The following is a 120,294-nucleotide window of genomic DNA, read 5'->3' as shown; positions in this document are numbered from 1 at the left end:
TGTGTGTGTGTGTGTGTGTGTGTGTGTGTGTGTGTGTGTTACAGCTTACTTCTAGTTTAGAATTGTCTAGTTTAGAAATCAGTTCCTGGAATAAGCTGATTAAAACAATGATTTTAAATGTTACTTTTACTGCAGTATTTTGCAGGCTGAGAGGCAAAGCTAGCTTTATCTGTTATGAGTAAGATATGTCACAACACTTTCTTTATAAAACAAACCAAGAAACAATGTATTTTTGGGTTGATGGGGATTAGATATTAAGTGAAAGGTCAGATTACAAAATTAAAATGTAATTTCAGCCCCACAGTTATAACAAGGCTGCATTCATACAGATTCAAACAAAGTTTTGTTTCTTTCAACAGTTGACTTTGTCTATTGTCACTTATTGTTTTCTGTGGCTGTGTCCTGGTGATTGCTATTTAATAAACGGATTGCCTATTACTTACCTGATTTATTTCCCCGACAATAACATTTAATTATGTAACATCTGTGTGTGCTCATTGTGATAACACTGGAAATATGCTTTGGACAAGAACATAACTGGCAGAATGTAAAACATAACTACACTGGCTTTCATTCTGTTATTACAAAAGCACCTGTTATTTCTTGGATGTGCTGGCTATACAGATGAATATTATAACCTCATTTACAACTACCTTTTAAGCAATTCATAGCAGAAACGTAATTTCTTTTTTAGATAAAAATAAGATAACAAATCTGCATATTAGATTGGTGCTGTGTAAAAGCCGAGGACAATTAGAATAGTCAAGTTTAGAAAATACCTTTTTAAACATGTAAACAGTGATGGGCAAGTTACTTTCAAAATGTAATACAGTACATATTACTTATTACTGTCTTTTTAAAGTAATACGTTACATTACATTATTACTGTCTCTGAACTATTATGTGTTACACTACTTTTGCGTTACTTTGAGTTACTTTCACCAAAACAACCGCAAAAGTATGGCTTTAAATGATAATGTAGTTTGTTGCAGCTCAATAATTAAAGCTACCGTATGTATCTATCTGCCAGTACATGCTGAAAACTAGGAAAATAGTTAGAAATTAAACTCATGCTCCGTTTAAGTGGACTAAATAATATGTGATATCGGTAACATTACGTCGCTGTGTGTTATTAATAACATGTTGGTGGAGCCTCTGCACGGCCCTGTAACCTGCTGTATATGAACGAGTCTCTATGGCAGCGTCAGCTCACCTTGTCATTGGTGTGTTAACGGGGATTTGGCTGACACGTTTTCTAAAAGCCGGCGATTCCACAGAGGACAGAGGCTGCAGATCTTCAACACTCTGCCACGAGTCTCTTATCTTCTCGGGGTTCAAGCAGCAGCCCAAGAGAAAAGTGACCTTCTGTTGCTTTGGCCTGCGCGCACTCCTGTCTTTCTGTTTTCTTTTCTCCGAGCCTGCAGCTCTGCATTGTGAGGCTGTTTCTGCAGCCGTCTTAACCGATAGTAAACAGGCTTACTGAGTAACTCTTCTACCTGCACAATTATTTCTCTGGTATCAGAATGTCTCGCGATGTTTGTGAATTCTTAGAAACAAAACACCACATCATTTCGGGTTAAAATGTGTTGTAACTGCGTTACTGAGAATTGTAACGGGTTTTATATTACCGACATTTCAGAAGTAATGCATTATATTACTGCGTTACAGCCAAAAGTAATACATTACTGTAACTCCGCTAACTTTTGTAACGCGTTACACCCAACACTGCATGTGAACATAATCTTTAGGGGGAGAAACTGGAGTATTGTGTATCACTAACCGCTACGCCCCTGCTAACTGCAATAACTTAGCTGGAACTCTGAACGCCAGCCTGTCAGATATTTTGCAATTAAACATGACTGATCTCTTTCCTGTAAACCTTGATGAAATCACCTGTTGTGATAGATAATAATTGAAACAACGCACTGTGTAGGGCCTATGTGTAAAGGTAAAAACGTGTGTGTCATTGGAGGTCCTGGGGGGAGGCTGTCAGCCATCCCCACTGCAGTCAGCAAGGATGCGAATGTGCTCATTGTGTCCCTGGGCAAGAAACGTCTTGCCCAGGGACACAATGAGCATTTCATTCGAAATTGCTCATGTGGGGATTGTATTGATAGTATTGAGTGTGTGTAAATCGCTTTCAGTAAAAAAATATAAATAAATAAAGTTTATGTTTAAATTACTTTCATACTCACTTGAGTCTTTTGGTGTTTCAGTTTTTGTAATGTGTTTAGTTTTTTGGTGCTTGCATATATTTACACCTATATGCTGAAGTAGGCCACTATAACTTTAAATTGTTTTTAGTGGTGCCCAGATTTCGAGCAATCGCATACCAAGCTCCCTTTCTCTCGAACCAACTTCCTGTTTTTAATCAGAGAGGCAGAGAGTGTCCAAACTTTCAAAACTGTGTTGAAGACCTACATTTTTCACAAAGCCTTTAGTTAGAGCTGGCATTTTATGGTATTCATTTATTTTTTATTTTATTTTAACCCATTTTAATGTTTCGTTTATTTGTAGCCTATTGTCTTTTGTTGTCTCTTTTTTTATTTTGTTTTATTTCTATTTGTAATTCACACAATATTGTCTTTTCTTTTGCTGTATTTCTATTTTTTACAATGTTGTTGTTTGTTTTTAATCTGCAAAGCCCACTGAGACAAACATGTTTTGTGATATTGGGCATAAACTTTGATTTTATTTTGTATTTCTCCAGATTGTTTTAAAAAAAATACAAAGCTGCAGATGAAGTAAAAGCGTGGCAGCGAGAGAAAAACTGCCAGGCCTAACTGGATCTTCCGTACCAAATTCGTACATAAATTAATGAAAAAAACAATTTCTGCCTCTTCTTCTGATAGACTGAAGAGAACCCATTGTAAGTTTAAGCAAAAGCTCAAAGAGGAAAAACAAACATGTTAAAACTTGCATCTGATAAAATCAAACAACGCGTTATGATGTTCCTGGCAGAGTTGCATTCGATTGCGTGAGTCATTGGTTTGTTATAGTTATGAAACACTGTAGACAGCTGCTGTCATCTTTTTTATCTATAAATTGAAAAAAGTTGGCTTTAATATGTTAGGTGTGGTTTCCAGCAGAATTGTATGAGTAAACCGTCAACCCCACTCAACTCAAAAACCTTCTGACAAGCTGCATGACATTTCTGATGCCACCACCCCTCTACCTGACCACCTCTACATCTAGAGGGCAAATATACAAGGGGAATCAACACAAGTGATTATAGTTTGTCAAAAGGTAACCTGCAAAGTATACATGGTCTATTGCAGGGGTATCGTAACTTTTTTCACAGAGGGCCTCACATTCAATGGAGCTGTTTTCTGAAGTATTTCAGCGCTCCAGTCCCTGAGTGGGATCCTTCACATGGCCCAATCAGTACTTTAGCATTACAATAGGTCCTCGTCATCAACAGTTCTCCCCCCGGGTGAGAAGCTGGTGAGAAGCCAACGTTCTACTTAAAAAGCTAAACGTAGAAAACTGCTGTAATGTGTAAAAACACCACAGCAAGATTCAATAAATTGCGCTGCATATTTAAGCAAATTATTGTAAACGTAAAAGTATGAGCAGCAAAAATAAAGAAGCCTAAACATCTAAATCTAAACTTTATTTAATCTCAATTCTGGATGTTTTATCGTTTAAGTAAAAACAAGGAATTGCACATCATTCTAAATTCCAAAGAGTAGAAAACAAACAGTTATATAGCTTGAATGTGTGTAATAGTATACATTTAAAAAAGTGTAAAAGTAATGTGATACATTTCCCTGTGAAAATAAGGGATACAAAATATGTGAATGACGCTCAGCAAACACAACTGCAGAGCTGTAAACATTACTGAAGTGACAGTTCTGTTAGTCCAGGAAACAAACTGTGAACCATGGGATAAACAAAGGTCAAAGTTCACCCAGCTGTGTATTTGTGGAGGATGCGCCCTCTCATGGTAAAACCAAAGCCCGTCTACGGAAAGCCCCTTCACTCTCTATTCACCCCCATTGTACCGAATTTGGCTGCAGTTCACCTAGGGGGCGATCGCGGGCGAGTGCAGAATACATGGACCCCTATGGAGCTAGGCGGCTAGCTACATCATTCTCCTAGCATATCGTCTACAAAATCCAAAATACTACTGTGGTTTCCGAGAGGTCGACAGGGATTTTTCGTCAAAAGTGGAATAATCTGGGGGTCATAGCCTTTTGTTTTCTTACAGGTTGGGCAGTTGCGACCCAGGTTCTGCTAGCATCTGGCTAATGAAAGCCGATTGGTCAATGAAGAACTCACGACTGGTTACGACCGAAGAATACGCTTTGTGGTACCTGTCCACAGAACATCAACAAGGCCAAAGCCCGTCTACGGATCCCATTTCTGATCTCACTTACAACTTTGGATGGATGACTAAAACAATATGTTAACATTATATAATCGACAAACTGTTTTCATACACGCTTGTATTAACTCGTCAGCATCATACTTTCACCAGTTAACCACACACTTTTATTGTCAAAGCTTTTTTTCTTCTGCTGACCATATCTAACGTTAGCAAAGTTCCCTCTGGTAATAGTACTCACAGTGCTAATATAGCCAACTGAAGCAACCAAATAACGTATTTTTTCAAAAACGACATATTCACATCAGAAAGTCTTCATTAACACTTAATTGTTTGTTAAGATTTGTAAATTATGAGTATCAAATAATGTCACACCTTTTCAAAACATGTAGAGCCGAGTTCAAATCAGTCCCACGGAGCCAAATCAGCTGCGATCGTATGCAGCTGTTGCTGCGAGGGAAAGGAAAGGGAAGGAGAGACACAAGGTGCCGTAAAGCAATTTATCACGCATGACGTCATCCGATTTACAAAAACCTAATTTTAGTCAAAATCAAGCGAATATAAAATACTAGCTATGTGTCGTTTGTGAGGATTATCCATTCCATGTTTAAAAAACTATAGCAGTGATTTAAAAAAAAATGATATCCAAAGAAATGTAGGAATCTATGGGTGGGGCTCCATAGGACCACATTCATTCTGCACTGGCCCACCAGCGCCCCCCAGGTGCAGTACCATACCGGAACGGTTTTGAGAGTGAACGTTCTCGTCAATATTAAAAGTTCTCTGGTAAAACCCTGCAATCGAACAAATGGGTAAATCTGGCAACGCCCCTCTCAGGAAACAGGGGGAGGGCTTTAGAGTACCAGCCGCTGGAATGGGGTAGGTGTCTTGTAGGAATCGGGTAGGGGGAGGGCGTTGTAGCGTGCTCTTTCTGTACAAAAAACATAAGAAGGGCCGGGCCACTCACCAGAGGTGAATATTGCCTTATAGGCAGGGGCGGTTTGTGTATCACATACCTGCAAACTCAGAAGTGCTGAAAAAGGTGACAAACTAAACCCCCCCCCCAGCCTTTGTACACGTTGCCTAGGTCGCACAGAGTTATAGTAGTAGGCTATTCATGCGAAACGCATGAACAGCACGTTAAGATCTCGGCCAAGTCGTAATTAAAAGCAGTTCTTCATTATTTAAGCTAAGAGGCGGTAACGCCAGTGTTAAACAAGGTGTTAAACACGCAAATGCCGGTTGGTGTGTGTACGTTACTGAGTGTTTATCGGTCCACGGCCGTAATGAACGTGTCGCATTGGTCCATATGTAATGCGCACGTTCTGTTGTTCCCATTGGCATAGAGCTATAGTATTGAACATTAATTCTAACAAAGGATACGGATAACATATCGCCCACGGCAGTTTTGTCATTGTATGTATAGCCTATATTTGTATTACGCTATCATCATTCAACATGTAGAATGAACGTGTAATCTATAGAGCCGATTTACATAGATAATTCACAACCATGAACCTAATCTGGATCTTAAACCTGCCAATTGCCAACAATTGTTACTACATATAAAATATGTTTTCGTTTTTAGATCGCGTGTTTCAAAGGCATCTGCGTCTTGTGTACATAACACAGCGCAATATGAATAATGTCATTTCCAACAGTGAAGCGTTATATGTGCTTACGAACACTTTAAACTAACTCTACACACGGTCGCCAGCGTTTGTAGATTTTGTTCGTAACTCCAAACTTTTCGTAGCTACTAAAAAGTTGATGAATGCAAAACCGAAATAATTGATCCGAACGGATCACGGATCATCCGTTGCACCACTACTAGCTACTCACTAAACCACACACGGATGTGTATTTGTTCATTACGTGTTCGTTTTCATCCCTCTCAGATCTGACCACAATGACAGCCGCCAGTAATATCAGGTAACAGGACGGATGCTGTGGAGATCAGCCTTCACAAACGTATTCTTTTCGCATTGAACGAGGTGACGTAGAACTGGTCTAGCTAGGCTAACTTGAACACAATTCACTGAGGTTAGCTAGCAACCTAACAAGCTGATAAGCTTAAGCATGTTAATACACTTTATTTGGCTAAAATAATTTGACTTCAGCAACGTTAAAATTATACAGCATACAATGTTTTTGACAGATTAGCTGCAACTAGACCTATCTCAAAACTTGTATCTGTAACGTATCCCAAAAATTGTCCAGAAGAACCACTCGCTGACGACTGAGCACTCCACTCCAAGAGGGACCGATGGGTAAAAGAACGCGCGCTGTGGTTTATCTTGCTTATGATTGGTCGGTGGTCGTGGAACGCGAGTCATTTGAACAAAGATTTTATTTATTGTGAAGATAGCAAACTTGTTTCTTGCTCATTATACAGTCCGTTATACAGTCTATGGTTGGTCGGTCAGTCGTCGGTCAGCACCCCCCCCCCCCTAAAAAAAAAAACTCTTCGGATCTACACGATTCACGTCAATGACATATTTTGAGTTGAAAACGGCGAATTTCGCCGAAAGGTGACTAGTTTGCAGGTATGGTATCAGGGCGATTTGGGCGACGCATTACCAACGGAAAAAAGAGGGATTTTTTTTTCTCACACAGCAGCAGTCGTAATCAGTGTTCTAGACGTTTGAGCTGTCAAAAACGTCATTGTCCAATCAGACTAAAGTCGTCCTTCACATGGTCCCGCCCCTTTAGGTACGATTTCAGTCAGGTTGAAAATCGCCCCAGTGGTCTCTCAAATATCAGAGCTTTCAATGCAACCTCTATGGGTCCCGGGAGGGCTTGCACTTACATGCTTTCATCACCTACAGAAGGTCCAGTTGTAAATGAGACAGAGACGGTTCGCCACTAATGCTTACATATATATCGAAGAAGTACAATATCAGACATTCACAAGTTTCAGGTGGGGGCCATATTCCATTATACTTTTTGAATTTGCTGATGGCCGATTCAAAATGGCTCTCTGGTTTATTGAGCATAAGTGTGGATGACAGAAATGACACAAATCCAATATACTCTCAAATATTCTGGTTTCCAAAGATTTATTTGCAATTTAGACATTAAAAAAACATTACTTCCCTGACATAACCTCAAGAGATATACATTTTTTTAGAACACATCTCTCCTAAAGACACAAAGTAAAAAAAACAAGCAAACACTCCCAGTCACTGTAAAAACGTAAACTTAGAAAATCATCAGAGCATGATAGTCATTGCATTGCATTCATTCCATCTGCATGCACAAAAAAAATAGCCTTGTCTACATAATCCCTGTTTCTCAGATCGGTGCCAATATATAACATCTGGCTCTAAATGTATCTGTTTTCAAGTCCACAATGAACAAGTACAAAATCCAACCATTGTGGTGCTCCCCTTCTCCAAACATCCAATCAGATCAGTCTATAGCAACAATATCAGATTTGAAATGCTTAATGATATAAAAAATCTTAGTCCAGCGGTGCCGTTTCTTTTTTTTTTTTTAAAGCTTTATGTTCTTTTCTTGTATTGTCTGTCCACAGATGCCTGCCAAGGTCCTGAACTTAGGCTCCAAATCTTCCAGGAAAGTCAATTCTTCTCCCGGGTTGCCTAGTGACAGCTTATCCAGTGATGGGCATTTGCTGCCCTGTCCCTCATAGGCATACTCGTGAGGCGGGTACACCGGGTGGTCCACCTGGGTTCCATTAATCACGAACAGTCTCTGTGGGATTGACGAGTCATCAGACGATTTATGCATTATTTCGTATCAATAACTAATAATAAGTTATTTTTTGTCAATAACTAATCATTTAAAAATGCATATATAAGATAAGATAAGATAAGAAAAGAAATGTGTTAAAGCAGCAACAAGGACTCAATTGTAAAACAGGATAGCACAGAAGTTCATACAAGCATAAATACGAATAAAAAATAAAGAATGTAAGTAACATTGTATAATAAAAAAAATCAGAATTAGGTGAATTCTTTGGTTTACTTGTATAGACTTATGAATAGTTATGAGTATTATATACTGTAAATGTCTGTGATCAAGTCCAAAGTAGGTCCAGGTACATACAGATATCCAGAAGTAGAAATGTATATTCATGGCCCTAAGTCATATTCATGATACTGCTTGTTTCATTGCTGAAAGCAGATACAAGTTACCTCCTTTTATCCTTACAAAGTTGCCTCTCATTCACACAAACAGAGAATTTACCATTAGGAAAACAATTTGGGTTCATGTCAGGGGACACTTCAATGTGTGATTTTAAAACAAACTTTCTTACCCTGTCGATTTGACCTGCAATGTTATCGTTTGACCACAGGCTGTAGGAGCGGTTGTAAGAGCGGTTGTGTGTTGATGAGACTCCCTGTTCGGAGAGAGGAGTGTTGTGAGCTCTCATTGGCTGAAAATAATGTGCATAAGTGGGTTTCCCACTGTGTAGTTAACATACTGTATATACATCAGGAAGTGAATACATTGCAGTTAAAGAGCTTCATGACAGACGTTCTTATTGAAAAAAAAACATTTTAATGAAGAGAAAATGTACCTTGTAGGTGTTGGTCCTGCTTGTATTCCATGTATTGTACTGAAGTAAGGAAACAAACTGATTAAGTCTTTATAACTCACTTGATCTCTCTTGATAATCAGTAAACTTGATTAAAAAACTAAATAGACAGGACTTGAAGAAAGTAGGAGGAAAATGCTCTTAAAATACACATTTTGAACCAGTATTAGTATTCATCCCATTTAAATACATAACAAGGGTGGGTGATTATTAGAAATACATGTCAGTGTAATGCAAGTTGAACTGCCAAGTGTGCAGATACTGTATGTGACTGTATGTTAAACTGTTTTATATCAAACTGCTGTTTCAACAGCGTTGCTAAATCTAATAAAGAAAATAACATTGTAACTTCCAAATACACATATATGGACATTTATCAGACAAGCATTTTTTGTTTTAACATTTAAAAATAGATGCAGTTCATTGGACAAAAATAGGCGTTGGTCGTGTAGCATTATAACAAAGATAGTGACTCCCTCTTGTGGATTCAATGAAGTAGTGTGCATACTCATAAAACACACCTACTGTATTTATCAGAGACACGAGATGCAAAGTGATAACACGTTCAAAAAAGGCTGCTTTTGATATCACAGCTGCAGTTACTTACCCTGGTGTGCCCTCCATTGCTGATGAAAGTGTCTCTTGTATTGCACGTGCCCATTGAAGTCATGTTCAGGTTCATCTGTAGGGGATACTGGTGAGGTTATTCAGGGTGGAAGATAGCAGCACAGGACAGCTACTAGCTCTGCCTTATGCCATTTACAGATTTGCACTAATCATCTGAACTCAGAGCTGAACACTGTAAAAACATTTATTGTTTGAAATCATTATTTTCTTACACAATTGTAAAAATGACTCTAAATGGGTATGATCCTTATGTTGTAGATTTACAGACACACAAATGACAATATCTAAAGTCACTCACCATGTCGACCACTGGACTGTACACTTTCGTGTTCTTGGGCACTACATGATCCACATCAGACGTCTAGTCGAGCAAAGCAAATTATAGATCAATCTTACAAGAATGGGGGAGTTTTGACTAATACATTTAACAAAGCTTCGCAAAACAATTGATTGACAAGGGAAAACAGCCACAAGATTGACTCTTAAAAAACATGTACAGTAGGTCAATGAATTTACCCTATATTTATCTGCCACAACCTTCATCCCACGATCCAAGGCTACAATAGTGCACACCAGTTGAATGCAGTTAATGTGATCAGTACATAAAATAAGATCAAGAAGTTTCATCTCGGAAGTATTTCAGGCAACCCAAGATGTCTCCTTTGTATTGTCATAGTTATTTTAAGGTCAACCAGTTGAGCAACTTGTGACACAAGCAGTGCAAACCCTGTCATTTGTCCTATAAATGTGTCAACAACGTTTACTCTTATTGCAGTCTATATAACACACCTTTCTATCTGTCACACGTCAGTTAAGTAGACAAGTAGAAAAGAAACACAACCTCTGGACGAAAGCAGTCATCCATTTTCAAAACATCAACATTAACAGCTGCATTTTCCAAAACACGCAGTTATTGAATAGATTTTTTTATACACACCCTGAAGTTGCACGCACACTTACAAATCTTAAGTGAAAAAGTCGAATGAGACTAAAATGGGAGCGGAGGATTACCTTAATAGTGTTTGTTTTATAGCCATTGTTTGTAGGTGTCAGGATCAGAGTGGGACACACACACACACACACACACACACACACCTGGCAAGTAGAACCCCCGCCTTCCTGGTTGTACTTGATGAGGGTCTGGTTGCCCTCTTCCGGCACCATGACCATATTCGTTGCATTACAATTGCACACCAAAACGGCGATCAGCACTGCAGAGAAAAACATTGTGCTTGAATAATAAATCCTGCGGATTTAAGACTAAATTACCTAAATTATCTTATTATGAGCTATTGTTTACTGGGCTTGAAATGTATGGTTTAACTAATGTTGAAACTGTTTGCCATACTCACACAAAAATAATAAGAGTCCTAGAAAGAGTAGCCCAATGCCTGCTTTCCCAAGGCTGGAACTGAGTGGATCTCTGGTTTTGCAAACAACGCCCTCTCCGCAGTCACACACCATCACTTCCACAGTTTCACGTGAAACCATGCTTTGTTGGTCTTGAATCAACAGTTGGATTGAGTAGTTATGATATGGGAGGGGTGTCAGGCTAATAAGCCCAGCTTGCTCACCTGGTGAAGGGTATAAAGAGAGCTGTGTTGTGGCTGTTCGCTATCCAAAATTCCTTTTTTTTTTCTACTAAAGAAGTTTTACAGATATGTACTAACCAAAAGAAGGGTCTAGTTTCCATTGCTGCGTTACAGTTTTGTCATCATCCTCAAGGGAAAAAGCAAAGGGCCCACTGAAAGGAGGGTCATCGTTGTCCGTTGCTTCAACTATGATCTTTTGAGCCTTGTTTCCACACAAAATGACACCATTGTTGACCAGCCTAGGTTTGTTGTCATTAACATCCTTGAGGTGGATTAGGATCGTGCATGTACCTGTGGCTGGAGGCTCACCTGGGTAACCACAGCAAACAAAAAAACAAAACCCATTATTGATCCAGGCATTATTTAACAAGTATACAACTTGTGCTGATGTGTTTGATTAGAATATAAAGTAGGCCTCCTACATACCATCATCTATGGCACCAACGAGGACTTTGTAAACGCCATTTTCATCAACATGAGATGACTCTCTGTCCATCTTTTGAGTTGATGTGAGTGTTCCTGTTGTCTTATCAATGGCAACCCACGCAGCTGGATCATGTAACACAACATGCCTAATAAGATGAGAAGAAAGTATTTAGTCAAAACATTGATTTGCAGCTGCTGGAAGTCAAATGCATGGCTTTGCTGTACTGCAATTCAATAATGTGAACTATTATTTCATAGAGGATGCCTTGTATATCAAGGTCATTTCTAATATGATATGGGAAGTTACATTAAAAATAAGGGCTTGACTAATGTATCGCAGTAAGGTTATGGCAGATATATATTTATGTATATCAGATTATGGACATCTGCTGGCCAGTCCTTAACTTGCAGTAAAAACAGCAAAATATATAAGATTGGATTAGATTACTTATTGTCCATCTCTTTTGCTTTTTTTTTAACACAGCAAAGGTTCATACAAAACATACTGTACTGTATACATGTACTGACAAAAAATAAAGTCAGTAAACAATAAAATGTTCCCCACATTCCATTGACAACCACCTTTATCCAAAAAATAATTGCCAGTGGTTTTAAGATTTGTTTTAAACTCTATATATGTTGCAATGAAAACATCAAGCACAAAGTAATGTATTTAAACACCAACCTGACTGCATCAGATTCGGCATCTGTTATCGTTGGAGTGAAAATTTGCTTTCCTGGCTCTTCCTCTTCTTTCATGTACAGGTGAACCACTTCTCTCTCATACACAGGTGCGTCATTGACATCGATCACTTTGATAGTGATGTCGGCTGTATCTGGAGCTGGATGTTTGCTTGCGTCAACAACTTTATAGTCTTTACAAAGAACTAAGGGTTCCTCATTCTGTACTTCAACCCGCAGATGAGCGAGATGTGTCCTTTCGAAATCCTTGCCCTGGAAGAAACACACAAGTTTAGATCAGTACTGCAGCTGTAGTGGAAAAGAATAACGATTTCTATTAACGTGAGAAAAGCACAGTTACCTTGATAACACTTAAAATGCCCTGATTGGTTATGGGATCGGTATCAATTTTGTAGTTTCTATCTTCATTCCCTGAAATGATGGAGTATTTGGCACGCCAGCCAGGAGTATTCGGAGTGTCTTTATCAACTACATCAATTCTCAAAATGTCATCCTTGATGATTGCTTCATCCACCTGACCTTGGTACTGGAATAAAAGAACATTTTCATCTTTAACATCACACCATAAATCACTTTTAAAATGTTTCTGTAATGATAGTAATAAAAAAGTTGTGCCTCTTTCTTTTCGAACATCGGTGGATGATTGTTTGTGTCAACAATGTTGAGAGTAACGTGGGCAGTGGAGGTTAGGGATGGTGTTCCGTGGTCTTTGGCTTGAACAATAATATCATACTTCTTTTCTTTCTGAAACATATAAAAGTATGAAGAAAGAAGATTGAAAATATGTTACTAAATCAGTATGTCTGTTTGAACATGTAAATGCAGCTGCCAGCTGATGTAGGTAAAATCTCACATTGTAATCGAAACATCCTTTAGATGAGAGTACGGCCACCCTCTCCCTCTGCTCCAACTCAATCTTAGGCATAGTTGGGTTCTGTGAGACCAAGCTGAAGGTGAATTTTGAGTTATCTGTTTCACTGTCATCGATGTCATCGGCTTTCAAATTCACTAGCGGTTTTCCTTCAAGAAGACAAAGAAAGAGAGCAACGCAGATTAAATTAGTTAGAAAAGTAGAATTGGGAGAACAGAAGGAACACAATTTGATTATAAAAAAACATGATAAAAGGTGGAGCTTGGGTTTGAAATTATTATGTAGTCATGTGGCTGATTAATCCTCTAGACTTCATGACAACTTTTCCTTTCTTTGTTGTGTATTAGTAGAAAATGTGCATACTCTCTGAGCCATGCATACTGTATACTCACCCTCTTGCATATTTTCTGGCACGTCGACTTCCATTGTAGGGGGGGAAAAAACTGGGGCGTTGTCATTGATGTCCTTTATTTGTACATCAAAAGCTAGTTGCTTGTCTATCGTTTTGCCAGTCATACTGCTGAAGATATCAAATTTGATCTGTGGGTAAATGAACACAAGTTAGAATGTTTTTGAATGGTTGAATGTATACAGAATGTATTTATCGTCAGAGGGATTGGTTTTCCATTATAAGCTCACGTGAAAGAGACTTAAAAACTCTCTGTCGACAGATTTAAGGGCATAGACAATTCCAGTTTTTGCGTCGATTTTGAACGTCTCCAGCGGTTCCTCCGTTACACCCGATCCACTGATTTGATAGTACTGCCCCTCATTAGCCGTCTGGTCATTAAACATCTAGTGTGGATACATAAACAGTTTAATAGTTTCTTTTGTTTGAATGTAAAGCCCAGCCGACATATTGAAGTTCCTCATGATTGATCATTTAATTTACAAAATGATATCCTCACCTTAGAAATTTCAATGGGATAGGGCCCGGGATCTTCCTCTTCTATTTCAATTGTAGACAAAACCCACCTTCTTTTGGCACGCTGCAAAAGCTCCTGTCAAAAACATAACGAAGATCAAAAATAGATATATGTAAATATTTATTTAAAAGCATAACAATTTGGCAGGAGTTTGCATTTCCAAACATGAAGCAGTTACCCGCTTGTCACGTATGTGGTGTTTTCCATGGAAAGACTCTGCCAAGGCTATTGATGCAACCTAAAACAAAAGATACATAGTTAAAATAGAGATGATAAAGGATTTATTCCAAGATGTACAGTGAATCAAATTGTTTAAAATAATTGCAGATGTTTAGAGTCAATTAATGGTAAACGATTTAAATCGTCTGAACACAACTTTTACCTTTTCATGTTATCTACAAGACAGTGTTTTACTATAGCAGTTTCGCTAAGTGACGTTTCTTTCCCACAATGGAAATTTTACTGCAGGGTAAGGCGTGACTAAGAGTATTTTGTAAGAGTAAGTTTATTTTGGCACAGGCAGCAAATACTAATGAGCTCTGTTAGACTTCAGGAATGTCGTAGTGAAATATGCAATGGTGCAAGTATTTAAGTTATAAGTTTCAAGTTCTTTTTATTATTATACTCCTGTAGAATAACAGCAAAAACGTGACTGCAGGGGAAGTGATGAAGGTAATGAAGGAGGTCATGTTACCATGATCACAACATGTGTTTCCATACTGGTTACATTGAACCGGTTTTGCTCTCTGACGTTTTCATAGAGTAGAAAATACACCTGCTGTTATTCCCATGTTAAAAGTTAACACAAGCAACTACAACTCTTGTAAAACAAACATTTTGTGATAAAAGTACTTTTTTGACACATGGGAAATGTTTGCGTGATAGAAATAACCAAACATTCACTTTGCCTTTCAGGTTCAATATAGACCAAATGACTCCTTGGTAAACAATTTACGCCTTTTATAATGTATAAGATCATTCAGAATTTATGCCTACCAACAGAAGCAGAAAACAGGTCCTCATCTTGGTCCACTCTGCTTGATATCCTCTGTGGGAGTACTCCAAAAGAGGCAAAGCCCGATACAAAAAGAGTGCACAGAAGACAGCCCACAAGGACTGTAGGCAGGTTGGATGAGTGCAGATAACAAAGGGCACTCTGTTGGTGTGCCAAGTTATCTGCTTTGTTTTCCTACATTTGAGTGTAGTAAAACAGTGATGTTAGCTTCCCTGTGTATTTGCTCTGAAGCTAAACATATTTTTTGAGAGAGTTTTTCAGTTAACAAGAGTACTCTCTGGCTGTGTTGAGAAACAGGGCTGTCTCAGGTGTACACCCCTCCAGCTCTGAAGCTCAGGTTACCATACCTAATTTATGTCTGAAAACAAATGAAACTGAATTCCTGAGGTCGTGTCAGTTTCAAATATGACAGTTGAAACCCACCTGGGCAGTAAGTATAGCTCATTACTCACACAGTACACCTTGTTCATTTACATATGCATATTCTAATAACGCATATAGGCACCATTTGGGTCTAGAGAGGTCTTCCAAAAACATATTGAGGGCATACTCACATCCAGTTACCAAGGTAAGAAAAACACAGGCGAATTATGGAGTTTTATCTTTTCTGAGGCTGTGTATACTCTGGGGATCAATAAATGCTTATCTTATATCATCTCATCATAAAAGAGGACACTGAAAAGCATGAACCTTAATTGAAAAAGAGTTGTGATAAATGAATAAAATAGTGATGACATACAGTCAAATAATATGATTTCAGAAAAAAGATTGTGGATTCCTTATGTCCGAAATAAACAGCTTTACTTTGAGAGTCACCCATGTAATTAAGTGATAAGGCAATTATACATTTTCAAAGGATGGTATAAAGATTAAAGACTGCAGCATGTGGCTCAGTGGCTGGTGTGTTGCTGTTTTAAATATTTAGAGGACGATTCATTTTAATTTGAGCACTGTACATTATTTTCACGTGTTTTTCAGCACATATTTCTATATTCTGTTTCATTTCTCCCAGGTAAAATGCACCTTGTGTAATTTATCTATTTCCCAAAGGGTGTCACAGAGGAGCTGCTGTACATTTAGGCAGCGGGTGGGTTTGAATTATAGACAGACTCAGCTTAATGCTGTCGCCACTGGGTGTAGTAAGCAGTCAGGTTACAGTGTGAAATGGGAGTGTATACCGTATACCGTATAACGTATGAACAGTATGAACAGTATGAACAGTATGAACATAGCAACACCTTCCAAATTGTATACTACTGTTTGCCCGGCCTGCGGCAGGTTTGACAGTTTTATAGGAGGGGATCCATTAACATGCCATCTGGAAAAAGTGCACTAAAAGTATTTGTATTCTCAATAGAATCTACCTCTTTACATTGATATAAGGTATTTACACATAAACAAACATTTGTATTATGTATAATAAATCATAATGCACTGTACGATCGTCACATCTATATAGAAAGATGTTTTGGTTGTCTCTGCAAAATGATAACCAGGAAAAGATCAGAACTGCACTAGCAAATCGAAGATAAGTGAAGTATCTAGGTCAGGGAACTTCCAAAAGTAGAAGAACCAGAAAGCATAATAAACAGAACGGAGTCAATGGCCTGACAGCATAATGAGTGCATTTTATGGATGTGATGAAAAAACAAATGTCAAGTGGGAAACAGATTCTCCTGCTTTCACAAGCTCATACAGGTGTTGAACAAAACTGACTTGGTATCGGTATTGAAACAAAAATGCTGGTATTGTGACAACACTAGTATCCAGTATGAACAGGAGAAATAATTACAGCAACCAACATATCTTAAGCTACACTTACAAGGGCTCCAAAAAGAGAGTCCAACATAAAGACAGACGGCAAAGGCATGTATATAGATACAGTATAATTTAAAAAGTAAAATCATATGTTTTTAAACTCTGTGTCATTTTTATTAAGTTCATAGCAAGATGTACGCATGGGAGAACGATTCACAGCAAGACCAACACTGTGAAATGGATGTTTTGAAATCAGCGTATGTCCAACCAGGGCATACCTGTTGCATTGTAGTATTTACCATTGACACCCTTACACACACACACACACACACACACACACACACACACACACACACACACACACACACACACACACACACACACACACACACACACACACACACACACACACACACACACACACACACACACACACAGAAATACACTGTGCAGAAACAAAAACATGCATGTCATCTGAAACACTCACTACATTGTCAATTGTATCCTAAAACACCTGCTGTGGAGGACAGAAGAGACATCCTAATGAGTACAGTAATGCAACACTGCAGTTACATCATTGAAAACATGAAATGTAGTCACTTACAAGAACAAAATGGCAAGCATTTACAAACAGTTCTATGAATGATACTGTAAATAGTTTGCTCATGCACATGAACAAAAAAGAAATTCCAGTTTTTGAGGGGGTTTAGCTCACTATTGCTGACTTGATTGTTGATTAATTTTGCTCTTATTAAACACGGATTAATGTTTACTGTAAACACGTTTGACGTCTTTCATTCTCAGTATTAGGCTGGGAACTCCTTTGAGAGGTATGATCTCAATTTTGAATATCAGCCAAAAATATATGATAATAAAGGGGAGAGATGACTCATAGTGACTCACGCAAAGTATAGACACGCACACAGGAAAGAGAATTTAAACATTAGTTAAATACAGTGTTTAACACTTACTATGAAAAATAGATTTTGAGATGTAAAGAAAAATCCAATAGTCAGGGAAACATTCAAGAGAATGTAAATGCAAATCACAGCAAGGACAACCATGCTAGGGTTTTCCCCCCAAAAGGATGGCATTTAACTTTTTTTTTACACAAGTATCTCTACAGAGAGTAAAACTCAGTCTTTATGGAGATTTAGGTACAAGGCATTTTTCCTCCTCGTCTTCCTCCTCTGTTTCTTCATCCCTCGTGTGGGGAACAGAGGTGAGCAGCAGAGTGTCGGCATGGACTTCTTCATCGTCCGACTGGATCACAGGCGTGTCGACTCCACCCCCGCTGGTGTCACTTGAACCAGATGATGTAGAGGATATACGTGACTTTGATCCGCACTGAACTTCATCTTGCCGTTTCAAAGGTGCTCGCTCCCTGTATACAACCTCTGCATCTTCATCCTCCTCCTCGTCTTCTTCTTCGTCGTCCTCCACTTCTGTGAACAGAAGCTGTTAGGACATGTCTGCCCCTGTTCTGTCATTGCATTGCATACATCGAGCACCCATTTAATTGTTGTTTCCCATATTTAAAATTCACGCAGACTACTGATGCAAGGAGCAGAGAATCTTTCAGTGACAATGATTCAAATTGAAAGTACTAATTTGTGGAGGTGGAGTTATCTGTAGGTGTATAAGGAAATGTTCTTCCCTAATAAAACACTGCAATGCTGATTAGCAGTGGACTATGTATGTATTACATACTTTGAGAAAACACTGTTTTCAAATCGAGTAGGCAAATACGCAAACTAGTGTAGAGTTTCAACAAAAGAAGAGTGCATCCCAGTCAGCTCTGGTTTCTCCCAGAAGAAAGGATTATAAAAGTAGAGAAAAAGAGAGATCTCAGACAGTGTTTGTACTCTTGCACCCTAATATTGTACAAAACTATACAGATCCCTTTTACATCTTTCCTTAAATGAAGAAATGTATCTTACTTTTACCAATATTTATTTGCCTGCTTCTTTAATACCTTCATGTGAAACTTCATTACATTAAGGCTTAAGAAAAAGGATAGTAGTAGTAGGTTACTGCGGCTCAGAGGCCATCTGATCACCTGGTAGTGGAGATGCCAGCTCTCCATCCTCTGCTCCTGAGCCTGAGTTTAGAAACACGTCCAGGGCCTCCTGATCAGAGATGTCCATCAGGTCCATCTGCTCCAAGACGTCCACATTAACCTCCATAGAAGAGATACTTCCCATAGGGGCTGCATTTACAGACAGAACAGCTTACAATTAAGAACATGAATACACGCTTTGGTCAAAACACATACACATCACCAGATGTTTTTAATTGAGAAACACTGGCTATAATTTCAATTGAAACCTGGAAAAAGTTTGTCAAATTTGAAACTTTCAACATCAGTAAGTGACTTTACACACATCTCACAACCATTTTTTGTCTATAATACAAACAAAGTATTCATGGGCCCAAGACTGGACAGGTACTCACGTTTCCTATAGCTGACCTGCAGGTGAGCAGAGGGCAAGTTGTTGTCCAAGTCATGCTGGTATACGTCTTCAAAAAAGCGCTGTCTCTCTTTTCGCTTCATGTGCTGGGCAGAATCATTGTCCAACACCCGCTGAGAGTTGTCTGTCTCCGCTGACCACCCAAAGAGACACAAAGAAAAATAATTAGAATAACTTCTGTTTCTTCTCTTTTCAGAGATTGTATGTCTGCATTTCACTGAAATTAACTTCATTTTCTGTTCCTTTACTTGGGTTATTCCCAGAAAGTCAATAAAGCAAAGATGCACTGCAGGTTTCCTGTTTCACATGACTGCTAGGCAACTGTGCTTAAGTTTGTTTCCCAATGCAAAAAAACAACTTTAAGGCAAGTCTATATTATTTATATAGCACCTTTCAACACTAGGCAATTCAAAGTGCTTTACAAAAATGAAAGACATTCAGAGCATTAAGACAAAGAGAATAAAATAAAGATAAAACATGAATAACACAGGTTCATGGATAAAAGTTACAGTGCAATGTAAGATATGAAGAGTTCAATTAAAAGCAGCGGCAAAAAGAAAAAGTCTTCAGCCTGGATTTAAAAGTAATAAGAGTTGCAGCAGACCTGCAGGTTTCTGGTAATTAAAGCATCCAATGTTAGAGATCGCACTTATCCCACTATTAAACATGATTGCCGATCTGTTTTGCCTCAGACATCATCCTACTGTGAACTACTGTATCAATAAAATTCAAACAATAAAAAAGTTATAATAAATCTTTTAAACATGTTTGTAGTTGCATAGTACCGCAGCAGTTTCTAAAGCTATCAACACGTTTGGTTTCCAAATAACAGGGGAATTTATTATCTCAAATTACTGTTCAAGTTATGACATTTCCCATGATTAGCTATTGTGTCAGATTGGCCCTCAGGTTGTTACAGTAGTATTGGATTGTTTGTGTGCGTTTAACACGCCCTTTTCTCAAGTTTTATGTTTGAGCTGTTATTACGGTCACTTGGTGTTAGCACACATGTGTATGAGCAGAAAAAGAAAGGATAAGAAAGAGTCAGCTGTCGCAAACCGTGTAAATCTCTGACAGATCCCCTAGCTTCCATCTTGTGACATTACTAGGATTTATTTAAATGTGTGATAATGCAGGCATGTTGTGAAAAACAAGAGAGCATCTGTCCTCAGATCTACCTCCAGCATCGACCTCTGTCATTCTGACCAGCTATGGTTGTGTAACCGTGCTACATCCTCCTCAGAACACACTGTGCCTTCTCCCACTGGGCTTCACAAGCTGACACTTTGACTCATGTCACCAGTGTTTAATGTTTGTGTGTGTGTGTATGTGTGACTGCGTGTATGAATATTGTGTGAGCATGTTAACTCAAACCGTAGAAGACCGTGCTTATGCGTTCATGCTTTTGTGAAATCATGCATTTAGTTCATGCTCATTTTGTGTGAAACGTGTATCATCTTGCACTAATGACATGTTTATGTGATGCCAGCTGATGGTATAGTAACAAAATTCACTTTACTGAATATACATATCCATTGAGTGCTACTGTTACTTATTTGAAAACAAACAGTGAGACCCAGCTTTTCTCTTTATAGAGTCAAGGCCCATCTCTGGAGACCCAACAAGTCTGTCAATCACACTTCCATAGCCCTAGATGGATTTGTTTTCACTACCATACACTCACTACAGCGATTTATTTCATAAGTCAAACTGTCTTCAAAGACAGGAAACCACTCTGCGGTTTACAGTGCCTCTGGCTGATATTTCAGCTGTTAATGGTCCAGTCATGAATGTAATTACTCTGATTGCCACTAACATATTAAACTAGATTAAATGAATATGACTGAACATGTGACATTTATTTTATTTTTGTGGGTACTGGTATTCACTGCATCAGATCACCAAAACCTTCAGATACATTTATTTGTTCTGTATTTAAAACTCATCTAATTTGCAACCCTGATTTGAAATGCAAATTGTGGAGGTAAGTAACAAATCCAGCTTTGGTGAAAGAGATTTTCTCATGTATTTGGCTTTATTATTTTGTATTCTTATTATGAACAAGTGATTTCATTTGAATATAAACTGTATAAGGTATATCCAGCTATTTTCTGTTTAAACATGGATGCTTGACTTGGTTGTCACTCAAACATCTGATGTGTTTCCCTTTCAAATCTCATATTGGAGAAGTGGGAATAATGTTTATCAGTTTTACTTAAAAATACACATTCATTTCTCTGTTAGTTTTTGCAGCTATTGTCAAAAAAGTAGTAATAAGTAATAGATCGATTACTAAAAAAACAGTAACACTCACCCCTCGACACATCACTGCAAAAGTCCATTACATAAGTCGACTGCCCAGGCCATGTCCTGTTAATCCAGCAGAACAGCGTGACTGTGCAACTCATGACTATTATGTGCATTGCTCTTGACATTACAGATCAAGGTATGTAATCATATTTAAGGGACATACTCTTGAGGGAAACTCTTAACCTCAACATGCCAACATCCCTTGAATCCCCTAACATGGTATCTCAATGCCACCGGCCGTGTGTCTATGATCATTCATCAGGCAATAATGGGTAGTACTGGGCAGCTTAACACAAATTAACCAGTAACTTTAGGCCAATACAGCAATGATAAGGCTCCTGATGATAAAACCGTACAGCTTATGTAAACTTCAGCTTTGCCTGCTGGCCCTATGGGGTGGTCTTTCTCTCTCTTTGTCTCTTTCTCTAAAAATCAAATTTTGCTACTTAAATTGCCAGTGGACATGCTCAACCCACGCACAAGCTCAGCTACATGTCTCCATCTGTCTGTCACAGCGGGGGCAAAAAACATGTATGTAAAAAGCTGACTCATCCAGATATAACCTCTTAGTTTGTTCTAGCACCCTGCTGTAGGAGACATGTAGGAGGTCTTCATGCAAATTGATTAGGTTTACATTACTACCATACTCTGTGTAAGACCCAGATGGTGCTCCTAGCCTCCAAGGGGGAATCCCTTCGTTTTGACAGGGGTTATTAACTTCCATCAATCTTTACAACTATTAAAAAGGACACAATTGAATTAGCTTCATTTATTTAAAAAAGAAACACTGGCTGCCAGCTAATTGGTATTTATGTGCATGAACTGGTTTGTGAGCACAAACCAGTTCAGCACATCTACAATGTGTTATGTAAAATGTGTTATGTAAAAGGTGTTACGTAAAAGGGCAATTTGTTCAGTTTTTAGGCTGCTCCTTAATCGTATACGCGACGACCAGAACAGTTCGCATAAAGGGTTTCAAAGTACAGGTGTGCCAAAGAGCCTAAATTGGCCTTGATAATTAACATTTGAATGACGGTTGACACCGCACTAAAACCCTTCATGGCTTTGTTACAACCACTAAGCTCTGTGTCTGGCAATGTCTCATCTCAAACTCTCTCGATGATTCCCCTGAAGCTGATGATTTTAGGATGAGTCACTCCCTTTCCTAAGAATCTCAGTTAAGAATGTATTTTGACAGGACACGACAGCAAACCGTGAGAAGTAAAATAATATATTGGCTTCACTTTCAATCAATCAATTATCAATCACAGTTTGTTTTTTTTGCCCAATATATGAAACTGTGATGGTACAAAATAGACCCAGATGGGGCTCTACAGTCTAGGTAAATAATGAGGAAAAATGTTACATTACATTATATGTATCCAAGAAGTAAATAACCATTAGCCAAAAAAAAACAAATGGAAAAATTCCACATGGGATTAGGAGAAGATGTGGTTAAGCATGCATCGACATGTGGACTGGTTTGGCATTCCAGTGTCCGCTATCAATGATGAAAAGTACAAGTCTTTCATTGTAGAAGCTTCTGTTTCTTTAAGGCCACTGAAGCTTTACTGTATTCTCAGAGCTGCTCTCTGAGATTCCATAACACTTTTGATCAGTCACAGGACCTATGCCCCCTACCCAGAAACATCGCTTCATCAAGCCTACACTGAACCATAAGTACCTAGGGCTTATTGTTACATAATGCTGTCGCAATCCTTCAACTGCACACCCTACAACTACTGTATTGTAGTGCATGATTATGAAACTAAACACCATATTTTTGCATACATGCACAGGATGTTTGTGTTGGTTGAGTTTGTAGATAAGAAAGGAAGAAAGGAGTTGTGCAAGAAATGAGAATATGCTGCTATGCAACTTGATCCAGTTGTGCATCATTCCCGCTAGAAAGTAGCTGTACCGTCAGTGTTTTAGTCAAAGAGCTTTCCTGGGTCTGCTTACCTCAGCTAAGTCTCATACTGACAAAACAAGGGTGCAGAGACAGCATGCATTTTGTGCATTTGTTGCAAGTCAGAGCAAAAGCGCACTGAATAGAAGGAATTTCATTGGCTTTCATTGAAGAGCTTCAAGAAACCTTTCTTTATTCTCGTTGTTTTGCACATTTCCTTATTCCTACTCTTTTAGACATTTCTACTTTGCTTGCTGTTGATCCGACCATCAGCATTTCTTTACATCAAGGAACCTAACGCAAGATGTAGAGGTGGGTGGGGGTTGGGGGTGTCCAGGGCCAGAGGTGACAGTTGAGCTGAAGCACATGATGTTTTTATCCTTCTGATTATTCTTCCACCGTCTGATCCGTTAGCTAGTTCCACTACTCTGCTCCCAATAATCCACAAGGCTAGTCTTATATTTCTTTTAAAATATGCTGAATTATACACCAGTCTCTGTCAAGTTTTATTTTCCCCCAGCATGCGTTGTCGTCTGTCTTTCTACCTTATCAGCAACTTTTCTACAATGAAAAAATGTTTAACTGTGAATACACGCATCATTAACTCTGCGTCATTCTAATGGTAAAATAATACATCAAGAGTCCTGGGAGCTGCAAAGGAAGCAGGGAACAAATGTTCCTATTGAACCAAAGAGTCACATGGTGAAGCATTCAGTCCCCCTGTGGCAAATGGAAAGAAATCCCATGATCATCTCTCTGTGTTCAGAGAACAGAAAGACTGGGTGTTTGTGTGTGAGAGTGAAAAAGCTAGGAAGGCATTTGCACTGCATGGTCAGTCACATTTGACAGCCCATCTATCTCAGACTCCTCCCTTCCTCTCCTACTGTAAGGAAAGGGCCGATGATGGTGTCAGCCGGTTCTCAGCAATATACGGCAGCATCATTTTTAGGTGTTCCTGCTATTATTTACTGAGCCAATCACTCTCGTGCGGGCCTCGTGGCCACAACAGACCATAAAGCATAAATCATTCATGAGTGAGATCACTGCACCACAACAGCCACCTCCCCCACCATGCTTCCCCACTCTCCTCACCACCCACTCACATGTATCCATAAACACAAAGATGTGTAGCAGACAGAAAATCCAGGCAGCTCGTTTATGATACCACCTATGCTCACAAGAATGGCCGTCATCATCAACATACTATTTTACACTGCAGGAAGTTCTGCATACAAATACTTGAAACATATCATTTAAATTACGTTTCCATTTTTACGTTACTCTCATTTTCAGGTTTCTACAGTGTGATCCCAGTGCTGTGATCATATCTTGAACCTTGTCTGAACACACACTCCGCTGTGTCTGATCTGATTGAGTATTCCCAGGGCATGTCCCATTCCCATTCCCAAAGCCATTAAGGCACTTCACTTGGGGCCAAATGCAAAGATGACCTCCAGCAATGCCCACTGCTCCCACTTTAGGTCAGTCATAACAGGGCTTTCAGTAGTCTCTACAGAGATCATGTATAGTGCTCTACCTCTTGTCTGCACACATACACAAATACTGCCATGTACAGAAACATGTTCATTAAAGCAGGTAGTATGGCAAAAATATCCCCTTATTCTTCACACAGAGAAAACTCTTGTGAGATAATGTGTTCAATTAGAAAGCAAGACAATGTTTCTCTGGCAAGCAGGTAGCAGTTAGCCTGTCTTCCCTGTCTCTATATAAAGACCTTCTTCCTGTAGCTTAGTCAGACTCTAAGAAGGAGTTGTTATCCCTTCACTGTGATTACACTGCATCTGCATCACAGTGTAACATCCACATCAAGGCTGTCAGCAAATTTAGCTAAAAATAAAAGTCTAAAAGCTGTGATTATTACTACGGACTATTTCATTTTCACATAAGTTGCTAGTAAGGCTTGGTTAAAAGCTGAATCAGAAGTTAATGGATTAACTGAACATGTGTTTTGTTGTGTTGTCTAAGTGAGTAATAATATAATGAAACATAGAGGGTCAAAATCAGAACCCATAGATAATTATAATTATGTAACAGCCATGTATTACTTACAGTGTGTATAACATAATGTACAGCTAATAATGATCTGTTATCCTATTAAGGAGCTTACTTATGCTGAACAATCATGAAGAGAGTTAACTGTTTTGTTGTGATTGGTGGTGATTTATGTATTGCTATACACACAAGTAGGGAATTAATACCCTTTGTATGATCATTTTAGTTTTACTTTCCCATGCCTGCAACATGCAACAATGTTTTTTCCACAGTAACGCGGGAAATGAATGTACTAAATACCTGCCCCATGTAAAAAAACAAACAATGAAGATCAATAGACCACTCAACAGTACTGTAAGTCTGCTTGGTATTACTTTTGTTAATACTGGAGGTTACTTACATGGCAGACGCTTGTTGTGGATGGTTGAACCGGTAGAAGACATGGTCCAGTGGATGTGGGAGGGCTTGCAGATATTGTCTTTCCTTTGGTGTGTGTGTGTATGATCTTGTCCCGTCCTGTCAAGACTCCAGGACAGGATGCTGGTGTGTGAAGTGGCTGATCATCTAGTCATCGCATCACCTGATTTTGTTCCCAGGACTACCAGACATAGTACATTCACACTTTTTCTCCCTCCTCTTTTCCCTCTTTCTTCTTCTGTGGTCTGCCTTTTGGCTGTTTTCACTGTCGCCCTCCCCCCCTTTTGATTGCCTTCACTGTTTTTTTCTAGGTTTTCCCTCTCACTGCTTCACACTATCATCTCGGCTGCTTCTCTGTGTGTCTCTCACACACACACACATACACACACTTTTTTGCTCTCTCTGTCAGACAGGCTGAGCGGGTTGTAGAGAGCTGTGCAGCTTAGGGACCGGGGGAGAGTGATAGTGGGCTAGGGCATTGTGGCCTGTACCAAGTGGTTACAACATGGGGGTCAACAGGATCTGGAAGTGCATAGACCTTTTACATCATGTTAATGAATATACCAGGACTAAACCCTCACGTCTCAACCATCAATGCTTTGCTTTATACATTTTTGTGTATTTATTTATTCACTTTGTTGTGGGATGAAAGTTTTACTTTAACATAGGAGAAGACTTGCTGCATATTAATAAATCATCACAGTCTGTCTAAGCATAGATGGGAAAAAAATCATAAATTGACTTGACTTATTATCACAGTGCTATATTGTACGTTATATGAAAGGTAATATCCTTAAGGCTCTATTTGTTTATGTGTTCATTCTCTTAATTCTTAAAATGCTGTGTTAAACAATTACATTTTCTAATAGTATAATTTAAGTAAGGTATTTTTAAAATTAAGAGACCACTCACACATTTTTCTTAAATCTTTATCTTTACATGTATGGCAGCCATTCCAGTGTCTGTTGAATTCCAACACAGAGAAAAATTGTCAGTATTTTATAGAATACAATAAAATAAAAATAAAATGTATTTAACTCGAAAACATACCTATAAATAACTAAACAAGAGAAAATGATAATGCTGAAGTGGTTAGGGTTAGGGCTAGGGTTATTATTTCCATTCAGTTGGGGAACTCTTGAAAGATTTGAAAGCAATATGGCTCTGTAGTAATTGGCAAGGCAGTGACATTAGCTAAATGCTAACATCATACAGTGGCAAGGATAACATGCAAATGCAGGCGTTTTTCTAATCATCTTAGTTCAGACCAGGAGCATTCTACATTTGCTAATGTATTACTTAACAAAAACTACTGCTGAGGCTGATGAGATTTCATTCCTTTTGCACATATTTGCTCTTAAATGTAAGTATTGGGAAATGTAACAAGTGTGGCGTGGTGAAGGCAACAGACTAAAAGTTTGATTGATTTCGCAATGGACCTTAAAAACAGCAATTCATCTAATGAAAATAGATTAACTAAATGATTTGGATTCATCGTGGGGTGTGTATGTGAATGCCTGTGCCATATTAAATCAATGCAATCAAATAGTTATAAAGAAATTTCAGTCAACAGAAGTGGTGGACAGACTGACCAACATTGCCAACCATAGAGACAAACCAGCGCTTAAACGCTGAATAATACAAACAAATCAACTTCTCCAGAGCCACAAAATAAATGATACAGTATGTTGTAGTACTCTTCATAGGGTTCCCTTTAACTGTTTACAATCACCTAGTATTAATTAATGGATTATTAGAAAACGATCAATACACTCTGAGAAACAATCAGGTTGTTGGAAATACAATTTCCGCTTTATATTCTCTGGCATTTCTGTCTCTTTTTTATCTATCTATCTAGCAGTCTAATTTATTAATTTATTGGAGTGATCACTAATCTTCTGGAAAATAGCAGCGCAGCCTCCCTACAACTTGTAAAACAATTAAATGAGCAGACTTGACAGCTGATTAAAAGGTGAGAAACCTATTGCCAATGATGTATCAAAAACTGCAGAATGTCTCTAATATTTCCAAGAATGATCATCCTTTCCTTCGAAATCAATCTTCTGCTGTTTTGTTAAGAGGTTTCTTAACCCTACAGCACACATCAGCATGTACCAACATGTAATCAAGCACCCACACAAACTCACTAACACGTACACACGAACACACACGCACTAGCCTAAAGACTACACAAACACATCAATTAACATGCACATGTTCCCATAAGAAACACGCAGATACACACTGTAGCTGTAGACTTTAGGGTTTAATTGGCACTTAGCAGCTTGGAATCGTGTAGGTCCTGACTCCCCCTTAACTAATAAGATGTTTCTAACAGTTACATCACACTTCAACTGGAGGAGGCTGCTCCCGTCTGACCACTTATATTGTTGAAAACTCATTGCTGACTGTATGGGACTACAAGGAGACGGAGAAATATAATATGAAATGATTCATGCTTTGTTCCGTTTCCATTCTGGGGTAATCTACACACTCCTTGAATTTAGATAGGTGCATTACAGCAAGGGTTCTTATCCAAAACTCATTGGCGAGTCAATAGTGACCTCTGCTGGTTAAGATGTGTATTACACTTTAGCTCACTAAAGAAGCACCTACTGTGTGCAGTTACCTAAGGACAATGAGTCCATCGACAAACACTCAGCAAAACAAAACGGATTTTACACTTCCATTATTGAGTATTAATTCATTAATACTTGGTGTCATTATAGGTAAGCTAGGGTATTTTTCAGTAGTGTTGCAGATGAAGTATGTGAGTTTGATTTAATGTTTCTTTGGTAAATTAAACTTTTGGATTTCAGGTTTCTGATACTCCCAAGTTTAATTCATTCAGGTGAACAAAAGGGGATTTCCAGCGACTGTTACACAGTTTTATTGTGTGTGAAGTGTGAATGCACGTGTGTGTTTGCATGTGTGTTTGCATGTGTGTTTGTGTTTGTGTGTGTGTGTGTGTGTGTGTGTGTGTGTGTGTGTGTGTGTGTGTGTGTGTGTGTGTGTGTGTGTGTGTGTGTGTGTGTGTGTGTGTGTGTGTGTGTGTGTAGTGCCTGTTGATCTTTCAGCTCTATCAGTGCTGGCTTCCTCTTTGAAACTGTGTTGTCTCAATTTTCTGCAGCATAGTCTCTGATGTGGCTTGTGAGTCATAATGTGGTAAATATACACATTTGCGCATTCACAAACGTATGAGGACAGACTCACACATGTATAGACATCTACACGCACACACTTTTCACTGTAACTAGTAAGTATTCCCTTTGCCTCCACGGTACACTGTAGTTGGAGACATAAGGTGACATAAAATGTTGGATTTTCTCTAGTGAACAAAACAAAGCCTCAGTGACAGACAAAAAAAAAAGTTCTTCACTTCACATCTTCACAGCCGCACCAGACAGTGAAGTCAAAGCCCTCAAACTTTATTAAAAATATCTCATTGTGCTGCACGGGGATATTCTGGGGGTCACCATGGCAACAGACATCCGAGTGCCAAATGCAGGAAAATGCACACCTGCCTGCCAGTGCTCCAACTTGAGCCTCTCAGGCTCTCTGTTAGACATTATCAAAGTGCTGTTTGCTAAATGTGATAGGACGGATAGACGGCAGAAGCAGTGCCTTTGTTCTCAAGGAACGGAGCACACAGCTCTGTCAAGGTGTTGATTAGCCATTGTGAGACAGAAAGTTGTTAGGATTGTGCTTGCTTCTGCTGCAAGATGCATAACCTATTGTGTGAAATTGCTTTTTCTTTCCAGACTTTGTAAAGAATGCAACTTCATACGTGACAGCTTCTTTAATAAGCAGAAATACTTTCAATACAACAACTGCAGATAATACTACAGTTGATCTACCTGTGATGTTTTTAACACTTTCTGATAGCACCCAGCTCAATATAATATGTCTCAGTTGTCTGTCGTCTCTCTGCTCTCTTTAAATATGTAATTATTTCAAAAAGGTCAGAAATTTGAAAAGTCTCTTAGCTCTTTTGATAGTGTTATGCGTCTCTGTGGACTTGCTGTGTGCACATGGAAGAATCAGTTTTGGGTTACCATGATTGTTTGTGATGTCAGTTTTGCAAGTGTGTGCAGTGTTTTCAGTGTCTGACTCATGTGGAGAAAACAGGCTGCTTGGACTTGGTGACTGACAGTATCGGTTTAACTTGTCATGCTGATCTTGCCACTGATATACAGCAGTGAACTTAGTTATTTTTTCTGGATATTAGTCATTGTCAGATCATTTTCAACAATTTAACAGCACAGTTAAATGGTTCGGATGACATATAAATAAACAAGCCAAATATATTTTGTGTTTTTTCTCTGTGAGGAAAGACAATGTTGTACTTACCACAGCATAGAAATAGAGTTAGCATTATCCTTATGTGACAGTGATTTAATCTGTAAATGTTTAATGCTACTTTAGAGGAATTACCTCAACATATTTAAAATGTTTTCATTTCCATACTTAAGTGGACTTGTAAGAAGATCTGTCGGCTGGCACTGTAATGAAGAGATACATAAGTGTCATTATGTCACACCTTTCCAATGGCTATATTATTTATGTCTCCCTGGGGTTTGTGTGTGTAATAGTTCATGTTTGGAATTAAAATAGCATTTGAATGTTTCTGTGCATGTGTGTGTGTGTGTGTGTGTGTGTGTGTGTGTGTGTGTGTGTGTGTGTGTGTGTGTGTGTGTGTGTGTGTGTGTGTGTGTGTGTGTGTGTGTGTGTGTGTGTGTGTGTGAATATATGCATGAGTATGTGAGTCACGCACCACTATCCAGCCCCCTGGGCTTTGAGTTCTGATGCCCATCTTTCAGCTCCTCTACTGCACACTGAACCCAGTGAACCTTCTGCTGTTTACACTCTCCCCCTCCTCCTGCTCGCTCTGTCTCTATTTATCTCTCTCACACACTCTCATGCTCATCTATTCTCCCTTCGTCTCTCTCTTTCTCTCCTCCATCTCCCTACAGTACATCTCTCTTTCTCACGCACTCACGCTCTCTTGTGTTCTTAGTCCTTTCTCCCGCAACCCTTCTTCTACCTCTCTTTATAACTGTGCCTCTGTGTGCCTACCTCGGTGGTTGAGGACTTCAGACTCAGACAGTCTCTAACTCTATGAGGTTCAGACAGACACTCAGGGTGTCTCTGCGTAAGGCTTGTCGTATTTTTTGTGTAGATGTGTGGACAGCGAAAGATACAGACAGAAGAAGAGAAGAGACAGAGGAAGGAATAGAATGATAGATGTAAAGGCCAAGAAAAGGATGTTGGCGCTTTTCAGACCTTTGAGCATTTTACTTTAGATAAAGCCAGAGATGTTATCACTATACATATCATCGTCACTCCCAGACTTCACCTTCTCCTCACTGCTGTCTTCCTCCTCCACATCGCTATCACTGTTCTTTCAGACACAAACACGCTCATTCCATCAGGTTGCAAAAAGTCGGACAGCTGCTCTGTCGTCAGCCCTCTGCTGCCCACACCGAGCCCCTTCTGTTAGTCACAACTTTCTCCAACAACAGACTGCAAACAATGTGGCTCTTTTATCTGATGCGTGCGTGTCTGTGTCAGCAAATCTCTTTTTGTTTAATGAATGAGGATATGTGTGTGTGGGCATGTGTATGGGATAGTACAGGAGCACAGTACAGGAGCAGTGTCTGTGTGGGGGAGAGGCCACTCCTGCTGGCTCTTCCAGGAAGTGTGACAAGTGTCTTCTTGAGTCTCTGGTTGATGTAACATTACCCCTCCTCAAAAAAAAACGGTACGTCATCTTTAGACCCAGAGTTCTGAATTGCTTTGCTTGCACTTCTGCAGCGCATTGTGGAACTGAAACACGCTATTAATACTTCTGGTTAAGTATGAGTTGAGTGTGAGGGAGTGTGCGTGTTGGTGAGTGTGCGTGCGTGTTTAGAGTCCATTGAGCTGTGTAGAGGAGGTATGTTCATCACATGGCATGCACCTCAAAAGAGCACAACTCACTGCGGCAGAGAACAATTTGTCCATGTGGCTTTGCATGTGTATGCATGTGTGCGAGGTACAGTATGTAGTATGTGCATCCATGTGTGCGTGTGTGAAGATGCTTACAGAGTGCGAGATTGCTATAATGGGAATTATGCACTCACCATAAATCGCAGCTCTCATTTCCATGCAACAACCCAACCACCTCACAAGCTTGAATCATGTATTAAAACAACATGCTTGTCGCTTTAGCACATGCCTGTTGCTTGCTCATAATTTATGCTTGATTCCCGGACCATTTATGATGATAATCACTGGGATTAGTTCAAATCTTTTTACAAATTCTCATGCCTTTTATTCCATACAATGGAGCAAACTCTCTTGGAACGTTATTTTCACTTGGTGGCACACATTGGGAACCCCAGGCCGGGCCACGGATAGCACAGATACTGTACACTGTAAACGGCTAATCGGGTATCAAACCAGTGGAGAAGAAAAAGCGCCTTCACTCCGTGTCTCATTCATTATTCACAGCCAGCAAATGAAGTTGGTACAGTGGGAGCAATCAATTATAGATGAGAGAAGGTAGGAGGGGAAAGAGAGAGTGAGATGAAGGGGATAGAGCGAGGCCTACCTTGCATGCAGCAGGGCTCGAGCATGTCAATGAACATCACAGTGGCATTCGACAACCTGCATGCACACAGCTACTCAGGAAATTGGCTCTTGAGGGCCCAGGCTTCTGCGTAGAGAGAAAACTCTTAATTGTGCATCACCTTTCACACCACACCAATTGCATTTATTCGATAATGAGTGAGTATGTCAACTGTGTTATCCCTCGGTTCACATGTGTGCGACTTGCGCTTTCGTATGGTTCGCCGCGCTGACACAGTCATAGCGAAACTGCATTGAGTCTTTTCACAAGCGTCGAGCAACAGTCATAGTGTCCCCTCTGTAGGTTACAGCGTTGTTCCGAAACCAGGATATAAAAGCGGTCCAGATGCAGCATGGTAGAATGAACAGAGTATTCACATCCCTTCTCTGTTTGAGTCAGATGGGCTTTTTTTAATCTTATTAGTACTCATGGTAAGCAGAATATTTGTAACAATTACTGCCCGATTTTTGGAGATAATTTAGTAATGTTTACAGTTGAGAATTAATGCAGAATTGATTTGATTCACATGCTTACAAAAGTACGCCTCTTCAGCACAACCTTCACTTTCATTAAATGAATGATGTCAATAATTTCACATAACTGTTATAGGTTAGTTGAAAGCCATAGTATTATCATTTTTTTGTTCAGTGAGAATTTGTGGGACTTTCCTGGACAATCAATCAGCCCATAATCTCAAATTGATGCTAATTTTTTTTCTTTGCCAGTGAGCCATAGAGACAGTTTCACAACCTCCCCATGTGGCACTTATACACCATTTGCATTCATTGTGGGGCTGTCCCATACATGCACACAAATTTCTAATTATGCACGCCACTGAGATTTTCAAGAGTAGTAGAGAGGTCATATTTGCCTCTGCTTTCTCCGCAGCTGTCCACATCTTCATGCAGTGGTTTTCAATGAGCCTCCCCTTGTTGCGAATGGAAAGATTTACTAAGACGATGTCAGTTGGAAAATGTGTATTAATTTCTCTGTCACCTCACTATTCGTTAAATGTCAGATATTTGCTTCTGGAAACTGCTCTATTTGTGCCGTCTGTATTTTGTGTGCAAGTGTGTGCGTTAGTGTGTGTGTGTGGGCAGAGAGGCTGTTTGATGTGAGTCAGATCCAAACCCAGGCTGGTTTCACTCACATGTGTGTGGGACGCATCCAGATGGCTCCACAGGACCACACAAATGTCACTCTGATAATGAGACAACAGGGCCTCTTGATATACAGGTAGCAGGGCTGTGGTGCATGCTTCCACACAGAGAGAGATGGGGAGACAGAAAGGAAGAACGAAAGAATAGGGAGGCCACACTTAAATACAAATATCACATGTAACAAAAAAGAAAGCATGTGAAAAATGTACGTTTGATCACAATGACAAACCTGTTCGTGTTCTCCCAGATAATTCGATCCATACAGAAACGTCTTCATCTCCGAGGCTGATTATTGGCCTAAGCAGGATGACCTGCAAGAAAAGACAAACATTAATAGCATTTGTCCACTGACCTGTGCTAAATGACAACCTCCCCTCTGTCCCTCTCCTGTACTCCAGGGTCATCACAGGTCGCCGCTCAGTTGCCATGGGAACAGGAGAAACGGAGGAATATTCTCCTGAGAACTAAACAGTGACACCTTACGCCGTCTCCTACAGACTCGGTTGAGTTGCACATCAAGTGTGAAAGCAGGAGTGAGAAGTTGTTGTTTATTTAATTTTCTTACGAGTGGCCTGTCAACCCCACTCTTTTTTCGCACTCTATCTTTCTCTTTCTCTCTCCTGCACGAAAAACCCATTTTCACACATAAGCCTTGCGGATATTTGCTAGCACATATTTTCTTTGTCCTCATCCCTCCACTCAGTAGTTCTCTCACACAATATATTCCTGTTTTTTGCAACAGTAAAGCACAGGTGCATCCCTGTATGTGTGTGTGTAAGTGAGATAGTAGCTGTTGGTTCAGCTCTCCAACTGCTGTGACCTAATGTAACTATTGCACCTACACTGTCAACCCCCCAACAGCCCAGTCAGCCTCATGAGGTTGCTGCACCTGTTTGTCTAGCACACACACACACACAAACACACTTTTTTTTATATCAGACCACAGTCGCAAATAGTAATCCACTGACACCACTGTGATCCAAGGCTCATGGTATTTGTATGTGTGTGTGTGTGTGTGTGTGTGTGTGTGTGTGTGTGTGTGTGTGTGTGTGTGTGTGTGTGTGTGTGTGTGTGTGTGTGTGTGTGTGTGTGTGTGTGTGTGTGTGTGTGTGTGTGTGTGTGTGTGTGTGTGTGTGTGTGTGTGTGTGTGTGTGTGTGTGTGTGTGTGTGTGGAGTGGGTGGTGTTGCAGCTGTATCAAACACTGTCTACTGCTGGCAGCACATTTTCTCTGAGGTGATCTGTTATAGTGACAGGGCAGCAAGTATTTTTAGCCAGTGAGAAAGGACAAATAATGAAGCAGGAAAGACACAGAAAGACAACAAGGGGACGAGTCAGGGAGGGAGAGAGAAAGAGGGGGAAATTGAGGAAACAATATCTGAGGGTAAACCAAAACCACCTGGATGTTGCTGACTTGCTGCTCTTCAGTTGAGAGCACAGTCTATATACATCATATTACACACTCCCTTATCCACATCTCATAGTCATGCACACACGCATTCTGAAACTACTGTATAAATACAGAGACACACTGATGCTGCCAAAAATAACAGGATCATTCTGCAACTTGAGTAATATCTATGGGCTATGATAACATTTTACCAGCAAGAGTAATTGCTAGAATATTGCAACAGCAAAATATAGAAACGCAAGTTATTAGATGATCAGTTAAACCAGCAGGATGCGTCCAAAATAATCTCAGATTACACAGAAAAAATCCTTCAACTGTGTTTGGTGAGGGTTGGCCCGAAACTGACATGTTGACGAGTGCAGAACATTTAAATATTAATTGTTACAGTCTCATTTAAAGCTAAACAGTTGGACAAATGCAACACAGTTTTCATTTTCACTTTTGCAATGTGAGAACTTGCTGCCTATATTTATATGATATTAATGGAGTAATTACTTTTTGACTGCTGGTTCAACCAACCACACCTTTTAAAGGCATTTTGGGTTTTAAACAATGTATCAACAACTACCAGCATCCATGACAGTTGTTTTTCTCTTTCAAAAAGTTTAATCTAAAATTTGTCTAAAATCTGTCATCATTTGCCTACTTGTGTTTCTTCCTGTGTCCAACTTCCATGAACAAGTATCACCGCACTGAAAAAGCATTTACTAAGAAGAACGAATAGAGAGTGGAATAAAACATGTCCAGAGAAAGGTAGACTTCTTCTTTTCACTTCTCCTTTTTCTGAATGGAATCCTTACAAGAGTAAGACTTTAGTATTTGCTTCTGTTATCACATCACTAGGCAGCTTTGACTTTAACCTCAAAGTGGCAGGTAAAACCATATGGTTAAACAAAATAAAGTGCTCAGAGTGTTGGACAGGACATTGTGGTTTGCACACGCAAGTCGTGAGGCCTCTATGTCACAATGTCCTCTCTCTCTCTCTCTCTCTCTCTCTCTCTCTCTCTCTCTCTCTTTCGCTCTCTGTCTCTCTCTCTCTCACACACACACACACACACACACACACACACACACACACACACACACACACACACACACACACACACACACACACACACACTCCTCTCTCTCTCACTGGTTGTTCCCTGAGTCAGCACTCTGCCTCAGCTCTAGTTTCTCTACCCTGGCCCGCCTGCCTGCAGGACACTATTAGGACATCACTGTGTGTGTGCCTCAATGTCTATGTGCGCCCCTGCCGTGTGTGCGTGCGTGCGTGCGTGTGTGTGTGTGTGTGTGTGTGTGTGTGTGTGTGTGTGCGCATGTGCGTGTGTGTGTGTGTGTGTTGTGTGTGTGTGTGTGTGTGCGTGCCTTTGTGGGAGAGAGCTACTGTTGCATTTACGTGGTCAGGTCCTTTCACCATCTTATGCAATACGATATTTTTCACTTTGCGAGTAACCCTGGATATTTCTGTCTGCTCCACCGAATCAGCTACTGTACCAGAGCACCATAAAAGATGCACGCTTCCTCTCGCTCTTCCAAAACACTCCCAATGGGCTTTGCATGTTGTAGTGAGTGTGTGTGTGCGTGACTGTGTGTGTGTGTGTGCTCGAGATACTACTAGTTCTGCTAACATGGCCCAAAAATAGCAAACTGGAGAGGTGTGAAGTAAAAAAGGAAAGGACACTTTAGTAGAGGAGTAACTGACACGGGGTGAGTCACTTTCACACACACAGTTTGCTCATCCTAACTATTGCACATACAAGCACATATATACATAAACAGTATATAAAAAACACAGAAACAGTGATTTGAAATTGCCCCACAGTGGCATTGTCACTGTTGAGTGTGTGCAAGTGTGTGTGTGTGTGTGTGTGTGTGTGTGTGTGTGTGTGTGTGTGTGTGTGTGTGTGTGTGTGTGTGTGTGTGTGTGTGTGTGTGTGTGTGTGTGAGTGTGTGTGTGTGTGTGTGTGTGTGTGTGTGTGTGTGTGTGTGTGTGTGTGTGTGTGTATGTAGAAATCACGGGTTTATGTCTCGTTGCCATGTGATTGGCTCTATTTCTCAGTTTGTTATGTTCCCCTTGTCCACACAAATATCAGTCAAATATTCCCCATCTATTGCTTGAAATATTTCCACATTCTCACTGTGCCTCTTTAAGCTCAACTACCATTTATTTTCTCAATGGATTAACTTCTTCTATCAATCATATTAAAGTCATCTGAGCTCTGTAAGAATCGGAAACTGTGAGGCGCTGAATATCTCCAGGCACCACATGTAAGGGTCAAGGGTGTGTTAAGGTCTCTAAAGTCTGTGATTTGTCACACACCATATAACACCCTATATATCACATCATATACGCATGAAGTCATTCACCATACATCACTGACAATATAATTATTGACCTCGTAAATAATAGATTTTGTTGATTTACAATGACCTGTATTGAGTTAATCAGAAATGATGACCGTGCTTTTCATGTTAAACTGATGTTATGGTCATTGTGGCTTTACCGAGTCAGCAGTTTCCTCACTGAACTAAAGAACCACAAGAAAGAGGATTATTTCTTTCCACAACTCTCATTTTTGATGATCGTTAAACACAATTCCACTCAGGAAGCAGAGTTATGTTTTTTCCCAGTTCTATTTACATAAGGGTGTTTATAGGATGTTGTAGTGTGAATGCAGAAGTGAGAACGGGAGAGACAGAATGGGAGAGGAAACGATACCAAGACTCCTGGCCTGTGCAGGACCTAATGATCACAAGAGCAGAAGATACCCACGTGCATATGAACACACACACACACACACACACACACACACACACACACACACACACACACACACACACACACACACACACACACACACACACACACACACACACACGCACACACACCATGTGATTTCTTGATTAGTGCTGTAGTCACACCCTCCCACTCTCTCTGGTTGTTTGATCACAATCTTCCTCCTACTCCTGGGTTCCAGTCAAACAGAAACTTTCAGAAGATAATGCTTGCTCGGCATGAAATCACTGATGACCTTTCTTGAAATCATTTTAAGATGAAAAGATTTTAATATTTGGCTGACTGAACAAAATGTATCTCTTTAAGAACCAAAAAAAAGTCTCTAAAGACTTTTCAAGCATTTGTTGGAGACCTAAAAGCGTACATTAGGCTGTTTAAAAGACAACATATGAAGGTTAAAGGCACTTATGAATGGCTCTCATAATTTTGTGAGCATGAAAAGGCTAATCTGTATTTTTGGAGTAACCCAAAAGAACATGAACAAGAAATTCAAGGGTGATAAAAGGTATTTTAATGTGACTTTTTAGTATTTACATTGTAACTGAGCTTTTTCTCAGTGTTTAAATAGTGAGCATTTTTCACGCTGCACTTTTTAGTTTGCATTTCCCTGTTTTACTTTTTTTGCTTGTTGGGTGTCGTTATTTTATAATCACTTACTCACCAAATTTAGTTTAGAGGCCTAAACCTCAAAGTTTTGAAAGGCTTCAGTAATCACTCTTGAATGGGGCTTTTTTTGTTCTATGAGTTTGTGACGATTATTAATTATAACTATATAACAGCTTGCAAAATTATGTTTATTGGTAGTTTTTTTTAAATAAGGGTGGCAAATTATCACATTTTCTCAAGACGATCGACAAGGCTGAATTCTTTTTTTAAATAATGATAATATGCAACACCTATAGAAAAAAATAACAAATGCTATCAGTCAAACTAATCTTTAAAGTGATTTATCGCTTTTTTCCCCCCGCTTTTTTGTAATTGACATAAAATACGAGTAGCTAGGTGGAGCAGATTCTGTAACCACAATTGGACAAAAGTGTATAAAAAGAAAGAAACTGATTATTTATAATGAACAAGATTATTGAAATGATGTTTTCATATGTGTATCATTAAAATAATATGAATAATACATTTTTCAGATATCATTATAGGTATGACTTTTTGTGCAGCCGCTTCGTGTGCCTCTTAGGAGTAATGTTTAACATACTTTTGAAAAACTTATCAAGTATTAAAGCATGTTCGATTGCCAAGGATTCCCTGGTTATAATGACTAAAAAAGGGCACTTGGATAAATTATTTTAATTGTAAAAAAAATAGCCATACTATAAAGGCACGATCCAGCAGGACTGTGATCACAGGCAAACATAGAGTCTCACTTCTCTGCAGGTCATTCGAACTCCCTTTGATCTTGTACTGTGGAGATCCCAGTCCTGTAAGCTGGTCATGTGACTTGGCCTGTCCTGACACCTCTGGATCTGAGTCAAATGTTTTGCCCATGCTGACAAAGGGGAAAAGATAGTGAAAGTACTTGTCTAGTTTAAAGCTTCAAAGCAAATATTTGTCGACGAGTTAGAAAATGTAGATATAAATCACAAGAATTCAGGCAAGGTTGGATGTGATTCAACTATACTAAACACTTGGAAATTAATCTAATCTAAAAGAAAATGATCATAGTCCAAAATGTAATGCCAGTTACTCAAAGTTTATACCAGGTCATATGATGGGAACTGGGGCATGAAGTATAGTAAAGAGAGCATATGACTTAATGCTACATAAACACAGACAGGACATTCCCATACCTCACAGAGGTTTCACAATACAATGTGTGAGTGGTCTTTTGTGGTTTCCTGCTTGAACAAAAAAGCACATGATGCCACTGCATGCAGATCATGACCAAGTGAATAAGCAAAAAAGAGAAATGACTCCTTATGACTGTAATACAAACCTCAATGTGTCAGATCTGACCAGCTGGTGTAGCACATCATCTGCCTGAACATGTCTAAACTTTGTTATTATCTTTAACTCTCTCAGCTACAGTAAATGTATTCCCGGCAAGCACACCTTTCCCATCAACCCGTTGGGCTGCGATTGGCTGGTGGGCTAAGAAGCTGAGGTGTTGCAGCAAATAGCACGAGCCGTGGGCTGGTCCATTCTGCAGCTCGAGGGAGGTTAATGAGTGAAGCCGCTGGGCTATCAGCCAAACATGAGCAGCAATGCTAAGGCTCCCACAATGAGCCTGACTGTATTACCACTGAGCTCTGTCTAATTATACACTCCCAGAGAGGCAGAGAGAGAGACAGAGAGAGAGAGAGAGAGAGAGAGAGAGAGAGAGAGAGAGAGAGAGAGAGAGAGAGAGAGAGAGAGAGAGCATATTAGGCAGGGGAAAGAAAAAAGTTATCAAGTGTCACTGTGTGCCAGAGAGTCTTACTCAGAGGGATGAGTGTAGATTGAAGTTGTAAGGGTGAGATAGAAGGTGTGTGTCACTTATAGCAAGAGAGGAGGAGGGAGGGAGTTGGAGAGATCAAGCAAGCTGGAGAGAGAGAAAGAGAGCTCACTCACAGGGAGTTAGAGGGAGAGAGAGTAAAGAGGCGTTTAGAGAGTGAGAAGGAGGAGAGGCAGGAATAGGATGAAGGGAGGGAAGGCTGAGCAGTAGAGAGGAGAAAGAGACTCGCAGTCTCAAAACTGGATATTCCAACGTGCCTGCTGCTGCCTGATCCAATGAGTAAACTCTCTGATACCTGCTACCCAAAGGCACCCGGTGAGGTATGTGATCACACTGCTTCCTCCTCTGAGTGTGTGTGAGTGTGAGTGTGAGAGGGAGTGCAGGTGTGTTAACAACTTTGAATGAAGGGATAAATAAACTGAGCTGTGTTTGTTTGAATGCTCTGATGACACAGGTTCAGGAGTTTCTGTAGGTACATGTCATCCTGAGAGTGAGCTGGGTTGATTATAGGTGAGAAATGTGTTCAAAATGGGTATAGGTGGATGTTTATGTGTGTATGAATGAGTGTGTGGTATACGCTATGTAAGTCGGCACCTGTGCGTGGGGGTGTTTGTGCGCATGGATGGGTATGACAGAGAGAGCGTGAACAAGAGGGAGAGTGTGTCAGATCCAGGGACAAGAAGCGTGTGAAAAAGACGGAGACAGACAGAAAGAGAGCTAGAGAGAGGTGGAGGTTCATCACTCAGCATGACGGCAGATCAGGACGTTCATAATTAGAGCAGTGGGCTTAAATAGCCCTGGTCCAGAGATAGCCAGGGGCCCTGGAGGAGACCGCTTAAACTGAGAGGGACTGATATGAAATTGGTGAGGGTGGGGTTAGTCAAGCCAGGGAAAATTTGGAAAGAAGGAGGAGGAGAAAGAAAATAGGAGGAGCAGATGTTGGGGAAAGTCTGGGGAAGATCTCATGCAATTAAAGACAGGTGTGCAGGAGCATCAGGCATCTGTAGTCTAACTTATTATTCAACCAACGCACAGGGTACATAAGAGAACATGAAAAAACTTCCAACGCACCTTTCCTTTTTTAAAACAACTTTACAAAACCCTGCGGTCAAGGACTAAATGTGTTGTTTCTGCATCCCTCTGTCACACAGCGATGTTCAGAGCCCTGCTGATTTCTCGCCATTCTCGATGGAAAAATACTACGGCAGATGCATGATTATGAGTTCTGTATATCTATTTCTGCTACGGCAGGCGCTTTACTTCTGCTGCAGTGATATCCCATATGCTGCATGTAGGAACATTTCACAGGTTCAAACAGATCCCAGCTATAGATGTCTTTCAAGCGAGATGTACAACATTTGTCCCCACAGACTTAATTCACTTATTTCAATTACAAGGACGGTCATTTCGAGTGTACAGGAAGTCTTATGTCACTGAGAGATTGCTCAGAGAAATGTCCGTTTTTACAAGGTGGGGCTCTAGCTGTAATCAGGTGGCCTTAAAACCCAGATCTCTTGTGTTAAAATTGATAGAAGCGACTGATACAAACCTTTGTTTATATGACTCTCACTATGTACCAGAGAAATGCCCTCATGAATAATGGAACGATGAAAAAGAAAACTGAATGATGGTATGTTTTTCTATCTGTTTCTAAATCTTGTGGGTAACAGAAATACAACTTGTCTCTGTAGGCTGAATGAAATATACTGCTTGCTCTCCCATCCCATGTTTCTTAGAGTACTGTCACCCTGAAGAGCAGAACAGGCCTCTTGTTGGAGAAGGTTGAGTGACTGCTGGCCCTTTAAGAGGTCTATTTTTACAGGGGCACACTCTTGCATGGAGCGAGGCGCACAGAGGAGGCAGTGGCACACTGAGACTGTATCAGCTCTGCCTCACTTCTGTGACTCCACACAACACATCCTATAGGACTGTGGTCTTGTGTCGGAATGGCTTCATTAAACTTGTTGAGCCCATAGAGGAGTGTGTGTTTTCTCAACGCAAGCTCAAAATCATCCAAACCGGGACTTACAAGGTTTGCGCCCAACAAGGAGAATGCACCCCTTTCAAGTGGATGTCTGTGAAGTCTAAAAGTGATAATGAGTGGGAGCTTGAAATAAAGACACCCTTATGCGCATTGAACACAAATGTGCCAACATTCCCACATACTTGTTTTGATATGCAGATAGCTATGAAAGAAATCTCAAAACATTCATGCCCCCTACTTACAAACACATAATACACTTAGTTTACTTACACCCACACACTCCTCGAAAGAAACCACAAAAATTAGCACATTTCAGAACATTTCTACACAAACATACATCTTTCCACTTAGAGAGCGCTAGTGCTGATCACCCACATAAAAAAACTACTTATAAATACTCAATATCTGGACCTAAAATAATCTTCTCCTTATGCAATATGCATGTTATATAATGCATGGCCTGTCATTATCACAGCGCTCCTTCACGCCCTGCTGTGTTTCTCCACCTACAGCACCACACACAGACAGGCAGACACACACACACACACACACACACACACACACACACACACACACACACAATCCCTGTGCACCTTTTGTTGACAGTCACATACTCTGCTCTAGCACTCTCACCCACATCGAGTGTGGCTCTCAAACAGCCAGCCAGTTGAGTGAAAGGGAAAGACGGAGAGTGGTGGGGGACCTACAAGTAAAAGAAACAAAGAGGGAAAACTTAAGAGTCAACGATATATTCACACTGAGACCAAGTGTTAGTGCTTCGCATGTATGTGCGTGGTGTGTGTGTGTGTGTGTGTGTGTGTGTGTGTGTGTGTGTGTGTGTGTGTGTGTGTGTGTGTGTGTGTGTGTGTGTGTGTGCATGATGTGTGTGTGTGTGTGTGTGTGTGTGTGTGTGTGTGTGTGTGTGTGTGTGTGTGTGTGTGTGTGTGTGTGTGTGTGTGTGTGTGTGGATCGCTGTATGTTACTTGTTTTTCTCTTAGAAAAGTTCCTGTTTTTCACCCCTTGAAACTCTTTGTGGGCACAGCATGCTAAGCCTTTGAGACTACATAACCTTACATGACCTTATTTGTGTATGCATTTTCTCTATCACCCTGTTCCTCTTTAGGCTCTCAGAGAGCAGGGAAACACTCATCAGGGGTGTGTGATGGATAATCTCTCTCCCTGGCTGCCACTCTAAACCACACCTACATTAAGGCCAACACACACTTGCATATCATCGTGCATATCATACCCTCCATACCCTCCAAATGTTGTACTCTACTTGACTTCAGTAATAAAAGGTGAAGCTCACATTATTTAAGTATTTCTAAAGTGAACTGAAAATCAAGCAATGTGTATCTGTGATGTGTCAACACAGGAATATATGGCTCTTCATCCAACATCCAACATAATGCACAAACCCCTCCAAAGATACGTGCTGATGGCGAGTTAGTCCTGTGTTTAAGGCTTTTTTGAAACAGAAAAGGGGACCTTCGTGCCAGCTGTTCCCAGATCAGCACTCTCACAGTTGAAGGGTATGAGAATTGGCTTGGGAGTTCAGCTGAGGAGCCACGAGAGGAATAAATAATCCCAAACAGAGGCAGGTGTTTGAATACAGTTGACACGGTGCCAGACTACTTAAAGGTGACAGACACACCTGCCGATGAGGTTGTCCCACGAGAGGATGCTGGAAGCATTTACATTCAGACCCATTTATGGCTGAAAATAATAAATGCGTATGCTCATAAATGTGCGTGAGTGTGTATTCATACGCAATCTGTCAGTTATATGAGCTGTTTCTTGGCTCTTTGTGTTCCTACAGATCGTTTTCTTTAGCCTTGGCCCGCAACCTTTGTGTATGTTCTCCTCCTCCTCCATGCTTTATCTACAATAGGGGTCAATGACCTTTCAACCTTGCCACCCACCACTTACACCCACGCCCTCTTTGCCTGCTGTAGCCCATCATTTAATCTGCTCCTTCATACAGATGGACTCAACGTGCACCAAAACAAGATATTGCACAGTATCAGATTCGGTATCACTGCCCTGAAAGTGTAACATCTGAGACATCCTGTAGCATATAGCATCAATAGTGTCCTGAAAGCCTGTCCTGAAGTGGATGTATTACCTTCCCTTTCCCTGTGATGCTCGCCTTTTCATTCCTAGTATTTATCACTTGCAACATTTAAACCACTCGGCAAAATCTTTCTCTAATTTAATTTGACTGCTTTTTGTGGTTATTAGCAGAGATGATGAACTTGCTACGTGATAAAGGTTCTCTCTCAAGTGGGACTCTCCCTATTTTGATTTTGAAAACAAGCATTAAGCCCACTCAATCCTACTTCAATATAATTTACAGCACCCTCGATAACAAACAGCATGAGCCGTGTGTTGAGTAAATGGCTGTGACTGTGTGTGGCTCGGCAGCAGATTTGGTGTAGGAGGGGTTGTAGAGCAAAAGCAATAATGGCAGTGTATAGCAATGTTGCCTTGAATGCCGGCAGTGATAAAGGTACTCCAGACAGTATCTATGAAACAAGTCTAGACAGTGGCTCTGAAAATGAATTTGAAATTCTAACAGGAGACCTGGCCATGCTCTCTCAGTGGAGAAGTCATCACTATGTTTGCTTACAGCTTGCTGACATTTTGCTGATAAACTGAGAACCAACAAAAAAATCACAATTTGACTGTCAGTCGCCAGGGGACAAAGCCAAAACAACAAATCTTTGGAATGAAAAGTAATCTCTCTCCTTTTTCACACACGTTGTTTCTACACCCATCAGAATGTGTCTGTCTCCAAGTCCCGCTGTCTCTTCCTCTCTCTCTGTTTCCGCTCTCCTCTTCCCTCAACCCCCCTTGGAAGCCGCTGATCTCAAAGCGTGAGAGTACTACTCGCATCAAGGGCTCTGAGTTGAGATAGACATGTCACAAACTATAGTGAGAGCGACTGCTACCTGTGAGCCAGTGAAGCTGAGCATGTACAAAGTTAGAAAACTAAAAAATAAGTTAGCAGCAAGAATGCATGAATGAGCAAAACTTGACATGACATAAGACTTGCTATGTGACCATTTGATAGTGGTTTTTTTGTGATTCATGAGTCCAATAAATGTAACCAAAGCCCTTTCCTTATGGTTAAAAATGTAACTGGTGCAGATCCTGCACGAGAGGAACATTTTCAGATTGAGACAGTGGAAAAGTGCAGAAATGAAACTCCCATCAGTAGACACTTAAATGTCATTGAATGACAACAACATGACACCTGCCTCAGAAAATGTCAGCCACAAGGTTTGAAGAATACCTCTTTACTGTTCCATTTGTTCCCTGTTGACCTTTGCATGCACACTTACATGTGCAGGCGGTGTATGCGTTTGTGTAGCAGAGACACACTGCAGCAGTCTGCCATGGTCAGAGGAAGAGGAGCACGAGGAGGAGGAATTTTTGCTTCTGCTGACTGGCTGACCTGCACGTAATTAGTCAAGTCATATTTTTAACTGATATTGCGTAAAAGCCAGCTTAAGGAGCCATGGCTGCCCTATTTATACCCAAGGGGCTAATGGCCTGTACCACTACACAGGGGGATTTCCTCCCAGAACTATACTAAGCCTTCCTTAGGCTGTACCAGGATTAAGCCAGCAATACATTAGGCGTCACCCTCTAGTCTGCACGACCCACACTTTTCTACTCTCCTCCAATCAGCTCTTTTCAGGCAATATTCAGCACACTCTGTTTACAACTCTGCTTTTCAGAAAGCGGTATTCAATTTATTTTTGCTGCACTGATGGCTCACACTGTTGGTCTTATTCCTCAACAATTTGTGTGGCGGCAATGTGTACAAGTCTGTCATGAGTGAGCACATTTCCCACATGGAGTCAATCTTAGAATGAGTCTTTGCGTGCAGAGCTGCTGGCTCATCTTGTTGAAGAAAGGGTCACGGCCCTGAAGGCTGACCTGGCCTTTTGCCCAATAAGCTATCGCCCGTATCACCCAGTCCTTTTATCAGCTTAGCTCGGCTCCTTGTGGAGTAAGCCACCACACACGGCTAGTAGTACTCCCTTCCTCCCCCCCACCACCTCCTGCCGTCACTTCAACTCTTATATACCTATCTACCTATCTAACTATCTACCTATCTATCTATATGTGTCCTCTACACCCTCCCCCCTTCACTCTCCTCTACTCTCCCCTCTGTTCAGATCTGTTACATTCAGCAACAAATTTCTGCTGCATCAGACGTCCATCATAGATCCCCCACTCAGCCTGAAACGTGATCAGACACCCCACACGAGGCTACGCATGAGGAAGGAAAAAAAAGAAAAGAAGCAGAATGGTGTTTTGGTTGCACGCAAAAAGATCATAAAATAGTAAACCATGTCTTATGTTCTTAAGAAATTGAGGAGAGGGAAGTTAATCCAGTCTCTACAGTCTCACCTGTGGAAGTCTTTTGCTACTTAACACTCCCACCACTATGATTTTTTTCGGCTGAAGTGTGACTCATCTAACCTTTCTTGTCTAAGCCTGACCCTGTGAGTGCATGTATGTGTGTGTGTGTGTGTGTGTGTGTGTGTGTGTTCGTGTGTGTGTGTGTTCGTGTGTGTGTGTTTGCGGGTGTGTGTGTGTGATGGGCAGATGAAATAGTGCACAGCTAGAGAGAGACAGACAGACAGGAACAGCAACCGTTAGATGGAGAAAGAGTGCGGCAAATGTTGCAGCGGTGCCATAAATGATTGAAAGCACAGTGCGACTCCACTGTGCGTTTTTTTTTATTCATGTAAATGTTTTCCCTTCTGTGTGTATGCTTGTTCAATAACGATAAATATCAAAGCATGCATGGGTGAGTAGCACAAGAGTCATTTGTATATCTCTATATTGTCGTAAACCCCCTTTTGATGTCACCGGTCCCTGTCTCTTTTCTCCTCTTCCGTTATGACTTGCACATCTAAATTTATATCAAGCATCGAATACACAATTATGTAGATTATGTAGATCACAATTCTTTTTAACGTTACGTTGATTAGAGATGTCATGATATTTAGGAGGAAGTAATAATTGAATATGCTTCACTTCATTGTATTTATGACCTTAGTGTGCTTAATTTACAAATGATCATTTCTCACTAACTTCTTTACATTTCATTTGGATAAAACATGTTATTTATGTAGGATATGTATTTGTTTTTATTGCGTACAGGACCACTTAGTATAAATTGTTAATAATCTAACAGCTTGCAAACATGTGGCCTTTTTGTTAACTAGCCGGATTATTAAATGCCGCAAACTTTTCATTCAAAGAAGCTTTTTTTTAATCCTTAAACAAACAGTACAAATAAGTAAGATAAAAACAAATCTATGCTTATTGATCATTTTAACTGAATATAAATTAATGTTATCATAAACAGATTCATTTTTCTTTATTTGTTTCTATTAACAACTTCTAATAATTGTATTTTGTTGTTACTTTTTGTTCATCAAGTCTAAATATTAATTACAATTCCATTTTTCATCACAAAGTGGCCCTTCTATTAATATAAACAAGCTTACAATAATATTAAATCTTATCCAATATGCTCTGAAATTAAAATACTATTAGCTTTGATATCTGTAATAGATCTACACACATACAGCAAACACTAGAGCAGTCAGCGCGTGTGCCCACACAACCACAGAAACATTCAGTTTGAAAACGAATCTCCTAAATGTCAACGGGTGACTAACTTGACAATTGTCAAACACTTTAAGAGGGTTTCAATTCGGCCTTCATGCTGATGTGTCTGCACAAACATCTAAATACAATTAGTTTGAAACCAAACCATTGAGGTTGGGATGCTAGAAAAGGGTAACATCTAATTTGAAAAACATTGGAAGATGCTTGTCTGCATTTTGTTCTGTTTGAAAGGTTGAATTGCTCATAGAAATAAAGCACGTACAGATATTTTACAATTCACCACCAATAATGATTTAATTGCTTCATTAAATCCTATTTCTCCCTGTGCTCCAATTTACATGTTTGTTCCTTTATTGCATTTCTGCACTGGTAATTAACGTAAGCTTATTTGAACCGAGGTTTGGCCCTGTTATTTGATGAGGAGCCAATGGTGTTATTTGCATTGCCTTGCATTTTTAACCTTGTGCCTGTTTATTATATTTCAAACGGTTTCTGTTCTGACAGGTTTCTGATTTCTTGCTGTTATTGAACAACACTGATTTCTCCAATTCAGCCCTATTAAGCCATACCAACACACTTCACTTGCACTGCGTGAGGCATATTACTATTAAACATACATATTAGGTCAAATCAAAACGTATTCATACATCTCTTTTTTAATAACAGATTTGTGCAAAAGTGCTTTGATGAGAACAAAGGACACACATTCAGATGAAAACAAAGAGAGCATGTACAATGTATGTGTGTGTGTGTGTGTGTGTGTGTGTGTGTGTGTGTGTGTGTGTGTGTGTGTGTGTGTGTGTGTGTGTGTGTGTGTGTGTGTGTGTGTGTGTGTGTGTGTGTGTGTGTGTGTGTGTGTGTGTGTGTGTGTGTGTTTGATAAATATGAGGTTTAGTTTTGAGTCAGAGGCAGCAGCAAAAGCCTAATTCTGAGAGTGTGTAGGATGAGCCTTGATGTCATCGAATGTCTTTCTGCTGCCTCCCCTTCATCCTTCCCCCTCTTATATATGACAAAATGTCTTCGGAAAAATAGTTTAATATTTGTAATGAATTATTAATTGATTTGTTAATGAATATACAATTACCTGGTGAAACCATACCTTCCACCAGTACAAGGCGGCATATAGTCAACATATACTGCCCGATATATAATCTGTGTTTGTTTGTGCCGATATAGTATATATGTGTGTGTGTGTGTATGTGTGTGTGTGTGTGTGTGTGTGTGTGTGTGTGTGTGTGTGTGTGTGTGTGTGTGTGTGTGTGTGTGTGTGTGTGTGTGTGTGTGTGTGTGCATGTGTGTATCCCTCACAGTGATTAAAGCAAGTGGGCGGCAGCAGCAACTGGTCTGCCTGTGTGGCTCTGCATAGCAGACATGTTTCTCACTGCTAGATATTACTCATTTCCTCAGCCCTTTGCACACTCAAGCACAAACACACAAGCGCGCACGCGCGCACGCACACACGCACACACACACACACACACACACACACACACACACACACACACACACACACACTCTTGGCACACACACAGTCACATATACAGCAGACACAGAGACAGATAGCAGGCACTCAGTTCTTTCCCTCAGTTTGGTGGGCTTGCTGGTGTTATTCAATGCGTACCGAGATCAGAGGCAGTGTGTAGCTGGAGGCTGCTGATATCTGCGGGTGTTGTGAGTGGCGGCAGTGCTGTGGAGGAGCAGTGTAGCACAGTGAGGAGCTGAGGAGTGGGTTGACCCAGGGAGGATTGGAATATGAATGACTGCCAAGACTGGGACGTCTGCTCAGCCTGCACTAAGGTCAGTCTGACATCACAACAAGTAACCAACTCCATCAACCTGCCGCCTGCTCCCACACTCTCTAAATGTTCTTTTGGATTAAGAGGGCTGTTGTTGAGTGCTTTTGTTTGGCAAGTAGCATACTCAACTATCAATTGAGGTTTTATATGACTAGCAAAAATAGAGAATAATGTTTGGTAGTCCGGTTTTTGTTAAGTTTGCTGTAAAGAGTAAAGAGACCCGTTTGACAGTTCTCCTGAGAAATGCATGTAGAGAAAAGGCGGGATGATGTGGAGTGGTGCAAAATTACAGGTCAAATTGGACAATTAATTAAGAGCAAGTTCAGGAATGTAAACATTTTACAATTTAATATAAAAACATATTTTTTGAATCAGTTTTAAGCTTTTTAACTATATATTTTTTTTGATTGCATCATGCTCACATAGCAACTAAAGCGTCTTGAGGAGGAATGAGACATTTACATTTTCACATACATTTTTAATGTATTTAAATTCTACAAGCACAGGAGCTCCAGCTTAACTCTGCGTGCATCTCTCCACGGTGTAGGAGTATTCTGTTAAAAGACGTTTCTCTGCAAACTCCTCCACATGCAAAATAGTGTTATTTGTTTTCTTGTATTCTTTTGGCAAGTTTTACATTAGTTCTACTCTGAAAACCTTTTGTATAAGGGCTGACGAAATTACAAGGCTGTCAGGGTCATCTGAGGATAAATATGGAAACCAAGTTTTTTTTAATTTTGTGAAATCTGGATTCGAGACAAATTTGTGTACAGCCAAAATAGAGTACAGCTTTTATTTATTTGTTAAGTAGGACAAAATGAAGTACTTTGAAAAACTTTGGCTAAATTTAGCATTACATTTTAAGATATTTTCATGGATTTTATAAGTTCTTAAAGGTCAGCTATACATGTATTGGAAAAGTGTGTTTTTGATCACCCTAAAAATGTATTTGTCATTTATATTTTTGTATTCCGTCGAAGAATCGCTTCACTGCGCAGGTTCTGAAGCTCATGATATTAACTGGTTTATTAGCTTAATATGATCATCACAAATAATTCACTTAAGATAAATATGTGTATGTCTTTTACATTAAAAAAATCTGATTTCTGCTGCCATCTGAAGGCAGTTTTTTTTAAAGAATAGCAGTTTTCAATTATCCGAAAAGTCACTGGGCTTTTTTTGCTCAAATAAGGCCATTTTATCTTTCAGGGGAATTGACCACTCACCTAAATTAGACTTTCGAGGTTTACATCACAACTGTAAAGTGTTTGTTGACCCAATAGTTAGTCTGTCATAAATATTTCCCACCTTCTACAACATCACACCCGTCCTGTCAGTGTCTGGGACAATAAAATCTCCCTCCTCTCACCTCCCAGTTTTCAGTTTTACACTCAGATGCACAAACAGCTTGCTCCACTCTAACACTTGTTCTGTTTTTGGACCAAGTCACTTGATGAGCAACAGTTTACCAGCCTCTCCATGGAGTATCCCCGTCTAACCTCTCCAACCAAGTGTATGTGAGTGTGTGTGTCTGTGTGGACACAGTTGCCATGGTGACAATGTGGTGGATGGGGAGACGGCAGGGAGTTGGCTGTTGAGACAGACTTGCGGGTGAGTGCGGGCCTGAGTGGCAGCATAGTGCTGTGGTGTTGTGGCGGCGGCGGGAGCAGAGATGGTGGTGGCGGTGGTAGAGTGAACAGCTGGGCTGGCCGCGCGGCAACCATCGTTTCAAAAGAGCTCATTTAAAACGTTTGAAGAATTAGTAGAGCTCCCCCGCACTTCTCACTGAATGAAACAAGGCTGCAAAATCTCTGACACATTTGAGGACTCAAACATAAACACTCATGCACACAGAGACCTAAACAAATAAACACAATCACACATTTCTCTTTGAAAAAAAATCTAATTATTGCACAAGCACACAAACATGGCACACATGCATGTACACACAATAACAATCACACACATTTCTCCACACCCCTGCTGTGACACACAATTAATATGCGAAGACACATATCCTGTATCCACAACAACTGTTGGTAATATCAACAGTGTTTTTGTCAGCCTTTGGGTGGGTGGTGACCAGCTTTGCCTATCATTGGGGGAGTAAGTACTGCCGCCTAAGGGAGTATTTGTGTGTCTGTAACTGTCCGTGTGCTTGTCTGAAAGAGAAGGGATGGGGGGTGCTAGTAGTAAGCTCATACACCGCAGAATACAGAGAACACCCGGGGGTGTCGTGGGGGTGGTTCATGAAAGTGGTACAAAAAACATATCTACATATTCCAATCATCCCCTGAGAGTCAGAGATGAAAACTCTCCTGCTGTGAGCGCTCTTTGTGTGTTTTTTTCCACACACACACACACACACACACACACACACACACACACACACACACACACACACACACACACACACACACACACACACACACACACACACACACACACACACACACACACACACACATACTGCGCTGCCTCTGAACTTCATTGGCTGCAAATTATATTTTTAGTCCACATGTGGGAGTAATGTGTTTGAATGAAACGAATAAACTGGGTAGTTTCAGTCCCACCGCAGTGCACATAGGTAATGACTAATTAGCTACAGCAATCAGAAAGCTACGAGTTTCTAACCTCTTGAAGAACTTTATAAAAGAGTCACAGGCTGATTTCTGGCCATCTGTCTGATGTTGCTGAATGTTTGTTTGCATGTCTGACTGGACTGACAGCTAGGTCTTACAACTGAAGTCAGGACCTGGCAGACTGTTCTGTGTCCTTACTAAATCTCTTTTTTCTGTCCTTTTCCTCCTATTTACCTTCTCTATCTCTGTCCTCTTTCATCCTCTCTCTAGGTGAGTGGCGCTTCAATCGTAAAGAATCAACAGTGATCTGACAGTGATGCTGTGTAGCAGCATCCCTCTCTGTCTGCCCCCCTCATTCTCCCGTGAGGCCCATGTGACCTAACCTACACCCACACACAGGGGGCCCCCAGTGCCGCTGGAGCCCACCCATGAATCCCAGCCCCGACCGCGGCAAAGAGTGCCTCCCTCCCAAAAAAAGGGAGTCTCGTCAAGGATCGTCAGAACACAACTTCCCTCTGGATGAGTTTAAACCCCCTGTGCCACTCCGGAGTCGGTCCAGTACAGGGGGAGGGGAGGGAGGCAGGGAGGCCAGCGACAGGGACCGAACTCTGATCAACCCAAGCCCCCATCTCCTACATACTCCTCCACCCCTTCCTGCTCCAGCACCAGGCCTCGCCCTGCCTCTACCATGGCACCTGGGCTACTCTCCCTCTGTCTCCCTCCCCCTTTTTCCAGGGCAGGTTGGAGAGAGGAGGGGCTCAGGGTCTCCTGCTTGGAGAGATGATCCTCTCTCCTCCGCACTGCCCCACCACTCCAGGTGGATCAGAGGGGAAGGCCCCTTATCCTTGCCACCTTCCCCATCTTCTTCCTCTGCCTCCTCCTTCAAGACTCCCTACCCAGCTGATTCTAGAGATATTTGGTCCTACATCAACAGTGGCCGGCGGGACAACAGTTCCTCTCTCTTCTCTCCATCATACTTGTTTAGCCAGCACTCTCTCTACCCTCAAGATCCAAGCTATACTGAAGCAAGACATAGATACCTGGGCAAGAGGCTCAACGGCCTAGAGGGGCCTGGCAGCAGGACTGCCTCAACCTCCAGGCCTCTGCTCTCAGGAGAATATGGGAACGAGAGCAGCAGAACCAGGCTGGACATCGGTCCACACAGCTCCCATACAAACGGTGGACGGAGACAGCAGGAGGATCTAACACCCCGTGTCCATACTGGAGGGCTATATTTGTCAGACTCTCTAGCTCAGGAGGGCCACGAGACACATTCCTCACTGCAGGACAGACATACACACGGGATAGTTAAGACCAGCTTACTCTCCTCCAGTCAACATCCCCTGGGACCAGTCCCCAGGGCAGGTAGAGGGGGACTACTGGACTCCCTAGGGGTAACACCAGCTGAGGCCCAGATCTACTACTCCTTAGGATCGGTGTGCCACCCCAGCCCTCAGGTCCAGCCCTACCCGCTCTACAGCCCCTCAGGAACCGCTCTGTACAACCTGCACAGGGAGCCAGGACCCAGGCAGCACAATGTAAGGAACTCCCCTCACTCCCCCCTGGTTCTGCCTAACAGCCATGACAGGTCACCAAGAGACCGGGACAGAGACCAAGAAAGAGACAGAGAAAAACTCCCACAAAGGGACAGGGAGCGAGGTAAAGACAAAGAAAAGCACCTTCAACATGACAAAGACCAAGAAAGAGACACTGAGCGCGAGAGACAAAGGGATAGAGAAAGAGACAGAGGGAGAGAGTTATCTCCTTCTCATTCTCACACCTCACCCCCGGCCCTTCACCCATCTCCCCCTTCGCTCCTACCTCACTTCACCAAGGGTTCTCTGATTGAGTTGGCCAGTGGTCGGTTGAAGCAAGTCGAGGAGCTGCGGACCGAAGACTTCCTGAGGAGCGCAGATACCTCCCCTGAGTTTCACCTTAGCACCTGCACCGTGCTGCTGATTTCCCCCAGCAGCGCACAGGGCTTCAGCCATCTGCAGGTCCACCTCACAGACCGCAACACTCAGGTCAGCTTTCTCACACACGTTATTACACACCTAAGTCAAATTGAGGTGATAATAACTTTCTGATAATAATTTACAGACATTAAATCCCTCTTTGTTGAGTGTTTAACAGTGTTTTGGTTTTGTGTAGGAGCTGCTGAAGGTCTTGGTGGAGTATCCGTTCTTTGTGCAGGACCGAGGCTGGTCTTCTTGCTGCCCGCAGAGAACCACACAGCTGTACGGCCTGCCCTGTCGCCAGCTCATGGAGGGGGATGTTTGCCTGGCTCTCACCCCTACCCCCATCCCCACCCAAACCCACCGGACACGCACGCGTACTGGCTCCAGGGCCCATCGCACGCAACTCCCCCCAAGGGCTGCAGGAGAACCCAGCAGCTTGCACAGGGAGGAGATGCCACCTCCACCTCCTCCTCCCCCTCTTCCTCACCACCCACCTCCTGCTGCACCAACCCCTCAGAGGGTGCTGGCTGCGGAGCTCCCCGCTCAGGAGCAGCAACGTCCGAGAAAACGGCGCTGGTCTGCCCCGGATACCCTACCCTCAACCGGCACTGATGAAAGCCTCATGGATTTACCTCATGGCTCCAAGCTAATGAAGTGGCAGTAGAGACTTGGAAATGCATACGTATATATGCATACTTAAACATACACATAAGCACACACACACCCTCCTAGTCTCTGTTGCACCCACCAAGAAGACAATGGAGAGACCTCAAGGTAGGGTTGCAGGGAAGGATTACAAAAAAAGGAAATAACACAATTTACGGGTGTCCACTCTGCTGCCCAAAGTATTAACCTCCTCCCTAGTCTGGTCCTTGTTGCACCCTCCTCTCCTCTCCTCTCCTCTCCTCTCCTCTCCTCTCCTCTCCTCTCTCCTCTCCTCTCCTCTCCTCTCCTTTCCTTTCCTCCCCTCATCCTTACTTAGCACGGCCCTAAAAGGAGCAGCAGCAGAAGGATCCCTAGATAGCTCCTTACAGACACTGAAGACATTTAGTGAGACAATCAAGCACTTGTCTGTGTTCACTGTTTTTGTAATGGTTGTCGCACAAACCTACTTAAGGACAGTGTGTTCTGCAGGGTATTGATTTTCAATCAGTGTTATCAAAGTAAACGCTATTGAAGAACTGCAGATATATATGAACAAAGGTTGACTATATATATTACATTGCAGATGTTAAATACAGTACATATGCTAAACAGAGTTAATGCAATCTCTTTGTCGATTTCGCGATGCATTTTTGTTTCTTTAATTGTCTTGCTTCTGAGCCGATGTCTACATGTCGGCTTAGGCAGGCAAGTTGAATGTATGAGCAACTTATAGCCTTTTTTATTCTCATCACTGGGTGTCATTAAAAACAAATGATTGTTCTTCAAGGCATTACCCTCCAATATGTTCTTAACATTATCTCTGAGAAAGGGAGAACACTAATGAAAATTGCGTAACAGACAATCCCACCCACACAGACAGGTCTGTGCCACATCGCCTCGACACTCATGGTGTTTTTCCATTAAAAACTATGATGGAAGAGTAGGAAGTGCAGTATGGCTTACGAGTAATGGTGCTAGTAACAAGTTGGAACATGATGCTTTGTGAATACTCTTGACCCCTGTGTATTGTACGCTTCTGTTCCCATTTCATTTTTTTATGTACTGTATTTGTTTGAAGGCAGGGAAAATGATGAAAGTATTTTAAACTCAGATACGGGTATCTCCTCTGATTCAGCACACTCTTTCACTTTAGTTTTTGTGTTTTTTTTGTTGTTTTTTTTTCAAAAAAAAACTTTACCTGTGGATTTTTCTTTTAAAATGTTATAGCTACAAAAAATGTATATTTTTAAAAATTGTGAATCTGTTAAATGATGTCCGCTAGAAATAAAGGAAAAAAAGCTTTATAGATTTAATTAAATGTGTGAATTTATTCTCTGCATGTATTAAACACTTAAATTATTATGTATTGCAGATGCTGAATATGAGGTTAGCGTAAAATACAAGCATATTTTTTACATAAATACAATCTTATCACAAGTTTTATGGGTTAAACAAGATGTCTGGTTTTACAACAGCTGAAAACTCAGTGTACCTGCTTGGTGAAAATAAATGAAATTAATATTAGATAAAAAATATATAAGCATAAAGAAATTCCTTTTATGCATCACAGGAAATATATTTAATGCAAAACCATGATTGTTTCTTTATTCAATACTCTATATATTGTTTGCTCTGTTCAAAGGCTATCTTTCATGATGACAGGGTAAGGAATAAAGCTTCAATTACCCGCTTTTATATTGTTCATGGACAACCCTTTGCTCGAGTTTCCCCTATCCGCCTACATGTTCTTCTCCTCGGTGTTCGAGGTGAGAATCGGTCGCCTTTTCTCAGTCTTTACAAAGTTGAACCTCTGCATCAGTTCCACTGCAAATAAGGGCACCACCTGGCAAACAGGACAGTATCAATCAGTATGCTTATGAGGACCTCTACTGGTCGATGACAATATTACAGCTTCGCTTCCATTTAGTGAAGAATTGCAAATTCTTTGTGTCTTAAATTACATGGTGGATCAAACACATGACTGCAAATCACAATGACACACTGATTACATTATACCACTTTAAGTGTTATTTAACTTCATAGAAAAGTTTCAACAAAATATACAACTTAAAATGCAGGTATGTTACAGAATCAAACTGCAATTGTAATTTCACAAAGAAATCTGCACCTGATAAGGCGTCCAACTTGGTTTAGAAAATGTTCAATGTCACATTACAAAGTTTCATAGTTGAGGAAAAATATGAAAGTAATGTACTTCTAAACTAAATCCCTTATTTAGAGGATAAACATAACATCAACAATTAAAATAGTACATGTTATCAAATAACCAACCTGCACCAATATCAGCTTTCTGGTTTTAGATATGTCGGGGTCTGGGTACTCCTCTCCGAAGCAAAGCTCAATCTCATAAGAAGGTGTACGTCCCTTCCCCTGTAAACAGCCCTGGAGATCTGTACAAAAACATTGTATATTGAAATAATTCAATATAAAAAAGTACCTCTTTGCATGCAGAAATAATGTATCCCAAACAATTTGTCTGACTAACGGGCAGCTAATGAATTAAAAACTGCTTCTTAGTGGCTGATACTTCATTTTGTATTATGATGATGATATTATGATTTAGTATGCATGCACTCTCTTACCATTGAGAAATGTGGGTATGTCCAGCAGTTTGAAGGTCTTTTCTCGCTCCAGTTTGTTGGGCCGGTTGGTGTGTTGGGCCATGGGACCGCTCCAGTACACCCTGCCCTGGCAGAACCGCTTGATGAACACCCCGTCTGGGGCCACCCATAATAGCACACCCCGCTCAAGATGACAAAGAAGGCGGTTCATTGCTTCAATCAGACACGACGGAAGAGATACAGAGCTTGGGGAAGGGAATGAAAGCTGCTGGGCAGTGCAGGGCCCGTAGATCTGTTCATTTCCCAAGGGGACGCGGCCCTGTAGGATGAAGCACCCCTCTGGGCTCCTGGTGGTCACTTTCATCACCCTATGGCCCTGGTACAACAGCGTCACCTGCATACGAAAGTCTGCACACACAAAGTGATTCAGGTCATACAGTGCGAAGGCCTGTGGCATGTTAAGTAGCTGTTTCTTTATGTGCATTATCCCATGAGCTCACCTGATACAATATGTGTCGAGATAAGAAAGGTTGTAGGCGCAGGGCTCTGATTTACAGTCTTTTTTTCAGTGAGCTCACAATACATGTGATCATCTAAAGCAGAGTAGAGGGATTATTCAATCAATACTGTACATTGTAACCATAAAATATACATTTACAAGTAAAATTCCTACCAAGATTTGGATGTGGGCCAAACACGGGGCAGTATTTAGGTCCTATTTCTTTCAATTCTGCCCAAAGGACTGAAGTAATTCGCCCATATGGGCTAAAGATTTTAACAGGGATGATAAACATTTCATGACTTGAATAATTATAGTTTCCTAGTCTTTTCTTCGTATCATCCATAAAAATAACAGTATAAGTTCGTGTGACCCTTACCAGTCAGTGGTTTCATGTCTTCGTTACTAGTATGAAACAACTCCTTTTGAAAATGTAGCTGCAAAAACAGAAACAACATTTAACAGAATATCAGGGAAGATTAGATTGTTTTTTGGAGAGATCAGAGAACTCTAAGCTGATTTTCCCGAACACCCCAAACGTTTTCTGCTGCCAAAAAAACACCGTGTTCAGCAAAGTTACAGTACTCTATAGATGTGGACAGCTCAAAACAATGTTGGCACTAATACAAAGTCCAAGCATTAAATTACAAACATAGTTAAACCTGCTAGACACACTGTAGGGTTTGAACATTTCTGGCTCATTGTGACTCAAAATTGAAATGATTTACCAGGAGAGACTAAGAATAAATACTTCCTCTGTAAAATTTCACTAGAATTGTCTCCTTTTGGGTTGTTGTATGTATGCCAACAAAATCAGATTTCCTTCCCGGATATCCACCCGTTTCAAAAACTTTAAACACTGACAGAAAGAGGGAACATGTAAAGAAACTTTAAAATAAGCATGCAGTAGATTAATGTAAATGTTGTGTATGTATGCTAGTTCAATTGAAGTTTTAACCTACCGGTTTGTCCAGAACGCCTGCGGTACTTGGAGACCTTTTTGCCTGGATGTACACTTGATCCTTTGTCCGGGAAAACTCTTTGCAGAGCAGCGGGAACAAAAATGAGAGCAAATAAAAGAAATGCCATGCTATCAAAAAATATCTACTTTTTGTATTGTCAAAAGCTAATGAGAGGAGAATGAAAACAAAAACATAATTTCACTCCTTGCTTTGTTTGCATAAAGTCGCTTTTTATTGTTGTGCATTGTTTTCTTACACCAAAGCTCACAATGTACAATAAGTAATAAAACAACGTAAAAAGGAAAGGACCATTTCAGGTCATGTTCACCTTGTGGCCTGACTGACCCTTGATCTTGCTGGATAAAGTAGACCTTATAGGGTTCAGTGATGTCCAGCTGGTTGCGTTCAGGGACTTCCTGAAAGTCTGTGCTTTTGTTGAGTGCACAGCGGAGACGGGTCTTCCACATGGTGGGGTCAGCTTTATCTCTGCCCTCCCTGTACTTTCCCTTGTACACAGCCCATGCCTGGATGTGAAGATTTACATGTTATTCATTTATTTAAAAAAATAATCATTTATGTTTGTGTCCTAATCAGCTGAGATTATCCTTTATTTTACAGATCTATTCAATAAATTAACGTATTAATTATTCAAGTATTGAGTATTTGTTTTTTTAAGTCAAGGACAACCCTAAAAGTATTAACCATATGAAGTAGAAAAATAAATGTTCTTAGAGTTTCAACAATAACTTTTGTAGAATTGTTGAACTAAAATGTATTACAGCACGTGAAGGTTTCATTCAACACTTCTCCAATCAACCAATAATAATACTGTTTTTCCAGACTTATGAAAACAATTTAAAAAATAAATCCTGGAGGCAAGCTAATCTTATTTAATGGGATACCACATTTAGAAAAAATGTATAAGTAGGAACCTCTGCTCCATGGATAATTGAAACCTGTGCAACATGATAACAGATCAGGATATACAAGTATATCTTCACAACACAGAGCACGAATGAAGTAACACATAGCATTTGATGCCATTTAAAGAAAATTGATATGGGATTTTAAATTGAAAAATATGCACTACTGATTAGAGAGACAACAAACAGCTGGGCTAGAATTTCAACTTTACTAATAAATACGAAGGCCTAATATAATCCTGTTTTTAACATAAGTAGCTCAATATTATTTTGGGGGTAATCAATGTATGGATTTGTTAGAGGTCTTCAAAAAATAATTGTATTAAATTAATACAATTATTTTTTGAAGACCTTTTTTGAAAACCATTATTTCCCTTTTTGGCCATATATTAATACTATTATTATATGGCCAAAAAGGGAAATAATGGTTTCATCAAACTGCTTTTACAACACTCGCCTGAACTTCCTACATTGATTTGTTTCGCCTAACACATTTAATACGCGATACTATTTGACCATATCTTTCACATTTTAGGTTAATATAAAACAGTATGGACCTTAAAGAGAGCTGCGTCCTCCGTCTGCTTGTAGTCCTTCTTGGCTGCGTGCTTCCACGGGATCCTGAACATGGTTTGGTCCTCATCCTCCCAGCACAGTCCTTGATATGTCCCACTTTGTATCTGAGCTACCAGCCACTCTTTCATGTGCATCTTAGCTACCATCTCCAAAACTGATTGCTGTCTTACAGAAACAAAACTTAACACTCCAAATGTCAGACATGCATGTGAGCAGTTTAATCCTGTACGCACCTTGCAGGCGAAAAACAATCCATCTATTAATATTTCATTCTGATCCTACTCAAGCCTCTAAATGCAGTTCTACAATGATCAAGTCAAATAATAATATGCAGTGTTTTAAAAAAAAAAGTTGTAGACAGACAATCCTCACACGTGAATGCAGAAGTCGTAACTAAATGTAAGTGCGCTCTTGGAAGGGAAAGCGAAAGCGTGAAGCTCCTTTGATACTTTCGGTTTCCTCATGCGTATGCAGCTGAAGTTTAACATTTTACACGTAAACTGAAATTTTATGAGGAAGGTTGACACAGGTCCCTCACTCGATCAGTGGAAGACTGTGTTTAAGTGAAAGAAATTCCCACACACATGTATAATGCAAATGCAAAGTTTTGGTTTGTATTGGAGTCAATATTACTTAAGGCAAATCAAAGCATGTATTTATGATGGTCACCATCATAATCAACACAACTGCTAAACTGAATTAAGTTTTGTTGGAAAATACTCTTTTTCCATTTCCCCCCACAGCAGTCAGCATGTGGGCAATGGTAGCACCAGTAAGCGTTATTATTCTCACACACACACACACACACACACACACACATGTGAATATGAAAGTGTGTGGGTGTAAGGGACTTTTTTTGTTTAGCTCCGCCTCCTCCATGCAGGCTTAATGGTTCTGACCAGAGAGGTTTCGTTTTTTCACACATTATGAAAATGTGTTATGTGAAAAAAGCAGGCAGGCAGACAATAGAAATGCAAAGTTCAGTTAGATAAAACATCGCTTATCTACGACAAAGGGATCATACTGTGATAACGATGAGTAGACAAACAGTTTAGTGTTGCCCAGCAGAGGGCAGTGTGAACCTGTGTTGTTGGTTACTGTTATGTCTTGTTATTTATAAACGAAGCAACTGTGTACTAGAGATAGATTATGTCATGAAATAAATAGCAGTAACACCATATAAGGAGGAAGGTGCAAAACGTCAAGCTTGTAAGCAGAATCAAGGTCTCCTCAACTATTAATTGAAAAATGCAATTGATTTTATAACAACAATAAACAGTGGATAAATTGCACATGCATTGTTGCACTGCAAAAACTAAAAGAAATCGTCTAATTTCATTGCCAAAAATATGTATAAATGGCTTTATGCTCGAGATGAAATACAGAACATTTGCTGTACATTAAAATGCATGTGTGAAGATCCACCCACCACAAGACAAAAAAAACTCACATCTACCTCACAGGCATAAACCACAAAGACACACACTACTTCAACAAAAGAAGAAAAAACGTAAATGTTTTTAGTTTGTTTTCACACATGGAAAGGCAACACACTCCAACATTCAGTCTCTCAGGTCATCAGATAAAGCATGTAGCTATAATCCAAGCAAAGGAATGTGTGGAGTACACCAGCATGTCTAATTCATTCTGCCTTTCATCAAGATTAAACACACCTCCAGGTGTTTTTTTTGTTGCTTTTCTCCCAGTTTATTGTTGTACCAGTTCAGCAGTAAAACATGGTTGAGACATCGGAGCACACTGTACATCTTAGCCAGTTTTCAATAAATATAACTTTTTAAATATGACAGATTGTTTTACAGCAGAGGAATATAAACCTGAAAATATCTACCACACAAAACAAGACGCTTCGTACAAAGCTCTCTCTCTAGTTTCCCTTCTCTCTGACAGTTAAGCCGATTGTTGCTTTGCAAATGTAAAAGATTAAAAATAAATTGCCTCTTCTCATCAGTGTGTAGCTCACATGTACATGAGAGGCGCTTCGTGTTTCAGCTGAACGCTTGTGGCAAAGTATTTTACAGTCAGTTTTGTTTAGATTTTCTAAGAGTTTGTGTGTTCTATTGTGTAAAATAAAGAGGAAGCATTACATACGGAAGAAAACACAAACCCAAGTGACATTCTAGGAAATAAATACACTTCTTGCTTTGTTTGAAAAACAATTATTTACACAGTATTGTACATCGAAGAAATTCAGAACATCCATTCGAGTCTCTCAGTCATAAAAATATATATATATATAATAAAATCTACAGTAAAAGAATCAACTACAATAACAATTATTAAAATAAACAAAAGATTGTTGACTGTGGATGAATATACAGTACAATCACTGCTTTTAATGTCTTGTATACACAGTAGAAAGCACAAACGTGAGGGTGTGTGTGCGTGTTTGTTTGTTTGTTTGTTTGTTTGTTTGTATGTTGCGTGTCTGGACATGTGGCGAGGAGTCTGACATTGATTCAAATTCCCGTTCAGCCGTACAGCTGTGGGTTTGCTTCAGGACAACCTCAAAAGTGAAACAAGAGTATCCTCCACATGGGAGACGCTCAGAAGGTTCCTTAAAAATATATCTATATTTTTTCAAATCCATTCTTAGTGTTTCAAATGGTGCCTGACAGCAAGAAGAAGCCCTTTCTACTCATAAGTGTGTGTGCATATCTTTATGTGAAGATGCTGACAGTCTAGTGGCAGCCACAAGCTCTGACCACCATGTTGCGGTATTTTTTGAGAATGACATTAGAGCTGTCATCGAAGTAAAGCACTGAGATGGCGTGGAGCTGTGTGGGGGCACAACAAGGCTTTGGAACCGTCTCTGGGTTAATAAAATGAACCTGGAGAGAGAAGGGGGAGATCAGATGTTAAATTCATCTTTACATCACACATTTATCTTGAAAAATGGGGATAAAAATATGTATGATGAAGAATTATACACAGATTCCAAGTAGTGTGGGAAAAAGACAGTTTTTAGATGTTGACCTCCTCCTCCTCCTCCTCCTCCTCCTCCTCCTCCTCCTCCTCCTCCGATGACAGTTTATTTTAAAATACAACCTGAAACTCCTATAATACAGTAGTTGCAACAGCGGCTACATTGTTCTGACAGTTGATGGGATGATTAGAATCCTAACATGAAGGCTGGGTTTATGTTTCCTGCTTTCATGGTTACTCACAAGGGTTTGCACAATGGCATGGTTTGTGGCGTTCATGTAGGAGTTCAGCGGGAAGGCACACTCTCCCTCACAATAGTACGCCGCGTATCCTTCAGGAGCGATGATCCAGTCCTGAGAGTGAGGAGGGAGACAGAGAGAAATGTATGATGGAAAATTTGAATTTCTATATTTCATTATCACTTCTTAGGGACCTGATACTACAAAAGGCACATAATGTTGTATTTGCACCTATACTTGAAAAAGTATAGATGTCAAATTTGTTTGATTATGATGATGTCGTTTAGGAGAATAATATAATGGGAAACTGTGAACACATGCAACTAATAATAGTTTTTTGAAATATTTAATCTCATCTTCTTGTTATTAATGGTCTCTAAAATGTTAAATATTTCAATTAGCCCAAATATCTTTGATTTACTCTCATACAAGACAAATACAAATCAGTAAATTCAGAAGCTGGAACCATTGTAAATTTCACTTTCAAAGCACTCAAATGTGACAATAGACATATCAGTTCATTTACTAATGTTTATCAGTTTTCAATGTCCTGTCTACCCTGATCATGATTGAAAATGAGAGGTTCAGGAGAGCCTTTATGTAGCTTGAAAGACAAAAAACACAGGACAAAAAAGTCGTAAGCCTAATGATTTACAAAATAATATGATTAAAAAATACAATTAATAATGAAAATGACCCTAAGAGTTCATCTTGTGTGGCAAGAGGACATTTTTTGGGGATATTTTATTGAGTACACCCAGCTGAAACTGTAAATCTGTGCTTGACTTGATCCTTGTAGAAAAAAAACTTTGTGCACAAGTATTATGTAGACTGATTGCATTCTGGCTTAAGACTTGCAACCCGCATTGTCTTAGTTAGGCTTAAATTTGACCAAGCAATTTTGGGTTACCTGGGATAAAAAAAACGTTCCGTACCTGCCACCCCAAGTCTCTGAAACTGACGTAGAGCTCGTGCTTCTTACACGCCTGCTTCTGATCAGTACTGCTGTTTTCTGAGGAAGAAAACAGACAGAGAGAAATTATACTTCAACACATGTGTCATTATCCCATACAGCTCGACGAGTAACTATTTACTGCAGTCCGACCACAATTAGACAGAGATGATAAAAAACAGACCTAAACACAGGCATTTTCCTCATTCAAAACATTAACATTCGAAAGATGACTGAAGCAAATCACCTCCAGATACAGCAGCAGCTTGGTAATTGTTTCAAATGAATGGGCCACCCTGCTTATAGGTCACCATGGCGTGCTTTGAGTTTCCACTGGGTAAAACAGATGTGCACAGAGAGTGGTTTGCCTCTTTGTTCAAAACTCAAGCCTTCATTTAATCTCTCTCATTTTTCTTCACCCATTTCAACATTTCTTTTCCCCCATCTGCGTGTAGAAAAGAATTGTCTGTTTTCCATCTAATAGTATCTCTCTCGCTTCCTCCGGTGACCTCTGGGGCTCTGTGGTACATTAGTTCCTGAGAGTGGTTCACATTGGAAATGATCATGAGCGACTGGTTCTCATCATCCTGTCAAAGACCGCTGCTATCCCGAGTTCCAAACAGGCCCATTTGGCCCTTGTGTTGTGGCCCCGGTTGCCCCACAGCACACTACAGATTTGTTCTGCCATAAAAGCCTGCAATGCCTTACCTCCATGCAGGGAACTTGGCCCCGACTGCTCTGTAATGCTTGTGTAAATAAACAAAGACAGCAGAGGGATATTTGAAGCTCAGGCATTAGAGTCTAGTGTTTCAGCGCTTCACATAAACACAGCCCTCTCACACCTCTAAAACAAAGGCCCCAAGTATGCATCGCGTGTTTTGTCGTGTCACACTATTGTTGGTCGGGATATTTTGTGTATTTGTGTTTGAATGCCAGTGAGTACCAGTTACATGAGTTAGAGGATTCCAATCATTTGTGTCCCATTCCATGGATTCCTCACACGGTCAACAAAAAGCCAGATTTAACCATGGTGTGTATCTTTATACTGGCTCTATAAAGACACAAACACATTTCTGTGTGTTTACCTGCAACGTTGGCCACTCTCAGTGCCTCTTGGTTCTTTGTCCCTTTGGAGCGGTTGGGGTTACGCTGTTTGGGCCCTCCTTGAGCTGAGCGGATGCTTCGCAGGTGCACCTCAGTGGCTTTGAAGAAGGCCACCATGAAAGGCTGTTTATTCTGAGGCCCACTGCGACCAATCAGCCCTGCCACACGAGGGTTGATGCTCTCTCCTGTAGGGGGAGACACAGAGAACGGTACAACAGGTGTTGGCATCACAGACATTTCATTTTTATTCAAACAGGTGGATAATCAAAGAGAAAGGGAATGTGTGCCCAGTTGGGGTCCCTGGGTTTAGAGTTAATGTTGCATGTCTGTGGTCCTCGCCATCCTCACTGCAACTTTTGTCTGTTTTGCAAATTAGATTTCCCTCTTTGAATTCCTTTCCCTTTTTCTTACTGCTTCTCCACCTCTGAAATACCAAGAACAAACGTAGCTGTGAACATCAAAGCCTCTCTTCTTGTGTGTGTGTGTGAGTGTGTGTGTGTGTGTGTGTGTGTGTGTGTGTGTGTGTGTGTGTGTGTGTGTGTGTGTGTGTATGTGTATGTGTATGTGTGTGTGTGTGTGTGGGGGGGGGTGTGTTTTGGTGCATGCTCGTGCATGTGCTCTCCAGCTATGTCTATACAAGAATGTGTGTCTGATTGCCGTTATGTGGTAAATCAAGGCTTCTGGTCGCCGCTGGCGACGGGATGTCCCGTGTGCCTGTCTGTGCATGCTCAGCTATAACCTACGTACACAAACACACACTCATGGATACAGCCTCTCCAGCACTCCCCTCCCACAACATGAAAGCAATTCCCTGTGTGTTTTTCTCAGCTAACATGTAACATCCTGCCATCCTCAGAGATAATATTCCCAAACACGCTCTTGTACTTCACACTGTTTGTTGATTATGTTTTCCACTGACTAACATCCAGGCCCAGTGATGACAAACTGAGATGTTATCCTGAAGATAACGCAGGGATTTTCTGCATGCCTGCTAATGAGGCTGAGGGTATAACGGATGAAGATGCGACGAATGAGAGATGATGAGTGATAAGGAGCACGGTTTGATTTACCTATGCTGTATACACACAAACAATAAATCAACAGATGTTTTGGGCTTTAAGAGAACAGCTATGTTTGTTGTATAATGCAGACGTCTGAGAAAATCAACTCCACATAACAGCGATACACACATATTTGATTTGGATGTTTGACCTCATGAATGGAGCTTGCCAATACTTCTCTTATTTTAATAACGCTTTTACTACAGTAGTTTTTATTGCTACATCTCTAATAGAGTATAAATGCTTTTTAGTACACAAACATAGAATTGTGTTTTCATATTGCATCTTCATGCCCAAAATATTTCTTCAATCCACTCAGGAATATTAATTCAGAGTAAAAGTGTTAACCCTAAAACAACTACTTTAACTGAATTAGATACTTTTATCCTAATTACAATAGTCACCGTGTACCAATGTCTATATGTGCAATCTATAGCAAACCCAATGCAATGAAAGTAGAACAAATCACATCTGAAACTGTCAGACTGAAATTAAGAAATGTATTTATCTATGTTGTTTTTTTTGGTTTCTCATCCATTCATCTTTCAACCCTTGTTTTTGTCCAGTTCTGTTGCATTGTCTTCCTCTTCAGCTGCGTGTCATTGGTAACATGGCCACCTGTGACTGCCTATGTGTGTAAAAACACTGATCCGAGCGACACTCACCATTTGTGCTCTCCAGGGCAAGCTGCAGACCCAGGTTCCTGCCGGGGTTCAGGACCCAGTGGTTACTGGTGGCCGTCAGGTCAAACACCAACCAGCCCTCTTCTGCTGCCCAGATCACACGGGAGTCCAGCAGAAACAGGTCCGACTCCCTGGAGAGGACGCAGAAAATGATAAGAGTTTACACTTAAAGTCAGAGCAGAACATAGAGAGACAAGGACTATTAAAAAAAGAACAAAAAAAACAAAATATTTAAACCATGTGAAGGGTAAAGCAAAGTGAGCAAAGTGCAAAGTCATGGAGTGGAGAGAGGGAGTTAGAAGAGTGTGACGGAGTGAAACAAAGAGAGAGAGATGGAGCAAGGAAAGAGAGTGAGAGAGGGAGGCTCCAGATGGTGAGGCCCAGGGGAACACTTCATTTTCTTAATTGACAATAATGGCTTTATAAACGACCGGTCCTTTCATACACTGCACACAGTCTATCACTGGCTGGAATTTTGTGGGAGAGTCAGAGAGCCAAAGAGAGAAAGCGCAAGAGAGAGAGAGAAATATAGAGAGGGAGAGAGAAAAAAACACAGCTGCAAAAGTGGGAGAAAGTGTGTGAAAAGTAGAGTAGAGAGTGAAATAGTGCATATCCAAGTCAATCCTATTGTCTGTCGCTGAACTCAGTTTTTTTTTTACTCTTTCAACATGGGAGACTAAAATCCCTTGTTCATCATGTGGCCATTCATGTATCCCGACCTATTTTCTGACTGGGCAGATAGTGTTTCACAGAGCTCTGCTTCATTCATGTAGCTAGGCCCGTCTCTGGCAAAGGAATAAATGACTGTGTTGTTCCCTCCGGACAACCGAAACCTTTGGGAGGGGTCGAGGAGAGCAGGACATCGGCCTGTCCCGAGTTACATACACCTTTTGGACGTCCATGATAAGCCTTATGGCGAAGGTGGGGCTAAGACCAGTTCTGATTGGAGAAGCTTCAAGATAAAGACTGCAATGAATGCTATTGATAGGGTGTTAGATTTTATATTGATTTGTCTCTACAAAATAATGACAAAGGAAAATATCACAAATTCCTGGATTTCAAAGTGATATTTTAACCATGCACATTATCAAAAACGTGCACTGTAAAGAAAGGACAGTTGTTTTGGAGACATTTGGTTATAAATCAATTCAATCATTAGTAGAGCTGTTACCTCCGCGACCCTGACGGAGAAGCGGGAGAAGATGGATGGATGGATGGTAGCGCTGCTCAAAAGTTAGTAGTTGATTAGGAGTATTAAAAATCCTATACAAAGGTACATTACTGAAATCAAAACAACCTTATATCCACGCTCACCTATCTGTGTGTTCCTCCAACACCTGGAAGACGCTGATGCTGAAGGTCTCATTGTCAAAGCGTTCGTGGATGAAGTCTTTATAAATACGAAACTCGGCAGCAGTGACCGCCTCGCCCTCTGGGATTCGTGATAGGTCGAATCTGAACTCACGGTGATGCCGTCGCACTGGAAGGAATTCCTTATCGTGCTCTACTGCAAAAAAAGGGAAAACATGAAAATTAAATTAAGAATTATACGATCAGACAGGTTATATGTTTGCAGAGAATGTCACTTTTAAGCGTTTGGAACCATCCTCAACCAGCAGGGATAGGACATGTGTGCAGGGAGTCAGGTACTTCAAATGAAAGTAAAGAGTTTATAGTTTGGTATTGAGTTGCGTTTTACAGAATAAGAAAACACGTTTGTAAAAAAAGATTTGTTCTCTTCCTCTTTCTCAATATATTCTCCCCACACAGTCTATCAACCTGAGCTGTTAGCAGGGAGCTGACACAGCTTGTCAGACTCTGGGTCAGTCCCAGATTAAAAACATCTATAGTTATGCCGTACACATGTTGGCTTTTGATTGAAACATTCATGAGGACCAGCACTCGGAGCAATGCAGCTGGCGCACACTGAGCCATGATAGAGAGATGCAGGCGGACTCTGACAGCTTTATGAGCCCCTTTCTTCTCCCTCTCTTCCTCTCGCAGCCCCAGAGAGTCATCCAGTCTGCCCTTCATCTGGTTCTCATGAGTTGGGGGCTCAATATTTGGTATACACCATCCCCTCCTCTTTCTCATCCCCACATCCCCAGGTTTCCAAGTTCCTCCACCCCCTGCACCCCCAAGACGTGGCCCCCATGACCCTTCTCTTCATGTCCCAGCAGGACTTCCCAGGGGTCAGCGCCTTGTCTCTCATCATCTCCTGGCTCTCCCTCCACCTCCCTCTTTATTAACTGCCAGACAGCCCGCCCACACACACAAACATATGCAAACAGATACACACAGAGAGACACATCACATGATTTATTATCAAGTAAAAACCATGACGACAATACGTCATCTCCCAAGACCCCTGGTGGCATTACACGTTTTTTTTCCTGAGAAGTGTGGTCATAAACCTCAGTTTTTGAAGGATTTAAATGTTGTTAAAAAAGGATATCCCTTGTGGTATGGATTATCCTGTTTATTTCTTAGAACAATGCCATTAAAAAGGAAGAGGAAAAGTCAGGGGATGATCAACATTATTAGGATTGATCCTGTGGAGACTACAAACGCTTGCACAAAATGCCATGGTGGATGAAAACAGTGGTTAACAGTCCTAATACAGTTATGTTAGAGACTATAAACTATATACCCCAGTTAGAATGAGCCACAGCTGATGACAGAGATATCATTATATATCAGAGGACTCCCTCTAAACTCTGCACAAACCTTTGCCGAGCTATCAACATCACACTAGTGCACACACAAACACACACGTTATAACTCAAAAGAATTTCTGACTACAGCATACTTGTCCTAAACCAGCTGGTAGTAATACAAGTGTGCAATGATGTAAATGTTATGCATGTTTCACTGCACAGCTTGAGCGTTGTTATTTCTTTCACTGCACACCTGCCTCTTTGTCTTTCTCAGCCATGTTTCCCCTCTTATGTAGTTCTCCCTGTGGACTCTCTCCCCTACACCCCTTTTCATTTATCTCTGTATTAAACCCAGTTGCTGAAGGACATTGTACAAAGGCAGCAGTGTGAGATGATTGGCCAGAGAAGAAGTAAAGAAAGGATCTAATTACCCTTCAATGAGGGACAGCTCTGCTCTCTGCAGGCCATTAGATGGTCTTGCTTTAGGCTCCCATTGTCCTGGATCTGCTATGTGCCCACATTAGACTGGTTTGAAAAAACTGCTTACCTCAGTCTGAAACCCACAGATTTAGGCCTTTATTAACTCAAGATCACCATCTCACTCTTCCATGAAATCTGCACTGCACCATGTTGACGATTCATACATTTTAATGTGGAAATGTCTAAATGATACACCTAACCTCACACTCAGACTGTACTTCATACTCTATACTAGCGCAGTGGTAGGCAACCTTTTGAGCTTGCTCCCTTCAAGCAGAGCTAATTTTGTCTGTGAGGACAATGATTTTAGTTTCATCATACACTGATAACTTAATGTTTTTAGTGTCCTTTCTCTTTTCTCCTTCATACCTCTTTGCTCCAGGGCTTGCTTTTTCATCTACTGCACCAGGGACATCTCCCTCCTGCCGCAGCCCAGCGCAGGTGCACTCCCTCTTGGGACAAAACCAGACCTGTTCTTTAGCCTCCGGAGCAGCCGCCCACCCCTTCACTGTTAAGATCTCTTTATCTTTTCTTGGGAGAACAGCTGGATGCTGCTGTAAAACTCCCACACTAACTATTTCTCTCATATCGCTCTCTATATCCACTCCTTATTGAATAGATTTCATCTGTACAGAGAAAATGAGAGCAGCCCACAGAGTTTATAGCTTTAGCATCTGCCACAATTCTGCCGTTGTCTGTGTGCGTCTCTTTCTCTTACAGGCCATTACAGCAGTATGGCAGTCATTAGATGAGGGGAAGAGGCACAGTCAGAGCCAAGCGGGTGCATTTATGACTTCCTCTGGGAGGAAGTGAATAGCCATCGCCCCACCTGTGTCACAAACATACACACACACCACAAACATGGTGAACACACCCTCTCATGGCTTATGAGTCCTCCATTCTGAGTATAGCCGGTGTTTCGATCGGTCGCTGCTCTTCACACATACACACCCATACACAATATACAATCCTGTGAAGCGAACAGTTTTGTGCGTCACAGAACTGTAACACAATCATTATGGGTTTCTGTAATCCGTAATTAGAGATGCAACAACACACAGGCAAAAGAGAGAAGCACACACACACACGTACCACACAAATTCAGTGTGTGCTGCTTTTATCATTTGGTCTGACGTTTGATTTGCTTTTACTACAAACTGCTGATGAAGCACAGTCATACCACATCGTTTGACTACTGCGGGCCACACACGTGCACAACAGCACACATCAGAGATATCTGGATGATGACGACTCCTCTGTCCTCCAAAAAAAAAACATGCACCTGGCAACCAGACGGTTACTACGCTATCCCCCCACAGCGTTTTCATCCTCATTTTCTCTCCTACTGAGAGTCTCTGCAAGTTAACAACCAAAACCTCTGACCTTTTTGGTGAAAATCATCAACAGTGACATGAAGTTCATTATTCTTGATTTCTGAATTTCAATACAATATATTGGATATTTATTTGATAAACAGCATGTTTGTGAAGTTTTAATAACTAAACTATTCATTCAAACCTTCCCATGTGTTTCGAATATAACATGTGGCCGTCTTTAAAGGACAACTTTTTTGGACTGTATATTGTTTTTGTAAATTAAAAAAACCAAAGAACTGACCGACAAGTACTGTTTGTTTGTGTTATTTCTCTGGGCAAAAACTAGTGTTAAAAACATATCAGGGAGACACACTGCATTATTTTACTAGCAGGAACACTGGAAGTGTAGTTGATTGTGATTCGATCAGACACGGACCACCATGCTTCTGTACATTTTTGATAGCATACCAAATCCTCAGGTGAATAAAAAGTCACCAACAAGTAAACTATATAACCTTTTTATCCAACTCTTGCTAGCTCTTAGTTGATTTAGGATATTTTTCAGGCTTTTTCTAAAATAAAAATCATACATTTGTGACCCATTTCTTAAATAAGGACAGATGGGCTTGAGGCTGACAGATGGGCTTGAGGCTGACAGACTGCGATGCTGCGGTTAGTTTAGTTTCATGTGATTTGTTAACAATCACAAAAGAAATACACTAAAATATAACCAGACTAATCCTTTAACATTTGTTCTTGCATGAGCCTCTCTCTCTCTCTCTCTCTCTCTCTCTCTCTCCCTCTCTCCCTCCCTTCTTCCCTCCTCTCCTGCCAGGCTAGTAGACCTAAGACACTTCTCCGACACCTCAAGCTCCGGAGCAGCAGCGGCCAAATCTGACGGCTCACATTAGCCCAAGTGCCTGTTCGCCACCCTCACACCACTCAGTCCCTCTTGCACGCTTCCGCTGCTCAGTAGGGGGGGGATCTCACCTCTGGCACCACTCTCACTTCTCTCAACCGACAGCTTAAGCATCCCCCTCCCCCTCCTCTCATCCTACTTTTAGTTCTCTAGAGATAACTGTGCAACCATGACTTGCACCTCCCTCTGCATCCCTGTAGAGCCCATTAACTCTAGCTGTACACCTGATTCCCAAACTAGCAACTAGAAAAAGCAATAAATCACATCAGGGTCAGATTATTTCATCTGGAAGTAAACCATGTGCATTTGATTGATGCCCCATAATGATCTCTCCCTCCTTCTTTCTTTTCTCTTTCTGTTGCTCTTAATTCAACAATGTTTTAAGCACAGTACTGGGAACAAGTAAAGTCATAGTTTCCGTAAGCTGAACGGAGAGAGGGGAAATAAAAACGGAGTGCAAGGAAAGGACAGATTGCTTTAAATGTTTATCCTATAAAGCGCAGTGAGGGTTTGATCTCTTGGGTACAGGGTGACTACCCACAGAAGGGCGATTACCACGTTAGGAAACATCCTGCCCACTGGCAACTCCTGATGACATCATGCCTGTGTGATGTATTTGTACTGCTGTAGGGCCTGACAGCACCGGCTTCCTGGGAAAGGGTCAGCAGAGTTTCATGCTATAACTTACTCACACTTTACGATCATTAACTCACCGCAGTGTGTGTGTGTGTGTGTGTGTGTGTGTGTGCACGATCACACATGAGCCTGTGTGCAAGTAGAAGAATTAACCACAGGAAGAAGAGTCTTTACATTTAAGACTTGTGGTCAGAACCAAACTTTTCTGAGTTCTCTAGCATGAGAGCCATCGAGAGGGCTGAGATTTTAATCACAGAGTCTTTGTTGACCTCTCTCTCTGCCGCTCACTGCAGCCATCAAACATGCTTGCCCTCTGCACCTCTATACTGGGTTCCACCTCATGCTTCGCTGGGCATCATGGACCAGAGATTTATACTGAAAATGTAACAGCCTGGAACTCACAGGAATGTGTCTGACCATAAAGCCTCTCCCTGGCGCTCTCCCTCGGCACCGCAGCTGTGCTAAAGAGTTAGTTCATCCAAAAAATAAAATAACAAATTATCTGGCCTCTACTGGTCTCCAGCCATGCAGGTAGTTTAAAAGAATAGTTGAAGATTTCATGCTGATTTACTTTCTGGTAGAGAGTTTGATGTTAAGATTGATATTGTTCTCATATCTGTCTGAAGCTGCAGCAGCTTGCTAGCTTAGCTTAGCAAGACAAAAGAGGAAAACAGCTAGTCTGGCTCAGTCTAGAGGAAGTAAAATCCAACTCCAAGCAACTGTCAGATAGGCTAGTTGTTTCTGGTCTTTGTGCTAAGTTAAGTTAGTAGCTTCATATTTCCCTTAAAGACATGAGAGTAAAATGAGATTTTTGTTCCCATGACTGATAAAATGTCTAATTGTATTTTTTACGATGGATGAACCTCTGCTTTACTGTGAGACAGGATTGCAAATCTGAAAAGCCAACATAAGGTTTCTGAAGGTCCAGCAGTAAAAATAGAGTCATCTACATAAGAGGACCTTTAGACATCATGTTCTGTCAGAGTGTTTGCACATTAGGAAAAGGTATCAGTGACAACAAAGAAACCACATCCCAAATGTTAAGTGGTCATTGTTTTGTGGCAGGATATAATGTGTTGAGAGAGGAATGAAAGGGTGTGGAGAGCTCTGTGCCAAGCAATGAGGGACCTTACTGTGCTAATGCCACAGTAACCATCTGCACTTCCTCTTAACTGCAGGATAAAACAACTCAGAGACGTGGAACCACAGCCATTCAGTTTCCCCCTCTCACTCTTGCCCTCATCCCCTTGTTTTTACGTTCTTTAATTTTGTGGCCACAGGGGCCACACCCTCCTAAACCAGCCAAGCCACCTCTTATTATAGACCTCAGGAAAATTCACATACAATACGCACGTTGGCACAATGTCACACACAGATTTCCCGGTGTCTACATAAAAAAACGTCTCTAATTTCCCCCTGCATCCCAGAGTGGCATCGTTTGCACACATGACGCGCACATTGGCACCCTGCTTTTAACAGCTTGTTGTTTATTTTGTTTAATTACAGCCCATTGCCTTCTTTTTAAAAAAACAAACAGAATAGCTGTGGAGGAAACATAAGGGAAACACAGCTGCATGCTTGCCTAAATAAATAGAAACTCGTCACATGCAGTTCATATTCCATGCTGCTCAGCCACAAAATGTCATCACTTTTCATTTAAAAACTGTGCATACAGTTGCTTGGCTTTTAAAAGCTTTGATTTGGCTGCTGGAACCTGTTGAGGAATCTGGTCAGTATTACGGGCTTCCGTTAACGCAATCTTCCGCTCGGAGAAGCAACACACATCACACAGTGCAGCTGGTGGTTGGGCAGGGTAAGTGGCTCTGAAATAGTGTTTTACTATTCACAAACACACACATAACTTCCGTAACACGAATGCTTTAAAGCACATCATGTTCCAAGGAGGAAAGAAATAAAGTTAATGCAAATAGTTCAAACAAATGCACGGCCTCTACTAGTGATCCATCTTCCCCTAATTTTTCTCTAGGCCTGCATTTCTTCATCTTTCTTCTCCTTGTCCTCTCATCTCCTTCATTTGCTCCGCTCTGCCCTGTCAGTGCCCCAGTACCAAGCAAAGAGTGTTGTATTTGTTTTCTCAGCAGAGAAGCTGTTGCTCCAGTCCACATCTGCTCTCTCAGCTTCGCTGCTTGGTACCCTCCGACAAAGAAGTGCAAGGGAGAGTAATATGTTGCCGGTCACTGATAAGGCAAGGCCAAAGCAACCCAAATGAAAAAGAAGCAGCCAAACGGGTGGAAATATAATTCATTCTGTTATCCACAGCACTTATTTTATTATCTTACAGATCACTTAAATGTGTCAATTATTTATCTCTCAGGGTACACTTTAAAGTGGGACAAATGGAGCAAGTGTATGTCAGATATGTTCGGAGAGAGAGAAAGAAAAAATAATGTCAGAGCTGGGGAGTGGAGATATTAAAAAAATCTAAAATGAGCCCAACATTCCTGGCAATGAAGGAGCTCCGTCCATCATTTGAGTAAAGTAAACCGCCCGCTTAGTACATCTGGGCCTTTTGACCACTCGCCACAATGTCAAGTCCCACCCGCAGAGTGTTTCATCATCCCTCCCAGCAAGTGCCTTTGCCTGGCCAAGAGCACAGAGGCTCTGCTATGTACATCCAGATGTCATCCTGAACTCCTGGGATCAACAGGTGAATCTGAGGGATAATAAATGGAGGAAAAAACAAGACTTTCCAGAAACTGTGTGGCTGTGGGCTATGAAAATCTGCATGAAGTTTTAGGAGAGACAGATTTTTGCATCATATTGTGGAATTTATATACATAAAGCTTCAGTGTAATACATCAGACTGCGAGAGTATTAAGAGAAATTACCTGACAGGAAGGCAGGGCTATCTGTACCAACTGTAACATTCCTCTGCTTCTGCTCACTCCCTGTCCAGCAGAAAGCAATAAAACATGCACTCAATAACACTAATTAGCTCCAGAGACATTCCTCTTGGGCAGAAAAAGTGTGTGTGCGTTTGTCTCCACTAGTGAACACATGTGCGTACATACACGTGCATATGCTTTTAGTTCACTAGGAGTGTATACGGAAGCGATAACATACATGTTCGGGAGAGAAAAAAGGCAAACTAGGTGTCAAGGAAATCTGCACACACAGGAATTAAAGGCCTTCAACACATACTTGTGTTTTTCATATTTTGGTCCTCGTGTGATGAGAAGTCTTCTCAAAGACATTTTGGGAAGCAGCTTCTAGTGTGAGATGGAGAGACCGACACAGACAAATCCATCAAATACTCAACTCAACAGTGGACAAAAAGTACGAGTGTGTGAGTATTTATGGTAGACAGGAGTGAGAAATGAGGTAGAGGAAAAGGGCAAGCTGTGTGTGTATGAGTGTATGCCTGTGTGCATGTGTGTATGTGTGAGTGAGAGGTGGAGAGTGGAAAAACACACAAAAGAACTTGAGAAAGTGTTGAAATGTTTTATGTCTGGAAGCACGGGAGGTTTAAACCCCTAGAGGTGAGGGCCAGAGCAGGAGGTTTGAGACTAAACACCGCACAACACCACTGGGAACATATAATAACCAACTAATTAAAACTAGGAGGCCATGCTGATAATCAATACTGTTGGTTTAGGAGGGTAGGAAGGGAAATTTGGTATCAGATGGTCATGCGTGTGAGACAGATTGGAGACAGGGCCAGACATAGTGGTGGAGGTCGAGATGAGGGGGACTTGTTGGACTTTGAAAAGATAAAGTTTCTCTACGCAGCTGCTCTGGCGTGCAGACAGAGCGAAACATCTGCATTAGCCTCAGCACCATGGGCAGCCCACTGTGAAGAGGAATGCAAGGAGCAATATAGGAGGGAGGGGAGAAAATGAACAGGAGATACGAGTGTGTTTTTTTTTAAAGAGCGATATTGGAGCTTTTCGGTTGAAATTACCTCTGTGCTTCTCTGCTATCGGCTGTAAAAACTAAAGCTGCGTGCCTCTGGCGTGACTACAGTGTGACACAACTGCTTCCGAGCATGCGGCCATGAGTGTGTGAGCTGGTGACACAATGCTGTCTGAACGCCAGAGCCTCTAATAAATCCAAACTAATTTACCGGTTACACATTTCTTCCCCTCTATGCTCTCAATTACCTTCCTATTAACGCATGCAATAAAGAAGAGAGGACTGGCAGACAAAGTGTGGCAGCTCCTATGGGAGCTGTCGGAGGGCACTGAATGGTGGAGGCCAGGTGGTGCCCTGTTAGTTTACAAAGCTAGCACAGAGGATATTTACCTGCTAGTGCTCTGACTCACTCAGCTAAGTCTGTTATGATACATCTCTCTTTTCTGATCACAGCCTCAACTCACTCATTAAATATAGCAACACTTCAGTGTGACACAATACTACTAAAACAGTCATCAAAATGTTGCACGTTCCATGTCTGCAACAACGGCAGCAAGAAAGCAGTTTTGTTTATGTACTGCTTTATAGCTCCGTTTACTGAACTGTTTCACATCTGCTGCAGATTAAAGGCTGCAGAACATTGGGGAATTAAATGTACCACGGTTTTTAAATGGCTTAATATTTGTTCACTTTTTAAATGCTTTTACCTTAGAAAAAACGCACTTCAACCTCAATAAATAGAGGCTGACTTACAGCATCACTGTTACACATGCAGAGAACCAAAAGCTATGACTGAGTTACTGAAAAAGCTACAGAATAAACAGGCACTGTTTATAAGAAAAGTAAACCATGACAGTGTTACAGTGAGAAGGCATACACAGCACCAAGATAGGATATGGTATTTAACCCTACAATACTAATGGATATCATTATATGGCAAATGTATGCAAAATCACGTGAAAATGTGTCTAATAAATGTAATTAAAGCAATTAACTGTGTTACTGTTATCCTGGACAAGACCTCATCCATGCAAAAGAAGAACTTTAACAACTGATTTGTAAGTTTTGACTGCTGGAGTAATAAGAGGGGAGGTCTAATGATTTATTATATACTTTTAAAAAATAAAAAATGTAAATGTTTTAGGATTTTATTCATGTGAAGAAACTACTTTATCAGAGCCAATGGGCTTTGGGCTGAATGCTAGAGACAGGGTAGAGCAGTAAGTAATAAGGGACAACAAAAATATAATAAAGATAATATTGTTTCTTTTTGGTGTTTTTGTGGGATTTATTGACGATTACAAGAAAAACCAAAGAATAAAACAAATCTAATAGTATCATGATAAGAACATTTATAACCATTTTAACCGCTTAAGATGGAATAACCGTTATGTTTAATTAGAGTTGCCCATAATCCATGCCAGATTGCATGAGCATGGGTAAAATAAGGATGTGGTGACTAACTCACCTCATGACAAAACTTTACAGTAAAAGACTAAAACCCACTCTTCCTCCCAAATACAGGTTGATGATGTTGCTACAGTTTCAGTCATCCAGGATGCAAACCAGACATCCAAGTCACAGCCCTGTGTTGTGGTTTTGGAGGTGTAAATGGGCATCATGAGTGTTTGTTCGTGTGCCTGGTTGGTTGAGTATAAACAGCCTGTGAGAGAGTTTAACATGAACCAAACTGAACCGTAGCGCAGCACAAGCCAAAGTAGCAGCCAAAGCCCTGGAAGCTGTGGTTTGTTGAGGAGGAAATGCCTTAATTCACGGTGGCTGAGGGTTAATGCTGCCAGAGACCACTGGGACTACATTAAATAATAGTTACAAAAAGGATATGCCAGTGTGGAGTACGAGTATAAATGCTCGTGCAACCTGACATCGTTTTAAACATGATTGCCACTTTTTCATATCATTTTCCTGTGGCCGTCTTAAGACACAGTGAATGTGCGTGTTGCCTTCACTTATTGGCGTGTTATCATGGCATGTCCAGCACACGCCCAGTGCCTGTGTGACCTGCGTTTCATATAGCTGTTTACATTCTGAATGTATGCCGTAAGCCATTTACACAGCTGGGCTTTTAAACTGAAGTGGCTCAGTGAGAAGACGTCCCTGGCCTGGGGTCTGTCACTAAGCCCACACCCGCCCTGGCTGGCTGCACTGGAGTCTGCAACACTAAGATGACGACAAATTGAGGCAGCTCCCCTGTGCCGCAATCAGAAAGGAAGAGATAATATTAAGAATAATGCTCTGAGGGATGTTCTTTGACTTTTATTGTGAAAATGTAATCTTGTTACCGTAAATAACCATAAGAACAAAACAGGCCTCTCTAGAAGCAGCAACCAGTCTGACTAATATACCTTGGCATGGTTGTTATGGAGACATCTAGAGCTTGAAGGGACAATTTTAAAGAAAAGCCACACACTAATTTTGCTCTCAGACAACCTAAATAAGAAAACAAACCCACAACGAGCAAATGTGGAAAAGCAGGAATTTGGAGAGGAAGTACCCAATCCATTCGATAGCCATCACTTACTCCTCTGTCTCTCTCTCACATATGAGGGGGTAATGAAACAGCATACTATGTGCTGGTTTGAATCAAGCTGGCTGGATAAATATCTGATGTTAATGCATGAGACTTGGCAAGAAACCTAACCCTGAACTCTATTAGCAGATGCAACACGTGGCAGATGGCACACACAATGCAATGACAAATGGCTACTTTATATCTAAATAAGTGAAATACATCTGTGTGCCATGAAGCAGATTCAGCCTTGGATAAAGGCCATCAGTAATCACATCAGCCACAAGACCAGTGTGACTTACTTTCCATGATTCTCTAATATATTAAATAAAATGTTCTCTCGAGCTGCTGTGACCCATCACCCTATCAAAAGAAATGGACTCAGTCCCAACCGTCTCTCGTCTCTTTCTCTCTGAAAAATCTAAATTCTTCCTTTACAGCTTTCTGCAGCCTCGGCCCTCGACTTTGCGAGTCTCTGTGGTCAAATCCATCTGTGTCAAAGCCTGTCAAAAATAGTCACAATGCAGCAGCTCCCAGCGTAATTACACAGTGCAGTGGAGGAACCAGTGTCACCTCCCTCTCTATTGCCAAGACACTCCAACAATGATCTTTCCAGGATTGAATGCAAACTTGCAACTACTTTCAGAATATAAACAAAAGTTGGAGCAAAAGTGTTTATTTGTATTTTATCTTCCCTGCCTTTCCTAGGGAAAAATAAACAATATATACTCAAATTAAACACAGAAACTCATCTGAAACATACTGTAAGTAGGGCAGTTGATGTGACTGCATTATTTCTAGAGCTAATTCAAATATAACGATGTGTTTATCTTTCCATAAATCTTACACCACCTGCTAATGTTGTGATTATTGACACTCAATCTCCAATTGTTGCTGACAGCATTTTTTCTGATTAAATGCGTAAAGTGGTCCAAGGAAAAAAAATAAACATTTATCATCCAGAACTTCACAAAACTACTTGCATTGATCAACAAAATAAACCAGTGGAGGAACTGAAACCAACTAAGCTAACTTTAATCATTATTGACTGGAATAATGTTGTTGTCTGAAGGGATGTCTCCAGATTAGATTGAAGGGAGGACCCAGTGCACTTTGAACCCATTCTGCTGTTGACTTACTCATTCTTTAGATAACACATGGTTGACATACTAGTTGCTGGCTGGTCCATCATCCACAGCTCCAGCACCTGAACATTAGCTGGTTGTTGCACAGCTGTTTAACAGAGACACACTGGAATGTGACACTCCTGGTATTATCTGGATAACTGCACCCAGTTGTATGTAAATACAGTTGTTGTGCAGGTCTCCTGCATGTAGATATCAGGAAAAAAAGTGTTGAAAAAAAAGTGCTGCTGCTTAAATTGAAGTAACAAAATATAATCCAGATCTATTATCACCTTTGACTCATAGATATCCTTAGATGAAACAGTGACAACAAGCAGTTTGTAGAAACGAGTCCAGAGCAAAACTTTAATACATAGCCTAGGCATAAAGCTAATCACTTGCTATAGAAATTAAAGCCCAAATATTTGTGAAAACAGTATGTCTATGAGAAAGTCAATCAAATTTCAGTTTTAGGGAACTTCATTGTCTCATTGAAAGAAATTCTTGAATATATGGTTCTTTTTAAATCACTGGACTAAATGGTGCATAAAAATGACTTCAGTGGCTTGAACCTTTGCCATCATTATATTGTTTTTGTAATCGTTTTTGTAAAAGGTGCCTACCCAAATTGACAAAGCTCATGACCATGTCTGCGTCGTTCAAGAAGTTGTTGTCTTGCAGGCTGGGTATCGGGGGCCCCTGGGTGGTGAAAACGGGCTTGTAGGGATAGGAGTATCTGTCCTCGTCCCCCTCCGTGGACATGGCGTTGTACAAGTCCAACATAAACATCGGGGCAGCGTTGTGCTTTCCGTGGAGGTGGGGGCGAGGCCGGTGCGGCAGCCCCAGGATCGAGAGGATCTCTCGCTGCATCTCTCTGCGCTCCTGGCTCTTCAGTCGACGGTGGATGAAACTGGAGTGGAACTCGTTGTCTAAAGTAAAGTTCGTAAAAGCGGTGTCTGCCAGAACGCAGTAGCTCCAAACCAAGAGCAAAGCCGGGGCACGTCTGTCCAAAATCGGTGCCATGGTACTCACCGTGCGTAATTGCGCCCAGTTCTGTCCGCCGAAACTCTGGAAAGTGGATATTGAACTTGTAGCAACAGGCAGCCTGTGTCCAATATCCAAAGTCAGGTACGGACCCTCATGTTGAGGGAAATGCTCCCAAACCAAACATCAACTTAACTTCAAAGTCCTTTAGATGATTGGTTTTCTGGGCAGCGTGAGTTCACGCGGACATCTGTCCTCATCCGCAGCCAGTGGCCAACAACTACCAACTGTAGTGCAACCTGCGACTGCAGAGAGGACGCTGCGAGCACAAGCGCTTCACCGGGAGAGACACGAGCAAGTTGTGAGGAGGAGGCGCTGTTTGCTGGGAGGAGCAGGAGAGAGAGAGAGAGAGAGAGAGAGAGAGAGAGAGAGAGAGAGAGAGAGAGAGAGAGAGAGAGAGAGAGAGAGAGAAAGGGGGGAGAGAGAGAGAGAAAGAGAGAGAGAGAGGGGGAGAGAGAGAGGGAGAGAAAGGGGGAAAGAGAGGGAGAGAGATAGCGAGAGAAAGGGGGAGAGAGAGAGGGAGAGAAAAGGGTAGAGAGAGAGCGAGGGGGGATGCTGTTTCTAATAGGGATAGAGAACATTTTGGCCTTTATAACCAGTTGGAGAATGCTTTTGTGCAAATACAAAATAGATTAAAACGGGTTGTGTGATAGCGCTAAAGTGTATGATGAAGCACATGTTGTCATATTTCCCACAATACCAATAGTGCACCTTTATGCTCTTGTTGAATCAATAAAGACAGAGGTCCACCCAGTGACAATAGGCCCCTGAGTGTTAGTGTGTGTATGGAAAATAACAGACTTCATTTCAGAGAGTAATTATTTGCCTGTGTGGGTAACTCCAATACTTTGGGAGAGGTTGCAACATGAAATGGAAAAGCTGTAATAGTTACTGTTACTAATCTGCAGGTGCACCCGAGTGAATACCTTGGTTCATGTGGTTGTGAGACTTTAACAAGTCAGCTGTCTTTGTATCACAGAAAAAAGCAGTATTAGAGCCTCCAAAGGGCCATTTCATGCCACATTTCTGAAAATATCCAAGCTTTCTATCCCCACTGCTGGTGCAGGAAGTTTGTGACAAAGGCAGCGGCGCACAGACACAAAGCAGACTGCGAAGGTGGGGTGCAGATGTTTGGCAGCTGCTTCAACCCTCCATCTGCCTCACTGGCCCCAGCACCTCTTAAACACCAAACTTTAATGGAACGCTCCTGACCCTCTTGTGCGCTGTGCTCTCGCTGACACAGGCCGGGCGATTTCAGATGCACCAGGAACCAACGCTTTATCTAGACAGACCTCCTAAAACCTGTTCACTACCCAGAGTGGAGTTTTAAAGGCTCTGCAGTTAAGATGTTTTAGGGCTATAGCTTGCCAGGTGATTTTTATGGCAATACAATTTGACTTCAATGGCACAGCACGAGATGCTGCCAGACGGCTTAAGCTATGATTGCAAACAGAGGAAGGGAGGAAAGGAGGCAGAGCTTGTCTTGGGGTCTTCTACACTTAACTCACCTTCCTGCCCATTTAATGTGGTCGTTCTTGTCTTCAAAGGCATTTCATTTGTCTGTTTTCCAATGACAATTCAACATGGCTTCAAGCCTGAAAGCCTACGCAGCCTGCCACTTCTCTTTCTGTATATCTAATCCACTTTTTGCTTTTAAATGGGCTTTCAGTAGTAGCCTGTAACATATAAACATTTCTATCCGGTGCCTCAGATAGAATCAGCTAATGGCCGCAGGTGTTTACATTACAGCCGTTTCCAACAGGGGACTTGAAAGGGTCTTGGTTTCAGTTATAACTATACATCTGCCTGTCTCTCTCACTTTCCTTTCCCTTTCTCATTGTCTTACACTTATTCTCTTGCCCTCTCATCCTCACTGTAAGGTTGGCGAGGTCAAACCCCCCAGTTTCCCTCCAACATCCCCCAGCCCTTTGCTCAGTTTGTGCCCAGAGAGGGGCTGACTATCCTGGGCACGATAATAGGAACAGACCCCCCTTTGTTTGGGCCTCCATGGGCCTGATGACAGTCACAGTAAACAGTGGGCACAGGCTGAGGCCAGGCTGTGTGAGCTGCACTGAGGGGCCTTTGACAAGGAGAACTAAAGCAGAAAAGCAGAACAAATAGTGTTTGAACCTCCGTCGACGAGACACACAAAGAAAAAAAAAAAACTGGCAAAAGAATAAAAACATTTTTCGAAAGTATTTCACAGTTTTGTCAAAGATGCAAACAACCAATTCCCCATTAAGACATCAGGAGACGCAAACTGTTTTAAAGTAGTAAAATATATCGCGCAATATACCTGCCTTTTGTAAAAAGTGGACATACTTTTGCCAGGAGAGCCAGTGTAAATCACCCGAGGGCCGAACAGTGCTGAGCTGCTGAACAACCATGACGATGAAGTCTTATTCTTTTAGGGCTTACAAAGGTGAGCTCATAAAGATCTTTATTTGTCATATTTATGGTCAGTTGCTTCTTCCTGTTCTCTATTTAGGCAGTTATTAATCTCAAATTTCATTTAGTTCAAAATCAGACTCTTGGCCCAAGGCATTTTGAGTGCACACACATACACTCTTCCTACTATGATCTTAGACAATCTTCACAAATACACACACCCTCCACTCCAACAGGTTGGAGCATGATACTAACCTCAGAAGAAGACCACACAGTAATGCAGTGAAACATCCCTGGAAACTCTTTAAAACCCCACACAAACACAAGAAAACACATTATACTTCTCCCTCTTTCTTTTCCTTTTTATGTATGCTAAGAGTTCCTTTTCCCATATGTCTTCTTATCTCTTTTTAGGAGCTCAAAGCATGTGGTCAGAGGTCAGATTAATATTTATTTCATGTGTTGCCTCAGAGAGCAGCAGGCAGCAGTCCTTTGAAGACCTGTGCATGCAGGGAGGCGGATGAGGTTTGGTGGAGGGGGGGTCTGACCGAGCAGACCCACAGACGATACAGTAAAACTTCTTTCAGTGTAAACTGACCCGCAAATGAAGCAGTGTGGGGTCGGGGTGCAAGGACAAGAGAGGGTGGAGGCACATTTTTTCCTCTCCCCGTCTGCCTGTCCTGTCCGCCCTTGTCTACGTTTTTGGCGTATCCCCACTGTGTGCACTGCACAAACCAGCGGCCTGTTAAAACAGCCAAACCAGGTGGAGCTGAATTATTGCAAATGTTCTCTTCTGGTGTCTCACACTTCCAGGGGCCTCATGAACATATGAGACACAGCTGTGAGACAGGCAAGAAAAAGAGGGGGTTGGTATATGAAACAGCTTCAAAATAGTTCACTCGGTAAATTCAATTTAAGTTTTGGGTTAAAGGAATTTTTAACAGTCCGCATTCAGTGTTGAATTATGGAATCCGAGTGCACTCCCCTTATCAAAGCTATTAAGTTTCGCATTTATTCAAAATACACATCACTTGATGGCTATAGGACCTAAATGTTTAGCCATTTAGACTACTTATAAAGCTCAGAGACTAATTTCCATGTATAGTGCAGGTTAGAAAATATTCAATATTCGCTTAGCTTTTCTATAAACAGCACTTTACAAATATGGAACAAAATCAAAATCTTAACTCCCGCATATCTATACACCCGTTTTTAATTTCTGCATATTATTTGTAGGATTCAGTTTCGTTAGTGCATTACATGTCTGAATAACGTCAGGGATTCTATGAGGAGCACATAATGCTTTTATTTGAAATGCTGCAGATTGCAATCCTTCTTCCCATCACTCAGTACCTACTTTCGCCTGTATCCGGCATATTCTGTCACTACTGCTTCTGTCTGCAGCCAGATATGGTGCAGGGGAACACCAGAGCAGCTCGGATCTGATTCATAGCTCTCAGCAGTCCAGCCAGACCCATCAGTTATAGCTGGTGTCACTGAGATACCGTTTTAGCAAAGCTTTCCAAAATGCCTGGCTTAGTAGAGATTGTCCATTGCAGGATGTTATCACTCAGGCACTCTGTCACTTGTGTCATCAGCATAGAGTCTGGGCTTGACGCTGAGCTGGTGTCTTCACCTAGCCAGCCACATACTTATCAGCATCCATTACTGAGGTGTGAGGGCCTGATAAAGGTCTACTCAGGTCCATGCAGCTCACGGCAGAGGTCCTATTTAGATTGTTGTCTCTGCAGAGAGAGGCCTTGCCCCTTTGACTCTTGCTCTCATCACTCTGTAAGGCTGTGTTCGTCTATCAATCACAGGGGACCCTGGGTGATCAGTCAGCTCCTCTTTAGGGGATGCTGGTCTGAGGAGCCATTACAGAGAGGCGGCATAGCCAGACTAGTCCAGGCCAAAAGCTGATGAGAAACAGAGGAACAGCAGAGCCTGAGGTAGAAAAGTGTGGGGTGGGAGGGCAGAGGAGCAGGAGGTGGATGTGCTAAACTATGTGGATTGTGAAGGGAGGGCAGCTCTGTTTTCTATTTGTGAGGATTAGGTTGACAGATCTGTATTTAGTTTCTTTGGGCCTCTAGCTGCAGCTAATCCCCCTCACCTGCAGCGAGTGCCCCCACTTTCTTTCCTCTGACCCTGCCGCCCCTTACTTCCCCCATGTTTCCCCCCTCCTGCCCAGTACAAACACTCATCCCAAGACAAGCACATGACTCGTTGCACTCTGTCTCCTCAGGTTAGGGCCTCACACTCGACACAAATCTCTCCCGGGCCAAAAGAACAGCAGGGGTCTCAGCCTTTTTGGAACAGAAGAAAAAAAGGACCCCTACAACCTGTGGTCTTCCACATGTTAAGATTTTCAGCTTGGGTGAGGGGTTGTCCATCATCACCTAGAGATAGCAATTACTCTGAAATTAAGAGCCATTACTACGGAAGCAGCTTGTCAAAGCCACTCAGGGGAAAGGGGGACCTTTGGTAAAGCTGCACATTAGGAAATATTCAGGGTCAGGTCAGGGGCACAGACCTCTTCTCTTTAGATCCCGGCTCCCACACACTCTGATCAGGCCTTCACACTGTGAAAGAAAGACCGCAGTGCCTCCGCAAACACACACAGCATGCCTGCCAGCAATTGTTGAAGGTGGGGACTGTGTGTGACCTAATAGTTTTAGAATCTAAGCATATTTCTCTGTTTTTACAATACAGTGACATGACTGCAACATGATGCAACAAAAAGACTGAAACTGAATTTGAAAAGTAATGGAAAAATATACATGTTGAATTTTCTCAAGGCTTAATATTCAGTAATGCAATTTTAATGTTTGGAGTTTAAAAGAGCCATACTTATTCAATAAGTGTCTTATTCATGAACTGCTGAACTGCCTTATAACAGAATAGGCAACATTTATAGCCCTAAAACACATGTTGGCCAGCATTATCGTTACACATAGCCAGGATCAAAATGATATCTTGAAATCACTTACACATGGCTGACAGATACAATATATATTAGCAGGGTTCGAAATAACGACACGCCCGCAAGCCCGGGTCTAGTAACTTTCTTACCGGGCTAGTAACTCTATGCACTTGCCTGCCCGTGTGTCTGGCAATTTTACAGCCCCTTTGCACGGAGCGTCTATTACAAGCATTACGGCCGTCATCGCGAACCTATTTTTGCTATTGTAAACCTCTCTTGCACAACATAAGATTGGTCTTATTTCGCACACGCTGCATTCGTGTCTTAATAATTTGTTTATTCAAATGTTTTTGTCCCTTCTGATAACCCGTAGGGTTCATGCTGTGTGTTGCCCACGATAACATGTAATAAAGTTAGCGTTCAATCTTATAGGTAAGCCACGTCATTTTACGGTGAACATAATCTTGGTTTTAGAAGTTAAGGTCACACAGGAGTATATTTGTAATGAGTTTGCCTGAATGCTAATCGTGTACACTGTTAAATGTTGGGTGATTTGTATAACTAGCACTTTTAAATCATTTGTAAAACATAAAAAATGGATGGAGATGTCAATGAGGATGTTAGATCTAGCAGTGACATACGGTGAGGTTCGTGGCTGGCGAGGCAGACACTTTCAGTCAGATTTACGAGTAGGCCTATCTTAATCACTATAAAATCTGCCATTTTGACGAACAAGGTCATAAACGTCAAAGACATAACGTAGCCTCATAACGTAGCTCAGATCAACGGCAGAACAAGCATAACCCCGACTGGTGCGCTCTCGCACGTCCCCCTCATTGAGGCAGAGCTAGCTACTGTGTTTGCCTCCCTTCTGCGTTTTCACTGCAGTTGATCTAGTAATGGCCCTATTCACTTTTGATTTTATTTAAGGTTTGTCTTAGGGATTTCGCAGATTATTATACAAAAAAACTCCAAACTCCATACACCCACCATAATAATAATAATAGGCCTATAGAAAAAAAAATGACTATAACAAGTCAACAAGTTTAGTAGTCCAAGGGCTTGGCCCTATACCACATTTAGCTCTGCCTCCTCTGCCTCCCCTGACTGCAAGTCTGTGAGTAATAGTAGTAATATAATCAGAACTAGCATTAAATGTACTGTATAAAGAATGAATAAATACATGTTCACAATCAATCTTATAGATGCTGTGCAAGAGAGGTTGACAATAACAAAGCAAAATCATGCTCCGTCAGTGGTGTGGTCTCACGCCTAACCAACCACCTGAAAAGAAAAAGAAAATGGATTTAAAGGAAGTGAATAAGGCATACGATGCCACTAAAAGGAAACGAAGTGTAGTGCCTGCATGGAAAGCAGAATTTCCTTGGTTGATTGTGGACGAAAGTGAAACTTTATTCTGCCTGCCATGTCAAACTGTATACGGCCCCCATGCTGAAACCCGACAACAGAGGGATATCTTCAGAAAGCGAAGTCAAGGTTCCTTTGTCAAAGGGTGTCAAAACCTGAAGCATGACACTTTAGTCTGTCACCAACGATCTGACGGCCACAAGGAAGCCCAGGAGAAGTATGAGGCCAGGAATAAGAAGAAAGGTGAGAGCATAGCCGAGAAGACCATTGAGACTTTGAATACTAAAGTATTTCAGAAGCTCAAGATACTCTTCATAAATGCCCACGCCCTTGCCATGCACTGCAGACCAGTTTCTGATTTCAAATGGATGTGTGAGATGGATGAGAAGAAGGGCCTGGATCTCGGCAGCACCTACAGAAATGAAAAGAGCTGTAAGGAGTTTTTGGTTGCTATAGCCGAAATCACCCGTCTAGCAATTGAAGACAAGGTAAAGAGTGCTAAGTTTATCACAATAATGTCCGACGGATCAACAGATGTCTCTGCCACTGAACAAGAGATTGTTTACTTGCACTTTGCAGTGGATGGCAAGACTCACTGCAATTTCCTTGGACTTGTACAGTGTGACAAACCAGATGCCAATGGCATCTATGATGCTATAATGCAAGCTGTAAAGCTCCCGGGGATCCCAAAGGAAGAAATGATGAAGAAGATTGTGGGATTTGCTGGCGATGGGGCGGCTGTCAACACCGGGAAAAAGGCTGGGGTGATCGCTCTCATGCGGGAAAGAATCAGTGGAGACATACTGATGGTGCAGTGCATGGCCCATAGGGTGGAATTGGCCTTCAAAGAAGCCATGAAACAAGCCTCTTTGTTCATCAAAGTCTATGTCCTCCTGGATGCTCTGTACAAGCTTTACAGGATCCCTAAACAGGCCGCTGGTTTGAAGGCAGCTTTCAGTACCACCAACATCTCCAAGATCTGGCCTGTCCGAGTTGGAGGAACGCGCTGGGTTAGCCATACCCACACAGCACTGCAAAACATGTTGCGTGGTTACCGTGCAATTGTTCTTCATCTCAGTCAAGTAAGACATTTGATAATAATAACATGTTATTAACAGCCCGATGAATTTTCTGTTGCATGAATGATATCATCTGATATCCACTGTGGCAACATATTGAAATACATTTTTGTAAATTGAAATTAAAAAAAATATTAAATGAATTGCAGGTTGCCACCACCAGGACAGCTAGTGGTATGCAAGCAAAGGCAAAAGGTCTCCTGAAAACGCTGCGCTCCAAAGATGCCATGACTTTTGCCCACTTCCTAAGTGACATTCTGGCCGTTCTCTCCAAACTGTCGAAGACGCTGCAGCAGAGAGAAGTTTGTACCTATCATGTACATGAAGCACTGAAGGCCACAATGACCAGCATCAACAAATTCAAGGACCGGTAATATAGATACATTGCTCATTAAATCATGAAGTCATTTCCTGCTCTAATTAGTTGTTTAACCACTTGCTTATTTACGTAAATGCTCTTTGCTATTGCTGGTTCTTTTGTAAATCACAACTGTTTTATGCCTTTATTTTTGGTGGTGATGGTTTTGGTGCTGGTTTCACTATTTCAGGGCAGGACCTGAGCAGCGGAAACTCCAGCAGGGAGACTGTAACTCCTTTGAAGGTCAGACCCTAACAGGGGTAGACCACTCTTCAGGCCAGATTGAGAAGGTCGTTGAGGCATTGGTTGGTTCACTAGCCCGGAGATTCAGTGACATGGGAGTTGAAGTCCTCAAAGCTACAAAAATAGCGGACATGCAGTCATGGCCTCAGGAGCATGAAGATGATTTTGGGGATGACTTCATTGGAGTGATTATCGACCACTACAGGGAGCACTTCGACAATGTTGGAGTAGATGTAAGTGCAATCGAAGCAGAGTGGACCTCCCTCAAACAAGCATTGTACGAAAACCAGGGGAACAAGATTCACTCCATGTCCTGGCCATCTGTGTTTGAGCTTTACAAGAGCACGTTTCCAAATATCCTGCATGTAATTGATCTGGTCTTATCACTCCCTGCCGCCACCTCTGAGTGTGAGAGAGGATTCTCTCAAATGAAGATTACCAAGTCCCAGTACAGGAATAGACTGAAGGCTACCACCATGACAATGCTCATGACAATTCAGCTGCACTCAGAACCTACAAAGGATTTTGATCCATCATCTGCCATTCACCAGTGGAATCAAAACCACAATCGCAGACCCAACTTCATGGAGGGAAGAAAGAAAGGCAGAATGGCAGCTTTGGAGGGAGCCAAACAAGTGCAGGAAGAGATTGATGGAGTTGACGGAGTGGATGGTGCTCAAATGGTTGCTGAAGCTGCTGGGGGTGCAGTAGTTGAAGCTGAAACCAAGGAGATAAACTCTGATGACTCAGACTGGTTTACAGACATGGAGGATAATGTAGATTCTGACGATGGTGAGATGGAAGATAGAGGTCTTGTTGGTGAGGATGAGGAATGATTGTGGTAGTCTGTTGTAGACCAATTACTACTGCTATTACAGCAAGTATTACGGTTTGTATTACCATTTTGCCTAAATGAACTGATGTTGATCGTTTGATCCACTGCTAATATTGTTCATGTCCCTTGTTCTCAGTCTGTTGTTCTACTTTAATAAATTATTGTTTGTAATCTGCTGTGTTTTTTCTTTGAAGAAAATGTAAAGCGCTGTCACTTATCCCAGCCTAAAGTATACTGATAATACAATCATGCCAAAAATAGCTGAAAACACAAATACAAAATAACAATAATGTCCAATTTTATCTTTTCTGAGCTGAAAGTCCGCCAAATCGCTTTTATTATTATTATTATTATGAAAATTGTGGTGTATGATGTGAAAACGTGATGCGCGTGCCTACGACATACATTGATTTGCTTGGTCTAGTAACTTTACACCAGGGCTAGTAACTTTTGAAAGTTACTAGCCCTGTGGTCTAGCTCCTATTTTGGCCGAATTTCATACTCTGATATTAGGATTTTCTTGGACTCTAACCACAGTCAATTATCCCCGACCCACCCTACTGTAAGGCACCACCCACACAAACAGAAACACACATACAGTAAACAAAATGTTGGACAAGTAGCAACAGGCTCACATAAAGGGTCTCATTACTGAGTGTTACAGAGGGTGCTAATGGGGATTTTACTTAACACCACCACTGTAGGCCTAGTACCTTACACCAATGGGGTGCTAACTGGCCAACACACTACATTCCTGGATGTTACTAATGGACAAAGCTTGGAAATGTTCACTGACCTTTCGCTTGAACAGTAAGAAGTGTAGCTGATTGCAGTCTTTTCCAGGCTATAGGCAGGGAAGGACATCAGTCATTTTGACAACAACTTAGTGGCAACAACACTTAATCATGCTAATTAGTAGTTGTGTGTGGCAAATGGCAATAGTACACTGAATAAATATCGAAAATAATGTCCAATATACTCTTATTTACCAGGTGGAAGTACCTGCAGTAACCCAGACCCACTGAGCTTCATATACAGTAGATCAACCTTTATATATATATATATATAGTGTATGGGATCAACAGAGGTATAGTCAGAGCCTAATGAACTACCAAGTGGAAATACTTTGAATGTTTTAGGAGTACGAACTTTGGGCTAATATGTACAAAACGATCCCCCCAATTAAACCCCATTCAGTAACAGTTAATATAAACTACATCAAAAAAGTATGTTTTGAATATATTCTTACTGTGCAAATACAGCGAAACTGAAGTTATCTGAATAATGTTCTCTTTATACATCCATTGTCCATATTCAAAACAAACAATTTAGCAGGGTGAATACTTCCGGATTTAAAAGCAGCTTTCCAAATCGCGCGAGATTTGCGCAAAACCTTTACGCGGGAACGTCCTGGCTTTCATTTAATTAATTTAGGGTCCGATGTTACTTATAATACAAAATGGGATCCCGTTTTACGGAACTGTTTTCAGAAATGGACACGCTCCGTGCTGAACTGCTAAAAAAAGTTGAAGTCATAACAGACTGCCAGCGTGGTGAAGAAGGAATCAGCCCGTAAGTTAACGTGATATTAAACTGGTTTAGCTATAGTTTCAATCCTGGTTCCCAGTGTGGTGTAACAGGTGCCATAATGGTCCAATTGGGTTCTCCATCATCTGGGGTTTTAATTTCTTAATTATAATGTAGCTTGGTAAATGATTGATTAGTTTGTCAAAATGCAATCTACTTAAAGTTAGATTTTACCCTGCACTGTTATTATGTTACCACACTGATGAGAGCTGGTTAGCTAATTTATCTCTATGGTCCCCCACTATCTATTTCTGTCTAACAAACCAGTGTAGAGTTGGTTGATTTGATTATCTTAAGACATAAGTTCATCCCCCCAATAATCTTTATTAGAACATATTGTATATAACAGGTATCTTACACAGCAAGTAGTGGACAGTAACTACATTACAGTAACATTTAACCACTTTAGTAACACTTAAGTACCATACTTTGAGGGACTTTGCCTGAGTATTTTCCCTTTTTATACTCCAGTACAATTAATATGCCACTTTTGTTGTTTTAATCCACTTACTATTTCTTAATTTGATATAAGATAAGACTTGCAAAGGGGAAAATTCAAAAGCTTCACAATAGCAGGCTATACAAATGTACTGTAATATATCAGATCCCCTTTGCTAGGTTTTTGCCAGCCTATATTCAAAGCTCTGTATCTTTTATTCCAGCAGGGAAATGTTGAACCGCATTGAAAACGTTATCCTTGGACTAGTGACAAGTCTTTCCAAAGATGAGGCCCCTGTCCTGGCACTGCCCAACAGATCCAACTGGGACAACATCAGGTAACTTTATTTAAACACGCTGTAGCATGAAAAGGTTTCTTGCCCACCCTGAATACTGCAGTCATTTTAAACACCGACTTTGTGGAGATCTGTGTAATCCATCTGACCTTTTAAAAGATAAACACAAGCAGTCATGTTGTGTAAAGAAAAAAATAAACATTTACCTACATAGGTTTCTGTAGGAGGTCCGGCCACACAAGATGATCACACTGCTGTTTAATACATCACGTCTCTCTCAATTCGGATTAAGGGTGAAGTTAGGAAACTTCCTGGGCAAACTGGTGGTGGGAAGAAAAGTAACTTCTAACTGTGGTTCAGAGAGATTGAAGTTAAATAACTTCCTGCTGCTTCAGAGATGACAGAATGATAGGAATTGAAAATCACTGGCCTACACACACCCACACAAACTCAAATAGACAAAGAGCTTTAATGCAACTAGGCTGCAGAGACCTTATGTTCACAACAAAGAAGACTGTCTGGTCTTGTTTGGATCAAACCTTGCCGCAACTTGAAGCACACTATGGTTCAGCCCTTTCAAATGTGAGAATCCCACAGATTGAGCACCAAAGGTTTCACACAGGAATCAGGATAGTGAGGTACGGGGGAGGCCAGCCTCTTCACAGGTAGCCCTGAGGGTGTGGGGAATTTCAGATGGCTTACATGTGGGGGGCTGATTTTCAAAGCTAAAAAGTAAATGACGGCTTCTTTTCTTTACTTCCCTTCCACTTAAATTTCAATATGTTTTTCTTTCATTACTTCCCACTTAAGTTTTGACAGATCCATCGGGCTTCAAATGAATTTAGAAAGTTCTGTCACCACCGTTCGGAGCGATTGTCGATCGTCTGTCGATAAATTTGGTAAGAAGACACATGCACCTCTGCTGTTATTTTTCTGTTCTTGACAACCGACATTCCTTCAAGTCAAAAAAACAAAAGTTGTACTGTACTTCATGTGGCTTTCATTTCTATTCATTGTGAACACATGCATGAACTGCACATACGGCTGTAAAAGTCCGACTTAATTTAAGGTGACAAATTGGAAGAGACAGTATATGTTGAAAAAGGCTTTTAGGGATCAGTTTACCACATGGATTTCCTAATTAGGAACAGCTTTCCCCCCACTCCAGTACTTTTTTTTTAAAGATGTGATAACTGGATAAAGTGTTCATAATAATTGATTGGTTTTATTTTTCCTCTTTAAAGCACAAATTATGAAGATTTTCCTGGTCATCTACAAACTTGTGCAGAGCAACTCCTATGCAACCAAAAGGTATTTTTCATCAGTTCACATTTCGACAGGTTTTTCTTGGTAAGCAGTTTTGTTTTGTTTTTACTCCTCAATTTGAAGATGAACATTTTTTTACTCCACAGAGACATCTATTACAACAACACACAGCTGTTTGGTTCACAGAGAAATGTTGATAGTATTGTGGACGATATCTCCTGCATGCTAAAGGTTCCTCGCAGATCACTACATGTGGTAAGTGTGTGTGTCCATGTTTATGTCAGAAACAGCGTGAGTGCATGGTGAAATACACACACAGAGTGATGCAAATGTTAGGGATATGCTTTGAGATTATTAGTTCAGGTGCCACTGATCAACTCTGTTAGTTCAGTGTGGTATTTTAAGCTTTTTTTCCTGCTTTATAGTTTCCTGAACACCTGTCGAGTAAAAAGGTTCTTTTGATCAAACAAAACTTGAATGAAAATTGAATTCAAACCTTTTCAGAAGTGTGTGTGCAAATGCCTTTGTTAATATGAGCATGCGATGACTTGCAGGTCTTACTTTTATGTCAACAGTTGGCTACATCCAAGGGGTTAATCTCAGGGGATCTGTGTTATATGGAGGAGGATGGCACAAGAATCGACTGCAGCTCCGGCACGGCTGTAAGTTCCTTCTATAACCCTGCCCCATTGATTGAAAAACACAAAGAAACATTATGCTTTTATGTAAGGTACTCTGAGTTATTCTCATGGTAAAAGGGTTTAAAATAGTATATTTACATGTGTTTACCATTTGTTTCCCAACAAGTCATCTGACAGGAAGGACTACATTTAGATGTATTTTAGTCGAACTGATCTTTAGTGTTGTATTTTGTTTTAGGCTGCTGCAGTTTCATCAAACATTGCCGGGATTAGAAGTATCCTTTGTGATTTGTGTGAGAGTTTTACACTGTTTTCACATGAATTTCCCTTCATGTCACTCTTTGGTTCCGTTGACAATGTCTTATATTGTATAACCATGGAAGCATGGTCTCTCTTGTCCTTAACCATATATAGATATTGTATCCTCTGCTAAATTCGTCATGATAGTAGAGAAGGATGCAACGTTTCAGAGACTACTGGATGACAACTTCTGCACAAAGCTGTTTCCTTGCATCATGATTACAGTGGGTTCACTTTTGTTATTTTCCCTTTAAATACATTATAGGAATGTCCGTGTGTGCATAACCCATGTGTTTGTGTCGAGCAGGGTAAAGGTGTGCCAGATGTGGACAGCAGATTGATGGTGAGGAAGCTTTGGGACACGCTGCACATCCCCACCTTCGTTCTGGTGGATGCTGACCCGCATGGTACGCAACATCTGTCTAAATTGCAAACCAGTTGCACCTGTCACACATACTTCACATACTTCCACACATTTACAAACACTTGCCCGTCTTTTCATCTCCCCACACACACAGTTGGGTTGCTTGTGCCACTTATCGAGCAGATGTTAGCACCTGTGCGCTGCGTCATTGTGCCTGGTCTGACTGTTATTTCCGCTGGTGGGATCTGATCCTGGCGGGATGGCTCAGTTACCACCAGTGTCCATACCTCTAAAAACCTTTTTTCCCATTGCATGGCGAGACACATATGTAATGCTTTACTTTGTTCTAAGCTCCGTTACACACCACGGAGGATAATTGCTCTGGTATGTCGGTGATTGCAGCGTGTCTGTGTCTTTCCCTCTGATTTTCCCAGGAATTGAGATCATGTGCATCTACAAGTACGGATCATTGGTGAGTCCTGCTATGCCACTTATTGCTGTACTGTACAACATCCACCTGGCCTGTTCAGTGTCTTTGTAAGCAATATCTAATTATCTGTAAAAAATAAACAATCATCCATCTCTATCTAAGTTAAACAGACTGTCTGGAGTGAAAATGTTGAGTGATTGTGTGGCAAAGTCTTTGTTGACCTCTGAGATGTTTGTGTAATCATCTTCGTGTTCATTAACTTCATTGTGAACATTTGTTGGTCATAACCACATTATGTAGGTACTGTATGTTGCTGATTAGTGTGTTTATTTGACATATATAATGTGTATAAGCATTTTGCGCATCTGTTTATGTGTGTTTTGGTGTGCCTTGGTTTTTCCACAGTCCATGTCGTTCGAGGCCCACAGTCTGAGTGTCCCCAGCGTTATGTGGCTAGGCCTCCTCCCCTCTGACCTCCAGAGGTTTGGACTCAACATTTGCTACTTCCTACTTCCTTCTCCTACCTCTAATTGGGATTTTATTCTATATTTGTTTTGGTTTCTGTTGCTGTCGCCCTCATTTTTTTCCCACTTCAAGCCACTGCATCTTGGAGCAGATTGAGTTTTAAGTATACGTCCCCTTAAACAAGTTAAGGCCAAAATGGCTTTTAGACATACATTTAATTGTAGTCTGTAGACTTCTCTCCTCCCGTGTTTCTCCCTAAACATACACATAATAACTCCTCAATGGGACTCTGTTGAGAATGGGAGGAGACGCACTGAGGGGACGACATTCAACAGAACTGGCGGCTGGCTGCGGTCATTTTCAGAAAATCAATTTGGTTCTGTTTAGTTAAATCAACATTTCATTCTTTAGGTTGCAGGTTCCACAGGAAGCTTTGATCCCCCTCACCAAGAGAGATGAAAGTAAACTCATTAGCCTCCTCCAAAGGCCGTACTTAACCAGCCAACCAGACTGGCAGAAAGAGGTGAGACAGAAAGTGCTTTAGGGGAGAGCTGAGGGGGGAAGATGCATAGCTGAATAAAGTGCAATGAACGGAAGGATCTGAAAATATTAGTTGGGGGGCTGAAATGTTTCATTTTTAATTGATGATTTCCTCTTCATAGCTTTTCGTGTGAGATATCATTTTAGTAGTTCTCATGTCTGTTTATTTATACCTAAGTCTTTCCAAACATAGAAAACCTCATTTTCTTTTTTTCATCCATGAAAATGTGTTCTACCAAAATACCAAATACATTAAATCGACTGGCTTGGTGTCAGTTTAAACCCTAAACTTATTATAATCAGTGGTAAATAAGCCTTATCAGTAAAAGAAAATGCTGTGAGATCATTTTGTCCATAGCACACACACCTTACCAAATATACTCCTTGCACCTACTTAAGTAAATTAACCTTTTTGTAAGTTTCCTTCCTCAAAGTTTACACAATGTTAACATCTGACACACGCTATAGGAATGTGTGTGAGAGGACTCTCCGCTCACTGATGCTGAGAATACTTAAGAGCCACTCTGTTCTTTGAGATAAACACCTGATGATTTATGCCTGTTTGCACGACTTCCTCCTGCATGCTCCTTAAATCTGTGTGTGTGCTCCTGTTGTAGATGGAACTGATGCAGCAGAGTAAGGTCAAGGCGGAAATACAGTCACTAGCAGCCATTGCTCCAGATTTCCTCACCAACATTTACCTGCCCAATAAGCTGCGATATGGAGGCTGGGTTTGAACACAATGCTGCCACCTAGCGGAATAACAAGGGAAGTGCTAATGCTGGTTGCAGAATTAAAGAAAGATCTTAAATGAATCTGTCCTACCTGATTTGCCATACAGATTGAAACATGAGTTTGTTTGGTTTGTATATTTTGTGCCTGTGTGTGTGTGTTTATGTTTTCTAATTATATTTCATAAATGTCTAATCCTATCATTAAAACTGTAATCCCTATTGACAAGTTGAAGCATGTTGTTGGCCTTGTTTATACTTCCAAGATGTTTGGACCTGCTGCAGCAACATCCCCAAACACGCTCTGTTGATCGGTTTCATTCATGGAGTTAATTATTCTACAACTGTTTCAGCATTGTCCCTCAGGCTTTACAACCGCTGAACGCTGGTGCACATATTTGAGCAGATGAGAGAGATGATTTATTGTTTGGAATTGGAATTGGCAGCCCATTCATTAATACACAACATGTAATGGCTCACCCTGCTGTTTCTTTCATAAAAATCTGTTCTCCAGTAGGTGGAGACAGTGTTCTTAGATAGGGGAATTGGGCGAGATTGTAAATTTAAAGACCCCATTAAAAATGCTCATGATACGGGTAAACTGTTGTCTGTAAGGATACACAGACCTCTTCAAGGATTATGTTAAAAACAGAGGGTCATTTTACTTTATTTGTGCTTCCTCTTCATGGATGTACTTACTTTAACCATACATTTTACAGTACTTATGTACATGGGTAATTCAGAAAACAATTTTTTAGGATAAAATCAAATTGGGCGCTGAATACATTTTACATTTCTAATGAAATATAGATATTTTTAAACCTAAAGATTCTTTGTAGTCTGAACATGTGGTTGCTTTGACTAACATGTGAAATAAAAAGGTGGAAATCCCCCTTAAAAACTTGGATTTATTTGTACTAGGGGTGGCATCTAAAAATATAAGCTCCCTTCTTATTTACTTCATTACAAGTTAACAAAAACAAAATGATCATATGTGTGTATTCAAACCAAAGAAGAAAGGACAATATCATTATCTTTATTAATATAACACTGATAAGAGCCAATGTACTTAATACTTTTACTATGAATTACAAATTCCTGATAATACCTTTGTACTTTTACTTGATGAATACGGATTAATTCTTCCACCATTAGCACACAAAAAAAAGACATTTTCAGGTAAAATTACTTACATGCTTCCTACCACTAAGATTATAATCAGATTTTTACATTTAAAATATAAACTGCATAACTACTTTCTGTGTTCAGTGGAACAGACGTGGTATGGAGCCAGCATTGGGTCAATATTCGAGCGCGCAAAACAAGCTACTCACGAGTGAAACATGTGCTTTTACACGCGCAGATTCAATCCCCGCGAGCCGCTCCCTTCTATTGAACCATACACGGGGGTTTAATGTGTGCACCAGAGTCAAAAGCACATTTTTCGCTCGTGAGTAGCTTATTTTGTGCACTCGAATATTGGCCCAATTCAGGCTCCATACGTGGCTTCTTGTTTCAATAGACGATCTTTGGCAGGATTATGTGACGGCTGGAGGGGGCGTGGCTCCATTATTGTGCAACATACTACCGCTACGTCACCACGGTGACCGAAATGTCATTTCTCCAGCTGTAGTTTCCTCCCAAAAAGAATCGTGTGGAGAACTGCCGAGGATCATAAGACAGCGCTGTATCTAAATTAAAAACCAGGTGGGTTACTGTAAAAGCTGCATGAGGGGATATAGCAGGGATGGTTTACATGTCATGTGCTCCTGTCACGCTCCTTCAAAACAAGATAGTAACTGTGTTTTGTCTTCCATCACTCAAACCCTGACTTGATTTGCTTTTATTGATCAAAACAAATATTCAAACATACCTGTTTAGTTCCGGTGTGTATCTTTGATGAAACTTTTCCTGTGAGCTACCAATCTTTTCTAAAATGCCTCTATATGTGTTGTCAGTAATTAAAAGCAACTGTGTAATATATTGATTTTAGGACTTTATGCATATTTTGAACTCTGTCAATACTGTTTTAATTTGAAATGGTTTTAATGTATTTGTTGTAGATTTGGATTCTTTGATAAGATGTATTGATTGTTTAAATGTAAAACATGACAAAAGAAATGTGTGTTCAGTAAGTTTTGTCTTACAATCTGTTTAAAGCTTTAATATGTTGTAGAATAAACAAGGTCATTTTGGTATTTAAGTCAAGGTCAGCTTCCTTGACGAAAAGTTAACTTCTAGAAATACAGCAGTTATGAATTGGTGACATTGACATTTCTTTACAGTATGGACTTTACATAGCAGAACTTTCAACTTTGTGGAGCTTATGAGACCCAGTCCCGCTCTTAGTAATAAATGTTATGATCAGTCTGTGACATATCATATAGCCTATAGCCTTCATGTGTTCTATCTCACCAGCAGCCAGATGGCTCTTTTTCTCCTTCGTTTGAAGACAGGCCCTTGAGAGGCCATCCCTCTCACACTTGTCAAGGACAGCTGACTACAGGGAAGCAGGAATGAAAGTGTTCTCTGTGGTTTTAAACATCATTTTCTCTTGGGTCTCGCTGGTCAGTGTGGAGTCATTCATGTTTCGCAAGATGTTTTTGTGTTATATCAAGGTGGACTGGGATGTGTTCAGGTAAAAGAGTGGCACTAAAGGAGACAATTGAGGAAAAGATTTTTAGGGGATCAGTTTTGTTCAAAATATTCTCAAATGTTACCTGAAGTGACTTTTTTTTCTACATTGTTCAATTGTATTTTAATGTATGATCTTTATGTTGTGTATATAATGGTTGTCTTTGCTCACAGGAAATCTTGACATTTTGTTTCTTTTTCAACTTAGTTCAAAAGTATCTCACATGGAGGCAGCGATCCGCCGATGCCCTTTCCTCACTGTACTTCCCGGTGTTCTGCATCTGGCTGGGAAGGTGTCGCTGGGTAGATATGCCCAAAGATGCCCCGTGATGACGGACCTGGCCTCCAGACCTTTGGCTAGAGCGCTGTCCTCTTCAGCTTCTGTGTCCAAAGGCACAAACATAAATGATGGTCAGTTGTAATGCATCCTATAATATATGATTCACGCTTACCGAATCAAATGATTTAAATGTCAACAATAATTATTTTGTAGACAGCTTATGATTAAGTACTGTGTTGCTGTCCCTAGATCAAAAGCATGTAGTCAAGTTGCCCCCAGGTCACGTTACGCCACCTGCTGGTCAAGCTGCAGGCTCCAAATGCCCTTTCCTGGCTTCAGAAATGGTGCAGAACAACAACAGGGTAGTGAGAGAGGCCCGCATGGAGCTGCAAGAGGATGTCTACGAAATGGACTCTGTGCGCACAGGTAAGCAAACACACAGCCACACCTGTAATTGAATACACATACAGTCAGTTTTGTCAGTTGTAAAAGGTCATGGCTTGGAGTCTACACACTCTTGTGACATGTGCATAGCAATTTGATGTCATGCATTTATTTAGATATCATTAATAGTTTGCATCTTTCTTAAACAGGGAAAAAAGATCTGGATTTATCAATTGTGGATCTAATCCAGGCAGACATAAACAACACAACGACACCAAAAACGTTTTTTAAACCTATATCTTCCAAAGTGTCTCACCTGCTCAAGGACAATCTGCCTGAGGGTAAGAAAGGAAATATCCGTTTTAATGGAAATAAACGTTACTTTAAAAGACTTTTGTTGAAGCATTTAAAATCCTTTTTCCATTTATCGTCCATCAGCCATCACCTTCCAGTATGACAAGTATTTTGAAAAGGAGATTGAAAGCAAGAAGAAGGATCACACATACAGGGTTTTTAAGACAGTGAACAGGCGGGCCTCCTCGTTCCCCATGGCAGATGACTACTCAGAGTCTGTTTATCCACGCAGAGACGTGTCTGTGTGGTGCAGCAACGATTACCTTGGCATGAGTCGCCACCCCAAAGTCACCCAGAAAATTATGTGAGTTGGCGCACTGATAAGGGATCCCCATAATCCTTATTGATCAGAAATCATATGAAGATAGTGATGATTTTGGACCAGCCTGATAAAAAAAACAAGAATTAATATGTTTTTATCTTTTTTACTTAAAGGGAGACTGTAAGAAAGCACGGTGCTGGTGCTGGAGGCACACGAAATATTTCAGGGACCAGCAAATTTCACGTGGAACTGGAACATGAGCTAGCTGACCTACACAATAAGGATGCTGCACTGCTGTTCACTTCCTGCTTTGTAGCCAATGACTCCACGTTGTATACCCTGGCAAAAATGCTTCCAGGTACATTAAATTAAGTTAGTAAATATTACAACATGTGACCCTTAAGTTCCATTTCTTTGTAACTTTTTTTTAAATGTGTTTACTTCTCCAGGTTGTGAAATTTACTCTGACGCTGGCAACCATGCCTCAATGATCCAGGGTATAAGAAACAGCAGAGTCAAGAAGTTTATTTTCCGTCATAATGACATCAGCCACCTGCAAGAGCTGCTCGAGAAGTCGGACCCCTCCACTCCAAAAATTGTTGCCTTTGAAACGGTGCATTCAATGGACGGTAAGTGCAAATCTCTCCAGACAGTGCCAGGAAATTGTTACTACTTACTTTTTTTTTTTACAAGCCCAAAATAATATTACTCAAAATTAAGAATAAGCAGAAGTGTGCTTTCTACAGGAGCTGTGTGCCCACTTGAGGAAATTTGTGATATTGCCCACAAGTTTGGTGCCATAACTTTTGTGGATGAAGTCCATGCTGTGGGCCTGTATGGACCCAGAGGAGGAGGGATCGGGGACAGAGACAGAGTCATGCACAAGATGGACATCATCTCTGGTACCCTTGGTGAGTAGAACCCTCAATAATAAGGGGAAACAAATCCTAACACTCTTACCAGTTGCATATGTGCCTCTCTGACTTGTTTTGGGTTTTGTTTCCAGGAAAGGCATTTGGCTGCGTGGGTGGTTACATCGCCAGCACCAGCGCCCTGGTGGACACAGTGCGCTCCTATGCTGCAGGCTTCATCTTCACAACCTCCCTGCCCCCCATGGTGCTGGCCGGGGCAAAGGAGTCTATCAAGGTCCTGAAAAGGGAGGAAGGCCAGGTGCTCAGGAGGAAACATCAGAGGAGCGTCAAGCTGCTACGACAGATGCTGATGGACTCGGGCCTCCCTGTGGTCCACTGCCCGAGCCACATTATTCCTGTTCGGGTAAGGAAAATAATAACTGATCCAACAAACAGGTGCTGATGCAGAAATGTGAAGCTGAACTATAATATTTGGCAGGTGGCAAATGCAGAGAAGAACACTGAGATCTGTGACATCATGATGTCACGTTACAACATCTACGTCCAGGCAATCAACTACCCCACTGTGGCCAAAGGAGAGGAGCTGCTGCGCATAGCACCAACACCACACCACACTCCCCAGATGATGTTCTACTTTGTTGGTATGCCCACTTTAAGTGATGACACTTATCGTAATATCTACAAATATCCGAGGTATTTTGTCTAGGGTTTTGCACTCCTGAGTATATTACATTTCGGGTGAAAGTAAAATTCTTTAAGTGGAGTTAAAAAAGTTGCATTATAATATAGCTACATTAGAAACAAATTGAAACACAAATTTGAAACATAAATATTATGTGTTAGGTATATCTTGTATCTATAATGTATGGCTAAGATTGTTCACTCTCACTTAGCTTATTATTTCTCTGTTTTGTCTCCACAGACCGGCTGGTGAAGACATGGAAGGAGGTGGGTATGGAGCTGAGGCCGCACTCCTCAGCAGAGTGTGACTTCTGCCAGCAGCCTCTTCACTTAGAGCTGATGAGTGAGAGGGAGAAGTCCTACTTCACAGGCCTCAGTCACATGATATCAGCGGTAGCCTGAAATCGCATGAAAACACTTATTCTCAACAAGCATTATTCTTGAATTCAAGCTATTTATTGTATTTATATAAAATATATATTACTACATAAAAATGTTCTGTGTCACCTTAATAATAAATATGTGGGTTAAGTGTACTTATGTGTGCTAACTCTTAGATGAATTGTTTATGACTTCATACATTTCTAAAAAACATACTTTTAAATATGTTTTCATGCAGATTTTACTTCATGTTGTCACGGGTTCAGCTAAAATTCGACCCAAACGCAGTAGGACACAGGAGGCAGGTAAAAAATGAAAACAAAAAGCTGATTAAAAAAGAACAGGGACCAGACTAAAGCTAAACAAGTACAGACCGGAGGACAGGGACAAGAGCAGGAACACAGGCAGGAACTCTGGGAAACTGGCTGGAATATAGACAACAAACAGACAGAGAACATGGGTAAGACAGGCATACAGTATCAAGACTAATCACAGATACAGCTGGAGGGCAGGGGAAGAACAGGGGAAGCAGGAACAATCACACAGGTGGGAAAACAAAAAAACAGGAAGTAAAAGGAGACACAAGGAGAAAGTACATTTAAAAATAAAACAAGAAAACCTAACACCAGGATCATGACCAATGAAAGTTAATCATCCTAATAACAAACAAAGGTTTCAGTGCAACTACAGTTTCAATTAAATTATTTTGAATATGTTCTTCTATTGGTTAATTTAGAGAAGGGGGTTATACTAGACATTAAAAGCAGCAATCAAAATCATGTATTGTTTTATTATATTTTTTATGCTGCGTTTCTGGGTGGGTTGTCTTACTGATGTGTTGCAGATGTGCGTATATTGTGTTAAAAAAATGTGCATTTGCAAACATCTAATTTGAATAGTCTTTGTTGACATCTCATGCTACAATAATCGTCTAGTATACAGTGAAGGAGATAGCAGAGCGCACAAAATATAACACACTCACTCGTGCCCAGGGAACACATAGCACCTCAAATCATGAATATGGTGCAACCATGTGTCAAAAATATTGTTACATTTTTTATATACATGACACCCAGGATATTTGCTGCACATAAATGTAATGTAAATGTACACTATTTCATTACATGTAGGGCTTCTGGCGGAAGAATTATATCATATCAATTATAAAATTAAGAAATGTGGCAACGCTTACTTCTGCAGATTTTCTATCATGCAGATAGCATGTGGCTTACTAGTGTCATTTACTGATACTACACAAGTAAATGGTTAAGATTGTATCACAAACAACATAAAATACATAACATTTTGCAGCGTTTTTTTGGAAAATGTTGTAGTTCAGAGAAAAGGCAGAGATGCATCAATGGGGTTCATGTAAAATGAGCTTAAGGGCAGATTTGTGGTCCTTTGGTCATTCATTCATGAAATGCATGTAATGGCATTCCTTGTTTTCCCCACTTGGAGGCACACTGGGTCTCCTGTTGTGAGCTGTAAGGCTGTGATGCCATGCACCTCCTTCCTCTGCTGATGACTCATAGCTGGTGCAGCAGTCTTCCTCATGAGCCACTAGATGGTATCAAAACAGAACAGGATATTGTGTGTCCTATCTAAATAGCATGGGAGATCAAATTGGTTGTAATACATTGCAGAATATACACTTCAATGTGCCTTTGCACGTGTCAGTTTCCCATAGATGCAATGACAGATATTACAGAGCATTTTCAATGCATTGAACTATCTGATCATCAACGCAGCAGCCTCGTTATTTCATGTAGCCTTTTCATACAAGATTGAATCAACATTTCTATTGATGTTAGACATTTTCTATCCCGGCCTATGATTATCACGCTTAGATAAAACGAGTTCAATAAAAAGCCCTTTACTCCCACATGCAGGGAAACATCAATGAAAAGGAAGCTCTTTTCCCATCTGTCTCATCTCTGAATGCTTCTCACTGTACATCTGCACGTGACAGGGGTGTGTTTATGTGTCTGTCGTGTATGTGTGAAATCTCTCAAAGCAGCACTTGACATGCAAAAACCTGGCATTCTGTTAAGCAAAGACCATCCTCTCTTTCCTGAATAACCATGAGCTCACGTTTGGAGCACATTATGTAACCAGAGTGCTGGTGGAAGGGGAGCTGTCAGGTGACCACCATGATAGTTAAAGCCCAGCCCACTCACAACATGAATCAATACTCCAGTTAGGTGCTGTGTTGATGTATTTGATTTGGATTTCAAATCTTGACCCAAATTCAGAGGGTCTTACACAACTGCACCATTTAATTCTTTGATTTAAATAAAAAAACAAGGTAATCATCTTACCGACTATAATTATTGTTTCATGTATAGTGAATCGAGTAAATCTAAATGCCATAAGGTATTGTTGGCAGGAGCTTTTCTGAACGTTGTTTGACATCATTGTCACACATTATTACCTCCATCAATCAGTGCATTTTCTAGATACAGGCTTGTTTTTTGCCTACTGCAAGAATAGTGAGGGAAGGTCTAACACCTCTACACCTCCAGGAGGATAGTTCATCTGTAACCACAGTCATGTGGGTATGAGGGACCACAGGAGGTGTATTTGTGTGTGTGTGTGTGTGTGTGTGTGTGTGTGTGTGTGTGTGTGTGTGTGTGTGTGTGTGTGTGTGTGTGTGTGTGTGTGTGTGTGTGTGTGTGTGTGTGTGTGTGTGTGTGTGTGTGTGTGTGTGTGTGTTGGGGTTTTCACACCCTTTAAAGTATCTGGTGGTTGGATGTTGGAGGCAGGTGCGGAAATTTTGCTGTGGCGTAGCGGGGCGATGATATGTTGCCTGTTGTTGTGTGAGATCAGTCCATGGTTGAGAGCGTGTGTGTGTCTGTGTGTGTGTGTGTGTGTGTGTGTGTGTGTGTGTGTGTGTGTGTGTGTGTGTGTGTGTGTGTGTGTGTGTGTGTGTATACACAGGTTTAGCTCTATTCCTCTTTCTGTGTTAATCCCAATGCTCTGCACATCTGTGTCTCCCCCACTCACGTGTGCAGGCAGATGAGCTGCATGGCTGGATTCCCAGTACACATCTCTCTCTCTCTCTCTCTCTCTCTCTCTCTCTCTCTCTCTCTCTCTCTCTCTCTCTCTCTCTTTCTCTCTCCCTTATTCCTCCCCATTCACCATTCACTTGCAGTATTATTATACCCCTCAGTAGCAAATCATGGGAATGTTGTGCCTGCATTGTAAGGAAAGCTTATATTGCACAACAACATGCTTGCAAATTCCATTATGTGGTCAGTGGTCACCATTTAATATAGCGAGTTTCCTTGATTGCGTCACCTTGTAAATACATGAAAATGAAAAAGGGGGCATAAAAAAGGTGTTTCTAATACAGAAAAAAAAATATTACCATGATGTAAGAGGATAACATGTTCTGCTGTTCTTCTGTATAAGGATGCATCACCACTGTAATGTACTCATCAGTCTGAAACAGTTGAGTTTGTACATCAAATAGGAAAATAAATGGATTCAACACATTTGTTGTGTACTGAATGGAGGGTCTGATTTCATTGTAAATACTGCAATGCACTTGCAAACCTGTGTAGTAAACTGTAGTAAACTTAACGTTTTGTAATAATAGTAAAAAATAAAATTAGTAGCAACATAACTAGTATTGTTAGATAGATTTTCACAATAAAGGACATGTATATTAAATATATGGGGCCAGCTGAAACAGTATAGCATTAACATATACAGTATACAATAGGATATCTGTTTTGAAATGGCATCATTAGAACATTCAGGTTAGTTATTCAACATAAATCATAATATGTGCAATCCTCCCTACAGTATGTGTTTATTCTCAAAATATAAGTATCATGAATATTAAGAAATGTTGTTACAATAAATCAGGCAGACCTTGAGCCCCTATGGAAAAATGTACAGTAAGTAAAACAATTAATCAGTAATAAAGTTACACAAGGTCACTACAAGGACATTTGAAAGTGTTTAACATAACTCATTTACTCCCTACTAGGTAAACTACTGGAATCATAATTTGTAGTTGTGAGTGATAATAACCCCCTTTAAAAGTTATTATAAACTTGCTATGATATATAAAAAACACTGGTTTAAAAAGATGATAAAGGTGATTGACAAAATGGTGATTGGCTAAATAATTCCATAGAGACTTACTTATAATAAACTTTGTGATATTTCTGCTATGACTTTAAATCATAAGAAATAAACTCCTCCCTCTTGAGTTGGTCTACTGTCAACTAAAAAAAAAACCTTCCATGCATCGGAATGGTAAGACGAGAATGTGCATGGAGGACCCTGGTACGATGTGGAGTGGTTGAAGAGTTGATGAAGAGGCTATAAATCATTCACGTTTAAACTTGTGTATCGTAAATTAAAGTGTAATCAGGTCTCCTTCAGCCCCGGGGCAGGTCAGACTCACTGGCTGATGGAAATAGAGAAGAGGAAAAAGGGGAAATCTCTTCGCTGAAGCGCAATGCACTGGCCGAGACACATTTAACGCTTCTGTTTTTTTCCGGGTGAAATGTAGTTTATCGTCGACTGGTGGACCATGTAGTAAGTGTTTGTGCTTGCATGTAGTAGGATATTGAGTCCGATATGTCTAATGTGACGACGAGTAAAAGCGTGGAATGGCTGCAACTCGAGTTAGAGTCCGGAGGCACTTCTCTGCTCCTGCTGGACTGCCGTTCACATGAGCTTTATGAATCATCTCACATAGAGACTGCCATAAACCTGGCCATACCGGGGCTGATGCTCCGGAGGTTCAGAAAGGGCAACATACCTATCCGGACTATCATCCCCAACCATGAGGATAAAGAGAAGTTCATAAGACGGTGCAAGACGGACACGGTGGTCCTGTACGATGAGAGCACCGAGGACTGGCAGGACAGCGGAGCCTCAGTTCTGGGTCTACTTCTTCAGAAACTGTGGGAAGACGGCTGTAAAGCGTTTTACCTTCAAGGTAAATAGTTATGCTGTAGAAGTAACCCTAACAAGAATGACATCACACATTAATCATACATATAGGTACCTTAACCTTGGTTACAGTGAGTCTGTTTACTAGAAATAATAGAAAAACACCTAACTGACGTCACTGTACTATAGTCGCTAAATGTTGTACTGTCAGCTCTAGAAAGCTACTTTTGCGAAAGCTTACCTTGACCTGGCAGCTTTTGTAACCTTTATTAAAGTCTAATAAGCCAAGCAGAAGTTTCGTTACGGGAATTCAACTTCCACATACCGACATTTGAACCGTAAAACGAGACAGTAGCGTGTATCTTGCTCATTGTTCTGTTTTAAAGTTACAAACGTTAACGTTAGTTCACCCTGTGTTTTGGGTATGCGGGTTGTAAGCTATTCAAAACTTTGTGTCACTGAGATTCTCAATTAAAATTCCAAAATGGCTGCGCCATGTTTTGCTCTAGCAGGAACAGGCATGCATTTCATGAATGGTTCTTTTTGGGGGGAACTTCATTTACTTATTTACTGCTCTGCTTCATTACCAAACAGTATTTTTGGCATTAAAAACACGGTTGAAATAAACAGTTAATATAAGGTGAAGCATTTATGTATCTGAATATAAAAAAAATCTATCCTGTTGATGTGACTTTATTAACTTGTGTTTTGGCTCTTGTCCAGGTGGATTTGTAAAGTTCCACACAGAGTACTCTGAGCACTGTGAGACCCTCATAGACAGCTCCTGTCCCAGCTCCTCTCCTCCGCTGTCGGTCCTGGGTTTTGGAAACCTCAGGATCAGCTCTGATTGTTCCGATGGGGAATCTGACCGAGAGCCGAGCAGTGCCACAGAGTCTGAGGAGAGCCCCATCCCCAGCAATCAGCCCGCCTTCCCCGTCCAGATCCTTCCCTACCTTTACCTGGGTTGCGCCAAAGACTCCACCAACCTAGACGTGCTGGGCCAGTACAACATCAAGTACATCCTGAACGTCACACCCAATCTCCCCAACATGTTTGAGCATGAAGGCCACTTCAGGTACAAACAGATCCCCATATCCGATCACTGGAGTCAGAACCTGTCCCAGTTCTTCCCAGAGGCCATATCATTTATAGGTGAGTAGGTCAATAGCTTTGTTTAGTTTAATACACACACACTTACAGTTTGAAGAAAACATGTGTTATTGGTATTAGTATGTGTGAGTGTCATACTGTAAATACTGTACCTTTTATATATTAATTTTATTTAATGGCAACATCATAATCAATTATCAATCAATACTTCTGAATCATTATTGACATAATTATTGTGTAATGGGTTTTTTTTGGGACCAGTGGGAGTTTTTATATTCTTTTTTTTAATAAGAAAATTGTGGTTAACACTGAAAGACATGATGTTTCCTAACTCACCACCTGTGAAATGTGTTACCAACTGATGTAAAACAATATGAATTTGATACATAGCTACAACACATTAACTTGAAAGTAAACATATCGTCTTGTTTTTGGTTTCACCACAAATTATGTTTCAGTTTCAGTTTTAAGTCGTTGACTTTTGCCACCTCAGCACCTGAAACCACAGCTTGTTCACTTGTTTGTTTGGTGGTTGCAAGACTTTGTATCATGAACATGTTTCTAAAGCTTTTAGAGGTACAATGAGGAAGGAAATGTTGTTTCCACTCTCCGGAGCTTTTTTTGTATGCAGGGTCACAAGTCAAGGCTGGTTTGGTTGACATTTATTTGCTAATGTTAGTATTTAGGAATGCAACAACAAGAAACAGATATTGGATATTGGGCCAATTCTGACAAATAGATTAATTAAATTTTAATAGAATCCAATTTTAATATGAAGTCTGATTACATGCATCAGCATCACTCTGAGGGAGCTAACATGTCAGCTGTTACAGGTATTTCACGCCTACTGCCCCTCGCTCGTGCATGATGTACTTTGCCACCATTATTGTAACATCAACATGATTTCCTGTATGCTCTAAGAGCCAGAATCACAGTGATACCTTAACTTCATACATTCCTAAACATTATAACACAGGGAAATATGAATCAGTGGAAATATTATTAAGAAAAACAACTTGCCGCTGCTGACCATTTCTGTTTCTCTCACAGACGAGGCTCGGTCTCAGCAGTGTGGCATCCTGGTCCACTGTCTGGCCGGCATCAGTCGCTCAGTCACTGTGACCGTGGCCTACCTGATGCAGAGGCTCAACCTCTCTCTCAACGACGCTTATGACTATGTCAAGAGGAAGAAGTCCAACATTTCTCCAAACTTCAACTTCATGGGTCAGCTCCTGGATTTTGAGAGGACGCTGGGGCTGAACAGTCCCTGTGATAACCGCTCCACCAGCGAGGAGCAGCTCTTCTTCACCACGCCAACCAATCACAACGTCTTCCAGCTCGATACGCTGGAGTCAACATGAGGATGGATTGGACAGCCTTTGGACAGTCGTTTCCTGTGGTGTCGTTGAGGTTCTCCTGAGTCTCTCGGATACCTAACAAGCTGACACAAGCAGTAAGTCAGTTACCCTATTTCTGCACCAAAAGGAGCTACGTTGATCTCTTCAAGTAACACAGAACGTGATCCATTAAATCCAGCCTGCCTTAATTTCTAACACAAGGAAGACTTTTGCTACCCATCATACATGGCATTAATCAATGGTCATGTAAGACCATAATAACAGGACATTTCCTTACTTTTCTAATAACTCTAGGATTGTTGTTTGTTATTCACCATCTGTAAAGCAGGTGTTAATGTATTTCTTTCAGTTTATAGTTTTGACTATTGCCTTGATGGTCTAACAGGGTATTCGGCCAATCAGAATGTTTTCATGGGGACCAATCCAAAATGTTTTGATGGTACTCTAATCTGAGAGAAATAAGCTATTACAGTGATCCAGCTTTGAATAATTGTCCAGTTTTTCTTCACAGCTCACTTGCAGCAGAATGGAGTTACCACAGAAAGCATTTTGTTCTTGTACTTTGCATCAGAATTCAAACTTCTGGTCAACACCTTGATGCTAAATCTTTAAATACAAGATCAGGTGGCCCCTTTCTGTTCATACATATTGTTTACCAAAAGCACCCCTGTACATTCTATTGCTTATAGCTGTTTTATTTGCATGTGATTATGTTCTACTTTGTTCTGTAACTTTAGCTCATATTTCCTTTTGTTGTTGAGGCCTTGACCATAACTTAACAGGAAATATAAGTACAGTATATGTCGGTTACCAGGTCGAGGTTTAGTATAGCATAGCTATGGCTTTTGCCCCGATTGAAAGGAACAAATGTGTAAGTAATCAGTGTATAAAGAAATGGATGTTCACCTTATTTCCTAGTCTTCCGTCTGCAGCTACTCCTCCTGTGGCACAATAATGTTAAGGGAAACATAATGTGTAATTAGCTGTTCTCTATTGCCAGTCTCGTCTCAGAACAAATGAGTGAGTTTGATGTATGAGAGGGAATGAAAGGAAAAGAGTTTGACAAATGTGTTCTTACCTCACAAAGAGACATTTTTCAGGGATTTTTATACAAGTCATCTGTATCTCGTCATGGCCTCTTAAAGTGCATCCAAGGGCTGTTTCGTTTGGTATGTTTGTAAAGATGTACATAAAATGTGGTTGCTATGGGGGACATTTTCTCAAAATCATGAAGGATGTGAAAGTGACCCTATTTTGACCCTTATGTATAGTGTATGTAAAGCGATATGTCCAAGACATTCTGTACAAGTTTATACAACAAATATATTGTATATTTTTACTTGAATGCTTTCTGTTTGTCTTTTTTTTTCACTAAGTGTGGCTAGCACACAAAAGAAAAAGGGTTTGTTTGCATGAGTCAGGAGTGCTCGAAGAAGTCAGAGAGTTATGTCCAGCCCCAAGGCTCTAGGTGTGGTCAGATGCCCGTTTTATGTCCACTCTGAAGCCTGGCTTCCTGTCTCCTGCAGGCTTTCTGACACAAAGGCAAGTGACAGAGCCAGATCTGTCAATACCACAATGCGGACACACCCTCTGCCAGTCAGTCAAACAGCAATTATAGGAAGAGGAAGATGACACAGCGTGTGCGCTACCGCAGACACTTCCGACAGCTCTCCTCTGCAACTTGGGGAGTGATCCAATTTAATAACAGGGTTGTGCAATAGCCATTTGAACAATGTATGCCTTAGTTAAACATATGTTTCAGTCTTAAATATGATTGAAAGTGCCCTTATATCGTAACCAGTGTTGGAAGATGTAGTCAGACTTTTACTTCTGTAAAAGTAGCAATATTAATGCATAGAAATACAAGTAAAAGCCCTGGATTCAACATCTTACTTATGCGAGAGTACAAAAGTATAGGCACAAAAAATATATATATATATATATAGAAGTACCAACGTTGATATGCAGTATGGCACATTTTAGAATCATTTATATGAAATTTTTATTTTATTTTGGATAAATTAGGTCTTCAATTCAATGTTAGACTTGGTAAAGGTGGAGTTTATTCAGATTATTTTATTAACTGCTGGTTAGCTAAATCTATAACAATATACCATGATGTATCAGTTGATTTATATTTTGTAATAATATTCTTAATATAAAAAGCTAGTAATCAAAGACAAAAAATAAATGTATTGAAGAAAACGTGTAGAAGTAAAAGATTAAAACAACAGAGTTGCCTAAAGGTAAAATACTTAAGTGATGTACAAGTAACTCAATGTTGTTTTCATTTCAGTACGTGATTAAATAGTCTTATATCTAAGTCTGCAATTTAAAAAGGGAATTATAAAATGTAAGAAAGTCAGTGGCAAAGGCAGAAATCAGTAATTACTTTACTGTATCACCCAATAATTACGCAATGTGAAGTATGAATATTTCCAAAGTTGCTGTAAGAAATACATTTTGTGTTCCCCTTCTGAGTGTTACGTCAAATGTATGCTTTGTTCCAGCTCCGTGAAATCCCGATTGCTTTGGTATTGTTTCTACCTTGTCGGGGAGATTTATTCATATGTTGTTCTCCAGATGACAGGGAAATGTGCTGTGAATTCCCTTCCCTGAAGAAATGATTTCATGAGCTGCAGCCAAGCTTGCTTAAGGGAGGGAAATGTTCTGTAGTTGATATGTGCATCAATTCACGGTCCAATAACTGTTACTCTGTGGGATTTAATGACTTCACTCAAACACTTTCAGCTTTGTGGGGCTGAGATGACCGAGAATGTTGTAGCAGGCTCAAACTGAAATCTCAGACTTTCACTGCAGCATATACAGCACATGAAGAGACTTGCCTATCTACACCTTGCGGAACAGATAATAAAAGATGTTGAGTGATGGGTTTTCCAGCATGACTGAACCCGGCTAGCCACATACCTGCAGGGCAAACCTATGATTAGGTCTGAAAAGAAACCCACGATAAGGCTGAGCCAATGGGTGGCTGAAGTGCATGAACGACCTGAGTTCACTGGCCAGGGAATATGGGAGTAAGAACCATTAATCACCAAGCTCTCAACGGTAACTGTCACTCTGCATCTATCGATTTGTATTTACAAACTTTTTTGTGCTAGTTTTTATTGCTGTTACGTGGAGTCTTCCAACAACCCTTAAATAAGACTTTAGTCATACCTAAAACAAGCTACCCTGCAGCACACAAAGTAAAAACATCCTCCACCTTTACCAGCTTTAAACGATTAATGTATTTATTATTTGAATCAAAACATATGGCATATACACTGCCTGGCCAAAAAAAAGGTCACACACTCCTTCCGCCTTTAGCTTTGATTACGGCACGCATTCGCTGTGGCATCGTTTCCACAAGCTTCTGCAGTGTCGCAACATTTATTTCTGTCTTGCATTAATTTTTCGCCAATATCTTGAATTGATGACGGGAGATTCGGACCACTGTGCAAAGTCTTCTCCAGCCCATCCCAAAGATTCTCAATCGGGTTCAGGTCTTGACTCTGTGGGGGCCAATCCATGTGTGAAAATGATGTCTCATGCTCCCTGAACCACTCTTTCACAATTGGAGCCCAATGGATCCTGGCATTGTCATCTTGGAACATGCCCACGCCATCAGGGAAGAAAAAATCCATTGATGGAATAACCAGGTCATTCAGTATATTCAGGTGGTCAGCTGACCTCATTCTTTGGGCACATTACGTTGCTGAACCTAGACCAGACCAACTGCAGCAACCCCAGATCATAGCACTGCCCCCCCACAGGCTTGTGACCTTTTTTTTGGCCGGCCAGTGTACATTATCTTGAAATGGATCAATCGGCACGACAAATATTTATACATTTGGTACTTTAAGTACATTTTCATTTTAATACTTTTAATACTATATTTTAATGCTTTTACTTTAGTTGCATTTTGACCGCAGGACTTTTACTTGTATTCCTACAGTCTGGAATTTTTTTAATACGCGGGATTCCCTTGCAGCTGCCTTTTTGGCTCCAACTGAGTGTCTCACCTGAGAGTTAAGCACAGCTTTGTAGTCATATTCTGTAATTATAAATAATTTTGTGTCCTGCTGCCATCTTCAAAAGCAACGTGTGCAGTCTTAACAGCTTCTGTTTTGCCCGTTACTTAGTTACTGAAAGGCAATCAAAAGGGGAATGACGCCTGCTCATGTAAGTAGAAATAAGAGAGAAATTATTATGAAGATAACTTTAGAGATAGAAATGTCCATGATGCGAGAAACATCCTAGTCTCCAAATATAGCTAAAAGGATGCCTGCGTGTGTTCCTGTGATTCACAAGTTTTTTTGTTACTGTCACAATATGTTTTGTGTGACATATAAGTGGAGTGTTTTTGTCCTGTTATGATCACCCATGAAGGGAAGCAGAGGCAAACGCAGTGCTTACTCAGCAGTAGTTCTGAGGAAGCAGATGTGCATGAGACTGACAGGATTTTAGCTCAGGGTGGGCATCTGTGTGTGTGTGTGTGTGTGTGTGTGTGTGTGTGTGTGTGTGTGTGTGTGTGTGTGTGTGTGTGTGTGTGTGTGTGTGTGTGTGTGTGTGTGTGTGTGTGTGTGTGTGTGTGTGTGTGTGTGTGTTTGTTGTGTGTGTGTGCAGAAGCCAGTCAGAGCTGGTTCACACCTGCTGTGGTTATGAACATACTTAGCATACTGCATGACTGACAATAATTTCCCAGCTGCTCCTGCCTCTGATGCACAATAACTGGAATAGTTAATTTATTCAGCTCACATTAGTTTAATAAAGGGATTCGGTCATTTTTAGATGAGGACCAATTCATCTTGTAGTCTCAGTTGAAATAATTAGTGTTTTGTAGGTCCATAATTACAGTTCTAATAGTTCCTATATTTGTGAAAGGGTCACCATTACCCAATTACAGATGAATGTCCGACCATCATTTGGTTAAGCTACTCATTTCTGAATAACGGCCATCTATTCTGTAGGGATTTATACTCCCGATGGTTTGCACTGTTTGTTCAGAGCAGATGTCCAGGGCCAAGGAGAATAATCCTAATCTCAGTATTTTTCCGAATGTTGTCGCTGACATCATGTCACTGAGGAGCAGATGACATCATGTGTGCTGTGCTGTCCTCTGAGCCATGCTGTCTTTATTTTCTAAGAGAAAAGCCTTAACATGTTGTGCTATTAGACAGAGCTTTATGATAGGAAAACCATCAATGACGCTAAATAGGAACATTTATAATTCTTCTAAATCAGTATTAGTTAACAGTTGCATTGAAACACAGAAATTCCCTTTAGACATGGTCAAATGGAGCTATGTATAACTGTATTGGAATGGCATGTATTACCAAGCCAGTGATTTCATCTCCTGTTGTTACGGATTGACATTTGATTCTCAGAACCCTTGTATCATTTGCAATGCTTCTTCCTTTCCCACATTCGTAATAGAATAAGCATAGATCCAAAGTCAGACAGGCTCTCACAAGGATACATTTAGAAGCTGATCAAAGGTCAACTGTTTGGTGTGTTGCCATACAGTAAACTTTAACAACATGACCATGACTAATTATAACTCAATAATTCAAATCGCATGTTTTACTGATCGTATTTGCAATGCTGTCAAGGGTGATGATTGAGATGTCGGCCGTTACAACATCTACCCAGTCATGCTAGGCTTTCCGGACATCTAAAAGGAAGTATGTTATCTCTCCAGGAACCTCACTACAGATATCCTATCTTTCGAAAACAGCCCCCAAAAACCTCCTAACTTAATCATGTGAGACATAAATCTTTTCTGAGAGACATGTATGTCCTCTCATAAAGAAGAAAAGTGTCGGTTTTGGCAAGAAAAATACTGGGTCATGTGTAAAGCACAGCCACATGGAGTACTAGTGGCAGAGTGAGGCAACCATCTGTTTATACCAGAAGTCTCTTAATTTCGTGGCCAATTTCACCATCCGGTGATGTACAGTAGCCCACACTCACCAAGCACAAGAACAAGGTGATATTTGTTTGCAGTTTAATCTGTGGCACAGTGGAGGAAAGGGAAGAGTCCTTGTGTCTTGCTAGACCCAACACTAAGTAAAGGTCATCTGTCTATCATGTGTAGTTGCTTGGGAACTTCAGAGGAAGCCATGCTGGGAACTGTCTTGCTGTCTGGTATGCCATTCACACAAGGCCATATGTTGCTCGCACTACAGATTTGCTGAGTGAGTCAAAGAGCATGTCTGTTCTTCTACAACATGAGTGACCGAAATCATGATGTCATGGCGCAGGCGACAGGAATTTCCAAGTACAAACAAACAAATAAACACAAAGAGTTCTGCTGAAGAAAAATGTTAGGATATGGTCAGTTTCTCCAGCTAAATTTACAGATTTCAAACTGTGGCGGAATTTAACAAAGTACATTTACTGAACTACTGTACTCAAAGTGGCTTATGGCGATATTTTTTTACCATAATACTGGAAGCCTTTTTTAACTTTTAAAGTAATATGTCAATAGTTACACCAGTAACAACATGAACATACTGTTGAATTTAAACCAGTTATCCACACAGTCTTGCTTAAAAGTTCTTTTTCAATGCATAACTTTTACTTCCATTATTTTTCCATTGTAGTTTTGCTACGTTAAAGCTTACCATCCAAACTTCTTCCACCATTTTACACACACACAAGTTTAACTTTTGAAAGTGGTAAAAATAGATAAACCCTCGAGTGGTACATTAAAACCAAACAATCGCTGTTATTCATTTGAATCAATGAATAGTTATTGTGGAATTTGAGAATTCTGCGTCTTGTAGTCTTGCTGTTCTATGGGCCATTATTGCCGGGGCAGTCCAGAAACAGTACTTCAGTGTTCTTAGCATCAGAAGTGGGATGGAGCATCATGATACAATATTCTGTCTGTTCAAGTTTGATTTGCAGTCCTTCCACTCTCTCTTTGTCTGAAGCGTACCACTTCCTTGTTGTCTATTTATGGCAACAACAAAAAAACGTTGCTCTCCAAAAACAAGAATTCTTCTAACTTTATGTATTTATTCAGAATAGGATTATTTCTAATAATGCTATGATTTCTTGTTTTTAATTGAGCGGGATTCTGCTCTTAGGTGGAATCATAAACTCATGCGTATACCCTTAAGACCCAGACTACTAAAAGCAAAAACATCAAACATAATTAATCATTATCACATGAACTAAAAACAGATCGGTAGCTAACAACAAATCTGGAGATTTTAGGCACATATATTTTTGTATTTAATGCCATTGTGAATGGTGATTGAGAAATAGTCAGAGATTATGCTGTGATATGTGGCACTGGACAACTTCCAACACCATGGGATGTTGAGAAGCAAGAAAAACAGGAATCCTCTAAACCCAAAAGCCTGCTGGCTTAAAACAAGGTCTGCATGCGTGGGCCGCAGAGATATGGTATGAGTAGTTAATGCCTCCCAAACTCTGAGCCATGTCCGGGGTATTCCTCACTCTTCTGGGGATTTTTCACATCTATAAGTCTTACTGATCTTGAAGAAAAGAGGGTTATGAAATCATCACACTGTAGGCTGTTGGCGTAGCTTAGTAACACAATTTCAGGACAATTTCATGGTGGATCTAAATGGTGATTTATAAATCAATAAAACAATGGAGAAGTGTGTGTGTGTGTGTGTGTGTGTGTGTGTGTGTGTGTGTGTGTGTGTGTGTGTGTGTGTGTGTGTGTGTGTGTGTGTGTGTGTGTGTGTGTGTGTGTGTGTGTGTGTGTGCGTGCGTGCGTGGGGGTGTGTGTGGGTGTGGGGGTGTGCACGCGCGTGCATGTGTGTGTGAGCGTGTGTGTACTATACACAGCTCCATATCCTACTGACTCACTTGCCAATGGAATAACCAGTTTTACCCCTACACACACACACACACGCCCATAGCTACAATAAAACTGAATGAAGTCAGTTATATAACATTGGTAGCTCATTATGACCTGTGTGAAACCACTTTATCTCAATCACTTTCAGAGGTCAGTATTACAGGGGGACCAGTTCTGCACACAATCAGGAAACAGGTCGTAGTGGGGAGCTTTATGATCCTGAAATCCAAATGACCAAAGGTGGCCCATAACCGCAGTGTGTGTTAATAACAGCAGGCATGACTCATCAGGCCTGTGTTACGTAACTGCGTCAGTTCTCCACCCAACTTGCAGCTATTGCACCACACCCCAGATTCATTCACATACTGCTGCTGCCCAGCCTCCCATTGATAGCAGGGAGAGCACTACACACACTGTTCCACGCTGCAGATTAGAGTTTATAAATAACTGGGTCAGCAGAGCAGTGTAATCTGTGAGATAAAAAACTGACACGTCAAATTGAAACATCTTTCACCTCATATCACTTGGTTATAAATGAGGTGTTTTTGGTGAGTGCAGCAGGACTGGAGATAACTATAGGAAACGCAGTTGATGTTATATTTGTTAGACTGCTGAGATTTTTTGGAATAGCAGCTGTGCTAGGCTGCAAATTGGGGTTTAAAATCCCATCAGTAACACAGACCACGAGGACTGGAAGGAGCTAACAGGACCCTCAGGGACACAGAGAGAGAGAGAGATGGAGGGAGGGAGGTGGGGGGGCCTTTGGTCACTGTCATCAGTCAGGCCACTGACGTCACCTCCTCACACAGACCACAGTCTTATTTCACATAATGAAACTACAGAAAAGCGTAGTTTTACAATTTAAAAAAGATAGGGCTGTTTCTAATAATTACATCTGGAAGTGG

At 40.9% G+C, this 120,294-nt stretch overlaps 9 protein-coding genes across 17 annotated transcripts; 5 read left to right on the top strand and 4 right to left on the bottom strand.

Annotated features, from left to right (window-relative positions):
- Positions 1–7,369: 7,369 nt before the first annotated feature.
- Positions 7,370–15,279, bottom strand: cdh26.1 (cadherin 26, tandem duplicate 1). Of its 2 annotated transcripts, none has more exons than XM_063888500.1 (18): positions 15,029–15,279; positions 14,211–14,270; positions 14,015–14,107; positions 13,746–13,901; positions 13,499–13,646; positions 13,089–13,255; positions 12,851–12,979; positions 12,576–12,761; positions 12,219–12,487; positions 11,534–11,679; positions 11,186–11,416; positions 10,868–11,089; positions 10,611–10,726; positions 9,814–9,876; positions 9,496–9,570; positions 8,871–8,909; positions 8,607–8,726; positions 7,370–8,041 (listed from the first exon to the last, which is right to left on the bottom strand). In XM_063888500.1, the coding sequence occupies exons 1-18, from the start codon at positions 15,053–15,055 to the stop codon at positions 7,823–7,825; spliced, it is 2,466 nt and encodes an 821-aa protein (XP_063744570.1). In that variant the 5' UTR covers positions 15,056–15,279; the 3' UTR covers positions 7,370–7,822. The 2 variants fall into 2 exon arrangements, with proteins under 2 accessions (XP_063744570.1, XP_063744577.1); XM_063888507.1 differs by having other exon boundaries at positions 8,607–8,690; positions 15,029–15,277.
- A 1,396-nt stretch (positions 15,280–16,675) lies between these two features.
- Positions 16,676–32,648, bottom strand: LOC134867853 (dysbindin-like). 4 transcript variants are annotated; one of them, XM_063888717.1, is made up of 5 exons: positions 25,909–26,342; positions 21,591–21,646; positions 19,260–19,409; positions 18,865–19,014; positions 16,676–18,250 (listed from the first exon to the last, which is right to left on the bottom strand). In XM_063888717.1, coding segments are annotated over exons 1-5 (660 nt in total). In that variant the 5' UTR covers positions 25,911–26,342; the 3' UTR covers positions 16,676–17,948. The 4 variants fall into 4 exon arrangements, with proteins under 4 accessions (XP_063744787.1, XP_063744794.1, XP_063744809.1 ...); XM_063888724.1 differs by having other exon boundaries at positions 16,676–18,247; XM_063888739.1 differs by lacking the exons at positions 21,591–21,646; positions 25,909–26,342 and adding an exon at positions 32,518–32,648.
- Positions 32,649–40,312: 7,664 nt separating this feature from the next.
- On the top strand, positions 40,313–56,275 carry zmp:0000000926 (genetic suppressor element 1). Of its 2 annotated transcripts, none has more exons than XM_063888519.1 (3): positions 40,313–40,667; positions 52,635–54,388; positions 54,516–56,275. In XM_063888519.1, the coding sequence occupies exons 2-3, from the start codon at positions 52,793–52,795 to the stop codon at positions 54,984–54,986; spliced, it is 2,067 nt and encodes a 688-aa protein (XP_063744589.1). In that variant the 5' UTR covers positions 40,313–40,667; positions 52,635–52,792; the 3' UTR covers positions 54,987–56,275. The 2 variants fall into 2 exon arrangements, with proteins under 2 accessions (XP_063744589.1, XP_063744597.1); XM_063888527.1 differs by lacking the exon at positions 40,313–40,667 and adding an exon at positions 49,541–49,783.
- Positions 56,268–61,214, bottom strand: irf10 (interferon regulatory factor 10). Its single transcript, XM_063888661.1, has 8 exons — positions 60,491–61,214; positions 59,339–59,534; positions 59,011–59,087; positions 58,428–58,485; positions 58,050–58,142; positions 57,571–57,957; positions 57,260–57,378; positions 56,268–56,810 (listed from the first exon to the last, which is right to left on the bottom strand). Exons 1-8 carry the CDS (start codon positions 60,653–60,655, stop codon positions 56,706–56,708), a joined length of 1,200 nt encoding a protein of 399 aa, XP_063744731.1. The 5' UTR covers positions 60,656–61,214; the 3' UTR covers positions 56,268–56,705.
- Positions 61,215–62,012: 798 nt separating this feature from the next.
- On the bottom strand, positions 62,013–92,636 carry bmp7b (bone morphogenetic protein 7b). Of its 2 annotated transcripts, XM_063888605.1 has the most exons (8): positions 92,508–92,636; positions 92,055–92,102; positions 68,806–68,995; positions 67,474–67,622; positions 65,729–65,932; positions 64,627–64,703; positions 63,695–63,805; positions 62,013–63,358 (listed from the first exon to the last, which is right to left on the bottom strand). In XM_063888605.1, exons 1-8 carry the CDS (start codon positions 92,557–92,559, stop codon positions 63,209–63,211), a joined length of 981 nt encoding a protein of 326 aa, XP_063744675.1. In that variant the 5' UTR covers positions 92,560–92,636; the 3' UTR covers positions 62,013–63,208. The 2 variants fall into 2 exon arrangements, with proteins under 2 accessions (XP_063744675.1, XP_063744666.1); XM_063888596.1 differs by lacking the exons at positions 92,055–92,102; positions 92,508–92,636 and adding an exon at positions 81,647–82,352 and having other exon boundaries at positions 68,806–68,998.
- Positions 88,053–91,429, top strand: LOC134863054 (zinc finger protein 862-like). The gene is made up of 3 exons (XM_063881335.1): positions 88,053–89,825; positions 89,972–90,192; positions 90,371–91,429. Exons 1-3 carry the CDS (start codon positions 88,620–88,622, stop codon positions 91,257–91,259), a joined length of 2,316 nt encoding a protein of 771 aa, XP_063737405.1. The 5' UTR covers positions 88,053–88,619; the 3' UTR covers positions 91,260–91,429.
- On the top strand, positions 92,561–98,551 carry spo11 (SPO11 initiator of meiotic double stranded breaks). 3 transcript variants are annotated; one of them, XM_063888682.1, is made up of 13 exons: positions 92,561–92,830; positions 93,511–93,621; positions 94,390–94,478; positions 94,824–94,890; positions 94,992–95,100; positions 95,421–95,507; positions 95,725–95,761; positions 95,901–96,010; positions 96,094–96,193; positions 96,585–96,622; positions 96,986–97,062; positions 97,457–97,568; positions 98,203–98,551. In XM_063888682.1, exons 1-13 carry the CDS (start codon positions 92,718–92,720, stop codon positions 98,320–98,322), a joined length of 1,170 nt encoding a protein of 389 aa, XP_063744752.1. In that variant the 5' UTR covers positions 92,561–92,717; the 3' UTR covers positions 98,323–98,551. The 3 variants fall into 3 exon arrangements, with proteins under 3 accessions (XP_063744752.1, XP_063744763.1, XP_063744743.1); XM_063888673.1 differs by having other exon boundaries at positions 92,568–92,830; positions 93,508–93,621; XM_063888693.1 differs by lacking the exon at positions 97,457–97,568 and having other exon boundaries at positions 92,564–92,830; positions 93,508–93,621.
- A 1,347-nt stretch (positions 98,552–99,898) lies between these two features.
- Positions 99,899–107,641, top strand: LOC134875133 (5-aminolevulinate synthase, non-specific, mitochondrial-like). Its single transcript, XM_063899611.1, has 11 exons — positions 99,899–100,023; positions 101,159–101,361; positions 101,480–101,656; positions 101,824–101,955; positions 102,053–102,272; positions 102,404–102,588; positions 102,680–102,859; positions 102,977–103,141; positions 103,237–103,505; positions 103,581–103,743; positions 104,025–107,641. The coding sequence occupies exons 2-11, from the start codon at positions 101,175–101,177 to the stop codon at positions 104,183–104,185; spliced, it is 1,839 nt and encodes a 612-aa protein (XP_063755681.1). The 5' UTR covers positions 99,899–100,023; positions 101,159–101,174; the 3' UTR covers positions 104,186–107,641.
- A 780-nt stretch (positions 107,642–108,421) lies between these two features.
- Positions 108,422–112,891, top strand: LOC134868297 (dual specificity protein phosphatase 7-like). The gene is made up of 3 exons (XM_063889329.1): positions 108,422–109,124; positions 109,802–110,230; positions 111,239–112,891. The coding sequence occupies exons 1-3, from the start codon at positions 108,761–108,763 to the stop codon at positions 111,547–111,549; spliced, it is 1,104 nt and encodes a 367-aa protein (XP_063745399.1). The 5' UTR covers positions 108,422–108,760; the 3' UTR covers positions 111,550–112,891.
- Positions 112,892–120,294: the final 7,403 nt, after the last annotated feature.

This window comes from Eleginops maclovinus, chromosome 1 (assembly GCF_036324505.1).
Source record: "Eleginops maclovinus isolate JMC-PN-2008 ecotype Puerto Natales chromosome 1, JC_Emac_rtc_rv5, whole genome shotgun sequence".
Lineage (NCBI taxonomy): Eukaryota > Metazoa > Chordata > Actinopteri > Perciformes > Eleginopidae > Eleginops > Eleginops maclovinus.
This window is presented reverse-complemented; position numbering and strand designations above follow the sequence as displayed.

What these genes read in the sequence shown, in the direction of transcription:
- zmp:0000000926 (XM_063888519.1), top strand. Translation starts at nt 52,793, where the DNA reads ATGAATCCCAGCCCCGACCGCGGCAAAGAGTGCCTCCCTCCCAAAAAA. An exon ending in TCACAGACCGCAACACTCAG is followed by an intron (nt 54,389 to 54,515) that starts GTCAGCTTTCTC and finishes GGTTTTGTGTAG; the next exon opens with GAGCTGCTGAAGGTCTTGGT.
- LOC134867853 (XM_063888717.1), bottom strand. An exon ending in TTGCAGTGATGTGTCGAGGG is followed by an intron (nt 19,410 to 21,590) that starts GTGAGTGTTACT and finishes TTGGGTGGTCAG; the next exon opens with CGGAGACAGACAACTCTCAG. An exon ending in GCTGGCATCTCCACTACCAG is followed by an intron (nt 18,251 to 18,864) that starts GTGATCAGATGG and finishes TTCTGTTCACAG; the next exon opens with AAGTGGAGGACGACGAAGAA.
- LOC134875133 (XM_063899611.1), top strand. Translation starts at nt 101,175, where the DNA reads ATGGAGGCAGCGATCCGCCGATGCCCTTTCCTCACTGTACTTCCCGGT. An exon ending in AATGGACTCTGTGCGCACAG is followed by an intron (nt 101,657 to 101,823) that starts GTAAGCAAACAC and finishes TTTCTTAAACAG; the next exon opens with GGAAAAAAGATCTGGATTTA. An exon ending in CATCATCTCTGGTACCCTTG is followed by an intron (nt 103,142 to 103,236) that starts GTGAGTAGAACC and finishes TTTTGTTTCCAG; the next exon opens with GAAAGGCATTTGGCTGCGTG.
- LOC134868297 (XM_063889329.1), top strand. Translation starts at nt 108,761, where the DNA reads ATGTCTAATGTGACGACGAGTAAAAGCGTGGAATGGCTGCAACTCGAG. An exon ending in TAAAGCGTTTTACCTTCAAG is followed by an intron (nt 109,125 to 109,801) that starts GTAAATAGTTAT and finishes GCTCTTGTCCAG; the next exon opens with GTGGATTTGTAAAGTTCCAC. An exon ending in AGAGGCCATATCATTTATAG is followed by an intron (nt 110,231 to 111,238) that starts GTGAGTAGGTCA and finishes TTTCTCTCACAG; the next exon opens with ACGAGGCTCGGTCTCAGCAG.
- LOC134863054 (XM_063881335.1), top strand. Translation starts at nt 88,620, where the DNA reads ATGCTCCGTCAGTGGTGTGGTCTCACGCCTAACCAACCACCTGAAAAG. An exon ending in TTGTTCTTCATCTCAGTCAA is followed by an intron (nt 89,826 to 89,971) that starts GTAAGACATTTG and finishes AATGAATTGCAG; the next exon opens with GTTGCCACCACCAGGACAGC. An exon ending in ATCAACAAATTCAAGGACCG is followed by an intron (nt 90,193 to 90,370) that starts GTAATATAGATA and finishes TCACTATTTCAG; the next exon opens with GGCAGGACCTGAGCAGCGGA.
- irf10 (XM_063888661.1), bottom strand. Translation starts at nt 60,655, where the DNA reads ATGGTAGCTAAGATGCACATGAAAGAGTGGCTGGTAGCTCAGATACAA. An exon ending in AGACATGAAACCACTGACTG is followed by an intron (nt 58,143 to 58,427) that starts GTAAGGGTCACA and finishes ACTCTGCTTTAG; the next exon opens with ATGATCACATGTATTGTGAG. An exon ending in GAAAGCTGATATTGGTGCAG is followed by an intron (nt 56,811 to 57,259) that starts GTTGGTTATTTG and finishes CCTGTTTGCCAG; the next exon opens with GTGGTGCCCTTATTTGCAGT.
- cdh26.1 (XM_063888500.1), bottom strand. Translation starts at nt 15,055, where the DNA reads ATGAGGACCTGTTTTCTGCTTCTGTTG. An exon ending in GAAACTAGACCCTTCTTTTG is followed by an intron (nt 11,090 to 11,185) that starts GTTAGTACATAT and finishes ACCCTTCACCAG; the next exon opens with GTGAGCAAGCTGGGCTTATT. An exon ending in GCGGGGGTTCTACTTGCCAG is followed by an intron (nt 9,877 to 10,610) that starts GTGTGTGTGTGT and finishes TTGCTCGACTAG; the next exon opens with ACGTCTGATGTGGATCATGT.
- spo11 (XM_063888673.1), top strand. Translation starts at nt 92,718, where the DNA reads ATGGGATCCCGTTTTACGGAACTGTTTTCAGAAATGGACACGCTCCGT. An exon ending in ATCGTCTGTCGATAAATTTG is followed by an intron (nt 94,479 to 94,823) that starts GTAAGAAGACAC and finishes TCCTCTTTAAAG; the next exon opens with CACAAATTATGAAGATTTTC. An exon ending in AACTCCTATGCAACCAAAAG is followed by an intron (nt 94,891 to 94,991) that starts GTATTTTTCATC and finishes TTTACTCCACAG; the next exon opens with AGACATCTATTACAACAACA.
- bmp7b (XM_063888596.1), bottom strand. Translation starts at nt 82,046, where the DNA reads ATGGCACCGATTTTGGACAGACGTGCCCCGGCTTTGCTCTTGGTTTGG. An exon ending in CATGAGCTTTGTCAATTTGG is followed by an intron (nt 68,999 to 81,646) that starts GTAGGCACCTTT and finishes CTTTTTTTGCAG; the next exon opens with TAGAGCACGATAAGGAATTC. An exon ending in TCAGAGACTTGGGGTGGCAG is followed by an intron (nt 63,806 to 64,626) that starts GTACGGAACGTT and finishes CCTCACTCTCAG; the next exon opens with GACTGGATCATCGCTCCTGA.